The sequence below is a fragment of the Urocitellus parryii genome, unplaced genomic scaffold (assembly GCF_045843805.1).
Source record: "Urocitellus parryii isolate mUroPar1 unplaced genomic scaffold, mUroPar1.hap1 Scaffold_59, whole genome shotgun sequence".
Taxonomy (NCBI): domain Eukaryota; kingdom Metazoa; phylum Chordata; class Mammalia; order Rodentia; family Sciuridae; genus Urocitellus; species Urocitellus parryii.
Window position 1 is genome coordinate 1,464,688 of NW_027554094.1, and position 144,179 is coordinate 1,608,866.

Consider the following 144,179-nt stretch of genomic DNA (forward strand, 5'->3'; position numbering starts at 1 on the left):
CTTGATGACCAAGGAAGAAGATAAGGAAAAAGGAGAGAAAATATGAAGAAAAGGGAGGAAACAGTGGTGGCAGAAAATAAAAGAAAAAAAAAATAAGAATCAGGGTGAGGAACAAGAAGGAAAAGAGAAGCAGAGATAGTAAAAGGGGACAAGAAGAAAGGAAACAATAAGTAGTACAGTGTTTCTTGAGACAAATTGTTTTGGGGATGAGGAGAATTAACAAAATTTAAACTGAAATTTGAGTAAGTATTAATTTTTCTCCAGTATTTGCTTTTTTGACAGTACCAACACAAGATAATGTGTTCACGTTAATGCTTTTGTGTATGTACTTCATCAAACATATACTTTTCCATTAATTGCTGTATTTTTTTAGCCAAATCAATATGGGGTTTTGGGTCACTCAGTGGTAGAGCATGTGCCTAAGCATGCACAGGCTCTGAGTTCAAGCTCAAGCACCATAAAAATAAAAGATGCTTTGGTAAACTAAAATGATGTTTGGAGGTCACTTAGGCTATAAACTAAGTAACAATTACCAGTATTCAATTTTGTACATGAAAGAACAAAAATTTTGATGAGACTTCAAAACTCTTTCCAAATGCTGCCTAATGACTGCAGGTTTGAAATTTGTGACTTATTTAAAAATTGCATTTAAAAAATTTTTGTTTGGTATTTTCACACTATATGAAGTGTCCTTTCAAGGGAATTTTATAAGGTCATCTTTCAGAACATATATTTTCATTGTACATGGAAATTTTTTTCATTGTAAAATAAGCAGATTTTAAACTGTACAGTATTATCTAGCTATAAAAAAACCATATATACTATCACTGAATACAGAAAATGAAAAAAAATGATTTAAATAAAGAACATGAAGTATAGTAAAGGTATCAATATATATATACATATATATATATATATCCCTTATATAATTAATATATACTGAATATAGATACAAGTTCAACATGCACACACATCTGTATATATTCACCCAAGATAGCAGGTGTTCAACAAGATGTTCAACTTGTATAAGTTACTGCCTCAAAAAATGATGCCAAGAATCCACAGGATTAGAAAAATGGACTGCAAGATCTAAAACAACAACAACAACAACAACACTAACAAGTATATTTTAAACTGCTCTGTTGAGGGAGTGAGTGGCCAGCTTAGGGCAGGGAAGAGCTAGAGGCAACACAAGAAGATCAGTTCCAATTCTCCTTTAGCTCTCCCCAACCTATGTCCCACCTCTTTGCCTTTGGATTGTTATTGCCTATCCTTTTGCCCTCACATCATTGCTGTGGGGATCTTCTTGGGCAAGAGTTCTTCTGGGTAAAGTTAAAGTAGGTGGAGGCTGACATGCTTTGGGCATTCAGTCCTTTACTTCTCTAATCTAACTCCCAGTGTTTGTAGATTGCAACCTGGCAAAACTGTCTTCTATCTACATTCCAACATAAAAAAGAACTTGGAGTGCCATCTTGACCATAGTTATTTTCTGCTGGGCTATTTCAAAATCAAGTGATAGCTGTCTTATGATTCACTGAATGGGACTTTCTGTCAAAATGTCCATATCCATGCCCTGTCCCACACACAAGATACTTCAGCTTTCTTACAGAGATAAACACTATGTTCTGGCCTTTGGTTCTTCTCCAAAGCCAAAGAACCAATAAAGGTAGTGGAATAATTTTAAGTAAATATAATGAACTATGATTCATGAATATATAAATGTAATAAAAGAGAAAGATTACTTATGTCACCAGAAGTAAGTAATATTCCGGGCATCATAGAGATGGTAAAGACATGAGGTTTACTAATGCTCTTCTTTTCTAAGAGGGAAGATACAGCCACTGATATATTAGGGAAACAGAAGTATTGTTTGTGTCTCTAAAGAGAAACAGAAATAAAATTATTGTATAAAACTTTAAACACCAGAAGAAAATATTATAGAAGTTAATTAAAAGAGCACAGTAAGTACAAGAACATTAAATAATACGGCAGAATAAAATCCTAGTTAGAAATTAAAACAAATGAAGATGGATTAAAGTAACCAAATAAAAGACAAGGATCCATAAATTTCACAAAGGAAAATAAAATCCAACAATGTGTTTTTTGCAAGAAATAGAAGACTTGGAAATGCCGAAAAGGACTAAAAACATATGCCTTATAGATATAAATCAAATCAAGGGAAAGCTTGAACAAAAGTCTTATGTTCTCACAAGCAAGCAAAAGAATCTTGCTTTGGATGTTTCACAGCTTTATGTGAGTTTACAGGTGATTTGTATAAATGGTCCTGATCCAACCTAAGTGAAAAAGCAATAATCCAAGAAGAAGGTGGCTAGTGGGGGTGGGGAGAGGAAAAAATAAAAGAGGAAAAAAAAAACAAATGAAATAAAGAATTTATAATCAACATTCTGCCATCAGAACAGCTGTAATAGTAGGCCAATCCTGCTTTCTAAGAGTAAGTCTAATTATAAAGAACCATCTGCCTTGTGGATCTCTCATCTTCAGATTTTATGACGTCAATAATGAAATATGTTTTAAATAATTGTATTTAAATCTATCCAGTGTATTTAAGAGAAAATAGAAAGGGGAATTTTTCCTTTCAGCTTGCTAAGTGATGTTCATTAATAAAACATGTTATATGGAATGTAATGAAGGAGATCAGATAGAGAGAGTGCCATTTGGCAAGAAAGAAGTTGATGTGACCTTGTGGACTACTCTCCTTACAGATTCTGTTGATACTACCTTTCCAGGTAGGAATTATACTGTTCAATGATTTATCATAATGATATAAGTTGAAAAGTGAGATTTTAGAACAAAAATCAAAATTGTTAATCAGTAAAAGAAAAATGCCTTGAAAAAGGAGAGTGAACATATGATTAATCTTTATACTTTTTTAACTACAGAGAAATGAAATATTTCCTCTTACCGTGAATTCAAAAGAAATCACTGATGAAAATAAATGTCATTTTAGCCATTGTACTTATTTTTTCTTCTGATTAATCATGCCACTTGAGAGTAAAAATAGTATTTTGAATATACTAGCATGCATTAAGGATGTCCTTTCCCTGAGAAATATTTTGGTGTTAGGGAGAATTTATAGCATGCAGCTGATGTGTTTAAATTCTTGATGTGTCTTTATCAAAGTGACTTTTTTTTTTTTAAGATTGTATTTCTATTAACCAACATTCTAAAATTTTGTAAAAAAAAAAACCTTCAAAGATTATATATGTGTATAATACATAACACCAGAATTATATAATGGTAGTATTTTGTTCTGAAAATAAAATTTTAAATAAACAATGAAGCAAGAATCAGAGAGGAAGATAGGCAAGGGTTAGATCAGGAGAATGGTGGGATTGAAATATTAATGCCTTCAGAGCCCTTTCTCCACCCATATCAAGAATAACCCTGCACCTGTTCCAACCTGTTGCTAAGATAACCAGTCTCAGAGATTGTCCCTTCCTATAGGGAGTTGTTAATTGCCTTCCGGCCCTGATGGTTCCAACTTGGCCCCTTCATCCCATCTACTGCTCACATTTTGGCCATCACACTGAGCAGCTCCTGGGCCTAGTCACATAAGCAGGAAGGAGAGAGATAAGGGGAAGAGAGCAGGAGAACAAAGGAAGCCTAAGTCCTATATAAAAAAAAGGCAGAATGGCCCCACTTCTAGAAACACCATCTATGGCCCCCTTCTCCCTCCTCAGAGAAGCTATCCCTTGTTAAATAAAACCTGCTTTATATGCTTGCCTTAGTGTGAATTTTCTAATGTTCTACTTCAATATGTAAGGGAGCAGAACTTGTCACTGGGAACCGGCAATATCAACAACATAAAATAGAATTATTTTTTAGAGGACTTGAAACTGTAATTAACTGTTTGATTAATCATTTACAAATATCCTTTATCTAAAAAAAACTTTAATCTCAGTATGTTACATCTATATTTTTAAATATATTTATAAGTTTCCTCAACTTAGCATATTTCCTCACTTTAGCATATTTACATCCTCTCCCTTTTTTCTTTTTCTGTTTCAATTTCAAAATAGATTATATGATGTGGTAAAATGGTTTGTACATGGTAAGGGTTTCCCCCAGATATCCATCAGGATATTATTATTAATTTATTATATAAAGCAATTATGTTAATTTAAGTGCCTTATTTATGATGATGATGTATGTATACCAAGAAGATATAAATAACCACATTTTTTCAGTGTTTTAACAACTTTCTTATAATCTCTGTCAACATTACCCTAGCTAGTACACCTCAACATTGATTTACATTACTTTTCTAAGGTTCAGTTTTCCCTCATAAAATTGGGTTTGTGGCATATTATTTCCCCAATAAGAAGCTTTTAAGAACATGTAAGGAGAAAAATCCTATTAGGTTGTTGTACGCAGACTGTCTAAAGAGGCCCTCAGCATTGTCCTGCCCATCTCCAGAGTCTGTCAATATATCAAGATATCACTCTGAAGCTTATCTTATGTTTTATGGTACAGATAATCCTTAAGTAAGAAAGTGATATAGAAGGCCTAACTAGTCACATAAGCCATTCAAAGGAGAGTCGCTTCTCTGGCTGGGACATAAATAAGAGATAATTGAAGCATAGGAACTGATAACTAAGGGCACTCTGAGATTTGAAGAAGCCAAGCAAGAAGGAAAGGAGGAGGACTTCAATCCATGAAACAGGTCTCCAGTTGACAGCCAGCAAGAGCATGGGAACCACAAACATGCAACCCCAAATAAGTGAATTTTACAGTAGTGAGAAAAGTTCCAAGGGGTTCTTGGGTGTTAACTTCAGACTTGTGAGAATTATTTTTTAAAAGATTTTTTCTTTATTAAGTCATCAAGTTCATAGTGATTTGGGTCACAGGGATAGAGAACAAATACATACACAAAGGCAGCAGAGTCAGAGAAAGACTTCTTGAGAAAGAAGTAACTAACCATAATCCCAAAGTTCAGAAAAAATGTATCCATGGTGAAAGAAAAGGAAGTGATTTCCAGAGAAGGGCAGAATGAAGATTCCCAGAGGCATGAGTTTCGGGTTTAAGTAGTATTTTGATACAGGGATGTAGAGATGCGTGCAAAGAGAAAAAAAAAAATAATGGAGTCACAAAAGTCAGTTATTCTGTAGTAATAAATTCAGTGTTATTCAGAAAGCTATGGAACATTAATTGTAAACTCTAACTCATTAGAAAGTATGCTGGGATTTAAATACATGCACCTTAGTCCTGATACAGTACTAAGAACAGCCCAATGGAATAGAGAGTAGAGACAGATCAAAGGCTATTTTAACAATCCACATAAGAAAGAATTAGAATTTCAACTAATGAATTTGAATTTGAAAGCTATCCAGAAGATAAATAGAGTATGGAGAGGAAAACTAGGGAGGAAAGAGTGAAGGATTATTTTATTTCTGGCAGGTTTACTAAGGGACTGGAAGTACTCCTCACTGCTGTTCAGAGTTACAAATTTCAGGTAGAACTTTAGGATGAGAAATCTATGCATTCCATTTTAATGACATTTATGGAATTCAGCTGAGCTATGTATCAGTTAATTATTTTTAAATGAGAAAAAAAATCCAGCTGAAGAAATTTAATAGGATTTGACTACATGGGTATAACATTGGAAGAAAGGGAGGTTTGGTCATCAAATGGGTATTTGAGAATTACCAGCATGTTGATATAGTAGAAAACCAAAAAGATTTAAGAACCCTGAGCATATGGATATAGTAAAAAGTAAAAATGAAGTAACTATGAAGTAAAATAAAATGAACAGATGAAGAATAAGGAAAAGACACTGTCACAATGGCTTAGAGAGGAAGTAATTTAAATGATTTTAGATGTAATAGAAGTAAAATAAAAATAATATTTTTCATTGATTTACCAAAAAAAGTAAGTCTTTGTGGATTATAACAAAACAGTCTCAGATGGTATGTGGGGGTCAAAATCTCAATTAGAGAGAGTTAACAAATTAATTGTAAAGTGAAGTAGTAAGTTCCCAGCTACACAATTATCAGAATGCAAACTTCTTTCAAGAAACTTGAGAAAAGTACAAATGAAGATGAGTAACTGACTTAGTCTATTTTTGTGTTGCTATAACAACATACCCAATAGTAGATACTTCATAGAAAAAGAGGATTATATATCTCAGCTCTGGAGGTGGAGGATCATATTGTCAGCATCTATTCTATTCTGGTAATGGCCCCATTGTGGATGTCATCACAATGGTGTGGAACAGAGAAATCACATGGCAAGATAGCCAGTGGAAGATGGTAGGACCTAGGCTTTCTCTATATATAACTATCAGCTCTCATGGGAACTAATTCACTTCTATGAGATTTGTCCCACTTCCAGAAATAGCATTAATCCATTCATGAGGATTCAGTCCCTATGATTTAGTTACCTTCCATCATCCCACTTCTCAAAGATTCTGAATATTGCCATACCAGGGGCTAAAATTTCAGCCCATTAATCTTTACAGGAACATAAAATTCATACAAATACAACAGATGATAGAATTGAGATGGTGATAATGATGAAGATGAACATGTGTGTGTAATTTGTTTTATATATATATATATATATATATACATATAATTACCTGAAAATTATACAATTATATATAAATCATATATATATATATATATATAAATTTAGATGTGATTTTTTTAAGTAATTGATAAATGGGCTAAGAGAGATAAAGGGTGGGAAGAAGAGAGTAGATAAAAGATGACCATAAGTTTGTCATTTTTAAAGCTCTCCAAAGAATTTATTGTTATTTTTTAACATGGGGTGCCACTAGTAATGAAGAGATTTACTAGCAAGTACAATTAGACAGTTTTTTAAAATTTATTTATTTATTTATTATTTACGACAGTGGAATGCATTACAATTCTTATTACATGTATAGAGCACAATTTTTCATATATCTGGTTATATTCACACAAATATCTGTACTTTGAATAATAATGATCATCACATTCCACTAGATCTAGCTTATCCATTCCATTCCAACTGTCTGTGACATTCCATGTTACCCAATAGGTAATATGATGTTTTATTTCATCCTATTGATGAACATATGAATTGTTTAACTTTGTTACTACTTTATACAATATTTGATTAGTATCTATATATTATTTTATTATCTTATACAAATTCCTGGAATTAAAATTAATTTCTGGAAGTGAAATTAATTTGTCAACATTTTTCTAAATTTTGATATACAGTTTTAGGTTGTCTTTAGAAATCTATATTCTTTACATTTTCACCTATACCTGGAAAATATCAATTTTTCAATACTTGATAACCTGATAGACCCAAGTGGTTAATTCACCATTTTCTGAATATGTATTTCATAAGTAATGAGGCAGACCACCTTTTTTATATTTCTGTTGGCTATTTGTATCCATCTTAATGAATTACTTCTTCATATTCTTTGAAATGTGGCTGTATATTTCCTCTTATCAGCTTGTAAAAACATTGTACAATATGATTGGCTTGTAGCTATTTAGATATATGCTAAATAATACTGCATAGACTCACTAATATTATGAACATATTCATAATTAGTCACATTTCTCTGCAGTAAAATTGAATGGGTAAACTGCAGGTATTATAAATAATGTTCAGTTTGTGTCCAGTGAATTCAGTTCTTAAAAGAACAGCAGAAATCATTTTTAACCATATCCCCTCCAATTCTCACATACTAGTAGTAGCTAGTATTAATATTTTCTTATAAAATTAAGAAAATTAAAAATAAGACTGTCCTTTTAGAACAGTTGTAAAACCTGGTGCAGTAGTGTACACCTGTAATCCCTGCAGTTCTGGAGGCTGAAGCAGGAGGATTGCCAGTTCAAAACTAGCCTCAGAAATTTAGCAAGGTCTTCATCAACTTTTCAAGACCCTCTCTCAAAATAAAAAATTTTAAAAAGGGGCTAGGGATGTGGCTCACTGGTTAAGCATCCCTGGGTTCAATCCCTGGTACCAAAAAAAAAAAAAAAGAGAGAGAGAGAGAGAGAAAAAAAAACAGTCTTAAAGAGGTATAATTGGGATATAATAAACATGACAGACCATCACCAAAATTGGGTTAATATACCTGTCCATCACCCCAAATGTATCAGAGAACTTCTCTGCCCTTCCCCAAATTCTCTCTTCTTCCTGGCTGATGGCTGATTTTAGGTTGCGTTTTCTAGAATTATATTTGAGTAAATTAATGAAGTAAATATACAATTTTTTGTCTGTGTTCTTAGTACAATCATTTTAATATTCAGCAAGATAGATTGTAAATTTCATTGATAATTTCAAAGAATCAGCTTTTATTTTCACTGATTTCTCTATTTGTTTTCTACCTCACTAATTCTCTTTTTTTATAATTTTTTTTTATTTTAGTTTTTTATTGTTGGTTGTTCAAAACATTACATAGTTCTTGATATATCATATTTCACACTTTGTTTCAAGTAGGTTATGAACTCCCATTTTTACCCCATATACAGATTGCAGAATCACATCAGTTACACTTCCATTGATTTACATATTGACATACTCATGTCTGTTGTATTCTGCTGCCTTTCCTATCCTCTACTATCCCCCTCCCCTCCCCTCCCCTCCCCTCTTCTCTCTCTACCCCCTCTACTGTAATTTATTCCTCCCCCTTGTATTATTTTTCCCTTTCCCATCACTTCCTCTTGTATGTAATTTTGTATAACCCTGAGGGTCTCCTTCCATTTCCATGCAATTTCCCTTCTCTCTCCCTTTCCCTCCCACCTCTCATCCTTGTTTAATGTTGGTCTTCTTCTCATCCTCTTCCTCCCTACTCTGTTCTTAGTTACTCTCCTTATATCAAAGAAGACATTTGGCATTTGTTTTTTAGGGCTTGGCTAGCTTCACTTAGCATAATCTGCTCTAATGCCATCCATTTCCCTCCAAATTCTATGATTTTGTCATTTTTTAATGCAGAGTAATACTCGATTGTGTATAAATGCCACATTTAAACAGTTTTTAAAAGTCCTTTACATTATAAAATACCCCTCTCTACATATTTTCTTGTTACTTGTGACTTGATTCCTGAACAGCTGCCTACTTAATTCCATATCTGCTCTAATATTTTCATCTTCACATCACACTTACCTAATCATTCAAATGAACTATAGAAGTTATGGTTTAAACCTTGATTAATGCAGTTATGAGAGCAGCCACCACACAGGAAGTATCACTTCATTCAACCATCTTGAGTGCTCATCAACATTTATAGATAAGTCAATCTCATCAATGTCAAGGTCACTTTTTTCTCTAATCAGTACATGATGTAGTTCATGGAGACATGCAATTCTCTAAATTCATTTTCACACATGATTAGCTTGCAGTGAGAGAAATATCATCCCAGACCCTGCTACCCATACTTATTCTCCATTCTATCTGAGCTCTGCAAGTAAAACAACCTTAAAAAACTGAAAATTAAGGGACTATTTATACCACAGATACCCAGCATTTTATTGTCTAAATATTGAAAGCAAGCTTTAAGTATATAATAATTAAATTATTATTTTTAGTGATAATAAATCTATTTAATGAAATACTATGTATTTTTTAAGTGAATGTAAAGTTAACATGTAAGTGGAGAATACACTCTTTTGTTAATGGTATTTTTAAAAAATGTGCTATTACAAAAAAAATTCTGCAGAATTATAATTTTGTTAGAATTATAGTTTTATATGTGAATTAATTTTCTTTTAAATTTTAAAGTTCACTTACATGCATATAAAATTAAAGGCTCTATGTTCTAGAAAAAAATATCTATAGGAAATAAAATATTTATCCAAAGACATTTAGTAATCATGTAACAAATTGAATCTATGGTAGGCATGACTGAGTTTCAGAGTAATATCATATTTGAAAGAAAATATACCAGGTTCCCCCCATAATTTCACAACAATCAGAGATTTTCATAATTATATCTTGAACATCATCACTAGAACATATTCAAAAACGTAATTTTTACTAAAAACTACCCCTTTTTCTTTACAACTTTCCCAGATTCATTTAGAAGTTCTTTCAAGTGCCCTGCAGACTTAAGAACCATTGGTCTTTCTATATGCCCAGCTTTCCTTCTGAGTCTGCATCAGATAAGCTCTCGGAATATATCTGACAGAGAAGAACCCTCCCATCAAAGAGCAGGGATGAAAAGGACAAACATCGATCTTTGTTTCTGTTTTTTAAATGAATAGTTTTAAAAAAGTATAGTTTAAAAAGTATAGTTTAAAAGAGTATAGTTTAAAAACAATTTCACATAAACATTCCTACTTCCATAAAACTATGACTCTTTTATTACATAACAAACATGGATTGAAAGGGCTAAATTGGAAGCACCTGCAGTTGATGCTTTGACATTTGGGGTCTTCCTGAAACCCTAGGGACTTTCTTCCACTTTCAAACTTTGCTAATTCCTAGAGATGGCAATGTGGGCCTGAGTAGGCTTTTGAAACATGAGCCAGCTCATGCCCCAATAGCCTGCTTTACAGAGATCTCTCTCCCTGTGTCATCATCCACCTGTGCTAATGCCCTCAGGAGCAGATAGCAGATAATAAGGAACAGCCCTTTGCCTCAAGTCCCACTGAATTAATTAAGCCAGACAATCCTAAACCTCACGACCCCACCCCACTTCTTCCTAATCATAGAAACCACACCAAGAGCTCTTGCCCACATTTCCTCTCCCTTCTGTGTTTTTTTTTTCTTCTGTGCTTTTGACTGATGCCAGTGCTCCTAGCCCCTATGTGGCACTCATGTCATGGTGCTCCCTTTAACTGGAAACAGAACATAAGAAGCTACCTCTTCAGTGGCAGCTTCCTCTGAGCTGTTGGCCCTGCCATACCTAAATAATAATGAAGACTATGTTTTAAAACACACACACATTATATTTCTTGGAGACTTGAAATTGGACTTTGCAGATGCTCTAGTGTTTGAGATCAGCTGATTGATAGGCTGCCTCTTCCTCTCCCCTTCAAACCAAGTGGTGTGCATATTATCTCATTTCTATAGTAGATTTTTGGTACCAGAGATTGAAAACATTGGGCCCAGCAGCCCTCCACTGGAGGGCATGCCAAAATAGCATCCAAGGCAGTGTCCTCCACAGAGGGCATAATGGTGTGGAAGCTGCAGGGACTGGCTCAAAATTGCAGGAGGGCAGCATGGTGAGTTTGAAAATTGGTTAGCAGAGGGGGCAGTCTGAGCACAGATTCCCCCTCTCTCAGCCATTTGGCAGTGAGTGGCAAGCTGCAGAGGCCCATGCCTAAGCAGGCAAGCGGTTTGATGCTCATTCTTTTCAGCATAGGGTGTGGGTGGCTGCGGGTGGTTAGGGCAATGGCTGAGCATTTGTCCTTAACAACTTTTCAGCCCCCTGAACTGGAGGTCTGGAGTGGCAGCGGGGAAAACTGTCCAGACCCCGTCTCCATGGTCCCTGTGTGGCACCTGAAACCCTGTGGCACCTGAGACATCAGTCAAAAGCACAGCAAGAGGATAAGTGATGAGTGTTCTGGTTGTGATGTATTGTTTTTAATATATCAGCCACCTGTAAATAAATAATTGAATATTTAAAATGCTGAGGCTGGTCAAACGCTCAGCACCTGCAGTGCCTCTCAGGACAGCATGAACTCTGAAGCCAGACGGCCCAACTTGGGACCCTGACCTTGCAGCTTCTTAATTGTGACCTTGAGCAATATTTATTTATTTATTTATTTATTTTACTTCTCTGCACCTCTTCAGGAAAATGACTGATCCTAGTACTTACCTTACAGGGTTGTAATGAGGATGAAATGAGCTGATGTATAAAAGCACCAACGAAAGTATCTGATGACCAAGCAGAAGGCATGAAAGATGCCCAAGAATGCATGAAAGATGCCAGTGTTGATTATAATGATGATGGGGGTGAAGGACAGTGGGGTGTGTGGCTGCTGCAGCCTGATCTGTCTCCTCTTGAGGAGTTGAATGTGGCTGGAGTTTCCTGGGTGGTGAGACCTCAGGCCAGGGCCCAAGACAAGGGCTGAATTGTTAGCAATTCAGAGCCAAGATTTCTGACTTTGGACCCTACACATCTGGATATTAACACAGTCTGAGTATCATCTGTAACCAACACAGTATTAAGTGAATGTGGCCAAAGCAATTCAGACTTTGAGTTTGGACTAAAGCATTTAACTGACAAAGAATTAGGTCCCAACACAAATAGAACCAAGAGGGCCTTCTCATTATCGTTCCAAAATTATGCTGAAATTTCAAATCAGGATAAAGTGGCTCCCATTCATTTGTCTTGCTTAATTTATTTGGAATTTAGCTCCTCCCGTACTTAGTTTCTGCCAGTAGGGATAAAAGTGCAATGTTGAGTGTTTTGAGATTAGCATTAAGGAGCACTGGAAAATAAAATATAAATCCCCAAAGCTCATCTCAGTTCATGTAAAAGAATAAAATAAAATTTAAAAACCCACACAAACTTTTTTTGTGGCCCAGGAAATTGTATTCACTATTTTCACAAATGTGGTAAGCTTTCCACTGCTTCTGTGAGAAGAGGATTATTTACCAAGATAATGATGATAGCCAGCATTTATTGAATGCTTCCTGCATCCCAGACAGTGGGCAAAGTACTTTACAAACATTACTGCATTTAACTCTTCATCAGCTGTGTTAAGCATGGGCTCACTGTCTTTATTCTCCTTGTGAGGAAGCTGGAGACCAAAGAGCACAAGTTATGTGTCCTGAGTTGCATGGTTCACCAGAATGTCTCTTCCCAAAGCCCATGATTTGAGGTGCCATGCTGAGCACCAGAAGTACTGGGCAGGGGAGTGTGCTAGGCCCAAAATAACTAGGCAGAGGCTCTGCCTAGCAGATGTGGAAATGGTTTCTCCACACATGTGTTAATATATGACAGAGAGAAATACAACATGACTTTGCAGCAGATGAGGAGTACCTAATTTCCAAGGGGGGACACTTGTACATAGATTTGCAGACAGGAATGAGGTTGTCTGAGGAGGTGAGAAAGGGCACTGCAGGCAGGTGGACCTGTTTGTGTTGGAGGACCCTTTGGAAAGGACAAAGGGCTTGGTGCAGATAGAAAGATGGAACCACTTGGAGGTGTAGCAGGACAGGTAGGCAGGGGCCAAGAAGGAAGATGGCCTGAGAAGTAACTGCCAAAGCCTCTTCTTCCATGGTGGGCAGGTTTGCCTTCTCTATGTGTTCAGTTCACTTCCTGCATTATCCACCATTGACATCTCTGCCTATTTGCTATTCACCAAATATTGGTCAGAAAGGCAGCTCCAAAAATTTTGACTTCAGCTCAAGGAAGATGGAGCTGGTTGAATATTGGAGTTTATCTAAATGTACCCTGGGCTGGTTATTCATGGAGTCCTTCAACCAAACTGCTGTGAACAGTGCAGGATGAGAGAGAATAGCCCCAGAGGGAGCAAGAAATAAGGGGTGCCCATTGCTTATTCTCATAGTCTTCTGTTTATTCACTTATTTATGCAATATTTCTTAGTGACTTCTCTATACCAGGCTGCAGGCAGGAAGTTTCACAGATAACATCATGTGTAATAGTCCCCAAGCCTCTATGAAGCAGTTGTCAAGCCCCTGTACCAGATGAGGACATGGTGCTCAGGGAGTGCAGAAGTTCTTGGCAGGGGTGGCATTCCCACCTGAGCCCTGCAACCGCAACCCCAGGACCTCCCTCCACACAACCCTAGGCTTCAAAGGCAGAAGCCCACAGCTGTGGCAGTGACACTGGCTTCTCAGAACACAGAGTGGTCCCAGGCCCACAGGGAACTGATGGGACCCCCATACACATTCACCCTCTCATGAGAGCCTATTTTTTTTTTTTTTTTGAGAGAGAGAGAGAGAGAGAGAGAGAGAGAGAGAGAGAGAGAATTTTAATATTTATTTTTTGGTTTTCGGCAGACACAACATCTTTGTTTGTATGTGGTGCTGAGGATGGAACCCGGGCCGCACGCATGGCAGGCAAGTGTGCTACCACTTGAGCCACATCCCCAGCCCCTCATGAGAGCCTATTTTGTGCTAAGCCCCATGTGGACTGGTGGAGAGGAAGCCAATGACTGGAGCCTATTTATTTGGGAAAATATGCAATATGACTCTCCAGAAAATTTCACATAGAAATTGATATTTCTCATGCCAACTAGTGCAACAGCACAGAGGGTGGGAAATAGAGGGAAGAAATTCATATCTATTTATTTTGGGGGAGGGATGTATTGGGGATTGAACTAGGGGCACTCGACCACTGAGCCATATTCCCAGCCTTATTTTATATTTTATTTATAGACAGGGTCTCACTGAGTTGCTTAGCACCTTGCTTTTGATGAGGCTGGCTTTGAACTCATGATCCTCCTGCCTCAGCCTCCCAAGCTGCTGGGATTACAGTTGTGCACCACAAGAAATTCATATTTAAAGAGCACCTACCATGTATCAAGTTCTTTGTCAAATCTTTGACCAACATTTTCTCATTGCAACCGAGCAGAACAGGAAATGCTTACCTTTATAATTTACAGATGAGGCTCCTGAGGGTCAGGAACAGAATGGCTTGGCCAATGTCAGCCAGATGGGAAGGATAGACCTGGCTTCAAGTGGAGGTGTTATTTTGTACCAGGAGTTGATATTTTGTACCAGGACAACTGTATATTTGTTATCAACTACTATTTGTGCCAAGAACTTTTGTGGCAGTCTGGCAAAACCCATGGACTCTTTCTTAGAATACTTATTTGAATCCATAAATAAAATATAATATTCAGTTATAAAATAAACTGGTTGTTAAGTATTTAATAGAGTTAAATACTTAAAAATTTGAGCTGTCAAATACATGCTTCCTTGTATTGAACTAAAGGACAAGACCTACTGGCAGGTTGAATACTATGATAACCTTGAAGCTGCCATGAGCATAAACAATACCTTGAGCTAATAGGACATGCAATTATCTATAATTTCCTTTGTGGGCAGTTATAGGCATTGGGGATATTGGTGGAGTTTGTTACCTATATTTGTTAATTTAAAGAGATGCTAAATTTTAGTTAAAGGCTAGAAACTCAAAGGTGTCATTTCCACCCAAGTCCCTGGACCCCCTAGATTCTGTCTGTGGATGGCAGGTTAAAGGTGCCACTTTATGGCTTTATGTTATTTAGTTTTGTTCAAGGGGCATTTGATAATTATCTGCCTGTGTAAGTCATATTTCGCACCACAATGTGGTGAAAAGGAAAGACAAAAAGTTATTGATACAGAGGGGAGAGACATGAAGAAGGAACGGATTTTTGCAGCATGAACTATGAGACAGGCACCTCCAAATAGCCCCTCTCATCCACAGGGGATACATCCAAGATCCCTATGGATCCTGAAACAAGGTGGTGCAGAGCCTGACATACACTGGGTGTTTTTTTTTTTTACATATACACCCACACCTAGGATGAAATTGAATTTACAAATTAGACACAGTAAGAAATGAACAGCAATAACAAATAATAAATATTTATAATAATAGGATAAAAGAAAAGTTATGCAATGTGCATGAATTCTCACAAAATATCTTAATCCTTCATTGCACTCTAGTAACATTTTCAGATAGTGGTAGACAGCAGATAGTTGAAACTACAGAAAGGGAAACCGTGGAGGGGTCTCTGCCCTTACTGTATCTTATGTGTGCCCCACTTTAGCATAGGAGGAAGCTGAGTCCAGAGAGTTGAGGAGCTCACCCAAGATGTGAGGCTGGGCACTGGTGCCCAGCATGTGAGCCCCACCCTGTCCTACACTGGGCGCTGATTCCCATCAGCCTTGGAGGAGGACGTTGAGTCTTTATGGAGGTTTGGCAAGTTACAAGAGCCTGCACTTAAGGAGGAAAATTGTTCACTTTTGCTTCTTTTGTAGCCAAAAGCTGGGTCTCTTGGATCAGGTTTGCCTTTCTAATCCTCTTGGTAGCAATACTAAAGGAAAGCTATTTACCCCTCTGAATGTAGATGACATAGAAGAAAGTCCTTCTAAAGAGTCAAAGCCTGCTGGCTTAAACAATAAAGAGCGCTTCTGCACCGCCTTCTGCATGAAAGCCTATGCTTTCTGGCAGAGCTCCCAAGGTAATGGCCCCCTGTCCTCCCATCCTCTGCCTGTCTCCCAGACTTTTGCTCTCCTGAGCCCACCTCCTCCCCACCTCCCCTCTTCTCCTTTGAAGAACTCCTGAGTCCCCAAAATGTCTCTCCCTTCCCTCTTTCTTCTTCATCTCATTCATGTCCCTCCAGGCATCAGGGCTTATAGGACAGGAGGCTGCTGAGTTAGCTGCTTTCCTGGCTGTCTCCAGGGAGCTGGGGGCAGGTTGCCATGGTTTCTGAGGTGGCCCTGAAGGGCAAACAGCTGTGCAGGTCAACTTGAAGGCAGAGACCAGTTGCACAGCCTTTTGCAGATGGACACCTCAGTACCCAGGTCTGGGATGGGGAAGAGGGGTCAGAAAACCACCACCTAGGTTGAGGAGCCATAGGAACAATGGCTTTGTGTGCATCTTCTACTCATGAAGAGGGAGGGCCAGCATGAAAGCAGTGACTCCCATGTCTGAGGCCACTGGGTCCTTGAGTCTCACCATATTGCTGGATACTCTCTGGGACCTGTGAAGTGTGAATGGCACAGATAGTGACTTCCCAAGGTCACCAGGACAGACTGACAGAGAAAGAATCCCACTTCAGATCTATCAGACTGTGAGGCCCACACAGGTGTCCACTGCTGTCTCATGGGACCTCTTGGATACTGTGGGACATACTTTGCCCACTTCACATGCCCTCCCCAGCCCTTGGGCCTCTAACTCAAACTTCTGGACAAGAATTGGGGGGTGCAAGGAAGAGTGGGTGCTGTGGCAGCTGGAGGCCACATTGTGGCCCCACAAAGTGGAGACAAAGCCTGAGGCCTGGAAGCTCCTACTCCAGGGAGGGTCTCAGAGCCTCTCCACGTTTTGAGGCCTGCCATTGACACCTGTGTCTCCCTCCCATGATGATCCCATGGCAGAAGACATGGGCTACGGAAATGACTCTCTCATTGAAGACATGATCCCCACCCTCAAGGCCACCATCAGAGCCGTCAGGTAATGATCACCCCCATCCCCTTTGTGCCTCCCTGGCCCACCTCAGCTCCCCAGGACATGGCTTGTAAAGTGCCCATGAGCTTTGGGCAGGGGAAAGAAGCTTCCAGTCACTTCTGGCCAACAAACAAGAGTATTAAAACTCTGAGGGGGACCCTGCCTCAGGAGCAATGGCTCTCCTTGGCCAGTTGTCTGGTGACTCCTGCTCACCTTGCTAAAAAACGTGTCCTCACTGCCCTCCTGACAGTTCTTCCAACTGCCACACTGTTCTATGGCTTTAACCAGCATTTATCAAAAGGGTGTCAGAATAGAGGACATACTGATAGGGAGTTTTCTTCCATTATCAGCATTTTACTCAGAATGGCTTTTCTTCTTTCCATCATCATTAACATTGTAAAACGATAATAAATTGGAGACTTTTGGATTCTGTGTTACAGGATTCTATAATCTACCTTTGTGATTTCTGGTTTGCTTTCTTCAGGAAAATAAAAAAGCATGCTACACTTCATAAGGTTGAATCCTAGGAACTCATTTGATTGTCCAAGAACAAGTCATAATATTTTCAGCAAGATTCCTGGTCCTATAGATCAGGGAAGCACAAGGGTGTTAAAAATGGAATTCAGCAAAGCCTTGGTCTCATTTCTCATGGCACCATCATGGACAGAATGAAATGGCTGGATGAGAACACAGCACCTGGATTCATAACCAGTTGAACGATCTTATTCAGAGAAAACTAGTTAATAACTGTGTTGACCTAGAGAGAGGGCTCTGCAGGATTGTTTCATGTTCTGGACTCTGCTCTCTAATTTTTAGCATTTTCCCTGATGTCTTAGTTCAAGGGTGTAATTTCAAGGTATTAGAATGAGGAAGATAAAGAAACAACTGCATGCCAATTTTTATGTAGCAGAGTTGTGAGTAGTAAAAAAGAAAAGAAGAAGAAATAAAGTTTCTTCAAATGAAGAGTGTACCAGGAGATTCCTTGTAACTGCAGGGCATCTAACTACCCCCCTGTTAACCCTTACACCGTATTTCAGACCACTTTCTCTTGGCAACAGAGGACACTGAGACTCAAATTAGCTAGATACTCCAAAGTATATACACATGAGAGCTGTGGATCGCTCAGAAACCCCTAAGCCAAGAGAAAGTATGAAAGTGACATGAGAACACATCATCCTGTCAAGTCTACAATGGGGAATCCCCACTCAAAGACTTTCCAATAAGGTATCTGTATCTATGGAAGACAAAGAGGGGGCAGAAATGAGAATTGTTTTACAAAAAGAGCCAAGTGATCTTCTCATTTTTTTCCTCTCATATAAAATACAACAGAGCAAAATCCCATAAACAGTGCCATCTAGTGTTGGAGAAAAATAGTTACACAATACTGTGTCTGAAATATAATAGGAGAAATTGTTTATTATACTGTGGAGTAATAAAGTTAGCATTATGAATGTGAGCAAGAAGATGAAAATATAGGATTTATTCTGAGATATGTATATAAAGCTAAAGATCAGTTTCAGCATTCTGAATTTGAGGTTCTGCTTCTCAGAAATTTCAGGAAGAAAAAACAACTCAATCACCTATATACCAGCAAAGCCTTATGCAAAGAAACAAAATCACACCTGGGTTTGGGATTCTCTCCTGATAATCACAGCAATTATTAGCATACAATCTGGGGAAATGCCAGGTTTCCAGAACAAAGCTATGCACATGGGCTTGGGCCATGATTGAATGCTAAGAGCCATAGCCGAACTGGAATGATGCATGGCATTTTTGCCAGAACAGAGTGGTTGAGAGGTGACGCCAGCCAGCAAGCCATTGAGATCATAATGGTTATGTTAATGTGTATTCAATTGTATATTAGACCCCTGCTGTCCGCCTGGGCTTGCTACTTTGGTGTTCTCCCAGGGATTTCCGGAGAGTTCCCATTGGTTGGGGAAGTGCCAGAGGATGGATTTCTGGAGAAGGTTTTTCTGGTTGGTGTGTAGTGTGTCCCAGGAGAAGGCCACATGCATGGCATTTTCGTGAGTGTGGAGAATAAAGGAGTTCCTGTTTTGAACCTACAATGCTGTGTGGTGGCTGGGTCATTTTGTGCCCAGCCAGACTGTGGCAATTGAAGATACCATAAATGGAGAGAACAGAATTTTCAAAATTTCAGCTGTTGGTATATTTCCAACTTGATTTCCCAGAGGAAATATAGAAATGAACTGCTCCATAGGAGGATTTATTTTTTCAGACTAACTGTCATGGGTCCACAATTTAGATTTTTTTTTTCATATGTAAGACCATTTTATTAAAATGACCCATAGAAACATTCCAAACATTTCATTAAACTCCTTTGTCCTCCCTCCCTCTCCCTCCCCCCCCCATGATCCTGGGGATCAAATCCTGGGCCTTATGCTTAGAAGGCAAGCATTGTACAAGCTGAGCTATAACTCCAGGCCCATTTGCACTAAGGAAATAAGGGATTGAAATCAGGGGCACTCCACTGTGCCTGACTTTTTTTTTTCATTTTTAATGTGAATAGTAGAAACTTTAAAATTATACTTATTGAGTCACTTTTTCTTAGGGGAGGAATATGGGAACATTGCTGACTCAGGGAATTGCTAATGAGTTTAAATCTCAAGTTGCTTGTTATAAGACCAGAGAACAGAAAAGCTAAATAATTTTTAATGTAACTGTGATATAATTTCCATAAATAAAATTATATACATATTTATTCACAAATTACTTTAACCATATATACAGTGATAAGTGTCAATGCACTTCTCTCTGGGCTGAATTTTAGCAGCAGCTGGTCAATCTTCTTAATGCTTCCGTCCTGCTGCCCTCATTTTCTTTTTTAAAAACATTTTGTTTTTTTAGTTGTTGATAGAATTTTATTTTTATTTATTTATATGTGGTGTTGAGAAACAAACACAGTGCTTCACACGTGCTGGGCAATCACTCTTCAACTGAATCATCACTCAATACCTCATTGTTTTCTTAAGTGAATGAAATTTGACACAATTAACCAGTCCTTGTACTTTTTTTTAGCACATGTGATTTTATTTATTGCCCATTTATTTCATCTGGAATCTAAACTTGGTTTACCTGTTGATTTGTGTGATCAATTTCACAAGGCCTTAGTTGTCACTCCTGCTTTGTATGTAGTTCATTGTTGGAAACCACTCTTATTTGCACTAGTACATAGATCTCGGATCTGAGACTAGAGATCATAGATACAAGATTTTTCTGAAACAACTAAAAAGTCCATCTTCATCTTTCTCTCTTTCTGACATATAGGACATATATCAGCATGTGGAAAAATAACCTGATACATTAAGACTGCAAGACACAATCCTCAAGTTTATATATATTTAACCACTGATCCACATGTTGAGATTTATTTATTTATTTTTATTTTGACCCACAGTCTATAAAAATTGCCTACGCCCTCAATAATTTGCTAAGAATAGCTTTGAATTTGCAATCTACCTGCCTCACCTCCCCATGCTTCTGGTAGGACAGGCAAGCACCACCACACCTGGCTCATATCCATCTGTTTATAAAGAACAAACCATGTGAGTTGTTTGAGAAGAGGTCACAGGGTATTAACTAATAGACATAATAAACCCAGAGAAATAAGAACCTGGTCATAAAGAAGACCCCTGACACCATCTATATGAGTATCAATCAAATTTACCAACAACAAAGAACTATTTTAGAGTCACTTTAATAGCTGTAATCCTAGCAACTTGGGAAATTGAGTTCAGAGGATTGCAAATGAAAGACCAGCTGGGCGATTTCATTTTACTTTCAAATCTTGTCTCTTCTGTAACTTTAGTTTACTACTCATATTTTTAATGCATTGTCTTCTCTGAAACTGCCTGCAGGGAATATAATCATATTGGAATTTTCCTGGCCTCCTAGGACTTCTTTTGAAATATCTGTGGAAGAATCTATGACACTCTAAATCCAGTATCTGGCAATCCTGCAGAACAAGTACCATGTGTTTAACACCAAGAAACGCTGCCCTCTCAAGCAGTAGATAAATCTCTAAGTATCAGGGCTATAGTGGCCTCTGAGTGCTTAGGTGACTGAGCATTGTGAAACAACTCCCCAAACTTCCCAGCCCAAAAAGGGTGACCTAGGGTTCCTTCTCAAAAGAATTTTTACTTTTAATCCCTACAGAGAGATTTAATCCCTGAGAAGGGTGTGGTCAATCCACTGAGATGCCCTCAAGCCATCTTTCTTATTATTTCTAGGTAAGGTACTTAACAGGGTCTCTTTGGTAGCTAATAGGTTTTTAATGACCATCCAATTTCGTTTTCAGTCATCTTTTGCACCATTGTGACCAAAGTACCTGATATGAACAATTTTAAAGGAAAACAACTATTTTGGGCCTCATAGTTTCAGAGGTCTTAGTTCAAAAATTACTCACTTTCTATTTCACTCAGGTGAAATAGAACACTTTCTATTTCACTCAGGTGAAATAGAAAGACATGTCAGAAGAGTGTGATGGATGAAAGCAGCTCAGGAGAAGGAAACCGAATGGAAAAAGAATTGAGAGGCAGGCAAACTTCGGATCCCCTAATAAAGGGGGAAAATGTATATTTTGAAGGCATGCCTTTAAAGAACCACTTCTTCCAGCCTCATTCTGCCTGCCTATAGTTACCACTCAGTTAATCCCTATCAGGGGTTTAATGCATTGATTAAATTTAATTTCTCGTAACTCAGTAATTTCACATATAAACTTTACTACATTGTATCACACATGAGCTTTTGGACGTCATTGCCTACCTAAATCACAACAGTATTTCTAAGGGAAGAGTTTACTTCTGTGAGTACGTACATAAAAACAACATGAAACAAACAAAACAGAGACATATCAAATAAACAATCTAAGGCTCTAGGAAAGCAAGAACCAATAAAATTTTTAAAAAAAAGCAGAAGAAAGGAAATAATATCAGGTCTGAAATTAATGAAGAGAATTAAAAAGCAATATAAATAATCAATGTGAAAAAGAGTTGATTGTTTGAAAACATAAATAAGACTAATAAACACTTAGCCAAATTAACCAAAACAGAGAGAAGATAAACACAATGTTTCTAAAATTGGAGATGAAAAACCAGGTAACAGCACACATCACTGAAATGCAGAGGATCATTAAGGACTATTTTGAACATATGTTTCAATAATTTGGAAAATCTTTTAAAAAGGGTATATTTATATAAACATATAACCTACCAAAATCGAATCAAGAGCACATAGAAAATATAAACTGGATAAAAAGAAATGAGATTGAATTGGTAATAAAAGGCCTCCCAACAACAACAACAACAGCAACAACAACAAAACCCCCAGAGTGTCAGCTGAATTCTACCAGGATTTTAAGGAGTTACTACTGATAGTTGTCAAATCACTCAATGAAATGGAAAAAGTGTGTGGATCATAGATATTTCCATCACCATCCTAGGAAGCTACTATAAGCCAAATACCTAGGGACATATCAGGAAGATCAGGGTACTATAGACCAATATATTTTATGAGCATAAATTAAAAAATATTTTTAAATATGTTTTTAGTTATAGATGGACACAATATCCTTATTTTATTTACTTATTTTTAATGTGGTTTTGAGGATCAAACTCAGTGCCTCACATGTGCTAAGCAAGAACGCTACCTTTGAGCCACAACACTAACTCCCACAAATTCTTATTAAAATTTAAGAAAATCATTTTCAGAATAAATTAAGAAGATTGTACATCATGATTAAGTTGGTTTCATACCATGAATGAAAGTATGGTTCAACATATTCAAATCAAAAATTGTAATTCACCACAAAAACATTATTAATATTTAAAAATCAAATGATTATCTCAATATGAAGAGAAAGAGCTTTTGACAGAATCTAGCACCCATTCATGATAAAACACTGAAGAATCTAGGTATGTAAGGAACTCACTTCAATATTATATTTGTATACAAAAAATTAAAAAAAAAACATATCCTACTGGATAGGAAAGAACTGATAGTATTTTTTAATATCAGAAATAAAACAAGGATGTCTACTCTCATCATTGCTATTAAATGTAGTACTTGAAATTTTAGCCAGAACAATTAGCCAAGAAAAAGAAATATGAGATATACAATTAGTAAATAAACAAGTTAAATTATCACTTTTGTAGATGATATGATTTTTACCTAGAAATTTAAAAATTTCCAGCAGAAGAAATCAATGATCCTTAAAAATAATTCAGCAAACTAGCAAGATACGAATTCTAAACACACCAATAATGAATCCACTGGGAAAAAATCAATAAACCATTCCATTTACAATAGAACTTTAAAAGTACTTGGAAATAAATCTAACCAAGGAGGTGAAATAAAATGTGTCTTCAATAAAAATTATAAAATATTGAAGCAAGAATTTGTAAAAAGGATAATAAAAGATGGAAAGACCTCCCATGTTCATGGGTATGCTCAATTGAAATTGCTAAGTCATTTATGTATCAAAAGTGATTTACAAATCCAATGCAATCCCTGTTAGAATAATATTGGTATTTTCCCCAGAACCTAGAAGAATAGTTCTAAAATCTGTATGGAAAAATAAAATAACCAGAGTAGCCAAGATAATACTGGGAGAAAAAAACAATAATGCTGTAGCCAACATGATAACTGATTTCAATTTAAAATGAAGGGTTATAAAATAGCATGATACCAATATAAAAAACAGACTTGTAGATCAATGGAAAAGAAGACTCAGAGACAAACCTACAGATATAGTCATCTGATCTTTGTCAAAAGTACCAAAACATACATTGAAGAAATGACAGTCTTTTAAACAAATGCTACTAGTAAAATTGTACATATAGAAGAATAATTTTAGATCCACCTTTATAACCCTGTACAAAAGTGAAAGTCAATCAAATAAAAGTCAATCAACTCAATCAAATACCTGCTAATGAGACCAGAAATTATGCATTCCATAGAAGAAAATACAGAAGTAAAATTCCAACATATATGTCAGAATGGCTATCAAGAATTTAAATAATAATAAATGCTGGTGAGAATCCTAGGTGACTGAAACTAATATAATATTGGTAACATTTTTAAATAAGTGCAATGTCTATTAAAGTCAATATGTAAGTTCTTTAATAGCCTAGGAATGGAGCCAGTGTATGATTAAGCTATACCACTCCTTATATGAGAGAATTAAAGTCAGCATACTTTAGCAACACAAATATACATAATTCACAACTGCCAAGTTATGGAAACAACCTAGATATTGGCCAACAGACCAAACAGAAAATGTGGATACAATGTAATTTTATTCAACCCTAAAAAACAAAACCATATAATTCCCAGGAAAATAGATGGAAATTGAAAACCTCATGTTAAGCAAATCAAGCCAGTCTCAGAAAGCCAAGGATCCTATGTTTTCTCTTATATGTGGAAAATTGAAGAATGGAAAAATGGGGATCTCATTAAAATTTAATGTGAACTATAGGGTAGAGGAAAGCAATAAGTGATAGGAAGCAAGGAAGGGAAAAGAGAGGAATTTGGGCATAAAATTGATCAAATTATACTATTGCATGTATAAATATGTTGAGGGCCACAAACAAGTCAAGATGGCACCTGGCAGTTTGCCAGGAGGATTGGTCTATGAAGAAACGCCAACAAGCCATTAAGATGATGAGAATTCCTTAATGTCTGAGTGCTGTATCTAGATGATGTTAATTAAGTTAAGCTGTGTGTAATTAGTTGGGTATATGTACCTCTGCTGTCCAGAAGAGGAGCAGCTCTCACTACCTTGAGTGCCTGCTCAGTTCCTGCTGAGTTTCCCTGCAATAAAGCAGTTCCCACTTCAACCTTCAGCTTGCTTGTCACATTCCCGGTTATTGTGCTCGGTCAGACTGTGGCATAAATATGTCAAACAATGGATCCAACTATTATTTACAATTTTGATGTGGTATTAAAATAACTTTAAAAGGCACATAGTATAAATTATGTGATTAGATTATCTCAGACTTGACATTATAGTAAGAAAAATAAATACATATGTGATATTTGGGTTTTTGCTGTTTACAATAAAGGGTACTTCTGAAAAATGAAAGGCAAAAGAGGATTCTGAGATACATTGTTATAAAAGTGCATGTTATAGGAAAAGCAAGGCTAATATAAGTATTTTACAACAGCCATAAATTAATGAATGAATGTACATACTGCTTTTATAAAAATGAAAAGAGTGATGATGCTTTTTTATATAACATGCAAGTCATTGCTAAGGTAGAAGAAGTACTTTATTCAATTTTCCATAATAGATAGTATATGCATTTGGAATAGAGAGAGTATGAATTTTAAATTTTGAACATCGTTCTGACATTTTTTGGCAAGTACAAAACTTCTCTTGAATTCTAAATTGGGGGAAATTTGTAAGGTGTGTTCTTTTATTAAACACTATGTCACATTCTTTACATTTGTAGAGTTTAATCACTACTGTAATATTCTTGGCACTTTTTAAATGTTGGGCTTTGATTAAAACTTTGCCACTTTTTGGCAATTTAAACTATATTTTCAAGTATGAATTTTCTAGTAATTATTAAGTCATGATATCACAATAAATCATATTTTACATTCTTTAGATTTGTAAAGATTCTCTCAAGTATGAATTCTCTCATGCTTGATAACCCTTGAATTGTACCTAAAAACTTTGCCACATTATTTACAGTTGTATAACCTTTCCAGTATGAATTCCCTAGTGTTGGGTAAGGCCTACTCTTCAAATAAAAGCCTTGAAATTTTTTTTTTACATTTGTATGGGTTCTTTCCATTATAAATTCTCTGGTGTCTACTAATGTGTGATCTTTGATTAAAATCTTTACCACATTCTTTACATTTGTAGGTTTTTCTCCAGTATGAATTCTCTGTTGTATACTAAGGTATGATATTTCATTAAAAGCTTTGTCACATTCTTTACATTTGTATGGTTTATCTCCATTATGAATTCTATTTTGCAGAACAAGGCTTTGCCTAACACTAAAAGCTTTACTACATTCTTTATATTTGTATGGTTTCTCTCCAGTGTGAGTTCTCTGGTGCACAATAACTGTGTGCCTAACATTAAAAGCTATGCCATATTCTTTATATTTGTATGGTTTCTCTCCAGTATGTATTCTCTCATGTTGAATAAAATGTGATATTTGATTAAAACCTTTGCCATATTTTTTACATTTGTATGGGTTCTCTCCAGTATGAATACTCTGATGTTTACTAAGGCATGATCTGTGATTAAAAGCTTTGCCAAATTCTTTACATTTGTATCACTACTCTTCAGGGGGAATTCGCTGATGTCAACAAAGATATTGTCTCTGAGTAAAAATTTTTCCAAAATATTCATATTTGTATGGATTTTCTCCAGTATGAATTCCCTGGAATTATATAGTTTGACATTTGATTAAAACGTTTGCCAGATTCTTTACATTTGTATGGATTTTCTCCAGTGTTAGTTCTCTGTTGCACAACAAGGCTGTTCTGAACAGTGAATGCTATGCCACATTCTTTGCATTAGTATGATTTCTCTCCAGTGTGAATTCTCTGGTACCCAATAGGGGTTGGCATAACATTAAAAGCTTTGCCACATTCTTTACATTTCTCTGGGTCTTTCCACTATGAATTCTTTGGTGTTACATAAGGTGTGAGCTTTGATTAAAGATTTGCCACATATTTTACATTTGTATGGTTTCTCTCACTTAATGTCTATTACAAACTTCTAGAGAACACAAGTTTGTTTAATGTGTACTTCATTTTGGTTATAACTTGAATTTTTTTACTAAGTAATGTATATTTAGCATAGGAGGAGGAAATCCTGGAGAATATGGCAAGATACTTACTCCTAAGTAGTATAACCCAATCTTAAGACACCGGCTTGTAGATGCATACACATGTAAACACATGTAGTACTCCCTAAGGATTCATGCTATTGAGAATTTGGCAAGGACTTTGGAAACCTATCTTAGTCTAATCTATTGTGATACACCTACCTCTGAGGAGGTTACTTTCTTTGAATCTTAAAGCCTGTGTAATATGATATCTACTTTGTAGTGCTCTTGTGAAGAGTAGGAGAGAATATGTGTGTGAGTGTGTGTGTATGTATGTATGCATGAATATATACAAACATATATGTATATACACGTGTGTGTGTGTGTGTATATACATATATATATATATATATATATTCATGAGAGAGCATGAATACATCATGAACAGTACATATTCATAATTATGGCACATGTATTATAGTTAACTGATTATAGTTCTATCTCTCATATGAACTAAAGTTTTCTCAATGATGAGCAATATATACTAATAACATTGTTTCTAGGACACCCAGCCCAATATCTTGCACATGCTAAAGTATTCAATAAGCATTTATTTAATGAATAAAGCCAGTAAGCACTCACAACAGGATGGTCAGGATAACTATCTGCTAGAGATAATGACATAGGAGCAAAGGAAGTTTATGTTAACTCACCCTACATTATAGTAGTGGTTGCAGGAGAGATTTCCTATACTGTATGTCCTATGTGGAGTCCAGAACATTTATAAAATATTTAAGATCTTTCTGATGTATTGCAGAGTGCAGTATAATTTGGAACCAGACAGGGCATTTACAATCACTTTTTCTATAATGTTTAAGTAATTAGGAAATGGTAAACACTTTAGCCTTAACAGCGATGGAAACAAATCTGTTCTGCAAAAATGATGGAGATTAGTTAGTTGTGTATTGGTTCCAAACTTTCTTAATTGGACTTAGTTAATTTTGTTTTATCTTCTCATTCTCATTCATTTTCAGAAACTGAGTTGGTTTGAATTTTTCCTGGCACATATTAGATCCTCAATACGTATTGGTTGAATGAAGGAATGAATGAGTGGAGGCTGGTTTCATTTTTTACCAAGATCTCCATGCTCTCAGCATTCCCATGTACCAATGTCTGTGAGTGTTTTATATATGTGTATATGTGCTATGCATTTTATATATGTGCATGTATACATGTATAATTGCATGCCTTGAGCATTTATCCACATGTGTGTGTTTATATACACATACATGTGTGCTTATCTAGGTATGGGTAAATAGTTGCTGAAGTGTGTCACAGGCCACATACTCTGGAAGCACAGTCTGTGACTGTCTGTGTATTATCTGTTCATTGGGAATCTGCACTCCGGAAAGGAAGAGATAAGAAGTTGTTTTTGGCAGTAGAAGAAGTGAAATTTCAATATAACCTTGCAGAGCCTGTTATGCCAGTAGAGAGTTCTGGAACAAGTATCACTAGTAAGTATTATCTAACTCAGATGGAAATGGCTGGACCAAAGTGGCCAGGCCATCATCTTCCTGCTTCCCTCACCACTGGATGTGGGCTACTCAGAAAAAGCATGATGTTGAGGGAAAAGCTTTCTACAACTGAGGCAGAGACTGATGATGTTGACAACTAGAGGCTGCCACCTGCACTCCTTAGTATTCTAGGTAGCAAACCTCCTTGAAAGAGAAATCCAAAAGCTGCCTCTGCATGGCTACAATACCTGAGTAAAGGAAACAGTTCTGTTGATTGCTCTCCCAGGCCACACTACTACGTGTCTGTGCCAGTCTGGAAACAATACACCTAAGGGATTTTGTCTGGACTCAGATTAGTCTCCAGTGAACCCTAGAAAAGTAAATTCCTGGTTCTAGTATGAGTAGGTATAATACATTCAAAATGGCTACAATTTTTCAAATATATCTCTCATTACAAACTGGAGTATTGCGCTGGAGTTGTAGCTCCATGGTAGAATGCTCACTAGCATGTGCGAGGACCTGGGTTCGATCCTCAGCACCATATAAAAATAAATATTTGTAATGTGCCCAATGACAACTAAAAACTAAATATTAAAAAGAAAGAACTAGAGGATGTATCCCTTTTCCCTGAATGCATTGGCCTTTGAGTTATTTGGTCTTTGGGCTATATAAAAAGAAGCACTGTAAACATGTGGAGGTGTAACCAATGTGATTCTGCAATCTGTGTACAGGGTATAAATGGGAGTTCATAACCCACTTGAATCAAATGTATGAAATATGATATGTCAAGAGCTTTGTAATGTTTTGAACAACCAATAATAATAATAAAAATAGAAGAAGCACTGTGCTAACTCTAGGTGTGACTTTAAGAGAACTTACCCTCTAGAAGCCTTGTGCTAACAAATATGTCCAACTGCACTCCTGGAGAGATCACACAGAGGAGCTCCAAGAGTATGTGGAAATGGAGGAGGACCCATGTAAATCTCTTCTCCCATTTTCTGTAGCCTTAGGGCTGGGCACATAACAGACAGGACCAACCAGAATCCTGATGGCACTGAACTTGACCTGGAAAGAAATACTTTCTTTTCTGATGGAAAAGTTGGAAAAATGTGTTCCAGGAGCAGCCTGTGGAGTGGATCTATCCTATGCTTGGCTTTATAGATGAGAGAATGTGCAATAGAGAGAGGGTATCAGTGAAGATCCAGTGGTCTGCTACTCTCATCCTCTGCTGCATAGAAACATTTCTTTTAATAGTGGAGCAGGTACACCCTTTCATCCTTAGTTCTATTTTCATAAGAGAGTCTTATGATTGATAGCCCACAGGAAAAAAAACAGGGTGGATGGCAAAGCTCTTCTTACCTCTCACACAAACAGTATGTACATTGAACTCCCTGGCTACGAAGAACTCATGTATAGGGAGTATACATCAGAATCAACTAAAAGTAGTGAGTGCTCAGAAAAAGCATGATGATGGGGGGAAAGCTCTCTACAACTGAGGCAGAGACTGATGATGCTGACAAGTAGAGGCTGCCACCTGCACTCCTTAGTATTCTAGGCAGCAAACCTCCTTGAAAGAGAAATCCAAAAGCTGCCTCTTCATGGCTACAATACCTGGGTAAAGGAAGCAGTTCTGTTGAATGCCCTTGAAGGCCACACTACCACGTGTCTGTACCAGTCTGGAAACAATACACCTAAGCAGATTTTGTCTGGACTCAGTCTTCAGTGAACCCTGGAAAAGTATATTTCTAGTTCTATTATGAGTAGGTATAATAAATTCAAAATGGCTACAATTTTTCAAATATATCTCTCATCACAAACTGGAGTATGGCAGTGGGGTTGTAGCTCCGTGGTAGAATGCTCACCTAGCATGTGTGAGGCCCTGGGTTCAATCCTCAGTACCATATAAAATTAAATAATGGTAATGTGTCCAAAGACAGCTAAAAACTAGATATTAAAAAAAAAAGAACTGGAGTATGTAACCCTTTTCTCTGAATGCATTGGTCTTTCAGTGATTTGGTCTCTGGGCTATATAAGAAGCACTGTGCTAACTCTAGGTGTGACTTTAAGAGATCTTACTCTCTAGAAGCCTTGTGCTAACAAATATGTCCAACTGCACTCCTGGAGAGATCACACAGAGGAGCTCCAAGAGTATGTGGAAATGGAGGAGGACCCATATAACTCTCTTCTCCCTTTTTCTGTAGTCTTAGGGCTGGGCACATAACAGACAGGACCAACCAGAATCCTGATGGCACTGAACTTGACCTGGAAAGAAATACTTTCTGTTCTGATGGAAAAGTTGGAAAAATGTGTTCTAGGAGCAGCCTGTGGAGTGGATCTATCCTATGCTTGGCTTTATAGATGAGAGAATGGGCAATAGAGAGGGTATCAGTGAAGAAACAGTGGTCTGCTACTCTCATCCTCTGCTGCATAGAAACATTTCTTTTAATAGTGGAGCAGGTACAACCTTTCATCCTTAGTTCTATTTTCATAAGACAGTCTTATGATTGATACTCCACAGGAAAAACACAGGATGGATTGCAAAGCTCTTTGTAAGAGCTTTGCCATCACACAAACAGTATGTACATTGAACTCTCTGGTTAGGAAGAACTCATGTATAGGAAGACAGAAACAATCAGTATCAACTAAAAGTAGTGAGTTTTGGATGGAAACCAAGGCAACTGCTGGTGGGTAGTTTTGTATTTACCAAGATCTTAATCAATTCCTGAGAATAGCTACTAATATAAAAAATCTAAACCATATTAAATTTGTTATGTTTTAAATCCCACATTCTATCCATGTAAACTCTCTTGGGGCTGGTATAGGCCTCCTGGGCATGCATATGCATGGGTCCATGGCTGTTATTCTATTTTGGGCCATGGATAAGTCCATGAAGTGGAAGATTGATGAGCAAATGAGTTGGGCCACTGCATGCCCCTGTTCGTGGCACTATTGATTGAAATTCCTGAGTGTGAAGAAGAGTTATACCTCCATATTGCAGAACATGCATCACCTTCACAATGATCTATACCTGGACATTACTAATTGCCATCACTGTGCCATTTTCTATAGCAGACTAAAAAATACATCAAATAGATATTTTTCCTCATAGACAATAAACTTGAACATGAGGATTTTTGTGCAGATTTCAAACTATTCAATTCATAAATGGTTTGCAGATAATTTTACAACAAAAATAAGAAATTCAACTGCATTACAAGAATAAGGAGGAGAATTATTCATTTTACTAGCTCTGATCAGAGAAAAGCTACTGCTGCTTTCTTTGTCATATGGGATATGGTTCTATATTTGGGAGAAGTCCAGAAAATGCACATAAAATATCAATCTATGGAAATACATCCTCTAATCCGTTCAGAGTTGCTGCCTATGGAAGTTTCAAATTTTATATTACTTTCTTTACTGTTCTCATATAATGAAGAAGGCAACACATTATGGCTTCTTAAATTTCAACACATTTGACATTGATAAAAACAAACACTATGAAATAGCAAAAAATGGAGATTTAAAATGAAAAATATCAGACCACCTTCTGAAGAATTTATGCAAGATACACAACATTCTCCTGATAGTAAGACTCAAAATGTTACTATAGGTATTTTCTGAGTAAAAGGATATATGTTGCTAAACTCTTTGATCACCGTGGTTTTTTCCTTGTGGATGATAGCACCCCAATGGATGCCATTGTAAAATAATTTCTGGGTATATATGAAAATGTAGAAGGTGCCATTTCCATGCACTGTAAAGTCTGCCTTGATCTAATGTCCACTCAAATAGGCCACATCATAAAGCATTATGGGAGGAGAGCAGCCAAGACTATTTCCTGGGTCCAAATCTGTAGACCCAGCTCAGAGATCAGGCCTCAGCAGAAGAATTTGGTCATGAAACAAACCAGTGTCTGGCTGGATAGGGACCATATTCAGCAAAAGTTAGGGAGGCAGAAGAATGGAACACACTAAGCAGCATCAATCTTCACCAGACTTCTCTTAGGTGGTATTTCAACAAGCAGTGTAGAAAATCAAGACAATCAGAAACCTGAACAAGGTAGTGATGGTGACATAATAAATGGAGTTCCACAAGGTGATAGAATTGGGGCCTTGAAAAGCTGAATACTATCAAAATCTAACATTATATCACCCATAGTAATTCTTCATTACACACTTCACAGTTTTAAACATTTAAATGTAATTTTATTAAAACAACCAAGTAATCTGCTTTGAGAAAAAGCAGTTTTAGCAGCCCCTCTTTAACAAGGACTAATATTTTTGCATGAAATAAAAAAGTTGTGATCAGAACTGAAGAAAGAATCTGGGAATAGAAAATTCTGACAAGATTTAGAAAAATTTCTTTAAGAACTGCCGCAGTCTGGCTGAGCACGAATAACGTAGCCACCACAAAGCCTTGTATGTTCAAACAGCAACTACTTTATTTCAGCTCTCACTGGCACAGCACTCGTGCTTTTCTGCCAACGCCACCCACGTGGCCCTTCCAGAAAACCCGCACTCCTGCCTCCGGCACTTCCCCAACCAATGGGAACTCTCTGGGAATCCCCAAGAACTCCAAAGTAGCAGGTGCCCGAGGCATCAAGAGCCGCCCCATTGCCTGACAGTAAAGGTCAAATATACAATACAATCAATCCAGCATCACAACAATTATATATAGCTTAACTCAAATCATCATCTCAATGGTTTGCTGGCATCACCTTTCAAACATTCCCTCTGGCAAATTCTAGGCGTCATTCTGACTGGCCATGGCTCTCTACACAGAACAAAACAAAATTTCAGATGCTATAGTTGCTTTCCCCCTTAGAAATTTATCTGAACAAGAAAAGATCCACTAGAGTTTCAGTAACCCAGAGTCTGAGGTTTGAGCAGTGACATGAAGGGCCTGATTCACTTTTGTCTGAGTTAAACCACAAAAACACTGTTTTCAACTTACTTTCAGGTGAAAGTAGCACAAATTTCACCATCCAGAGTGTTGCCCAGTCTGTGTGGTTCATTTTGTCCTTCTACTGATAATCATATTCACTGATGGCTCTCAGAAGTGTATCTAAAGAGAGATTTTGATGTTCTTATTTTTTATTTACACTGTGACCCCAGCAGATGCTCCTGCCATGGATCTTTCCAAATGGGATACTATTTAATTCAATCATTCTGCCTTTTCTCTTTGAAATATTGTTGTGAATTTCACTATATGAAGTACTCAACTGATTGCCTTTCAAAAAAGCATGCTTTACAAGAGAGAACCTTTGAAAATGGCACTTAAACACTGTTTCATATTGGAACACCAAGTAGTACATTGGGCACTGAAAACTTGCCAGGGAACTTTTGTGAGTACTTTAGAAAACTTAGGAGGCAGAACTGGTTTCTAAGTTGAAAGATGATTGCTACTGCTTACTCACGGGTGTTTTCCACTTAGTTTTTGTGCATACTAGTTTCAGTAGCATTCCCAGTGTTCTCATGAAGCCCTATTGTCTGCTTTGGGGGCTTGATGCAGACATGCAGGCCACACAGACTATAAATTTTCTGGAAGACTTGTGCCAAGGAACTTCCTTTTTGATATTACTTAGGGACCAAAGTATCCGAAGGCTATGCATTACTGGGTATCCCAGTCAGTAAAATTAAAATTTTATTTTCCTCCATGTATGAACACACAGACACACATATACACACTCATACATACACACTCACTGTTGGGCTTTGCCTCTGCAAAGAGCAATCCCACATTATGGTGGCTTTAAAAAGAAACAATATCAATAGTTTTCATGGTCTTCCTGTACCAATTTGGATTATTATTTTTGTGTAATCACACTGAGGACATTCCAGTGAAAGTCATTAATTTTGAGCTACAGTTATTGGCAGTGACAGCACTTAATTGTTGAGTGACTTCTTCCTTAACCTTGCTGGAACACAGCCAGGTGTGTAATGCACAATGATCACAGAAAGTGTTCATATGCTGCTAAAAAAAAAAAACCTGTTTTTTGTAATTAAAGAATATTTTGCAATCACATTGGTTACTTCCCTAAGAAGTGAACACTATCCATCCATCGTAACCATTCTGTTCTTTCCTAGTCTGAATCCTGAACAGAGGTCCTTTTGGAAGGCAACATCAGGCAATGCTTTTCTTCAAAGACAAGGTGAATGTGTGAGGAAGACTGAATCCACAGAGCTGCCTTTTTTCAAAGTTGTAGCAAGACAGGATAAATTGTCCTTGGATTGAAACATGACATTAATGGGAACTAAGGCAGAAGTCAGTTGGCCATATCTTTGTGGGCAATTCTTTCTGCAGTACTCTCTGAGCGGGCAGGATCTTGCCAGTTTTTTAAACCTGGGGACTAGATCACAGGGAAGCAGTGGATTCTTGTCCCTCAGGCAAAAAAAGGCTAAGAGCTGGGTGGAAGTAGGACCATTCCATATGCTGTTCCATGCTGAGAAAATGCTAAACACTTGAGCTGTGCCCAGGACTTAACTGCTGTGACTCAGGGTGAAATTTGTAAAGGCCAAGTCCTCCATAACTAATCTCAGTAGATACCAATCCATATGCCCATCTGCAGCAGATGGTTATGTCCTGCAGCGGAATGAGTAGATGTCCTTTACACCTTGGCTCATGCCACATTCTGACCCCTCGTAGTGCACAGCCATCTGGGGACTTGGTCAAAACTTTTGGTAACCACAGTGATTTTCTCGAAGTTGCTTTTTTGGGTTGGCTTCTCAACTTTCCAGCTAAAATCACTGTCATAAACACTGTATGTAAGTAGTTCACTAAATTAGTCAGAGGACACTTTAGATTTGTTGAAGGCACATTCCTTCAGATTCCCAGATGACTACTGCTATTACGTCAAAAGAATTTTATAGCAACAAGATTAAGCTTACTGGGGACATGTGTATGAACCAGAAAATTTCTGGGTCTGACACATGGAAAGTTCCTTCTGCAACAAATAAGAGCAAACTCCATCCAACAGGAAACCATAAAATACACAAATCTTCAAGGATTGTAACTTGGAGTCCAGTTGAATACCTTCCTTCTATAGAAAATGAAGGAGTACATTTCAGGTAGAGTGATTATACTAACTTATGGGCCTGAAATACCTTAAAATATACACCAAAACCACTTCCACTGGGATTAAAATTAGAAATGAATATTCATAGGTGCCCTTCACTCAAATCATCAACCATCAGGAAGAGACCCAGAGCTGAGTGTCTAAAAAGTATGCTCCTCTAGCTTAGAGAAACTCATGGTGTATAAAAGACACTAGAACACTTTTCTCAACAATAGAGAGGGTTGATGGTAAGCCATGCTTCATTCATAGGCACCCTTGCCTGTACTGTGTGGTGGCTTTACTTTTCTGTAGAATTTTCCAGTTATGAGCTTAAGCCTTTCAACTCCCCCATTGGCCCCAAACTCACCTTGCTACTGCTTACTAAGGGTTGTTTTCCCACTTAGCTTTTGTGCAGACTAGTCTCAGAAGCATTCCCAGTGTTCCCATGAAGTCCTATTGTCTACTCTGGGGACTTGAAGCAGACATGCAGGCCACACAGACTATAAATTTTCTGGAAGCCTTGTGCCAAGAGCACCTTAAGTCTTTGCTTTTATTGAATTGCCATCCATGACAGATGAGAAGTGCACTCTTTTGGTGTTTTCTAGAAGGAACCAGCTGCTTCTTTTCTTTTTCTTATTTTTATAGCATTTAAAAAGCAATGATTACCAAACTTCCCCCCGCAAAAAAAAAAAAAAAATTAATGAATAGTTCTTGTCAACTAAAATGTTCTAGTGAAGCTCACTGCTGCTCTTCCATTTCTTCTTAATTTGAAAGAACAATATCTCTACATGCAATTACTATGGAGTGTGTTTAAAACATGGGACAATTTGCCCATACTCTGAAGGAAATTACCTCCTTATCACATGGAAGAACTGTCATAGAAGAGTAATGCAGTATTATATTAATAATTTGCAGACTTTTATCTAATCTGCATTCATGAACAGATTATTAGTTTTAAAAAATAAATGGTTAATAAGTCTTTGATCATTGTTTTGATTTTTTTTGTTGCTGTTGTTTAAATGTTACTTATCATACTTTTAAAGCTGACAGAACTGATTGAATGTTGATTTTCTTGAAAGTATTTTGAAGGTAGCTTTACAATGACCTATAAACTGTGCATATATATGCAGATTGATGCATATTCTTGATTTGAAATTATGGTATATTATTACTGGTTTTATACAAAATACTGAATAGTAAAATTGTATAATTACATAATTAAAAGTATTAGCCCCCCAAATGGGAGTGGCTTAAGTTGAGGAGTCTTCTGAAACTCTATTCAAAAACATAACCTGATTTTATTTTAAATAATAATCATTCATTTGTTATATTCATTAAGACAAATTTTTTACCTTTTCTCTCTCCAAAAAAATTCCATTCCTTCTTAAAAAGTAAATTTTCATTCTTATAGTTTTTATACCTTCCCTTTTTATTGGGTAATGATAAATAACTTATTCCCTGCTCCACTGAATATTCTAGGGTTTGGTGAGAATACATTCTTGAAAGAAATGAAAATATCAAGTTATTCCACTTACTACACTGTGATGAATATGCTCCACAAATATATAAAATTTTACCAAGCTGCAGAAAATAGCCATAAGCAGTACAAAACAATTTCTGATAAATTAGAAAAGTGAGGAGAAAAACATATCAAATGTTAGAACATTAATTAAAATAGTCAAGATAAACATTTATATTCAAAATTTTAAAATTCCTCAAAAGGAAATGGATAGGACCAAGAAAAATAAATGAGCCATTTGTATAGGTACTTCTATTTTGTTAAAAGTTAATTCTTATCAGATGTTTTCCAGAAAGGAATTGGAGGCTCATCACCTATCAGCAAAATTCATTGTAGTCTAACATTTTTGGAATTGTTAAAGAAATTTGCCTACAGTGAAAAATTTGCTAAAATGTAAAATTTGTTTAATGCAACTACATACTTGTTATTCCCATGACGCTAGTGTTCTCTTTGATTCACATGCTTACACTAACAAGAAAAAATGAAGTTTTAAACTCATTTAAAACAGTATATTCTGTCTGGGCATGGTGGTGCATACCTGTAATCCCAACAGCTTGGGAGGCTGAGACAGGAGGATCGCAAATTCAAAGCCAGCCTCAGCAAAAGCGAGGTGCTAAGAAACCCAGTGAGACCCTCTCTCTAAAAAAATACAAAACCAACATATTCCATCTTACTCCATTGTTTTAATTATTGAGAATCTGGATATAGCATTTTAATATAACTCAGGATTTTTATGAAAATTATTAGATATTTTACTTGTGTTGTTTCACCCAGTATATTTGTGAAAACTGCAATTTAAGAATAAACATTGATGTTCCATTTTCTAAAGCTTTCTTAAAACAAAGAGTATTGTGCTTATAGAAGTATGAGAATTTTCTCAGGGTTCATGGAGAGACTTACTAGACAAGATATATTAGCTTTCTGATCTCCAAAAGACCCCAGGATTTATCAAAATTAATTTCAGTCAGCCACAATGGTTCATGTCTGCAATTGCAATAACTCTGGGGTGAGGCAGGACTATTGCAAGTTCAAAGCCATGTTCAGCAACCTATTGAGGCTCTGAGCAACTTAGAAAGACCATGTGTCCAAATAAAAAGTAAAAAATGGGCTGAATATGTGGTTCAGTGCCTAAGTGCCCCTGGGTTCAATGCCTGTTACAAAAAATAAAAAAAATCAATGTAAAACTACACTTAAGACACAACTATCTTTATCATTTCATCATAATTAGCTTTTTAACAAATAAACCTAACAAGAGATAACTATTTTTATTGTCCCACAGGAAATACTTGGCAGAAATTCTTCGGGAAAGAAAGGTCCTTATAAATGTTGCAAGAAATCCTTTGATACAACATAGTTCCCCTCATAGAAGACAGGTAGAATTGTTTTATGTGTGACCAGAAAGCAATTGTTGAAGTGTCCCTTCACACATTATACATTATAAAAAGAAAAAAAAATAAATGGTTAAAGACACCCTGTTGAAACTTTCTTTCTGCTATACAGCACACTTAATATTTTTCAAGCTTTAAATATGAATAGGAGAAATCTTGTGTTTTTGTGTCCTGGATTTTATAAGAAATTCTTTTAATATCATAATAAACTTACTTTCTGGAAGGTAAAAATGTAATCGAAGACATCAAACATATCTCTATTTCCTTCACTAAAGTGTATAAACAAAAAAATAGTGGGTGACAGATTCACTCTGATTTAAGGCATACTTCACTATGCCTTGCATCTGGCACTTGTAAGTGTTCCTGTTTTACTATTATTGTAGTTGTCTCTGAATATCTTTTTTATTGCCACCAAAATAAAACAAATAAATAAAAACAAAAACCCATAATACACTCCCACATACACACACAAAGACAAAAAAAATTACCAAAAATTCTAATAAATTTAGGAAAGAAGTTGGATCAGAGTAAACCAAAAGGTGAATGAAAGGAGAAAACCATAAAATAAGCAGAAGACTGGGGGTAGGACATGACAGGGTAAGATTGGGAAAGAGACATAAATGTGCACTTAAGACACCTAAATGTCAATACCTACTAAAACTGGGGATCCAAATGTGGGCTCTCTGTGCTTCTGAAACAACCATGTATTGCTACTCGGTGGAGGAGCAGTACCTAAAGTTCTCTGTAGAAACTACTCAGTCCTGATTGAGTGGTACGACAGCAGGGAGAAACAATACATGAAATAAGGGGCAGGGCTTGTTCCAGAAGAAGTTCATTTTCAAACGGAGGCTTCATTTCCACACTGGCTGGACCTGCAAGCAGCAGCATGGCAACCCAATCCACATTTTTAGTAGTTCTATAATTGTTCACTATACAACTCCCTCAGCTTCTCTGTGCATTTTAACATTTACATGATAAAAGTTGGAAAAATATGTCTTTAAATTATCCAACAATTTTAACTATTATTCAAAGTTTAAATACTAAAAGGTCATACATTGTAAAAGAAATTCATATTCTTGAATATGGTGAAGACAGATACCTACTGAGAACAGAAACCACCAAGCACTGGCCCATGGCTTCCCAATTTTCTGAACTCTCTCAATTTCTGTACTTGCTTGCCTGGGAACCAACAGTTTTGAGAGTGAGGGCAGTCCATGGACAGTGCTTTGAGCTGTGTTTATACTGTTTTTTTCCTAATGTCTGTGATATTATGAGATTAATATTTTAAGAGGATAAAATTATATTTATAGTGTATGCTATATGTGTATGTCCAAGGCCCAGTGTTAAATCTCTGTCATCAAAAATGTAAAATAAAAACAGAAGAGAGATGGGCATGGTGGCACATACCTGTCATACCAGCATCTAAGAGGCTGAGGCAGGAGGATCATGAGTTCAAGGCCAGCCTCAGCAACTTAGTGAGGCCCTAACCACTTCAGTGAGACCCTGTCCTGAATAAAATATTAAAAATGGCTGTGGATGAATCCTAAAATCTAGAAGTCACAAAGCTAATCTGCAGAAATGCTAAACCCAGGGGCTAAGTGTATTTGTAGACTATGTAACTCAGGAGGTATCTGAGGACCCAAGGTAGATCTGATAGGGATCCATGCCAGGGCTCAGGACAGGGAGTAGGACACAGTGCTGCTTCCAAGGAGCTTGCAGTTAGTGCAGAGTGCTTCAGCCCTGGCACTATTCACATTCTGAGGCATGGCGTGTGCATTGCAGGAGGTTTAGAAGTGTCCCTGTCATCTACTCACTTGATGATAGTAGCACCTCTGCATAATTATGACAAGCAAAACATTGCCATATGTCTCTCCACAGACAAATCAACTCTATCATGAATGACTGGCATAAGACAAAATATTGATAATCACTATTAACAAGAACTATAATATGCCAAGTAATGATAAACTTTAAAATTCTCATGGAAAGATAATATCCATGGAAATTTCTATATCCTGACAGGCACAGTGGTTTACACCTGTATTCCCAGCAGTTTGGGAGTGTGAGGAAGGAGGATTGAAAGTTTGAAGCCAGCCTCATCAACTTAGTGAGACCCTAAGCAATTTAGCAATTCCCTGTCTCTAAATAAAATATATAAATGGACTGGAGATGTGGATCAGTGGATAAAATGCCCCCTATGGTCATTTCCTGGTACAAAAAAATAACTTGTGTTTCTTGCTGGTCACAGTGGCACATACCTATAATCTTAGCATCTGAGGCAATAGGATGACACATTTCAGGCCAGCCTCAGCAACTTGGGAAGACTCTGTCTCAAAATAATAATAATAAGAGGAAGGAGAATCAGAATAGGCTGGGGATGCATCTCAGTGGTAGAGCACTTGCCTAGCACATGCAAGGCCCTGGGTTCCACCTAAATACTGAAAAAAAATTACATATCCTAGATGATACTTAAAATGAGAAGGAAAATGATAAGCAACATCTATACTGTTCCATGACTGTGAAACAGCTCCCAATTGTATTGGGATTCAAAGATGACCAAAATCTATCCAGCAGGATATTTTATTGAATGCTCACAATAGTCTTCCAAATAGTTATTATAGTATGTACTGAGTGGAAAATAAACCAGAATACCCAGAAACATTATTCGTTTCAATATTAGGATGCTGAGGTTGATGCTCAATGTCTCCAAGGCTCATGTCACCATCACCACCACCCACATCCACCAAAATAATACTATCTATGCAGGGGACACACATATGTATCAAGTACCTACTGTGCTAAGGTCATCAAATTTTTTAATGCTCATAAATCCGTATGGTATCATTCCTTTTTAAAGAAGGATAAGAAAAATTGGAGATTTAGCCAAAGCTAAAGTGTTATAAATTGGTAGGTGAGGGATTTTTCACTGCATCACAAAAGTGGTTCCTCTTTCCAGCTGCACACACAGGGAGAGAGACATTTAATCCTCATTATTAATAGTTTCTATGTGTGCAAATTTTCCTACTCACCAGATTTAATTTGTAACCTCAAAATCAATGCTCTTGACACCTTCATAGTGCTTTATGAATACACACAGAGCCATGAAAACTTTTAGCCACCAAGTGTGCATGTACCCACCTAGATCACGTCTGACCTTCTTATTATTTCATGGTCACTATCAACATCAAGTAGCATTGATGGTGCAGGACTGAGCTATGCAAAAGACAGAAGACATGCTACAATTGGGGGCATGCAAGATGACCATCAATAGATAAAGCTGCCTGGGCATCACTGATGTGAGGCTAAAATATTGACACGACAGTCACGTTACCCAGAGTGAGAAAGATGTCAAACCCTTTCCAGCAGCTCTTTTTTTCATTTTTTTTTTTTTTGGAGGGACGGGGTAACCCAGGATTGAACTCAGGGGCCCTTGACCACTGAGTCACATCCTCAGCACTATTTTGTATTTTGTTTAGAGACAGGGTCTCACTGGGATGCTTGGCACCTAACTAAGTTTCTGAAGTTGGCTTTGAGCTTGTGATCCTCCTGCTTCAGCCTCCTGAGATGCTGGGATGACAGGCATGCACCAGTGTGCCTGGTCTACCCTGTACACTGCAGGGTAAGAAACTGTCACAGGTGAATCCATAGGCAGCTATGCACCCTTCAGAAGCGCAATAGCTCTACACTTTGCTTCAGGCCACTATTACGGTCCACCATTAGGTAGAGATAAGCCCTAGACACCACTGCCCTTTTCTTCCTGAACATGTCCATCCTACATAGTGTATCCCAGATGGATAACACAACCCAGATCGATGTGGCAGAAATATCTACAATGATCCCACTGAGAGAACAAAATATCAACAAAGAATGTTTCCTACATTGCAGCATCCTGATGGCTCACAGTAAGAAGAAATGCCATTTCTTTGCCTAGAATGATGAAAGGAAAAATAATCTTCAAATTAAGACATTTTCATTTTCAAGGCACTGATCTACATTATTTGGTGACAAAAGGAGCACTCCTATGAAGAAGAGGGCCCTAGGGGGTAGCTTGAGAAATAACTCAAAAGTGTACAGTTGGGGTGGAGTATGAGTGTCTGAGTGATGGAGGGGGCTGGGGATGTGCTAGGGGGGTGGTGCATACCTGTAATTCCAGCAGCTCAGGGAGCTGAAGAAGGAGGATGGCAACTTTGAGGCTAGTCTCAGCAATTTAGTGAGGCTTTAGGCAACTCAGTGAGTCCCTATCTCAAAATAAAATACAAGAAAAGGGCTGGGTATGTGGCTCAGTGGTTAAACACCATGGGGTTCAATCCCTGTTATAAGAATAAAAAAAATGGCTTATATAGAGTAAACAATGTGATAAAGACAAGTGTTTGGTTCCTCAGAATTCCACAGTGGCTGATTCCAGGGAGAAAATCAGCCATAGGTAAAACTTAATTATGCTTTTGGAGGCCCTTGGAGACTCCTGTGTGAAGAGAGTGATGTATGCTTGGCACAGTCTCGGGAAAGAGGGATGCCTGTGGGAGAGGAAACACAGCCAGGAGGAGTGTGTGGCTTTTAAGGGGTAATTCTGGACTCTCAAAGGGAGGAAGGAACCTATTTCCCCCACCTACAGCTGCACCTGCTTGCAAATGGGACAGAGCAAAGGATTTAGTCAAGTTTAGCTCTGATTTAGACTGTGCTCTTGTGTGACTTTTTCTAACTTAAGGAAACTTCAAATTAGCAATGTTGAAATTTTGCTGAGAGGTGACAGTATAGTTTTGAGTCCACAGCATGAACCCTGAAACCAGGCTGTGTGGGTGCCCATGGAAATTCTGTCACTTACAACCCATGTAACCTTGGGCTAGCTTCTTGAACTCTATGAACTTCAGTTTTCTCCTTTCAAAACAGGTTCTATGCCAGGCATGGTGACACACCAGTAATCCCAGAAGCTCTGGAAGCTTAGGCAGGAAGACTGCAAGTTAAAACAAGCTCAGCAACTTAGCAAGGCCCTAAGCAACTTACTTAGCAATACCATGTCGTTAAATAAAATATAAAAAGAGCTGAGGATGTGGCTCTGTGGTTATAACAAAAGAGCTTGGGATGTGGCTCTATAGTTAAGTTCCCCAGGGTTCAATCCCTGGTACCAAAAAAACAAGTTACAGTGATGTTTAAATGAACAAATATACCTAAACCACTTAGCACAGTACCCCAGCACACAAGTGGTATTAATTAGTTGTGTGAGTTTATAAGCTTGTACTGGCTCCAAAGAGTCATATGCTAACATGTCTCCCCAATTCCAAACTGAGTGTTATCAGTCATTACAGCAATAATTTGTTATATGTTTACCAGCATAAGGCACATCAAGAATTTTTAATATATAACTAAAGCACAGACTGGTTTATTTCAATTCTTTGCTTTTCTATAGATGACATAAACATTTAGAGGTTGCCCCCCAATCCTCAGCCCACCAACCAATACTCTCGTGCTCTTCAACCTACAATAAAAGGATGCCCACAGGAGGTTAAAAACATTGTATTCAAAATGCATTCAATACACTTAACCCACCAAATATCAAATCTCAGCCTGGCTTGCCTTAAACAAAGTCCAGTGGTGTGAGTCTACTGCAGAGCAGAATCACTGACACCATACCTCTTTTTGTCGTGAGGGGGTACTGGGGATTGAACTCAGGGGTGCTCAATCACTGAGCCACATCTCATCCCTATTTTGTATTTTATTTAGAGACAGAGTTGCACTGAGTTGCTTAGGGCCTCGCCAAGTTGGTAAATCTGGACTCAAACTTGTGATCTTCCTGCTTCAGCCTCCCAAGCTGCTGGGATTACAGGTGCAGGCGTGCACCCCTGTGCCCAGCATAGAGCTCAATTTATAACACAGTGTGGTAAACCTCATGGAATTCACTGAATATTGAACTCAAAGTTAAAAAAAATATAGAGTGGTTGCCAAGATCTGCTCTCACATCACTGTAAAGTTGAAATATTTTAAGTCAACCCATTGTAAGGTGGGGGCCATCTCTATTTATGGAGTGCTATCAATCTGTCTAGCACAGAATCGCTCATTATAGGGTACAGAAATATCATGAAGGTCCAAATAACAATCTCCCTAACCTATTTCACAAAGATAAAGCCATGAGGAAGAATCAAACTCACCCCCACTCCCTGCCCATCAACCTCTGCTCATCTCTTAACTTAAAGGAAGAGCAAGCAGGAATCTGTCACCAGCTAGCTGGGGAGAATTTCTTTGTCTGGAATCATGCTTAGTACCACCAAACTTTATGAGCTAGTGTTTGTTTCCTCCCCCAGGAACCTCAGGGTTTTTTTTCCCAGATAATGTGGATAAATACAGCCTGGCCCTGAGGCTGTGTCATCTACTGCTCTACCTGTACTCCTACCAGATACAAACCTAGCAAAACCATCATGGACCATAGGAGGGGCACACAGAACCCCATTCACGATCTGAGTAAGAATGTATCAGGACTCGAGAGTAAGAATGTATCAGGACTCCAGAATGTGTCAAAGTGCTTTTTCTACCACTTTCTACCACTAGGAGATATTCATTTCACCATTTTTAGCTGTGTCTTATGATGTAAGCTACTTGAAATTGTGCATGATACATTAATCACAACATCTAAGGATTATAGAGAATATATTCTTCTAAGCACTTTTTCTAACTCCTTTTTGCAACCCTGTGAAGTATATTGGTAATACTCCACTTGACAGGAGGAAAAGCTGAGCTTTAATAAATTAATTTGTGGGCTGGAGTTGTGGCTCAGTGGTAGAGTGCTTGCCTAGCACAAGTGAGGCACTGGGGTTCAATCCTCAGCACCACATAAAAATACATAAACCAGATAATGATATTGAGTTCATCTACAACTTAAAAACTATTTGTAAAAATGTCTCTAGTAAGACACTAACTCACACAAATATGCAGATCAAATGTCTCTGTGACTTAAAACTGCTCCCTAGCTGGGCATGCCTGTAATCCCAGCAGCCCAGGAGGCTGAGGCAGGAAGTCAGCAAGTTCAAAGCCAGCCTCAACAACTTAGCAAGGGCCTTAGCAAGTCAGGGAAATCCTGTCTCTAAATAAAATACAAAGGGACAGGGCTGGGATGTGGCTCAGTAGTTGAGTGCCACTGAGTTCAATCCTAGGTACAAAAAAAAAAAAAAAAAAAAAAAACCAAAGAAAAACAAAAAAAAAAAAAGAAAGAAAAAGAAAAGGCTGTCTTCCAACTCCCTTCCTCTTAGGTAATGAAAAATTTCACATGTATTAGAGATGACTTTTTTCTCACTTGAAAAGTGGCTGCAGCATCCTTCAGAGCAAAAATACTTCACCTCCCCCAAAAAGTGCAGGCACAAACTAGATTCACTAGGAATCTGTGCCTCAATGAAACCTGAGGGGGATATGATCATACTTTCCAATTCACAAAATGTTTTATGTCATCTGCACAGTCAAATGCAAAAGAAAAAAAAAATGGGGATTATCCACACAACAGACAGCAGGCTTTAGTGTTAAAATCCCAGCTCTTATCCCTGCCCCCACCAATAAAAATTCATGGCAAGAACTTACATCAGAAACTTCAAGATTCTTGCTGAAACTGTATATGCTAATCAAGGACAAACTGTGAAAAGTGATAACCCATCTAAACATTTGCTTAAATAGACAACAATCATGTTTGTTTTTAGCATTCCATGGCTAATCTGCAGGTTACATCAGTTGAGGTCACATAGACTTTATACACCCATGTGTAGAAGTGGAATTAAAAAGTTATGTTTAGCTGGGTGCAGTGGTGCACACCTGTAATCCCGGCAGCTGTGAAGGCTGAGGTAAGTGGATTGCAAGTTAAAAGCCAGCCTCAGCAACTTAGTGAGACCCTGTCTCTAAATAAAATAGAAAAAGGGTTGGGGATATATCTCAGTGGTTAAGTTCCCTTGGGTTCAATTTCAGGTATAAAACAAATCAGGAAAAAAAACTTGTTTAAAATATGTGGATTGATAAAATAAAAACAACAATCATTCTTCAACTTTGAAGAGGGGAGAATCCTTGTCAAAATGCTAAACAGTGTTTGTGAGGGGTGAATAGAGGGGATTTTTTGGCTTATCAGACCACAGTAAAATTCTGCTCAGAAATTCATTTTACCAATTAATTAAGAGTTGCTCAGATAGTGTGAAAACAATTTACTAGAAATGGATATCAGAGAAAACAGGTTTGTAGCTGTAACTCCACTCCACTCCTTTGAGGCACAAACTTCTGGTACATTTTCTCCAGGGCAAGCACTACCTAGCATTCTAGCTTTTAACAAAACGATTCCAATTTTCTTTATGACTATGGAATTATAGAAGAAGGGAATCAATAGATCTTAAGTGATATGCCAACAGGTCATGATCAAGTATAATAAGTTCCTGTCTTCTATTTCAGTCTCAATTTATGTGTTAGGTTCTGAAAAGGTATTAAGAAATATTTGTTTCCAAGCCAAAGGGACATGACATAAGCTCCATCTGTTGGTGGTAGACAGAGTCTTAGTTCAGTGGCAGGCTTGAAAGTTTCTTTCTTTATAGGATTCATGATAGTCTGACTGATATATTTCATTCAGGGTACCCTCCCCTTGCACCCCTTCGTCTCTCCCTCTGACCCCTTTGTCTATGCTACAGTTATGGTATATGCATTTTCAAATATACCACAACAAAACCCACTATTCTATATAATTAGCATATACAAAAAATCCCCCCTTTACAGGGGATTGAATCCAGGGACACTTAACCACTAATCCACATCCCCAGCCCTTTTTCATATTTTATTTAGAAACAGGGTCTCCTCACTGAGTTGCTTAGGGACTTGCTTTTACTGAGGCTGGCTTTGAACTTGCAATCCTCCTGCCTCAGCCTTTAGAGCCGCTAGGATTACAGGTATGCACAACCACGCCTGACTGAGAACTATATTTTTTAGGAGAGGGGTCAAGGTACTAGAGTGCATGTTACAAGAGCAGCCCCTTGTTCTTCTTTTGCTGACATACTTCAGTGTGCTCTCATTTCTAGCAGCCCTTGCTTGCAAGGCTTTATGGAATCAGCCAGGTTTTGACGCAGCTGTTAGCTAAAGTCACCACCAAAAGGGAAAGGAAAAAAATTCCAGTGTGCTCATTGCATTCCCAGGATTCGCCCTTGCTCTGTTCCACGTGTTCTCTGGCTGAAAGGCTGCCCACAGAGCAACCTGCTTTATAATCCAGAGACTGGGGAGGCTTCAAGCTGCAAGTCATATATTAGCAAAGAGGATTCATCTCATCACTGCAGCCCAACAGATGCACACAAACTTCAGACTTACTGCAGATGCTATAAGTGTGCTCCCAATTTGCTTTTTCACTATTGGTGCCTAATGGAGAGGAGAAATAATGCCACCGATATTCTAGGCTCACACTACCTAAGGATTCAAGCAGGCTGCTGGGCTCCATCTCCAATGATAAAAGGATCGGAAATGAGTAAGAGAGAAATATTCTGAGCCTGTGCTGTCTGATCTCTGCCACAAAACTTCAACCCTGCCATCAGCTGCAAACACATATGGGCATGGGCACTGGAGATCCAGTGAGATACTGTGATAGTTATTTACTTGTGTGTGGGAAGGGTGGATGAAAAGCTACACATATTTGGAGTTTCAACAATAATTTTAAACAATGGCATGACATCCTTGGAAACAGAACCCCATGCCTCTAAACTTAAAGGACATGGGTAGACACTTGCTTAGAATAAATCAATTTGGATGGGTACAGCCACTCTGGAAAGCAGTATGGAGATTCCTCAGAAAGCTTGGAATGCAACCACCATTTGACCCAATGAAACCACATGGTATCTCATCAAATAGTGTGCACTGTTATATGTAATAGTAAATTTGGGAAATAACCCAAATATTCACCTATAGGATATCGATCACAAAATTATGGCACATGCATATGTGGAAATTCTATGTTACCATTAAAAACGCACCCACTTGTAATCCCAGCCACTCAGGAGGTGGAGGCAGGAGTAAAAAGAGTTCAAAGCCAGCCTCAGAATCTTAAGAGAGACCCTAAGCAACTCAGTGAGACCCTGTCTCTAAATAATATATTTAAACAGGCTGGGGATGTGGCTCAGTGGTTAAGCACCCTGGAGTTCAATCCCCAGTACCAAAAACAGAAAGAAAGAAATGAGACTCATTTCACATACACATTCACACACAGTCACTGTCATGATAATGGAAGACCCAAATGGAAGGATGAGATAGAAATGATAAATATATTTGTAGAAAAGCCAACACATGTACGCATACATATTTCAATACTTAGACGAAAAGTTAGGAAAAGATGTACTTCACAGGTCCCAAAAATGAAGTAGGGCTTCTGCTTTTGACTTTCTGCATTTCTGAAATATCAGATTTTCTTTGAACCAACATAAGTTGTCTCTCAGTATCTGTGTAGGTTTGGTTCCATGACCCACCTAACCAAATACCAAAATCTGTGGAAGCTCAACACTCACATAAAATGGGATACACTTTACATAAGACTTACCTACAACCTCCCATATAATTTAAATCATCTCCAGACCACTTATAAAACATCCAATAGAGTGCCTACACAATACTTCACTTGTGTGCATTTAGGGTGTTATGTAGGATGTAGTCATTTCAAGTTTTGCTTTTGGAGAGTTTCTAGAATTTTGATTTTGAGGAAAGTTTCTGGAATTTTTGCTTTCTAATTATTTTTGTTCTTTTTTAATCTGTGGAGGCAATTTTCTCAGAGGTCCGACATCTCTTAATCTTAAAGCAGTTTTGAGGGCAGGTAGGGTCCAAATCAGTTCCAGTTTCAAGCCCTTTGTTGGATACTCAGTATCAAGGCATCAGTAATTATTGGTTCCACGAATATAATTAGAGAAGCAGAACAATCAGTTCTTCCCCAAAATCCCAGAAAGCATCTCCCGTTGTGGGGTGCTCTCAAGAGCTCGGAAGAGTGTAGAGACACTGTGAGGAGCCTTGCGCTACAGGGCAGGACCATGGTGCGTGTGGTCAAGGGCCTGGCCAAGGGCAGAGGGACCAAGCTCTGAAAAAATCAAGGCAGGGCCGCACTCCTCACGAATACTCATCCCAGCCCCACTGCCACGAGTCAGGCGATTCCGGGCATGTGCAAGGCTCCTTACAGCTCCTAAGAAGCGGCTCAGGCAGCAGGTGGAGGGGCGGAGATGGCAGCGGCAGCAGAGGTGGCGGGAGGCCGGGCTGAGGCCGCGGGAGGCAGGGCCTTGGCCGCCAGGGCAGCAGCGGGATGCCGGGCACTGGCAAGTGGGGCTGCGGCGGCGGCGGCTGTAGGCGGGTTGGAGGCAGCAGGTGCAGGTGGAGCAGCAGTGGTGTCGGCAACAGCAGCCGGCGCTGCAGCATGTGGAGCGGCGGCAGCTGTGGCACGCAAGGCTGAGGAGGCAGCATTGGCGGCAGGTGGGGCGGTAGTTCCAGTGGCGGGAGGCGAGGCAAAGGAAGCAGAAGGCGGGGCCACGGAGGTGGCGGGAAGCCGGCCTTCGGCCGCGGTGGTGGCAGAACCGGAGGCGGTGACAGGCTAGGCGTTGGCGGCAGCAGGCAGCGAGGTGCCACAGCGGCAGGCAGCGGGGCGTGGGCGTCAGGCGGCCTGGCGTCCGCAGCAGGAGGCGGGGCGTCGGTGGCAGCAGGCAGAGAGGTGCCATGGCAGTAGGCAGCGGGGCGTGGGCGTCAGGCGGCCTGGCGTCCGCAGCAGGAGGCGGGGCGGCGGCAGGCAGGGCTTCCTTGGTGGCGGCCTGCAGGGCTTCATCGGTGGCTACAGGTGGATAGGCGGCGGCCAATGCAGGCGGGTCAGAAGCAGCGTCAGTGGCTGCAAGCAGTATACAGGTGACTGCGGCAGCAGTCGAGTGGGAGGCAGAGGCAGCCGGCAGGCAGGTCTGTGGCAGCGGCAGTGGTGGCGGAGGTGGAAGCAGGCGTGTGGGTAAGTGGGGAGAGGTGGCACCGCCTGGTCTGTCCTGGCCTGTCAGGGCGCAGGCGGTGGTGTTCTGGTTGCTGCCACCGTGTCCCTGCAGTATGGGGCGGAGGAGACGCCCCTGACACGTAGTTCCAACTGGGTGGATTGGTTCCCAAAGGACTTCTTCTCTAATGGAGAAGAGAAGGATGAGGTGGCGGTCCCCCGGGGACCCCTAACAGCTCAAAGCTGAGGATTCTGCTCTTGGGGATGCTGCACAGCCGCAAGTCCTCCATTCAGAGGGTGAGTTGGTGGTGTTGGGTCCTTCTGTCCTCCCTTGGCTCCCCTCCAGTGTCCCAGGTGGCCGCTACCTGGAGGCACAGAGGAGGGTGATGGTCGTGCTGGCCTACACCCGGGTCACAGCTCACTTTCTCTCACACTCCCACAAGTGGGCATGGAGCCAAATGCACGGGGATCCCGAACTCTGGCAAAACTGACTGGAGACAGACCGAAACGTCACATGGGGACACAGGCCGTGGGGCATTGACAAGGGGAAACACAGCCTCCAGATCTCACTAGGAGAACTTGTTGGATTCCATCTCCTGTCCTGGCTCGCTTCAGGTGCCCTGAATTTGCAGGGATTCCCAGCCGAGCCCCAGGGAGCAGGGTCCAAAAGGGTTTTGATTAAGGCACCAGGCATTTGAATACTTTACTACTCCAGAGGAGTCTTGGCTCCAACACTTATGGGAATTGGGTACTGTCACTCCACCTATTTAAATCCTAGTGACCTGGTGAGTGTAGTTACTGGTGGTATTCACCTTATAGATGTGTAGTTAGAAACATCTTTGAAAACTTTGAAAATGTTTTGCAGATACACATTTGTCCATTTGTTTTCACTTTGGGTCTGTCAGAAAGGAATGGAGGACTATATACTGTTTGGAAAAGGGGAAAATAAAGGCAAAGTTGACTTCTCTCATCCTCATTACACACAAAACAAACTTCTAAACTATTATTGTGCACACCTAGTATTTCCCCCTTTACACTTTGTTGAAAAAGTCTATGCAAAAAAAAGTCTGTGTGATATTTCATAGTTGTGATGTTTTTAAAAAGTACCCTCTTGAATTTGATTTATTACTGTGTTTTATTTACTTTTCTTCTCACCTCTACAAAGACTTGGGGTACTTATGATAGGTTTGCAGCAAACTGATTTTAGCTCCTCCCATTTGTTACAAAACCTTGGAAATCATTTTATTTTCTACAGTGTAACGGTGAGGCAAATTAATTTTATGTTATGATTGTATGGATTGTGAATATTGTGATTCTCAATTTTTGCATTTACCATTTCTTTTCTCAAGAGAGTTGCCTATCTAACCTATCAGCTCCCACAAGTCCCCCTCATGTTTTGGACATTTTCTGTATAATTACATTCCTTGTTTATTTTTTCCACAAGAGTGCAAATTTAATGAGGAAATATTTCATGTTTATTATTCCTCAGATCCTGGGGTAGGCATTGGATTTTTGAATGATCAAAACTTCTGGATATTTTGCTACAAAAGTTTCATCATATTAAATTAGAGTTTGGCAAGTTTAAATCCCCAATAAAAGCAAACAAACAAAACCAAAAAACAACCCCCCAAAAACAACAACAACAATGTGGGTACAATAGAGTGCTAATGCTAGTACTGATTATATTGCAGAGAAAATAGGATAAAACGTTTCAGCTTTAAAATAGATTGAATGGAAAATTATTTACTGTTTTCCTTAGCTATAAGTAAAAAGATAGTACCAATGCATTTATAAACATTCAGTTTTTACATTAGTTAGTTAGTTAGTTTGTTTGTTTATGCCAAAAGATCAAGTTTTCTATTGTTAATCCATTATGGAGTTTTAAATTTAAATTCTGAAGTTGAAGAGACATAACATTTTTTTTTCTCCTAGCAGGTAGTGTTTTACAAGATGTCACCCATTCTATTTGGAGAGCACCAACAAGATTTATAAACATGACATTTCCAATAGCTACTTTGTGAATTTCCAGATTTGGGATTTTCCTGGGCCAATGGACTTTTTTGACCCAACCTTTGACAGCAAGATTGTATTTAGGGGAACAAGAACATTTATATATGTTATTGATGCACAGGTAGTTAGAAATAATTATGTTTACTTCTCTTCCCTGGTGGCAAAAATATGTAGAAACAATGGAAAATTGTTTGTCTAATTGTCATTTGTTTGCAGCTCATTTCTCTACCAGCAGATTCCATAACAGTATTTGATGCAATTGCAGAGGTGCTTTTGGAACAGGCATGTCATTGCAATTTGAAAGAATCAGATGGTTAGGAGATTTAGTTTACATCCTGAGCCCTAGTTAATAAGCACCTAGGATTGGCTTTCCAGTAAAATTTGCTACACATTACTATTAGCTATTATAGTAGTACTACAACTTATCAAAAAGATCCTGTCAGTGCCCATAACATAAGATGGACAATGAGAAAGAACTGAGTCAATATATACTAGAGTTATTAGTTTTCTTGAATGTCCAAATTGAATTTAGTCCAGAAAGCATTTATTGAGGGCCTACTGTGTGCCAGGTAGTCATATGAATGGTACATGTCCCTATTCCTAAGAATCTTACTTTTCATAGCTGATATATTATTTAGGAATGCATTCTGAGTAATAGAGCATATACTGGGAACTTTCACATACATGATCTAATTTAATCTTCACAACATTGTGAAGTTAATATTGTAATTCCTGTTTTATAGATGAGTAAACAGAAATCAGAGTTAAGCAACTTGTTTAAATTCACACATCTAATAAATGGCAGAGCTGGGACTGCTTTAAAAACTATTTGGAAGAATTGTTCATTTACCCTTTCCTTTATATTATCAGTATTAAAATTTGAGGCATTAATTTGGCATTTTAATTTTTTATCTTAAGAAGTGGAAGAACTAACTATTAGTATATTTGATGTTTGGATATTTCTGAATAAATAGTGTAATATATTTTCTGTGGTTGGGGAAAGAGTTAGTGTGACACTTTCTTAACTCATTCCTTGCCTTTTGTAAGATTCTTTTTATAAAATAATTTTTCTGACTTACAGGATAACTACAGGGAGGCTTCAACAAGACTTCACATTACTGTTGCTAAAGTCTACAGAGTTGGGACTGGGGTTGTGGCTCAGAGGTAGAGTGCTCACCTAGCACGTGTGAGGCCCTGGGTTTGATACTCAGCACCATATAAAAATAAATATTTTTTTAAAAAAGGTACTGTGTACAATTGAAATGAATAAATATTTTTTTTTAAAAAATAAAGCCTACAAAGTTAAGCCAGACAAGCATTTTGAGGGATTTATTCCCAAAGTTGTTGGTCTGTCTGATTCTCACAAAATAGAAACAAAGAGGAATATTTGTCAGAGAGCCAGTGATGACCTTGCAGATGCTGGGCTAGAAAAAAAATCCATGTTAGGTAAAAATATGTATATTTGAAATGAGATCCCTCCCTTAAAAAACAACATGTGTGTTCAATATGAGAGCCCTGAAGATATATTCCCATCTCTCTCATTACAACCTCATAGCTTTCTGTTACTGATAGGCCCATTCCTAGTTCTGAAATATTCCGGTCTCTTCTTTGTTGAATCCCACGCTATCTTGTAAGCCTGGTGAAATTGAGAAGTTATTTTTCTTTCTTTTCACATTTTCCTGGTAATTGAATTCATGTGACATGTATCCATTGGTGCTTTTGCCCCACCCACAACCTCCAGTTGCCTTAGGCAAATAATCTCTTGTTATATTTGTTGTTAAAGTCTAGCTTGAATTTTCATACTATCTTTATTAGTAGCAAGGGTCTTTTATAAATGTGGTACACTTTCAAGTCTGGACTGATTCTAATGTATCTTAGTTTTTAAAACACTTTACTTTTATGAAACTATCCTTTGTGTTAGGTGGATTTATTGTATAAGTTTGCATCCTTTTTCTATGAAATAGTTGAAAGTATTGCTTATTTATAATTATTTAATTAAGAAACTACTGTTAAATATCATCTGCTAATTAAGATTAAAGATTTTGAATTTGCTTTCTATAAGCTTATAAGGAATACCTTTGCCCATCTCATTTTTTATGATGTTGGTTCAAATGAGCATTTAAACATACCAAGAAAATGTTCTCTTAATGATAGTAACAGATTACAGGGGAAGCAGAGGAGCAACTCAATGTAGTAATTACCTTATCGTGAGTCTGTTATGGTGACTTCCCTATAAGCTCAATAATGTTCTCTGGGCCTCAGGGTCCAAGAGCTTTTAGGAACTCCCCTAGAAAACCATGCAAAAAGTCTCTTTTGACTTCTAGTTTGCCTGGATTAAGTTTTTAAATCATTTATAGGAAATTAGTGCTTAAAAAATAAAATTCAGTGCTGAGGTTGTGGAGCAGTGGTAAAACTCTTGCCTCACACATATGAGGCACTGGGTTACATCCTGAGAATCACATATAAATAAATAAAATAAAGGTATTTTGTCCATTTACAACTAAAACATTCTAAAAAATAAATTCAAACTATCTTCCTCTAAAAAGTATCCTCCTTTCTTCTCCCACTGTAATCTATTTTGTTGTTGTTGTTGTTTGTTTTGGGGAGCTTTTTTTGGTATGGGGAAGTTAACCACTGAGCCTCATCTGCAGCCCATTTTTGCATATTTAATTTGGAGAGAGAAGATACCTGAGCTTCTTAAGACCTCAATAAGTTGCTGAGCTGGCTTTGAACTCTTGCTCTTCCTGTGGTAGCCTCCTGAGCCATTGGGATTATAGATGTATGCCACCACACCCAGCCACCAAATGTAATCTTAGCTTTATATTTTTGTGTTCTTATTTTGAAGATTAAGTTTAAGAAAAAAGTACCACTTCTCCCATCCCAGTAAATTTAATATGTATCTATTATATTTTCCAAACATTAATTTGAAAGGATTCAGTGTTCAGTGGTTTCTTGGGCTTTTGTGTTATGCTAGATGTTGACATCAACTGTAAATCTTTTGTGTTATATTGATTGCACACATAAGAAATTTCCGGTAGCATGATCACTCAAATCAGAGATGGATTATAATTATAGCTTGAGTTTGGATAATTTTTTTGTTAAATTTTTTGGTGATATCTATGAAATGATTCACTTAATCAAAGAGGAATAAGAAAAACATTTAACATATGCAATTATGTCAGTAAAATAGAGATATAATTCAACTTTTATTATTTGATAATAGAAGAGTTTCTGAAACAATTACTATTTTTGTTTTGGTATTGTGTTGTATGGCCTTATATGTTATTTAATAATTTATGGTCTTTGATTTTTTGCTAACTTTGATTCTTAAAAGATACTGAATACTTCCACAATTTTGTTTTTTCAAGAATTCAGGTATTAGAAAATATTTTCTCTTTGATATTTTCACCCAATATATACATTGCAGCAGACAGTACCCCCATGTATATGCAGTCTTATGAACTTTCTTGTGTTGTGATTGATGTTGTAATGGATGTGTCTTCTATATATGGGTGAGTTATATACATAATTCTTCAAGACTTCAGACACGTGGAATAATAGCTCTGTTTGTTGATCAAATTTCTGAGGCCTCTGGCACGTACTATATAAAATGTGATTGTGTTGATGATAGTGCTTTAACTTGGAGCAAGACTTCTTTTAAAGCAGACTGATGGATCTTACTCTTTGAAATAGCTTGTCAAAGAGCAGTTGTAAAATGTGATGAGTGCTGACTTACTTATCTCTGAATGTTTCTTCTAACATTATTTAAGGGATTTGCACTGTGTCTTCTCTCTACTGGGAGCTAACTAGATCAAAAACTGTTAAATTATTTAAATGTCAGAATGACAAAATGCTTTATGAAATGTTTGAATCTTAATCTTTTAGGAGCACATAAGTAAGGTAGTCAGAATTCTAGATGTCAGAGTACTTATGCATATAAAATTTAACCTACACATCTGAGTTTCCAAAATAAATCTCTGAAATATGAAATATGAGCATTTCCCATATGTTTACTCACAAAATGAAAGACAGCAAACAGCGATTTTTCTGTAATAGGTATAAGAACCAATGAAAATTGGGATGAATAAGTGGTGTTTCAAAATCCAATGGCATTCTGTGAATCTTCTGATAGCCCTGATTCCTTTATTATATTAACATGATTTCCCAAGATGATTTTAACTGCTCTTTGGCTTCTAATCATTGTGTCCTCTGTTCCTGTTCTCAGATTTACCTATGACCACATCCACCATTTTGGTCTGATTCATCAGTGTTTTTCTCCAGCTAACTCTGGATAGGAGAACGTATTTATCTTTTTTTTTTTTTTTTTCAGTGCTGGGTTTAGAGCTTCAGACATTGTGTGGAATATATACACCACCTCCAGCCCTGTCTTATCCACTTTAAAAATATTTTTCAGATGTTGATGGAGGTTTATCTTTATTTTATACATTTATACATGGTGCTGCGAATTGAACCAACTGCCCCCACTTTCTAGACAAGTGTTCTACTTCTGAGCCACAACCCCAGGTGTCTTATCCATTTCTGACCCACCTATTCTTATTTCCATCTCTTATTTCTTATTCACTTTTGTGATTACTTGTTCACTTTGTCTTTTTTCTATAATGAAAATGAGACATATTACCCATTATATTGCTCAATCCTGTAGAGAATCAAATGTGACTGCTTTACTATTACTGTCCTTGATGGAGTCTGCCTGCAAACAGGATATTCTGTCAAGGTATAGGGAGGTAACAGCGGACATGCTTGAAAACGAGGTGTCTGCTGTCCTTGGGAGGGCCTACTCAATACAAGAGGCTCCTTCAAGGTTTAGATAAGGTAACAGTGGACATGATGGAAAACGAGTTGTCTGCTGTCCTTGGGAGGACTTGCCTGCAAACGGGATGATGTTCTGTCAAGTGGGCTAAGAGGGCACTGAGAAAAAATTTATTATCTATTCATAACAAGAGCAGAGCTAAGCATGCTCCAAGCTGAAAGTAGATTAGCCATGAGAAGTGGGTCACTTCTGATTAGAAATTAAATTTCTGTATGCTATGTTTAATTAGCTGAAAGACCTGATTTATTGCTGTTGGAAGGCTGCCTTCTTTGTTCACAATACTATAAAAAGATTGCTTGTATAGAATAAAGGATTTTTTCTGCTACTACTTTGCTTGCTCTGCTTCTTCTTTCTTTCTCATGCTGACCTGCACGTGAATTACTGCAACAACTCCCTTTTTTTGGGGGGGGGTACTAGGGTTTGAACTCAGGAGCACTCAGACACTGAGCCACATCCCCAGCCCCATGTTCTATTTTATTTAGAGACAGGTTATCACTGAGTTGCCTAGTGCTTCACCTTTGCTGAGGCTGGCTTTAAACTCATGATCATCCTGTTTTAGCCTCCCAAGCTGCTGGGATTATAGGCATGTGCCACCGAGCCTGGCTTTCCCATTTCTACTTTTAAAAATAGATGAGTACAATATTTGCTTTTTCTTTAAGACAAATATTTTACAATTTGAAAATCAAATTTAATTTTAAAATTTATTTAGTAAGGCACATAATGAGATATAGACATCATAATGAACTTTTAAAGAAAATAGTATACCACTTCACTATTCTCAACATATTCTGTACATGCAGTTTGACGAGCTTAATTGTAGTTAATTTGTTTATTAATTAATTCTGGATTTACATTTTTTGAAGGGGAACTGCATATAATTCTGACAATGTTAGCTTAATAAATGAAGTAGATTTTAGCTCCTGTAGGTCTCCCTTTGCAAGTATGAGTATGCCATAGAATATTTGAATATTTGGTAGAGCATATTTCTTTTAATTTTTATATTTAATCACTTTTTACTAGTAGTTTTCATATTTTAGGTCCTTCTTTATAGATTATATCACTGCAGATTTATGTGAGGAAAGATTTAAAGCCTGCCATATAACATGTATCCTGTGTGAACATGTGGAAGGTATATGAATGCATGCGTGTAACAGTGCTGGTCACAGAAAGGGAAAGAATGTGTTGTTGACACTTGGTATGCATTTTATCTCATGATGCCATCCAGAAGCTATTCACTTCATGATTTGAGTACTAACAAGTTTCCTTTTCCTTCACCTCTCGTTTGCAACCTTTAGAGTATGCTGAATCTAAATCTCGTTCCTCATGGCTATGACCTTAGAACTTCTGCTTGGGTAAGAACTAAGCTTCAGATAATCATATTTGCCTGAAGTAAATGTGAATTAGAGCCACAAGAAGACCATTTTATATAACTTATTAAAATTAAATATGCTGGGAGCAATAGCACATGCCTGTAATCCCAGCAGCTGAGGAGGCTGAGACAAGAGAATGGCAAGTTCAATCCCAGTTTCAGCAACAGTGAGACACTAAGCAACTCAGGAAAACACTGTCTTTAAATAAAATACAAAATAGGGCTGGGTATGTGGTTCAGTGGTTGAGTGCTCTTGAGTTCAATGCCTGGTAATAAATAAAGAAATAAATAAAGTAGCAATTCCAAATGTTAGAAAGTATATTTATCAACTATAATTTATGTGCACTTGAGTTCAATGCCTGGTATTAAATAAATAAATAAATAAATAAATAAATAAATAAATAAATAGAGTAGCAATTCCAAATGTTAGAAAGGATATGTATCTACTATATTTTTTTTGTAATTACTAATGAGAGAACAAAATAAATTTTGTAAAATTGATAATTTCTTATAAAGTCAAACATATACCAATACAATAAATCAACAATAACAGTGTTGGGAACTTATCCAAGAGAAATGAAAACATATGCCCATGGAAGACCATTCTGGAATGTTCATAGTAGTTATATTAATAATAGCATAACTCTGGAAAAACCCCAAATGTTTCTGGTAGAAGCATGAATAAACAAATTATGGAATGATCACATAGTGGAATACTACCTGGCAATTCAAAGGATGGGCTCAAGAGACATGCAATGATATGACTGAGCTGCAAAACCCTGTTGAGTGAAAGCAACTGGCATTGTTTATATCGTGTAGCTCTGTAAAAATAAGAAAAGTATAATACACACAGAGAATGTGAGCCTGCTGAAGTAAGAAATACTGAAGGATTAACGAGGTTGGCAAGAAGGCAACAGGGAGATGGGCTGATGTATGCTGTTGAAGGCCAGGCTAAGGGAATGGGAATTGATCAGACACTTTTGGTCTTAACTGGTTATTTAACATGGGGATGTGGAAAGGAGAAAGTTGCCTCAGAAGCACAGCTTTGAGGTTCTCCCTAGACCTGAAGCAAGTCGTGGCAATGATTCAGGCGCATTCCTGCTTGCTACAAAGTAAAATTCAAGAAAATAAAGGAAATGATCATATTCATTTTTTATAGTATTTTCTTCTCCAAGAGTCTATTTCAACACTGTGCTCTATTCATTAGATAAACATAAGAGAAAACAATAGTTTCTGCAGAGAAAATTGGTTCACAAAATTTAATGGATATCAGATATTCTTTTAGAAAAAATTCAGTGGAGACTATAACACTATAAAATGATATGTAAAACTGCACCAAGAGATATTTTATTATTATATGGAGAGCAGAAAGGCTGGGAAAAAGGAAATAGGAGCAAAAACTAAGAAAATACAATCTTGAATTTCTCTCTATTGATGGCAGGTGGATGGAGCAGAAAGGATGCTTCTCCCTGAGGGCCAAACTTGCAGTAGATATATACTTGCTACTCGGTCTGTGGCCCACTGCCTATGGGCTGATGAGAGGGGATAGTCAAGTCACATTTGCAAGGCTCTAGCAGCTGGGATTAGAAACTCCCCTCTGTGATCTAGTCAGCATCTAATTCAAGTCCATTTACTGACACAAAAATATCCTTGAGAGGTTTCTATTGATTTTTTTTCCTGCACAATATATGTCAATGTTTAAGTTGATAATTTTCCACTTATCCTAATCACAATTAGTTTTCAGACAAAAAATATTTAAGAAGAATTTGATGTTAACACTATAGAGGATAATATCTGAACAACAAAGATTTTACAGAAATCAGTTTAGAGCCCTTGAAGTAAGTTGCCCTTGACAATCTATCTCCTGCAGACAGTCCAAAGCAGTATGTACTGAAATGTGCCTCTTGTTCCAGATGTCATCCTGGAACATATCCTGATTAGACTGTCATCCTCAATACAATTTTAAAAAGCCCTTTCAACCTCTTTCTGCCTTCTCTTAGCCAGACTAAAGTTACCTTTTTGCTTTAGAAGTTCTCTAGGAGCCCAGCACCAGTTTCAAGAGTGGAATTTCTACATTTCAGTGGTTCTCTCTGTCTTTAGGATTTCTGGTTACCTCAGGGTTTACTGAGTCCAAGTTTGTTTAGCTGAACTCCTGCATCACATGGTGGTGATGGCAGTTTTACTTAAGTTAACACTGCAGTCTACTGTGCAGAGCAAAACGTGACTCATCCAGCCTGAGAGGGGAATAGAGCTGTGCATCTGGTTGCAGGTATTTCTGATGCAAGAAAATCAGTCCAGTATATGGTACCTGTGAGACTACCCTTGGATGGGTGGAGCTCACTCGTCTAAAATCAGATCTCTGCCACCGGATTACACCACAAATAATTATGCCTCCAAATGGGAAATTACAATCACACAAGGGGACAATCGGGGTTCTTAATTGCACATTACTTCAAGTTTCCCCCATTTCCTTCGTTAAGTTTGCTTGTCTCCATAGATTCAACCCTAAAAGGACACTGAAAGAGATTTGACCAGTTTTAAAAGAAATTAAATTGTATACAAAGAAACTTAACAACTAAGAACAAAACCACAAATCTACTCTGTCTTCTGTACTTCATAAGGGTTCCATAGAGGCCATCTGAGTAGCATGCAATGACACTAACTCAAAGGCAGGAAGTAGGCAACAGATATTTTCTAGTGGGACACTTCAGACCAAAAGGGGAATAATTTGGATAGAAGCTCCTCAATATGGCTGCCCTTTGAAATATCTGGCGAGCTTTTTAAAAACCAGAAGTAATATAGCTAGGTGCCACCTATAACCAGGGGAAAAAATGGGGATGGAACTAATTTACAATTTGTTGAATTTTCCGATTGATGTGATAGAAATATCACACAGTAGTAAATTTTAAGCTACCAGGATGCCAACTGAACACAGATTTGGGAGAATTAGAGCCAGGATCAGCAGGTTGCAGGAGATCACTGAAGAGTTAGGACCTCACCCAGAGACTCTGCTTTCCATGGAAGGGTGAGTCCTGAGGGAGGGGACAGGCAAAACTTCCCACAGGTGATGACAACAGGCAGCCAGTTTGAGAATGGCCACCCTCCTCCAATTTATTCCTTCCAGGTTTCTGCTTGCATCACACCTGTAGCAACTGCAGGTCAGGGCCTTTCCCTTCAACACTGCCACCTTAGGATAATGTGCTTGGTGAAAGTTTCTTTTTTTCCTCCTGCTGCCTTACACTATGTTGCTCAAAGAGGGCCTGGTATGGGTGGTCTTCAAAAGAAGTTCATTTATCCCAAAACAAATCTTAAGATAGCATTTGAGACTTATGCTAGGCCATGAGGAAATGGTTTAAATCACCCTTCAAGAAGTTTGTAGTCTGGAGGGAGAGGAAGAGGGATCATCAGTGTCAGGAGAGTGGGGGAGAGAAGTCCAAAGGAACTTTGTTGAAGATGCTGTTTAGCTGCTAACCCCTTGTTGCCTGTGTTGTAACAAACAGAATGCTAAATGCCATGTGAAGGGCAGTACTGGGCATCATGGTGGCAGCTGTGATGGTGGTCTGGACTACCAGGGCTATCTGCCGTGCCATCTTCAGCACAATGTCTAGAGTGGCTGCAGGCACAACTTTTGTCAAGGGCCCACAGCAGATAGTGTATGACATGGAGCTGCTCTCGGAGAGTCAGGAGAGGACCTGCACAGGGGGATGGGGTGTGAATGAGGGCAAGGTGTTGAGCAGCACAGCACTACCAGAGCTCTTGTATACTTTAATACCACTCCTGGAGCCAGACCATTTGCCCCTTTTATTCCAAAGAAACCACTAGTGCACAGAGGATGAGAGGAACTTCCTGTTGGCACCTTGTCTGTCAGTTTTGTGCACACAACTCAGCATTCAGTTGGGTGGCAGGTGTAAGGCTGTGGGCAAGAGCTATAGGGGCAGATGGTGATGGCTTGCTAGTCAAGGGCTGTAGCCAGCCTCATTTTGCACAGGTAATACATGGGTCATGGGTCAGGCAGAGCTCTCAGTGAAGTGACTCAGGAGCATCACAGACTTCTCCTTATCTGAACCCTCCAAGTGCCCATGTGCAAATATGTTGTTCTCCTTGGAGCTGTCTGAGCACACCTCTGTGAGCACACCCATGGGACTGGAGAAAGAGCTGGAGTACTAAGAAGATCTGCCTTCCTGGGGCATCCTGTTTACAAGCTGCTCCAACTCCATCCATCTCCACCAGCAACAGATCTGCAGCATTGCCACCACACCAACTCTGCACGGCCCAACGTGTCTGGTGGGGTACACTAGGGCCAGTCCACAGCTGGATAACAAGGTCAAGGCCAATAAGTTCAGCCCAAGGAGTCTGACTTCCCTTTTTCCAGCTCCAGTTGAGTCTTTATATATATATATTTTTTTGCCCTCATAATGAGGAATTCATATTTAGTAAGGCTCAAAAAATTCACCAAGGTGAGCTGCTTAAAGACAGGGTAATACTTGTGTGAGTTCAGATTCCTGAGCTAATCCAAAATTCTGTTTTGCTCCTGGGGCTGAGGGGCCTGAAGACCACAGGACATAAAAGAATTTCAGGTGGGGTGTCCTCCTGGGCCTGGTAGACCAGTACTGAGCGAGCACCTCTGGTGTGGGAGCAGTAAGGCAAGGTAAAGGGTGTACTGGATGAGGGCTGCAAGTGATGCTTGGCTCAGCTCTGGGAGGATGGGATGCTGGCCACTCCACACAAAGCCCTTCAAGACACAGCCTACCATGGCACTTACTTTCAGAAGGGAAGGGTTGTGTCACTCACATCCTTTGTGGGTAAGGGAATGCATACCCATCAGAAGGATGGGATAGCTGTGAAATAAAAGTTCTCAAAGTAAAGTAATATATCAGAAATAAAGACAAAAGTCAAGAATGTGTTTAAAGTAGAGGCATGACTGATTGAGTCTACCAGAAGGATCTGGTGCTAACACAGAATCAGCCCCTATGTGTTTTATTTATAGCAATACAGATCAAAAGGACCAGTGAGTACAAGGTTTCACTGTGGGAGGAGTCTTTTATTGGTGCTTACTTTTGTCAGGTGTTGTGGAGAGCAGTGACAGAGAATGGGAGAACAGTGTCTGCCGCAGTCCGGCTGCAGCAAAATAACCGGGGGGTGACAAACAACTTGTGTAGATTGATACAGCAGGAGTGGGAGCTGTTTATTGTAGGACAACAGAGGTATTTATACATTCCACACAGCTTATCTTAATTAACATAAACTAGATACAGCAGTCAACCAATAAGGAATCTCCACACTTAATGTCTCGCTGGCGTTACTTCACAAACCACTTCCTCTGGCAAAATGCCAGGCGCCATCCTTACTTGTTTACAGACTCTAACAATGTTGCTCATCACCCCCTCACCCCACCCCCGGTTATTTTGCCAAGCCAGCTGGGCTGTGGCAAGTGTCTGAGATTAGGATGAGTCTGATGTCTTCATGGCTGTGGCATGCTCAGTGCCTGGGGAAGTTTCTGTACAAAGTAGAGGATGCCCAGTTGCTGTGGTAATGCCCTGTATCAGGTGGCTCTGTGCCACAGTCTTATCAGCTTCAACCTTGATCTCAGGCATACAATTCCTGGGAATAGGGAACTCTCTTGCTAGGCAAACATATGTTTCACCATCTTTCCTGAACCTACCTTCCTAATAGTAACTTTACAATATATACTATCTTGAGAGCTTCACAAAGCTCCTATCATTGCATATTGCAGCTGTAGAGCTCAACTGTGGAATACGCTGCATAATGTTGCTAAATCTATAACTTTCATGAACACAAAGAATATACTTGAAGAGTTTATATGTTTATTTTTGTGTGATATCAGGGATTGAACTTGAGGGCATTCAACCACTGAGCCACATCTCCAGCGCTATTTTGTATTTTATTTAGAGACAGGGTCTCACTGAGTTGTTTAGTGCCTTGCCTTTTTGTTGTTGTTGTTGTTTTGCTGAGGCTGTCTTTGAACTCATGATGCTCCTGCCTCAGCCTCCTGAGCCACTGGGATTACAGGTATCTGCCACCATTGCATATTTTTTATCTGATAATGAAATAAAAGTTTGCTGGTGTAATTCTTCAAACTTGATTCTCCATCAGAGATTAGAGCTGCTCAAACTAATGGATTTCACCTGGAAGTTCTTAACACTGGGCTTCCCAGCCTAAGGTCTCCAGCATTGATTAGTTCACACAATGCTCATAGATGGTTTCCTGCAGGTTTGCCAGGACTTGAAATTTGAAGCTATTCTTTCACTACATACACAGGTTGTCCCAGAGATATCCTGGTGTGTACCTTGTCCACACTTGAGACATGGAATAATCTTCCCCACACCAAAATCAGAACATTTTCCAATGAACACAAGCCAAAGTTTCCCCCAACACCCAGAGAATAAAAATCCCAATGGCCACTCTGGCCACTAAAGCTCTGGGAGATCTGTTCTCTAATGACCCCTTTGCTTGGAAAACATTCTTTCTCTTGCTTGACACTAGGGTGTTTCCCTGTTGTTCAAGTTCTAATCCTTCTCTGACTGTCTTGTAGATAGAGGTCTGTTACTTTCCATGTCTGGCCCTTATTTGGTTCCTTCAAACCTATCATCTTAAGCTCTGGTGACATTTCCCCAACTAAATGAAGTGAACTAGGGAGGAGTAAAACCTTTGTTGTTCACCACTGTACACTAAAAAGATGACTTGGGGTCTAGCACATGGTAGGGTGCTTAATAAATATATATTGGTGAATGAAGCAAGCTCCATCACCAGAACAAAAAATGGCACCTGACCCATGGGCAGCTACTCCACAGCCTGCCAGGTGACTGAAGTTGCAACCCCACAAAGAATGAGCTGTATCCTATTCCCTGCTCAGGAAGTTTACTATTATAAAATTCACCCCAAGTTTCCCCTTGTTATCCTCTTACCTAATGGGCACACACTGTGTAGATCTTACCCCTAGTGAGATGGCATGGGAGCTATCTATCTCTGGCTCCATTCTGTACATATTCATAGAAGGCCAGCAAGGAAAATCAAGGCTGGTCCTGAAGAAGGGAGAGAAAATGAAAATGCAGGAGTGTGCAGGAGTGAGTGCTAAAGGACTTGGCCTTGTGCTCAGCATTAAGAGCCCACTCCATAGCAAAAGTGAAATGTTCAACTGCCAGGCCAGAGTGGCCCTGGGAGCCTCCCCAGCCCAACCTCATCTAGGTGCACTAGGGCAACTGGAGGCCCTAAAGAATGAGCCTTGAACAAATTCAGCAGATGGACCACACTGCCAGACTATGGGGCCCAGGTTTTCCTACTTTTGAAAGGTCATGGAAACCTTCAATGAGGAGCTAACATGTGAACTTGAATGTGAAGGAAGAGTAATATTTTAACAGCATAGAAATACAGAGGAAAGTTAATGTATGGATACAACCCATATATACATCTCTATGTAATAGCAGCCACTTTCTAAGAGCTTGAAAACCAGATACAATGGTTGTGCAGGACTAATCACACACACCTGGGATAAGAAGCTGGTTTATTATCAGGATCTGACAAGTCTGTTCTGCAAAAAAAGAGAGTGACAGCAGCAGCAAGGGTGGAGACAAGCCCCAACTCCTCTTTGAGTGTAACATTTTATAGGCTAGAATCATGGCTGCACAGTAGGGATGGCTTTAATCTTGACTGATACAGTAAGCATCCATTGATCTTATAGAAAGCAAGTTTGCTTCTTGGAAAAAAAAGACAGGCAACCAGTTTTTCCGTCTCTCAGAGGGAGAAGAGGGATGGCATGTCTGTTTTATCTTCTCAAGGAGAGAACAGGGAAACCAATATGTCCCCATCTCAGGGGCTGGCGAGTTGTCTCCTATATCTCAATGAGAGAACAGGAGAGACCAGCATATTTCCAAGCCGGTAGGTTTTATCTCAGGCTATATTATATTTCTTGTGAATAAAAACAATATTCATGAAGTAGAGATGAGGAAAAGAAAGATGGCTACTGGTCGTGTATTTATATCTGAGTATAGGAAAGTTAAGTGTGATTCATTCTACTCTCTTTCCTATTCCCATACTCCTTTCCTTCTCTTCATTCCCATTTGTCTAATACAATTCACATCTATACTTCCCCTTCCTATCCCCCTTTGTTATTGGTTAGTGTTCACATATCAGAGAGAACATTTGATGTTTGGTTTTTTTGGAACTGGCTTATTACACTTAGCATAATATTCTCCAGTTCCATCCGTTTACTAGCAAATGTCATAACTACATTCTCCTTTATACCTGAGTAATATATTGTGTATAAATAACACATTTTCTTTATCCATTAATCTGACGAAGTGTACATACAATTTTTTTTCTTCCATAGCTTTTGAATATTTTGAATTGAGCTGCTACAAACATTGATGTGGCTATGTCACTATAATATACTGATTTTAAGTTCTTTTTCCTGGTCTCTTTTCATCAATATTCCTGGGAACTAGGGATATTTCTGGAATATAATGTAAAATGGAAGGTCCTCAGGAAGCTGATGAGGAAGTTGCAACTTTGTGCACAACAGAAATTTCTATTGTAATTTTAAAGAGAAATATAAAAGCCTCATTAGGCATAGTGTTTCAGGGTTTTATATTGGTAAAATCACCCAAGCTTAGGATCTTTTACTTTGATTTACAAATTCAAGAACTCAATTCTGTCCATGTTCAGAGGTAAAAATTAATCAGCATTTTAAAATATTCAATTATTCATTCCACAGGTGGCTGATATATAAAAACAATACATCACAACCAGAACACTCATCACTTATCCAATGCATTTCATTCTTAATACATAGAAGGTGAAATGTCAAATTGGTAGCCAGAAGTTGAGTTGTTAATCTCAGAATCAGACCATAGGTGAATAGAAGGCAATGTCCTCCAAGTTACAGTGAGTCCAAAAGAAACTTCCCTGCTCATAGAAGAGAGCACCTCCTCTCAAGCAGATCCAGTGAACATTAATTGAATCCCCAATATTAACCAGCACTAGGGATACACATATGAATAAGAGATAGCCTCACAAGTGGTTCTTCATGTAGTGAGGACAGTTGGTTGACAGAACATTTCTCCCTTTGTGGGTAAGAAAACTTAGCTGATGGGAGAGTACATGACATCTGGGTTCTTTCCACCCTGCACAGGCCCCAAGCCTCATTTCTGTCTTTCCAGTGGAGCTTCATTTATTTTGTTGTCACAGAATTGGACTATTGTCAAAACATACTAATTCTGCATTTTAACCTTTGCATATTTCCTGGCTTAAGACTTATCAGCCCTAGTATAATGGTTTCCTTATCCAATGTGATATAAAATTCCTTGATTTAGAGAACTGTAAGGGCTGCTCTGAACTAGTAGAACTAATTATTAATTAGAAATGTGGAGAATAATTGTATCAATATTAGTTTTATGAACTTTCTTTTATGATTCAGTTTTTAGATTGATAATATCAAAACTATAACCTTATACTAGAATTATCCTTGACACTGATACAAGCAGACTCTTTTTCTTCAGATCTGGTGCTATGATTTACCTATATGTCCTCCCAAATGTCATGTGTAAGACAATAGAAGAAGGTTTAAATGTGAGACAATTGGGTTATAAAAGCCTTAGGCCAATAGTAAGTTAATCTCTAAGTGGTAATTGAAAGCAGTTAGGGTATGGCTGGAGAAAGAGAGTTCCCAGGAGACATGACTTTGAGGCATATATTTTGTCTTTATTGTGTAGAGTGTGTGTTTGTTCATTCTCTCTCTCTCTCTCTCTCTCTCTCTCTCTCTCTCTCTCTCTCCACACACACACACACACACACACACACACACACACTCATAATGTTGTCTTGAGCCACTCAGCTGCACCTCAGCCTCCTGCTGTGATGTTTTCCCTCATCTCAAACTCTGAGGAATGGATTCAGTTATCTGTGGACTGAGATCTCTGTGAGGCCCAAATACACTTTTTCTCCTCTAGAGCTGTTTTGTCAGGTCTCTTCGTCACACCAGAGAAAAGGCTGACTAAAACATCTAGAGATCAATATTGGGAAATGAACAGAGAGAAACATTCGTGTTCCTTTGTGTAGACACACACATGCTCAGTAGAGTAAGGGTATTATACAACAATAACATTCTTCTAAACCCAAACATAATCCTACCTTTAAAAAAAACCTGTATTTATTGTTCTTCTTCTTATTTAGTGTTCCATCTATATCCAAGCACAAACTTGAAAGTTATAGCCATGACCTAGAAACTATTTATTTATTTATTGGTTTATTGTACTAGGGACTGAATTCAGGAACACTTAACCACTGAGCCACACCCCCAACCTGTTTATATTATTATTTTTTTATTTAAAGTCAGGATATTTCTAAATTGCTTAGGGCCTCAATAAGTTGCTGAGGCTGAGTTTGAACTTGTGATACTCCTATCTCAGCTCCTCAAGATGCTGGGATTACAGTCATGCACCACCATAACCATCTTAATTGTATATTTATACCTGGTTTCATATGATACCTATTTTACTATGAGCAGTGTTGAAAATTAGTTTCATTTCCTTTTCCTTTTGTACACATATTTTATACTGGATGGCTGCCTGATTTACTAAACTGATTAAATAAAATTTAACTGCTGGGCCTGGTGGTGCATGTCTGCAACCCCAGCAGCTCAGGAGCATTATGAGTTCAAATTCAGACTCACAACATTAGTGAAGCCCGAAGTAACTAAGTGAGACCCTGATTCAATTTTTTTTAAAGGCCTGGGGATGTGGCTCTCTGGTTCAGTGCCACTGAGTTAAATCCCCAGTATCAAAAGTAAATAAATAGTTTCAACTGAGTCCTTATAAATTGCAAAGAATCTTGCTAGGTGCTGGAGACATGGGTGCTCAAGGAGCTTGCAATTTAACAGGATTCAGATCAAGAAGAAATTGTCAATAATCCAAGATAGGGAAGAGGAGAGGGAGGGAAAGGATGGAAGCAGGGGAATACCAATGATGATGGAATGTGATGGACATTATTATCCAAATACATGTATGAAGACACGAATTGGGTGTCAACATACTTTGTATAAAATTGTGGTATATATGTTTAATAATAATTGTAATGCAAAAAAAACCCACAAAAACAAAGTACATGTATAAAGACATGAATTGGCATGAACACACTTTATATATAAAGATATGAAAAATTGTGTATATATGTGTAATAAGAATTGTAATGCATTCCGCTGTCATGTATTAAAAAAATAAGACCAATAAAAAAGAAACTGCAAATAATTGTATGAATACATCTGACTGAAGGATGTGATTAAAGGAGGGACTCAGAAAAGAGAAATTGAACACTTACTATATCCTCATTTGATTATTTCTCATTAGAGTACATACTATTATCATGCCCATTTTGTAGATCAGTAAACGGAATCTCAAAGAGTAACTAACCTAATATCACAGTGCTGTCAAATGGCAGGATTAGTAATTCAAAACCAGATCTGATTCCAGAGTCCAAGTCATTAACCAAAGGGAATATTGAGGGTTTTTCTTCCTCAATAATTTTAAATCCACCCATTTTCTACCATTCTCCCATGGTACTTACATCTCCTTTGTGTTATAATTATATCAAGTTTCCAAGCCTTGCTAAAGATTGCTGTGTGCACAGCCCTTTAGTGAGCCCAGGGCTCCCAGCATAAATTCAGAGCACTTTGATAAACATGCATCCCTACAGCTTACACCTTATGACATCCAGTTTTTGCCCGGATCTGCCTTACATATTCTGTCTTATTGGTGCGATTGGCCATATACAGCTCCTACCAATCCCTCACTCTTAACTAGACACAATGAGCATACCTGGCATGCTTCTGCTTCTGCATTTCTTGGCTGTGAGCACTGAGCCTCTCACCTATGATTCAAAACCCTCCTCTGTGCTGATTCTCAGAAAGCATTTGTAACTGCTCTCATGGTACTGAATTTCCCCTTAGCAAGTCTTAGTACATGTTCCCCTAGATTATAAACTTGTGAGAACCAGAACTGTGTTAGTCTTATTTACCTTTTTTTTCACAGAGCTGCTATTTTAAGATAACTTCAAATAAATAGTTCTAAACAAATATGAATATTTATTATGTGAATTATTTAATAAGTGAATACAAATTAAGACCTCGATTCAAATCTCAGTTCTGCCACTTACCAGTCTTTTTAACCTCAGAAATGTCAATCTGTTGGGCATAGTGGCAGGTGCCTGTAATTTCAGTGACTTGGGAGTCTGAGGCAGGAGAATTGTATGTTCAAGGCTAACCTCAGCAACTTAATATGGCCCTAAACAGATGTGTCTCAGCATTTAGACACCCCTTGGTTCAATCCCTGATATGAAAAAAATAATGTCTCAACATGTTTGAACCACGTTTTTTGTAATCAGAATACAAATCACATCATTGACATCATCATCATCATCATCATCATCATCATCATCATCATTGTCATCATCACAGTGGCCACACAGGGTTGTGAAACTATCAACTAAATGTATAACCATCCTGCTTTCTCTCTTTGAATTTTGTGTAGCATTCTAAGAATAAAAGGCAGTGTTTTGGTTATGGGAATGGGAATCAGTAAATATATTATTGCACCACCAAGGACAGTGCTTTTTCTCTTCATGAGTGGAATCCATCTCTGTAGGATTGTCTCTGAAAACTTCATTTGCTTTTTTTCCCCCAAGTTTGATCAAATTTCCACCACACAGTTTCCCAGTTCCTTTCCTATGAACATAATATTAAAGCCAGTAACCACAAACAGTGGGCCATGTCCCAAGGGTTTGCCATTGCTGACTATTTTCAGGGACAGGAAGAGTTCTGCTATTTGTAAAGGTGAAAGGCAAGGTCATTTATGAGAGAACAGGGAAATCTCACTAAGGGGAAGAGGAAGAAAAAATCAAAGCCAGGATCCATTGACATTCATATACCAACAGTATCACTCTGAAAAGACACTTGACAGGAATAAAGAAAGTTATAGTGCTTCACTAAAAAGGGTGATTTGAAGTTTCTGTCCTGGGGATATTTGAAGATGAAGCAAGATTGAACTTGGGGCACTCAACCTCCACCCACATCCCCTAAGCCATATTTTTATCTTATTTAGTGACTGTGTCTCACTGAGTTGCTTAGTGCCTCACTTTGCTGAGGCTGTCTTTGAGTTTGTGATCCTCCTGTGTCAGGCTACTGAGCTGCTAGGATTACAGGTGTATGCCACCATTCCTGGCTTCCATCATAATTCCATTATGAACTATATATTGACATTTAGTGCCAAGCATAATTACTTGCACAGAGTTAGCACTGAATAATATTTGTGGAATAAATGATAGAGAAATACATATAATGTGAAGAAATATTTGAATGTCTTTTTGGTACTTAATAGTAATATTTGAGGAATGTTATTAGATGATGGACAAAATTTGTGAGAAAGAAACAAATTAGGTACTCCAGATATAGCAAATCACTTCTGTAGATGTACCGTTAGGGATGAGAAGGAGTATGTCTGTGAAATCTTCTGTTCCCCAGCAGAAGGGAATTGAGGATTGCTGGAAGGAAAAATAAAAATAGAAAGCTGAGAATGCTGAAAGACATCAAACACTAGCCTGGGAATTGTGCCCAATTTACCAGACACTATAAATGTCCAGAGTGAAATAGGGTAATGCTTCATTCAGTAAAGCACCTCAATGAGACCCTGTCTCTAAATGAAATATAAAAAAAGGATTTCACCAAGAGTTCTCACATTCACTCTCCACACTCACATTGAACAAGATAAATTGAGAACTATTGAGTTCAAGAATCAAGCAAGGCAAGGACCTTGGCCATTTCTGACTCATTCCCAGGAATCTGCAGGACATTTTGTAGTAGCTGCAGTGTAGACAGGCACTGGATCTCCCTCTGGGCTGCACTCAGGGGCACTGTGGCACTTAGTCCATCTAAAAGGGGTGAACTTACCTCCTGGGAACACAACGAAGCAATTACCAGGGAAAAAATGAGCCAACTTCCTGCTAAAACCATGAAATCTGTAGGTAGTAGAAGAAATGACTAAGAGGTGTGAATCCTAGCCACATTTCTGAAAAGATCAGCAAATAACTCATTGTGTGGCTAAAGGCTTGTGCTCTCTCTCTTTTACCTGGGCATTTTTTTCTATCATTAAAATGAGATTATACACACCTCTTGGTAGTAGATTTATTTGTAATCTACCATTCATCAGGAGAATAGCAGATAGACCTGTAGTTTAGTTCTGGTAATAACACTTAAGGGCTGTACATGTAGAAGGCAACTTATCTGATTGTTATATGAGTTTTAATTTCCTCATCTGTGAAATGAGGGATAAAAATACTAGAAATCTTGTTGAGAGCCACAGCCGAGTCGAAATGGCCCCTGGCATTTTGCCAGAAGTAATGGTTGAGAGGCGAGCCTTTAAGATGATGATAATTAAGTTAAGCTGTGTCAATAGGGCGGCCCCCTGCTGCCTGGCCTGCTACTTTGGAGCTCTTTCAGGGATTCCAGGAAAGTTCGTGGTTGGTTGGTGAAGTTCCAGTGAAGGCAAACTGCATGAAAATGCATGACCACTAAGTGGCTCCAAAGGGCAGCAGACACAAAGGCCCTAAGTTTACTTTTTAGGAAACAATAATAACATTTTATTTCTCCAAATGTTAGAAGATTCAAGAGTGAAAGAAATATGATGTTGAGGAAGATTCTTAGGACGAGGATCCTGAGAATGAACTACCACTTAATCAAATAGAGTGATAAATAAGAATGCAATTTAAAATCAACTAGAAAGAGGTCCCTAAACAGTTCCTGCTTGGCCTACAAAGTTCAATTACTTCATTATTCTACAACTACAGAGCAACATTCATTTCTATACAGCAAACCCCAAAAAGAGCTAAAAGGGAACAAATGGAAAGAGAAAGGAATGCTCATAGCACCTACCTAGACAGAACTCAATTTCATCCCTAAATTTACAGATTCACACACATGTGTATATGAGCTCTAGAGTCAGAAGTGGGGGAAAACAGGTACACCTACTGAGAAGGGATTATGTCTCTGAGGAGTTAAGAAACATCAATACTGGGTGTGATCCATGCTATGGGAAGAGCACATAAAATTCATGGAAAATTGAGGAAGAAGACTCACCTCCAGCAGAGGGCATTCCAGTGGAGCAAAAGAAATGGGAAAAGCTATAGACCAATTTTTTATGCAACTTCAGGCATTTACAGACCCCTTGAAGGTGTATTTTAAGTCTTTCCTAGTGCTCCTAGCTTGGAGTAAAATGCCCAACCTAATCCATCTCACTTGCTTTGTTTTACCAGATGGAAAACAAAACCTAGGAGAGGGAAATATTCCAACTCAGGACACTCCCAACCAGGCCTCTCCAATCCTTGTCCCAGTACTTTTCCCATGAAGCTACAACTATCTATATACTTTAGTTTCACTTCTCCACATCACAAAGTCAATGACATCAGAATACCACTTCAAGTCCAGGAACTAGAAACTCAGCAGTGGTTGTTGTGGGGCTTCATCACCAGAAAAGCCACATGCAGAATATTTTAGGCTTAATGTAGTTCTTCCCATCACTAGTCCTGTCCACTTGCAAGTTCCCTTAAGCTTCCTTCTTGAAACAACCTTCCTCTAAGCCTCCCTGGCTCATGGACCTTCAGTGAGACCACTTGCCTAAAGAACACACTTTCCAGCAGGCATTCAGGACCTTTCATGATGTGGTCCCAGTATGTTTTTAGGTCTCATTTTCCTTACTCCCCACCAGCAACTTACCACACACTCTACTTTTGTTCATGCCCATTATTGAATATGACTTCTGTCTTCATTCAGGAATGTCCCTTTCTCATACAATGGCCCAGGAGACTGGACATAGCTCCTGTGAAGGGCTGCTTCTAACCTCCTCCTTTTCACTCTAAACTTCCTAGTGTTTCCTATTCCTCTGATTGTCTCCTGGGAAGGAAGCTAGGAGTCTGGATCAGAGTTTGGCCACTTGATCAGCCCCAAAGGATTGGTATATAAATATTAGTCTCAGCTACTCATAAAATTCAAAATTGGATAAAGCTCTGAATAATAATTGTACAGAATTGTGTAACAAAACAATCACAATGTGCTTCAAAATAAGATGTTATTCTTATGCAGCCAATAATAATCTGTTATTATCATTATACAGAGAAATTTCATAAATCATGATTATCACAATCACCATCCTAATTGTGTAGAATACACTGTGTTGCTATTTACTATTATCCCAAGTCATATCCAGAGAACTTACCTATTTCACTTTTCACAGTGATCTTTGGATGCAGGCTTTAATAATATATGCCCTTTTTGAGCATTCACTAAAGAATTGGTTGTACAAAAAGATTAGGATCTGAAGAAATGGAGGTGGGATTCATGGTGTAAGACATTCTACTGGCAAAGTACACAGAGCACTCCATCACCAAAATAGAAATGCACAGATTACTCACTTGCAATGGCCCTCAGGACATATATTCATACCTATATTGTTTCTCCAAATGAAGAGTCTGAAAAAGAAATTTTCCTTGAGATTTCTATTTGTTGAGTGGAAAAACTACTACTCTTCAGAGATTGTTCACAGATGCTTAAATAAATAAATAGAAGCTTTTAACATTTATATGCCTGATCTGTACATTTCTATGTAATAATCTTTCTACTTGATCCAGCATCTGGCTCTGTGTTAGCTTCAAACTTTAGAAATATCATAATTATTTTTTACTCAAGAGTTTAGTAATCTTGACTGTTAAAATTTGGATAAGTGCTCCCAAAAGTTCTATATAATACAAAAGCTTGGTCCAAGGGTGGTAGAGGGAATTGTAACAAATATTCAGGAGATGAGGTCTAGTAAAAAGTCCTGAGGTATTTGGAAGCATGGTTTGAAAAATAGATGGGGAAATACCAATCTACTCCATCATCATCATCATCATCATCATCATCATCATCATCCTCATCTCCTCCTCCACCTTTCCCTCCTCCCTCCCCTCTATATTCTCCTTTGACTTGAGGTGGGAGAAATCCCTACAATATTTTCTCCCTTAATAATGTGCCACCTTTCACAGAGGCCCAAACCAAGGGACCACCAGATCTTGGACTTGAAACATAAGTCTTAAATTAAGCCTCTCTTGCTGGGGCATTTCCTGTGGTTTAAATGCTATGTATTATAGTTACATGATTTAACTACTAAGGCTTACTCCTGTGAACTTGTCTATGAACTTATGTCTTACAGTTGCTTCTCTATATCATCTTATCTTATTCCTATAATCTATAACCTATGCCTATGACATTGATTATTTTGACCAGTTCACACCACAGCAGAACTGGCCACAGGGCCCAGAGCACTTATCCTCTGTGAGTCTGAAACAGTCCCTGAAAAGTTCCCCAGAGGCCGAATCCATGGCCACACTCAGTCTGGCCACAGCCTGGTCCACTCTGTTGCAGGTATGCTCCATGTGGGGCCTCTCCAGGCAGCGCGGGCTGAGTCTCTGCATCTGCGCCCTGAAGCTTGGCTTCCCCCCAGAGCTCTGCGTGGCTGTCCAAGGGTGGCTCATCCTGTGCATGTCCCAGTGGCATGCTCCTGCCCTCTGCGCGTTCAGTCTGTGGCATTGGCCTTCTAGAGGTGACACAGGTGGGCCATTGCCTGTCTGGAGTGCAGGGACAGGGCTAGGAGCAAAGGAGCTGCTGCCTCCACTCACAGCCCGCCTTGGCCTGCACAGGAATCAGAAAGGAGGGGAAGCCCGTGGGACACTTTTGGGGCTGGGGGCCCAGAAAAAGCAGGAGTCCAGCTCTGCGGAATACAGGGCCCTGCAGGCGGCTGGAGTTCAGGGTTCCCGCGCTTCCTGGGAGGCGAGGGCCAGTTGGGCGCAGGAAGAACCCCTGAGCTCCTTGGCCACAGTCACGGCCCAGGCTGGAGGCGGTGGCCTGCGACACATGTGGCCTGCGCTCTGCCTGTGTGGCTACCGGCCTGCCGCGGCTTGGCCACCTTCCTAGCCCAGCTTGGCCCACGGGCTGCCCCAGCTCCACTGTGGTTACCTTGGCCACGCAGCTGGCACAGCGGAGGTCGGAAATCTTCAGCAAAGAGAACCATCAGAAATGGTGGGGTTTGCTGGTCCTGGGCCTCCAGAAGGTCAGTGCTGGGCCGGCAGCCACCAGAGACCTGGGGGAGGGACCTGGCTAGCCCACAGAGGGCGGGGTGCCTGTCCATCCCTGAAGTCCTACAGGAAGCAGGGTCCACCCTGCTCTCAGCCAAGGCTCAGCCATGTCCCCGTGGCTGGCAGCAGGGACTCTGCTGCCTGTTGGTCCTGGAGGGCATTTTCTCGATTTGGTATGTTTTGTTTTGATTTTTGGGCGGGTCCTGGAAGGAAGGGTTGGTTGTGGTTATAAAACTGGATTGAGTTCGCAGTCCTTTCTCAAACTCTGCTGTGATCCATCTGTTGTCCCCAGGAGGGATTCAGAAGAGAAAAAGACTGCACCTGGAATATAATTCTTCATACATTAAATTCCTAGAAAAGGAAGGCAGTAGTGTGTTTTAAAGGTAAAAACATTTTCTCAGGCATTCCGAATTTCAGATTTTCTAATGTCCTGATTCTTAAAAGTGAGCATTGGCTCCCTTAGGGCAAATTTCAAGTCATGCTTTTTAAAACATTGGGTGGAATGATTGTCATCTCATTGGTGCACCAGGTTCTAAAGTATTAAACTGATCTTCTGACATGTGTAGTCCAATTCTGTAAGGAGACGAAATCAATGTGGAAGTGTGCTGAGTGGTGGTAATGAACTCTGACCTGAATTAAAAGCAAAGGGAGAAATGCTTAGATAGTACTTCTATCATGAAGTGTGAGTTCAGTTACCAGGTAGGTCTATGTTGTTGGCAGCATAAAGCAATATACGCCCATTACTACTTTGTGGTAGCCAATAGTATTTAAGTGTAGGTAGTATTGACAAATCATCTTCATGTTCAGGTCCATATTTGTTTTTTTCAGGATATGTTAGAGCAAAACCAGGACTAGCATCTAATCCTTGTCCTTTGCTTTAGTCCTATTAGGTAGCATTCATATGTTGTGCTTGTTTTCTAGGTGCTTGGCAAATATTATATTGTTGAACTCAACAATTGTGGTATACCCTTTGCTTATAAAATATGTGTAAGAAAATTTGACCATTTTAGTGAAGTATAAAAACAATTTCTATTAATTTATTATTAATTTTTAATAGAATTAATGTACATTCCCACAGAAACATTTTAAATACCTTGGGAAATTTTTGGTGAAGTACTTTATATTATATTCAGTTTTACCCTATTTGGGACATTGTCACATGCACGTTTGTATTGCCTGCTAAGAGTTGCAGGCATTATAGCTCTTAAGTTGCTCAAGATTGGCTCTGGAGGAAGTCTTTGATTAGAAAATTACCTTGTTTTCTTATTTGTATAGTTTTCTATGTTTTGATTCTCAAACTCTCTACCAGTTTTCCAAATATTCTCCCAAGATTTTTAGTTCCCTCAGTCATTGAATCAATTTTCTTTTTCTTGAGACAGTTTCTCCCAGGGCATTCTGACCTGACTGTGGACTGGTGATATTTCTATTTTTCTGACCTAAATGTGGACTGGTGATATTTTTGTAATTTCCATTCATTTCATTCTGGGCATTCTTTTGGCCATTCTTCCATAATGGTTCCTTCATTTCTTATATTCCAGATTTTTCATTTATTGGTATTTATATTCATTTTACAATAGCAGAACTCACATAAGCTTAATGAGAAAGAATATATGGGAGATAAGATTTATTATCTTGGTATACAAAGGAGTATGTTACTATGACATGTTGTTGATAATTTGTTTGAATGTTGAATTCTGTTTTGGAAATTAGTGTTGCTTAGCTTTTAGTATTACTATTACAGTCTGGAATAATCTCACTGGTACTCCTACCTCACTCTTCTTCTGAGAACCTGGTGTTATGGGTGTATTCTGCTATACCCTTACAGAATTTGAAATTTGTCCTTTTTTCTTTGAACTGGGTACTACAATGACCATTTAGACTTATTTTTGATAACTTTACCCTTCTTTTTTCTTTGCCCGATGATTCTTTTTTAAGTCCTCTTTATGGTGAATTGTAACTCAATCAGAAAATGCATATAAATAAAAAATATACAATTTACAGAACACTAGTATTTAACCATCACTGAGCATAATGTGTGTTGAAGTTAGCACAGTGTCAACACTTTTCTCATCATACCACTTTTATGGTAGTGACTGCTTTTTTTATAATTTTCTCATCCAATCAGGTGTTCCTAAATACCATAATTAGGTTTTTCTCATCTTGAACTTTTTAAATAGATTAGAATGAATTCAATCATATGTGTTTTTATTTTTTAATCTGGCTTCATTATGTTAATAATATTTTGAAGATAGATCCATGTTTTATTACTACTGTTATTTTTTGCTACATGTTGTATGAATATGCCACAATATATTATTACACTCTAGTGAAAATTTCCAGTTTGGGAAATATAACTAATAATGTTACTTACAATCCTCCTGGTGCATGTCTTCAAGTATACGTGTGAGTAATGTCTCTGAAATAGTGATATGTAGTAGAATATAATGTGATATATATATATATATATATATATATATTAATTTTTTTCTAAGCTACACTTAAATGTAAGTAGACAGAGATAAAGTTGATTTTAATGATATATTTTATTCAGCCTAATAAATATATAGTCATTGCAACACATGATAGATTAAAAAATTAAGATATTTGCCATTTTTATACTAAATATTTTAATTCTGGCCTGTGTTTTATACTCTTTAAATCCTGTATCAATTCGGTGGAGCTACATTGTAGATGTGCATTATCCATATTTGACCAATGTCTACTGTATTAAATGCTTAACTGTAAAGAATATATATGTATATGTTCATGATGGGACACATTCTGACAGATTAATTGTTAGATGATTTTGTCCTTATTTGAACATCATAAATAATACATACACAAACCTAGATAATATTAGATAATCACATACTGTGGCCCACTGTGGCCTGTTATTGCATACTATTTTATAGTACTTGCCATTTTTGGTTTTTAAGAGATGGGGTCCTACTTTGACTGTCACCAATCCCCTGGATTAAAGCAATCTTCTTGCTTTAGCAGTCCTCCTTCCTCGGTTTCCAAAATGCTGTGACTATATGTGGATAACACCACACCTGTATATGCACTTTTAAAATAAGTAGCGAGGCTCCAAAATAAAAAAAAAATTATGGAAGAGCAAATATACAAATGAATAACATAGATGCTCATTATAATTATCAAATGTCATTCACTTTTCAGAATTGTATGTGCTATACTTTGATATGACTGGAAGAACTGTAAGTTTGTTTATACTAACGTCACCACAAACACATGAGTATCATGTTATTGTCAAGACAGCTATGACTTCATTATGTATTAAGGATTTTTTTCAGTTAGATTATGATCTTTTTTGGTGGTACTAGGGATTAAAGCCAAGGGTTCTCTACCTCCAAGCTACATGTACAGGCTTTTATTATTATTACTTTAAGAAAATTAAAATATTTTCTTGCTAAGCTGCCTAGGCTGGTTTCAAAACTTCAGTCCTCCTATTAGCTCGAATTGTAGGTGTGCACCACTGCACCTGGATAGCTCCATTATAATCTTATGGGATCACTGTCATATATGTGATCTGTTGCTGATTAGAATCTCATGTGACTAACGTATGTATGAAATGGTGAATTTGAGCCATTTAATGCTCCAATAGCAGTGTAAGAAAGTTCCTATTGCTCCAAATTATCATCAATATTTGATAATAATTTTGCTGACTGGTTAGTGGGTAATAGTTTTCAATATTGTCTGAGTTGCATTTCCTTATTTCCTAAAGAGTTAGAGCACCTTCGTATGTATATTGGCTATTTAAATGTCATCTGTTGTGAAGTGCTTGTATTTTTTCCTTTATTTTGTAGGACATAGATCAAACCCAGGCCTTTCTCATGCTAGGCAAACACTCTACTACTGAGCTGTAAACCCTATGCATACCCCCATCTTCTTCTATTAGGGTTTTGATACTTTTCTTCCTATTGAAGGGTTAGGCGTTCTTCGTATATTCTGTATATGAATCATTTTGTCATATGTGTCACATCCATCTCCACTTCTGCAACTTAATTTTTTTCTTCTTTGAGGTGGCTTTTGATGAATCTTAGTTACATGTAGTTAAAGTGTGGTACCCCTTCCCTGTATGATTAATAACTTATGTATTCTATTTAAGAAGTCTTTTTTCTACCTAAGGTCATAAAAATACATGTTTACATTACCAGAACTTTAATAAATATGTTTAGTTAATAGGTATGAAAGCCTGCAAGTATTGATTTTTATGTTGAATATGAAGTAGGGATTGAGGTTGAATTTTTTTTTTCATATAGGTGTCTTTAATTGTTCAGTATCATTCATCCACTTTACCCCAATTCTCCACTGTCTACACTCTCCCATACTCTAATGTCACTTGTTGTAAGACAAGGGTATAAATGATCTTGCTTCTGAACAATCTAATCTGTTCCATTGATATATTTCTCTATCCTTATGCCAATATATTAATTTCTGCAGGTTTATAATAAATTATAACAATTAGAGGAGCAAGTACTTGTGCTTCTTTAAAGATTATGTTACTGATTTTCTTAACCTTTTGAATCTCCTATGTTATTTTTAAATTATCTTGTCAATACAGGCTGCTTAATTTGATTGTAATTTTGCTAACTTCTTGTGGGGAATTAACATAGCCCTTCAGAAAATATTAAATCTGATAATCACAAAAATAGTATCTTGTTCTTAGAACTTCAATTTCTCTTAAGAGTATATTTCATGATGGGACACATTCTGACAGATTAATTGTTAGATGATTTTGTCCTTATTTGAACATCATAAAGAATACATACACAAACCTAGATAATATTAGATAATCACATACTGTGGCCCACTGTGGCCTGTTATTGCATACTATTTTATAGTAAACTTGAGGGTCTTCTTATTTTATATTATTTAGTCCAAACTACATGATATTTTATTCTATTATAAGAGCTATTATTTGAAAATTTTATTTCTTAGCTTTGTAGCTGGTACATAAAAATGAAAGTTTACTTTTCATGAATTCAAATAATTTATCTGTATGACAGGTGTATCTTGTATTGGAGCATTATTCTGGTGTCTCTAGATAAGCTAAATTAATAGTATGCACACACAAATAGAGACATTTAAAAATACATTTACTATAAGGGAATTGGTTCATGCATTTATGGAGGCTAAGACATCCAAAATCTGTATTTGACAAGTTGGAGACCTATAATTATATAGTTCCAGTCTGAGTCTTAAAGCCAGAGTGAGGCACTTTCTTGAGAGCTCATGGTCTGAGTTCCAGTGAGAGTCATAATCCAAATGCAGAAGACTGACATCTCACTTCAAATACAATCAAACAGAGAAAAATTTCTTTATTACTCAGTCTTTAAGTCTATTCAGATCTCTAGTAGATTAGATGAGGCCACCCACATTGGAGAGGGCATGTTGCTGTACTAATTAATTTTGCCAATTTAAATGTTTATTTTTTACTAGAATAACCCTCAGATACTCAGACACAATATATAACCAAATATCTAGGTACCTAAAATCAGCTATCACAAGGCACAATAAGATTAACTACAAATTACTTTCTTCCTTTCAAATTCTACAACTAAAAATATAAAATCTGTTGATTTTAACAAAAGTAACTGTTTAAGAAAATGCTCATATCAAAGAATAATGGTTAAACAATAATGAGTTAATTATTTATCTCAGCAAGTTAGCAAAAGAACAGAAAAACAGAAGAAATAATAAAAATGAAGCAGAAATAAATGAAACATTCAATTGATATCAATGAAGTCAAGAGATGATTCTTGGAAAAATTAATAAGATAGATAAACTTCTGAGGTACTAAATCAAGAAATAGATGGACATACAAGTAACTAATATTAGCAATGAGAGAAGGGAGTTAATTATAGCTTTTAAGACTTATTTATTATATAAGAGGCTATAATGTTTTGTTAACGTTAAATGTTTTTGCAATAACTTTTTTTCAAGGAAAGTCCACTCAGGAAATGGTAAATCCTAAATCATAAGCCATTCATTAATTGGTATTCGTTGGTTTCATAGTGGGTCCATGATCCAGATATGAGGGAGAATGTTGTGCTAAATTTTGAGAGTTTAAATGAAAGAGTCAACTTCATGCTTTTTCTTTGTAGGCTGACTTTAATTACCAACAGAATTTTAAAAATAACTATGAGATTATTAAAGATTTCAGGGATTTTTTTGTTTATTTCTTGGTCATTGGTACTGATATCCTTTTAATACCATGTCATAAAACGTTTAATACTTGCATTCAGTTATCAAGTACTGATAAGTCACCTAATATATAATAGGCAATGTTACTTATGGTATTTCGTATATCCAAAAAAAAAAAAAAGGGTTCAGCATTATTATATGATGACAGTGAGCAACATATAACATTATAAAACTTGAGTAGCATCTACTTAAAAAAGCATCTGTATGATTTGTGTAGTAGTATGTTTTTTTCAGAGGCACCTTTATTGCTGGGATTTTTTACCTGGTGGCAGTATTAATTGGCTTCAAAGTATCCATGATTTTTTTAATTGTACACAAATACACACACACAGACACACACACACACACACACACACACACTTTTTGGTTTTAGGAAGAAGAGTACTCAATGGCTGTGGGCTCACTTGGTCCAGCCAAAGCCCACTGAAGAGCTGAGGAGGTTGTGGTGACAAAGTCAAAAAGAAGCTTCTGGTGACCAGTTTCACAGAAGTTGTTCCACGTTATTATTGCATAGGGAAGCCTTTTATGCATAGTCTGTTACCTAGTAAATTTAGCTGAGGGCCATAATAATCCGGTGAGCAAGCAACACACTTACAAGTGGCATCCAATGGGCTGAAAGTTCACTGGCAAAAAGCAGAAAGAAAAGGAACACAATGTGCACGTGAGAGTAGCCAGGTTACCATGGTGATGGGGCGGGTTGTGGTTGGTGTTCCGAACCACAAATATACAGACCAGTGAGTGGAGCCCTATGATCCTGCGCAAAGGAAAGTAGGCTTATTTCCAGCTTACATGCCCAACAAATGGCCTTTTCACATATTTTCAAAAGATCCAAAAAATATATGAAAAAATACACCCATTAGATAGACTATGCCTGACACGTAGTTGAGATGATAGAAACCAAAGCAGATGTATATTAAGTGCTAAATAAATTTATGTCTTGATTTTCAAAGTTTTTAAAAATATTCTACACATTAGGAAATTATTTTCTCTTTCTGCTGATACTAGTGTTTATCTTTGACAAGAGAGAGAGAGAGAGAGAGAGAGAGAGAGAGAGAGAGAGAGATGCCCCTAATATGAAGAGAGAAAATCAAAAGATCTTAAAAATTTTTCAGCTGTCTCTAATTCTTTTTAGTAAGAATAACAGGAGAGGGCTGGGGATGTGGCTCAAGCGGTAGCGCGCTCGCCTGCCATGTGTGCGGCCCGGGTTCAATTCTCAGCACCACATACAAACAAAGATGTTGTGTCTGCCGATAAATAATAAATATTAAAAAAAATTCTCTCTCTCTTTCCCTCTCTCACTCTCTCTTTCAAAAAAAAATTTAAAAAAAGAATAACAGGAGACATTTTTATTCAATGGGGAAATAAAAGCATTCATACTGAAATGTAGGCTACTTTAAGTTCCTTTAGGAATTTGCTATTTGGAAAATAGGAGATTTTTTACCTTTATATATTTTTAAATGTTCAGTATAGTGACTCTGAAAATTTTGCATAAAGTATAGGAAAGAGAATACCAAAGTGTTCAAAAGTACTTACATAAATATTAAACCAAGAAATGATGGGTGTTTAGGTGGGGGGCAATTTATAGGATAAAGTTGACTTACCATAAGTATAATATTTTCATAAGAATAAAAATGAGACTTGGAAAAAATCAATATGAAAGAGAAATTTGACTTAATGAAAAACTGCTTTCCTCAATTTTATTTATTTGTTTTGCAAAATGTGATAACTATATTTTTTATAGTTAGTCATAATTTTAATTCTTTTTTGGAAGGTCTTAATTACAGAGCATGGTGACCTGGGTAATAGTCAGTTTTTAGATCCAAGAAACAAAATTTCCTTTAAGTTTGATCACTTATAGAAAGAAGCAAAGTGACCCTCAACCAGAGGAAGTAGATGGAGGTTTGAAGTCTTGGAGAGAATCCTATGACAATGCTTTAAGAGCCTATGTGAAAGATCATTATTCCAATGGCTTCTGTACTGTTAAGTAACTGTCTGCCTATTTCATTATCAGAGTGTTATATTTCTTACATTTACCTTATCACTTGGGAACTTTGGCCAACCAAACATCACTTCTTTCTTAGTTATGGTCTCTGTATTTTATTCCCTAAATCTTTTTTTTATATTTTTTAGTTGTCAGTGGGCATTTATTTATTTATTTATTTGTGTTGCTGAGAATCAAACCCAGTTCCTCACACATACTACAAGCGTTCTACCACTGAGCCACAACCACAGCCCCCTAAACCATTTTTGAACGGAGTATAAATATATGAAAAATTTCTTTATAAAATCACAATGCATAATAATTTTAAATTTCTATATGTTCTATTTCATATTTATCTTATTTACTTATGAAAAATATTGCCTTCCTTCAAAAATTAAGTTTTTAAATAATTTAACATAGACTTAGGAAAAAATGTTAAAATTGTTGGGAGATCTATTGTCCACATTTGTGTCTTTTTGGCATAGGCATTTATATAAAAAAATTACTTCTGCATAGTTAAGATATTTTTCACTAGATAATCAAAACTGTTTTGAAATAAACACTTTTAGAAATCCAGAGTAATTTTATTTTTATTTTTTACTATCTCTTGGGCTCTAACAGATAAATTTGGCTCTAACATGATTTCCCCTTTATAATATTGTGACAAGAAAGATATGTATAGAATGTTTAATTTTTTATTTGTTTGTTTGTTTGTTTTGGTGGTGCTGTGAATTGAACCTAGGGTTTTGTGCATGTGAAACAAGAACTCTACCAGCTGAGCTGTAACACCAGCCTCAGAATGTTTAATAATTTTTTATTATTGTATTTTAAACTTATATCAATTAATAAAATCATGATGTTTTGAAATAGGTATACACTGTGGAATGTCTAAATTGAGCTAATTAACATTCTCATTTTTTAATGAGAATGCTGAAAATCTAATCTCTAAGCAATTCTCAAAAACAATACATTAACTTGAATATTTAAAATATGTGATGATGATGAGTTAAATGGCAATATAGAAAGTTAGTTAAGAGCACTTACATTTAAACTTTAATAACTGGTATGCGTCTTAGCCCTGCCACCTAACTAGCTGTGTGACCTTAGGTAAATGACTTAATAGTTTTATGTCTGTTTTCTCATTTGAAATGGAAATAGTTCTTACCACATAGTATTGATGTGAAGATTAAATGAGTTAATGATGCATTTACAGTGCTTAAAACAGTGGCACAACATAAGCCCTGCCTAAATGGTAGATAACATTATTATTTTATTTATTTATTTGTTTGTTTGTTTGTTTGTTTGTTTAATAAAGGAGAAAACCCATCTTGGTGGATACCAGTACAGAATTCTTTTTGGAACCCAGTATTGCAGTGGGAGACTTGATACACTTCCTTTTAGAAATTGGCTTTTCGTTCCTAAATATACTTTCAATTTGTCATTTGTTATCTATTCAAAGTTTGTCATTCCCCATTCTTAATTTGGAGAGTTTCAATGGCAAATAACCTCAGGGATCTTTTTTCATTTCTCTTTGCTATCAAATGAGCAACAAAGTGCTGGAATTTTTCTAATGGTGTCTACTGTACACTAGTTTTCTATATTCTTAGCTGTCTTGCTTAGTAATCTATTTTAGTAATTTCAACTCATTATTAACTATCACATTTTCTATGTGGCATTTTTCAGACAATTCTTATTTGTCCTAGATGGGCATCTAATCCCCAACGTTTTATTAGGTGTGAGTCTGACATAAAATCTTTTTCTCTTCCCTCCACACTGAAAAACTTTTCTCTTATACTTGAATTTGAGAAAGAAAGGTTCTTACTCTTGGTTTCATACTATCCTGTGTACTTTAAGACAATTTTATATGACTTTGTTTTTTCTTCTTATATAGTTCTCATTACTTAGAAATGTTCTTATTTTTCCTGTACTTAATGGAGATAAAACTTTAATCATGATAATTCCTCTGAGTTGTTTCTGTTCATCTTGCTGTTTCTCCTCTGTTTTCTTCCTTACCCTCCAAATCATTGGGCCTTCTTCCCCTACTAGTGCCATGTTCTCATTACTCATCCACTTATGAGCCTTTGAATTTTACTTTAGTCTCCATCCTATAGAAAGTGCTCTCTGAGAGTATTAATGGTTCCTGAATCACTTGATCCAGTGAACATTTTTGTGGTCCTTGACTTCTACTGCTGTTTCATACTGAGCCCAGAAAATAGAAATGATATTTTGCTTAGACTTCCATTATCAATACCTATTAATTCTTTTTACTTTGTCTCTAATTTTCTAATATCCAAAAACTTTTAAAATACACTTGAAAGTTCATAGCCCACTAAACATAGGGAAAGTAACACAGACTTAGTGTTAGAAAAACAATGTGTTTTGGTTTTATCTTCACCACTTATTCTCTTAAGAGACCTTGGACAGTGAACTAACTTCAGCTTTACCTTTTGTGGATAATAAACATGCCTTTTCTTTTATTTTGTTGTAGATTTTCCCAGTTTTATTCGAGCAAATAGAAAATAATATGGGAAAACATATTATGTGAACTCTAAAATTCAATGGCTTCTTTGCATTCCTCTAGTAATTGTTTCCATTTATTTATACTGTAAGGAAGAGTTGGTGTTTCTGTAACTACTGGCTAGACATTTCCATCTAGATTTCCCAGTTTGTCATTGATACCACCATCTTCCAATCATTCAGATGTACAAATACTTTGGCCCTTCCTTTTTTTTTGTTTGTCCATTTGTTTGTTTAACCTTTTAGTTACAATATATTGCTAAACTTATGCATTATGTCTGGAACCCTTCCTTTTCATTACCATTTGATACTACCCTAGATTATGACCTAAATTAATTTATGTGGTCTTCTAACCAGCCTCCAGCTTTTCTTCCCTTTTTTCCTGTATAGCAGAATTGGTCATTCTCCAAAAATAATAGTGCTGGTCATATTCTCCCAATATAATAGTTTTGGTCATGTTGTTTTACTATCTTTCTGCTTCCTGTAGAATGAAATCTAAAGTTTTTACTTATATATACTACTGTATGTTCTAAATCTACCATTTTGTCTCCCACTAGTCTACTTTACACATACCCTGTAACCTGAAGACCTAATTGACATTCACTTAACAAACCCTTGATTTCATGCCTGAACTGTTTACTGGTCTTTATTCTCAGTCTCTGCTTATCAGAATCTTATCTGCTTTGTAAAGCTCAGCTTAAATGGAAACCTCCATTAAACTCTAAGCCAGGAGCAATATTTTCCTCTATTCATTGTACCTCTGTCTCTGTTAGAATTTAACAGAATTTAGGGCTGGGGTTGTGGCTCAGAGGTAGAGTGCTTGCCTAGCATGTGCAGGGCACTGGGTTCGATCTTCAGCACCACATAAAAAGAATAAAATATGGGTATTGTGTCCACTACAACTAAAAATATATATATATATAAAGAATTTAACAGGATCTGGTTGTGAGTGCTATGTTTTGCTTATTCTATCTGTCTCAAGGATTTAACACACTGCTTATGTGCATTGTCTGGCGTTTAGATTAATTGTGTATTTCTAGTTTGATTTTTCCCCCAATAGGTTTATTCTAAAACTATAGATGTGCAACAGACTATCATGGCATGTATTGAAAGCCACCAGTTTCAGCCTAAAAACTTTCGGTAAGAAATAGATATTCTCTTCTGTTTGCATCTAATTATTTTGTAGAGAAATCAGCAATTTTTATCCATTTTGAGAATTTTTTTTTGCTGCAAACTGCACAGCAGTTAATTCAGATACCAGATCAGGTGATAAGGAGATGGAGACAATACAAATAGAGAAAAAGCATGGGCCCTGACAAGGGATGGACAACCCAGAGCCAGTTCACTATGTTCATTATATAGGTTTTAACCTCAAAAGGATTTATTGTAAGAAAGTTTCTTAAAGATAAACAGAACCAAAGTGGAGGGTATAAACAGCTCAATTAGAACTATCAGCTTGTGCCCATAATTCTCCACCTGTGGACAACTGTCATTAGAACCCAAGGTTAAGAACTGATAAGTCCCTGGCTAGCATGGAATTTCCCTTTGAACAGGGCATCACCACAGCACCTGGACAGTTTTAAATCTAGGCCTTTGCACAGAGAGTTCCCAGGAGGGACAGCTCAAGGATTATATAGTTCATTCACTGCTCCCAACATTTATTAATTTACATATATCCTAGTCTTTTTTATTTTTGAGACAGGATTTCACTAGGTTGCTGACGGTCTTGCTAAATTCCTGAGGTTAGCCTTGCACTTCTAATCCTCCTGCCTCAGCAAGGTAATTTTTTTATTTACAAGATTTTAGCTCTCCATCTATGAATTTAGACATTATTTAGATTCCTTCCAATTCTAATTTGGTTTGGGTTTTTTGTTTTGTTTTGTTTTGTTTTGTTTTCTCTCCAATATGTGAGACTGAACCAAGGGGTGCTTTACCACTGAGCTACATCCCTAGTTCTTGTTATTATTATTATTTTTTTTTTAATTTTGAGACAGGGTCTCACAAAGATGCTGAGGCTGGTCTTGAACTTGTAGTCCTTCTGTCTTAGTCTTGTGAGTTACTGAGATTACAAGAATGTGTCACCATACCCAGCTCCAATTCTAAGATTCTATAGCCATATCTTTTTAAAAACTACTTTTATATTGAGTGGGAACAAATGATTAATATAAAGTGCCCAGTTGAAATTATTGAATTTTACTTGGGTAAGGGTTAGTAATATTTGAGTTGATTATGTAACTCAGCAGCCTGTCCATTTTCAGAAGAACATACCATGAACAGAATGGGCATGGTTCACTTCAAAGCAAACTAAGAAAAAGTGGAAATCCAGATAATTTAGAAAAGGTTTATGGTCAGGCCACTTAGTTCCAGACTAGGTTTGAGTATGCCTTGGGTTTAACAAATTGGGAATGACTGGTCCCCTCCTCCCCAACCCCTCAAAAATTTTTTTCAACTTTTTGGCCTCAGTGGTAAATCACCTCTTTCTTGTACCTACTGCTGATTCTGCAGCACTGTATGTGTATGTTTTAATAGGAATGGTCATTGGAGATCAGAGTGGAAGTTCACTATTACACCACCTACAGCCCAGGTGGTTGGAGTACTCAGGATTCAGGTAAGATTCAAACATGTTCATTGATCATGGTAAAAAAAGTTTACATTTTTGGTTTGGGAGTATGACTCAGTGCTTGCCAAATATGCATAAGACCCTGGGTTCAATCTCCAGCACTGCCTAAATAAATAAAACTTCACATTTTAAAATAAACATGCGAGTTGGTCATTGTTGTAGAATTAAAATAAGTACTAAATTATATGTAGATGCAAAGAGAGGTGGATGGAAGTGAGTAGAATTAAAAGCTTTCCTGGGGAGGGAGTTAAACAGAGATCTATTTGGGGTTGATAAAGATAATTATGTAGAGAATACTATTTGCTGGTTATTTTCTTTTTTTATGTGGTGCTGAGGAGCGAACTCAGTGCCTCACACGTGCGAGGCAAGCTCTCTATTGCTGAGCCACAACCACAGCCCTGTTTCATACTTGTGTGTGTGTTCGGAGGCGGGGTGCTGGGGATTGAACCCAGGGTCTTATACATGCAAGGCAAACACTCTACCAACTAAGCTATATCCCCAGCCCTATACATATACACTTTTTAATACAGAATGTCTGGTCACACTTTGAGAGAAGGCTTACTTCATTTTTATTATCCTTTAAAAGTCACAATGAAAATTATTTGAAAGAGACAGTAAGATATTTAGGCCTACAAGACACAGTGGCACACACCTGTAATCCCAGTGGCTCAGGAGACTGAGATAGGAGGATCTAGAGTTCAAAGCTAGCCTCAGCAAAATCAAGGCTCTAAAAAATTCAGTGATTTATTTTATTAGCTACAGGGTCTTGCTGATTTCTTAGGGCCTTGCTAAATTGCTGAGTCTGACTTTGAACTCAAGATCCTTCTGCCTCACATTCCAGAGTTCCTGGGATTACAAGCATGTGCCGCTGCATCTGGCCTATGTCACACTTATTTTTATAGTGTATTTTCCCATCAAATATTTGGTTTTCAGTGATTTTCTTTTAAATCCCAATTAGGTTTTTCCTGCCAGTCAGATCTATGTACCTCCTGCATATTGATGATATTTGTATGGCCTTGTCTCACATATTAAGTATTAGGATCCATTAAAACTCCTTGGTTTTCAAAAAGAAACTAATTTTCCAGCTTTTTATTATTTTTAATATTTCTAAAGTGGGATCTTATTTATCTTTGTAGTCATAATGTCTGGCCCAGTGCCTGGAATCAAAAACATAAATGTTTTTTGTTTTTTTGTTTTTATTTGTTTTTAAATATTTTTTAATTGTTCATGGACTTTATTTTATTTATTTTTATGTGGTGCTGAGGATTGAACCCAGTGCTTCATGCATGCTAGGTGAGCACGCTACCACTGAGCCACAGTCCCACACAAATGTTTTTTGAACTTAAATTTTATCTGGTAAGGAAAGAGGTTTTGTTTCTTTTTTCTTTTGTACAAGATTGAACTCAGGTTCACTTTACCAATGAACTATATCCAGCCCTTTTTATTTTTTGAGACAAGGTCTCATTAAGTTGCTAATACTGGCCTCAAATTTTCCATCCTCTTGCATTAGCCTCTCAAGTCACTGGGATTACAGGAATGCACCAACAAGCCCAAAGAATTCTTAAATTGGGCTGGGGTTGTGGCTCAGTGGTAGAGCACTCGCCTAGCACGTGTGAGGCCCTGGGTTCGATCCCCAGCACCACATAAAAATAAATAAAATAAAGATATTGTGTCCAACTACAACTAAAAAATAAATATTAAAAAAAAGAATTCTTAAACTTAAACATTCTGTGAATTTTATGTTAATACCACTATGAATTATCATTGATTGTATTAATTATTCAGAATTGCTAAACATGGATTGTCAACTTAAAAGATAGCTTAAAGCATGAATCTGTGCATTAAGTAATAGGATTCTATATGAACTAAACATAAACATAAACTTGATCAAATACTTCATCACACAGGTTCACTATTATGAAGATGGCAATATTCAGTTGGTTAGTCATCAAGATGTACAAGATTTAGTAACTGTTTGGGTGAGTATACAATATTTAATGTCTTTTTCACTTTTGTCTTTTTTACTTTAAAATATTTTGTTTTGCTCTGGAGTGCAATCCATCCATTATTTGTTTTTGTTTTGTTTGTTTGTTTAGTTATATATGACAATAGAATGTATTTTGACTTTTACGTACCTGGAGTATAAATTCCCATTCTTGTGGTTGTATATGATGTGGAGTTACACTGGTCGTGTATTCATATATGAACATAGGAAAGTTATGTCTGATTTATTCTACTATCTTTCCCATTCTTAACTCTCCTCCCTTCCCCCTATTCCCAGTCCACTTCCTCCTCCAATTCAGTGAACCTCTGCCCACCCCCCCAGTTGTGAGTCAGCATCCACATATCAGAACACTTGGCCTTTCATTTTTTGGTATTGGCTTATCTCACTTAGCATGTTAGTCTCCAGTTCCATCCATTTACTGGCAAATACCATAAATTCATTCTTCTTTATGGCTGAGTATTATTCCATTATGTATATGTACTGTGTTTTCTTTATCCATTAATTTGTTGAAGTGCACCTAGGTTGGTTCCATAGCTTAGTTATTGTGAATTGAGCTGCCATGAACATTGATGTGGCCATGTCACTCTAGTATGCTGATTTTAAGTCATCTGGAACATTGCTGAGGAGTGGGATAACTGGGTCAAATGATGGTTCCATTCCAAGTTTTCTTAGGAATCTCCATACTGCTTTCCAGAGTGGTTGTACCAATTTGCAGTCCCAACAGCAATGTATGAGTATACCTTTTTCCCCACTAGGGACTGAACCCAGGAGGAGCACTTAACCACTGAATCATATCCCCACCCCCACCCCCTTTTTTTTTGAGACACCATCTCGATAAGTTGCTTAGGGCCTTGCTGAGTCTGGCCTCAAACTTGTGATCCTTCTGCCTCTGCCTTCCAGGTTGCTGGGATTATAGGCATGCACCACCACATATAGCAACATAGAAACATTTTTTTGTGGGTGATAACTAACTTTCCAAAGCAAAAGAAAAAAAATAAAAAGAATAACATTAATTTATGTCTTCACAAATTGTGTAATATCTGCCTTAATAAAAGACACTGGATTCTCATATCAGCTTCATACAGTCTGTAACCCTCACAGTGGTAAAGTCACTGCACATCATGAAGTTTGTATGAAACTGTATTGTAGAAGCATGAGAGTAAGAGTTGAAAAGGCAGGGCTGGGGTTGTGGCTCAGTGGTAGAGCATTTGCCTAGAATGTGTGAGGCACCAGGTTTGATTCCTGGCACCACATACAATAAACAAATAAAATAAAGGTATTGTGTCCATTTACAACTAAAAGAAATATTTAAAAAAAAGAGTGGAAAAGGCAGACATCAAGCTGGAATGTAACTTAGTGGCAGAGCACTTGCTTAGCAAGCAAAGGTCCTGGGGTGCGGCCCTCGGGGCATTGTTCATTTCATCTGTTTTTAAATATTTATTTTAGTTGTAGTTGAACACAACACATTTAAGTTCTGCACCTTGCCACCTTGCTCCTGGATAATATGATCTTTTATAGTTATCATTTGAACATTTTTCTTCTTAAAATTTATAGAAACAAATGTTAAGCTAGCAATATAAATTCATTTTCTCTTCTTTCTGATACTATTTTTGTGTGTATATATATATTGTATTTTACAAAAATTATGCTTTTACATGTATAGTCTCAACATAAATATAAAAAACAAGAGTCATTTGCAAATGATGTATTTCAACAAATATTAAAGATAAAAAGCAGATGGAGAAAGAGTGAAGGATATGGTGGGAAACTGGAAACAAATGTTTGCCTTGCACACAGGGCAATGACAGCAACAAGGAAATCACTTTTAATACAGGTTCTGAGTTCAGTATTTACAGGCAGCTGATAGCAAACACATTTGGATAGAAATTGTGGGTAAATTGAAAGGTATGTTTGTTAAAATAATGCAGAGAAATGAACTAAATAGAGTTAAAGCTCGAAGAAAAATGAATGTGCTCCCTGGAGCTGCATAACCCATATTCACATAGACAAAGTAATGTAAGCAGATTATTGACATGCCCTCTCCAAATCAAATTACAGACATAGCAGGGAAAACAAGCTATGTTAGCATTCTGTAACAGAATACAAGTGTTATCATACCAAAAAAAGACCTCCATTTAAAGGTAGGCATTGGGAAGAAAGGTCCCTGGAAGGGAAGTGATGATGATAATTGCGTTTCACAGAGGGGAACTACACTAATCTGTGTCAAAAAAGTTAGGAACAAATGTATTAGGAGTGTAATAGAAATCCATTATTTAGTGTATTTTCACAATCTCTCATGAATGACTCCCAAATCCTAAGAGCTATAAAAATGAGATTTCTTACCCCACCCCCAATGCATTGCATATAAAATTTACGTAATCTTAATTCACTTGCTGACAAAATTTGACCAAAATAATATGAAGCTAATGTTTCCTTTTGTTTATCACACTTGCTATGGATATTCATGCTTTCTGTTTCAGAAATATTTGTTGATTTTAATTATAGAGCCTGCTCCAAATCTACAGAAGATGTTACATATTCTATAGTATATAGTGTCTTTATGGTAATGTTTTCATAGTATCTAAATCATTCTAATTTCAAAATACATTTAACTTCAAAAGGGTTTGTAACAGGAAAGATGGATAAATATAAGTGAATATGTACTTGCATGGAAAAACAAACACCAAATTTAAGTGGAACTTAACATTTGCAAGGAAAGGAAGGAGAACGTGATACAAGTGTTACATTGGAGATTTATTAAATTGGGCGATGTTCACGTTTATTTATTATATTAATTTATATTCCTTCTCTCTAATAGTTCCAAATGATAGAAATTACCCCCAAAGAACTTAAGAATAGTGATGTAACCATACCCAGAGTACATGGAGGTGATGTGGCAGTTTAAATGCTTTAAATATTTTTGGTCATATCAGAAGACAATAGACAAGTGACTTCATTTTGATAAATTAAGAAGTTATACACACATGTTATTTTGAGGTGTGGATAATTAAATATACAAAAAGTAAGCTGGATGTCATTGCTTTTAAGAATTAGTAGTGCAATCAATCAATAAGTACATGAAAAAATGCTCACCATAGCTAGCAGTCAGAGAAATGCAAATCAAAACTACCCTAAGATACCATCTCACTCCAGTAAGATTGGCAGCCATTAGGAAGTCAAACAACAATAAGTGCTGGAGAGGATGCGGGGAAAAGGGCACTCTTGTTCATTGCTGGTGGGACTGCAAATTGGTGCAGCCAATTTGGAAAGCAGTATGGAGATTTCTTGGAAAGTTGGGAATGGAACCACCATTTGACCCAGCTATTCCCCTTCTAGGTCTATTCCCTAAAGACCTAATAAGAGCATGCTACAGGGACACTGCTACATCGATGTTCATAGCAGCACAATTCATGATAGCAAAATTGTGGAATCAGCCTAGATGCCCTTCAATAGATGAATGGATAAAAAAAATGTGGCATTAATACACAATGGAGTATTACTCTGCATTAAAAAATGACAAAATCATAGAATTTGGAGGGAAATGGATGGCATTAGAGCAGATTATGCTAAGTGGAGGTAGTCAATCTTTGAAAAACAAATACCAAATGACTCCTTTGATATAAGGGGAGTAAACAAGGACAGGGTAGGGACGAAGAGCTTGAGAAGAAGATTTACATTAAACAGGGATGAGAGGTGGGAGGGAAAGGGAGTGAGAAGGGAAATCGCATGGAAATGGAAGGCGATCCTCAGGGTTATACAAAATGACATATAAGAGGAAAGGAGGGGTAAGACAAGATAATACAAATGGAAGAAATGATTTACAGTAGAAGGGGTAGAGAGAGAAAAGGGGAGGGGAGGGGAGGGGAGGGGAGGGGGGATAGTAGAGAATAGGACAGACAGCAGAATACATCAGACACTAGAAACGCAATTTGTCAATCAATGGAAGGGTAACTGATGTGATACAGCAATCTGTATACGGGGTAAAGGTGGGAGTTCATAACCCGCTTGAATCAAACTGTGAAATATGATGTATTAAGAACTATGTAATGTTTTGAACAACCAACAATTAAAAAAAAAGAATTAGTAGTGGACTTGGAAGAGTAGAGTTACTTTTAAACATATTACTTTGATAATAAATTTAAAATGTAGTTTTAAAAAATGAACATTGATGTCTTTCAGATACATAGATGAATAACACTAATTTTTATTATTTTTGAGAAAGCTTCTATTCTTTGTAGTAAAATGGGATTTATTATGTTGTCATGATTTAAGGAAAATGAATACTGTAAGAATAGGTGAAAGTGGCAAATGTGACATTGCTGGGTACTGTGTAATTCATTTTAGATATGCATGTGTCTGTGTCTTATGTTAATAATATGTTTTTAGTTTCTCTACAGCTACATAGAATGTAGTGCATTTGCAAATAAATACAAATTCCTCCCATTTAAAAATACAAACTCCTTCTACATAGAAATACGTTAATACTTTCTCTGAAACTTAGGTAATCCAAATTATTGCTGAATACTACTAATATATACATACATTTTACCCTACACTAAAGCCTTTTGGTTATACATACCACTGTACAAGTTTTTTTTTTTCTTGTCATTGTTGTCATTTTCTTTGATCATCAAAAAAATCAAGTTTCTTCCAAATCATCATTTCTAGGGTTTGTTGACATCTAATAAAATTCTTAGCATTTATCATAATTTGAACTTCATATTTCATGAGACATGTGTATTACAATTTCAGGACTTATATAAGTAAATTTAGGCATCCTGCTCTTCTGCATTCTCCCCCTGGATACAGTCTGGAATCCTTCTTGATGACTTTATGTCTAGCATGTCAATCTTCATGAAATAACAATTTATCTTCTGATTCTTATTATTTAAAATTCTGAGGCCCAGTTCAGCTGCAATTTTAATCATGATACCTCCCTTGATCACACTAACATATTTGGAGATGTTTTTGCAATTTGGAGCAAAGAGAAGAGAATTTGAGTTGGTCTCTGAGATCACCTGAAATTATGTAAATGATGTAAGCTTTAGAGGACAATTGTGAGGTGGATAACATATACTGGCTATTGAAGAATGGTAGGAACCACTCTGTAGCAATGACTTTGTGCAGGAGTTAACAGTATTTCAGTTTTCTTGTTTCTAGGGAGAAAAAGCAGAATATGCCTCACTATGGAAATAACCACATCCTATCACCAGGGTCAGGTGATAGACCCCTAAACAGTAAACCTTTTAGTTTTGGAATTTCAGCTATGGTATGACAGAAGGTGAAATTCAGTCTACTGAAACTAATGGTCATAGGTCTCAGAAAGAAAAACATGAAGTTCACTTGAATTCTGATCCTGAGCATAGACTTGGCCCTTTCTAATTCTTTTCCCCTCTAGAGAGTTTGTTATTAAAGCTCTTTATGAGTAAAGAAGGTTTGAAAAAGTTATATGTTTACATATAAACCCATAAAAACAGCATACTACAGGGACACAGACACATCAATGTTTATTGCAACACAATTCAGAATAGCTAAACTGTGGAGCCAACCTTGATGTCTTTCAGTGGATGAATGGATAAAATAATGTGGCATTTATAAACAATGGAATATTACTCAGCACTAAAAAAGAATAAGATCATGGCATTTTCAAGGAAATGGATGGCATTAGAGCAGAGTATGCTAAGTGAAGTTAGCCAATCCCCAAAAAACAAATGCTGAATGTTTTCTCTGATATAAGGGGGGTGACTCAGGATGGGATAAGGAGGGAGAGCATGGGAGGAAAATTACCTCTAGATAGGGAGGAGGGGTGGGAGGGAAGGGGAGGGGGGAATAGCATGGATGGTGGAAGGAGAACCTCATCATTGTACAAAGTTCATGTATGAAGATGTGAATTTGGTGTCAGCATGTCTTGTATACGAAGATAGGATAAATTGTGGTATAGAGGTGTATTAAGAATTGTAATGCAAATAATAATAATAAAAATAATAGAGCTTATGTAAAAAAATATAAAAAATTTAAATGAAAAAAAAATAGTAGTTTGGATTTTCTAGAACTATGTGATCCTAGTTATCACATTTGATACTAGTTGTGAATATCATTTTAATTCAGCTTTGATCATTTATCTCTTCAACCCTTCTATTCAATATTTTAATGATGGATGTTTAATATAACTAAGTTATATTAACTAAGTTTAGGAAAATTAATGCTTTATTTTCACGGTTAAGAAACAAGAAGACTACATGTAAACAGATTCCTTGGTCTAGTTTATTTTTGCAAATGGTTTAGGTTTAATTCTGCGAACACAAAAATATGCCAAATATTAATGTTAGATATAACATTAATATAGGTGCATTGATAGATGAGAGATCCATCTATTGATAAATGAATGAAGAAAGCAAAAGAAAAGAAGGAAGGAAAGAAGATACTAATAACCATCGTCCAATAATAATTTGCATGGTTCCTTTTTAAAATTTTTGGTACCCAGTTGTTCCTATAATTCAGGCTTCTTTTAGTTGTTTTCAACTAATTTATTTCTCATTTTCTCTATTTGCCAGATCACTAAGGGAAATACTACCCAGCCCCTATTTTCTCTTGGTTATTTAACAAAGCCATTATCTTTGTGGTTCTGCCTTTTGAACAGGTCCCTATCTCTTTCTCATATAGCTGATTTAGATCAATTCCTCTTTTTCAAAATTCCAAAATATTTTTGAATGCACATTTTATTTTGAAGCAAGGACACTTGAAATAATTATTTTAAGGCAAGGTGTTATATAAAGTGAACAATGACTACATATCTTCAACTATCTAAAATTCATACCTACATGTATAACTCTAAATAATTACCAAAATGAAGTGCAGATTAGATTATCATGTAGCATCTGATGGCTGCCCTTATGCTGCAAAGTGTGTTTTCAGAAATAATTTCCTGCCACATTCCTGACTGTATTTGCAGCCTGAGTTGATCCCTTCCCTGCTGTTCTCTGATCTGCCCCTGGGTTACTAACAGCCCCAACAGACAGACTGGCTCTTGCTACCTGCTGCTCAGACACAGATTAACTCACTACCAGCCATATGGGCTATCAACTTCACATATTCCTCTCCTTTTGCTTTTGGCTCTTTGGAAAGTTAATGGACAGTTTTCTGGTGGAGAAAAAAACAACAACCTGATGGTGTGTGGACTGGGCTGTAATCACCTGCACCCCACACAACTGTCACCTCCATCTACCTTTCAGCAGCTATTTGTGTAAAGGGAACAAATTACTGCATTTAGCATTTATTTGGTACTACTTGTGTGTTGTGAGCCACTGTCATTTGCCTTGACTAGAAAGTCAAACAATTCAATACCTAATTCATATTTATATAACTTATAATAATTAGATATATCTATTGTTAACAGATATCTCAGAGTGTTGCTACAGGTATATATATATATATATATATATATATATATATATATATATAGAGAGAGAGAGAGAGAGAGAGAGAGAGAGAGATACAGAATATTTATACACACATAAATGTGTATGTATTTATATACAAGTAAGTTCAAACACCTATGCTCATTTCAAAAGGCAGTAAAAGCAATGATTTAAGAATTAAGGAACACTGTGATGAAATAACCCATTCAATAATTAGGCAAATAAATGGGCAAAAGAACAAAACAGGCACTTTTCAAAATAAGCACAATTGACCAACAACTCTATGAAAAACAAATGTTCAAAATCTTCAGCCATCAGAAAAGATGCAAATCAAAACTACATTAAGATGCTAAATTGTCTAATGTATGTAATATGATATGTCAAGAGATTTGTAATGTTTTGAACAACCAATAAAAAAAAAGATGCTAAATTGCTATCATTGAATAGCAATGAATAGCCATAATGGCTGGCAAGAATGTGGGAGTTCTAGTGAGGTGAAGCGTCTCTTACACATTGTTGTTTGGAATGTAAATTTGTTCAAGCAGTATGGAAATCAGTAGGGAGGTTCCTCAGAAACCAATATAATCCAGCTATAGCATGCCTCTGTCTCTGTCCAAAAGAATTAGAGTCAGCATACTTTATACATACATGTATACCCATGTTTATCACAGCATAATTCATAATGTCCAAGTTATGAAACCATCAACCAATTAATGGATAAAGAAAATGTGGTATATATACACAATGAAGTTTTATTCAGCCAAAACAAAGAACAAAATTATGTTATTTGTTGGAAAATGAGTGAAAGTGGAGCGCATCATGTTAAGCAAAATAAGCCAGACTCAGAAAGACATATGTCATATATTTTCAGTCATATATGGAAGCCTAGATGAAAAAAAAAGAAAAAAAATGTCATGAAAGTAGAAGGGAGGCCAGTAGAGAATAAGCCAGTAGAGTATAGGAATCAGGAGAAGGAGGGAATTGGAGAGAAGAGAAAGGGAGGTATTTGGGAAAATATAGATTAATTATGTTATTTGCCATAATGAAACACAGAACTCTATAATTAATTTGCATAAATATAAAGTTCTGATGGACATGATTCTCCTCCTAAAAGAGAAAAAAAAAACTGTGGTGAGATGGGAAGACCACAGACTGCAAGCTTTCCATTCTGGGTTCATGGTGACTTTAGACAAGTACTTTCTCATGCATTGATTCCCTCTGAAACAGTGTGTGGAAGCATGCTGTGAACTGTCCTGGAATATTATAATAAAACTCCACTGTTTAATCATAAATACTATGGTTAGATGACTGGATTTTTGGAAATTGAAAGCAGAGGTTAACAAATGTGGTGAGCCGTTTCTGTGAACTGTGGCCGTCATTACAAGATGGCGCTGGCTCCGCTGTAGTCTGTGACAAACAACTCCTTATCTGAATGAGTTGGCACGCTGTGACTTGGCACCCTATGAGAAAAGTCCACGTGGCAGTTGTGCATTGGGGCTTTATCTGCTTTATTAAGGCTGGGGCACACGGGAGGAATGTTCGAGAGAGAAACAAGCTAAAAGACATGTCTAAACAAAGGCCTGAATAAACTGCTGAAGGAAGAATCCTGTGTCGTGTTTCCTTTGCTGGCGAGGGGTCGCGGCAAACAAAGTTTCTTTATTTGAAATCTCTAAAAATATTAACAATCATTTATTCATTCTCAAGTTTTCAGAGTATGATTATGCTGTTGAAAGATTCAGGTGCTTAGCATTATTTCAATCTTTAACTCATCTTATTTCCTGTCCTTAAAAAATAGTATTTTATTGATTCTTATGGATAGAACAATTGAAATCAAATCACTGGCTTTAGAATTGATAAGCAGTTGTAAAATGTTTTACTTATTTTCCTTAGCTACAGACATAACTTTTTAATCTTTTAATTTACATAAACTACAAATATGGTAATTCATACTTAGTCATGTTAGTGGTTTATGTTAAGATTGGAAATGGGGCAAATAATTAAATGATGTCTCATATTTACATTACCTTTATTAAATATCTCATTTCCTTTTGATATAAATTCCCCTGGAGGAATTTTAAAAATGAATAAATATTCTGGACTACTATAAAATTAACCTTACAGCATAAATACTTTTATATGCAAATATGATATATAAAGTTGCTTTTTAATTTTTTTTTCAGTTTTTTTAATTTGAATCTGCTGTTTTATTAACATTTTGTGTAAGTAACATTAATGTTAATTTATTATTAATTTACATTGGGAAAAGTATTGTAATATCAAAATAATACAATTTTGTTCATTTTATAATATATGTAGTTTTACCTGTAGTACATTGTGTTAAGCAGCTTTTAGTCACTGTAACCAAAATATCTGACAAGTATAATTTAGAGAAGATAAAGTTTATCCTGGGCTCATGGTTTCAGAAGTCTCAGTCCTTGGTTAGTTGCTTCCATTGCTCTTGGGCTGAGTTCAGACAGAATATCATGGTGGAATATCTCAGCAGAGGAAAGCTCCCGGAAGCAAATATCAAGCAACTAGAGACAAAATAACCCTCACAGTCATGCTCCCAATGACATAATCCTTCAGTCATGCCATACCTAACTACAGTTACTACCCAGTACAGTATTCCTTTCAAATTATTAGGTCACCAAAATAATTAATCCACCTATTACATTATGGCCCCCATAATCTAATCATTTCACCTCTGAACTCTCCTACATTGTCTCTTGAGTTCTCCAGGGAGCATCTTATATCCAATCCATAGCATATTATGATGTGCCATATTTATTGAATTAGATGTGCTGGCATGTAAAGCATTGTATGTGTGTCTTTAAAAATATATCTTTGTGTAGATATAGAGTAGTTTAAAAACCTGATATGTAATCAAAATAAATTATAAATAAATGAAAATTTATTCTGGTTTTTTTCCTAGTCTTTATTTTAATAGTTTCTAATTTAGAAAGGATGAGGTATACATTTTAACTGATTTTGTATACTTATATCTATCAGAACATTGCATTATTAATTATAATATAAACCTCTAATTGTTGAATGATTGGGAGCAACTAAAAATTAAGGAGACTTTTGGGTTGCTTTCTTAGTATATATTGAAAAATTGTTATACTGGCCTGATACATTAGAACACATGAATAACTTGAGTAACTCAGTGAGAAGACAAGTGAACTGTAGATGCTTATGAAGTCTAGATCACATATGATATTGTGGACAATGGCCTAGCTAAACTTTATCTGCTATTTCTATCAGATTCGTAACAGGAAGTTTTGATTGTACTTTGAAATGGTTTTTCGACTATATAGTATTTTCAAAATAATTATTTTCAAAAATAATCTACAGCTTTTGTTCTGGAGAAGATTTCAATATACACACTTGCCTCTGCTCTTCCCCAATATATACAACCACAAAGTATGAGAAAAACATAAGGAGCAACCAAAGAAAAACCCCAAAAGGAGGTAAGGGAAAGGCAATTTGGTTTGTCACTCAGAACTGGCAGAGCCCCTTAACTGTAAGAAGACTCATGATTCCCACCCTCAATAGAAGCTGACCCAGGAGTAGACCAGGTTGCTTTCTTCCTTCCCTTGTTGGTACAGGAGCTTACTTAGAATACTAGGTAGCCTGGCACCACAGAAAGGGAGGTCAATTACAAACCCCTGTAACAATAGAAGCCAGAAGAAACACTCTTCATATCAGCCTGAGACACCAAACCACTGGGCAGCAACAGCAAAAGAAATGTAGTCACACTGAGCAGCCCAACATAAGAAGATAGGAAGATTTTTTTAAACACCTAGTCTTCTCATCAGCCAAACCTAGGAAAACATTTTGTTTCTGAGGGTTTGAGTCATGCCATTGCCAGAGATGCTAGGCCAGGGAAAAGGAGTGCTGGCCAGGATGCTCACTGACAATACTCTGTTCTCTGTTTGTGACAGTTAGGAGAATCCCATCATAATAAATTTCTGGCCACAGAAGCCACTTCATCCTAGGATCAATGACTTCCTTTACTGATGAAAAATACTTTGTAGTACTTGCTGTCAGAAACCTCTTTTTCCCTTTCAAAACATCTGCAGTGGAAGAGACCCGTGGAAGCCCCAGCAGTACCAGAAGGAAGATTAGACAAGAATATACCACACAAGCTCTAAAAATTGAACTGTCAGAGAAAAAAAACAACTCACAGAAGAATGCCAGGACCTGAGTGCTAAAGCTAAGAAGAGTGTTCATCTAGTAGAACAAGAGATTTTAGAAGATCCAGAGTCTGCTAGTAGTAAAATATATTCAAAATCATCTAGTTACACCAAGAACAAAGAAGATCACAGCATTAGTGAGAAAAGACAATCAGCTGGCACCATGACAAGGGGTTTTAATTAATGGCCAGAAAATTTACTTAAACAATCAATAATACACTTTCATGGAGCAAATGAAAAAAAATAAATAAATTAAAAACTTCAACCAAGAATTAGCAGTCATACAAAAGAAACAAGTGGAAAATGTTAACCTGAAAAGTACAATAACAACATTATTAAACTGACTTGTAAGGCTCAATCATATATTGAAGATAACAGAAGATAAGGTTGGTTAACTTGATGGATTAAAAAAATTGCTCAATTTAAACAAAAGAGAAAAATGAACTAGAAAACAAATTAAATAAACTAAATACTTTCTGGTACTATGGACAATATTCCAAAATTCAGTATTTGTGTTATCAGAGTCCCAGAAGGAGAGGGAATGTAGAGTGTGTGTGGAAGAGTATTCAGAGACATAATGAAAAATAACTTACAAAACTTGGCAAAATGATACAAATATATAGATACAAGAAACTGAATAAATTCTAAACAAAATAATTCCAGAGAACTTAATGCTGAAAAAAAATTTAAACTTATAAAAAATAAAGACAAAGAAAAAGATAATGACAGCAACCAGAAGTGAGATTCACACACTTTACCTAAGGAGGCCCAGTGTTTTTCTTGATAACTTCCTTCCTTTGTTGATTCAGGAGCTTACTTACCGTACCAGGTAGCATGGCTCCAAAGCAAGGGAAGTCAATTGGAAATCCCGGTAACAACAGAAGTCATCTATGTATGTTGAAAGTCACATTTATATGTTGTAATTCCCAGAGCAACTCTGACAGAAATGATACAAAAAGACTGTCTTGTCCACAGCCCAGTGTGCCAGGGCCCTCTGATGGGCTCTGGGAAAGTCAAGAAAGTGCCCACATGAGACATATATGACTAGTAAGGGAAAGCTTAGGAGAGATCAGTGACTGCTCTCAGAAAGTTCAGTTCTTGGAAGGCTGAACAAATAGAAGCTCTGTACCTCAAGGTGGTTCACCAAGGTAGAGACTCTTCTTCCACTTGATGCTTTGTCTAATGGTGGCTGGCTGAATGAGTGTAGAATGATATAAATCCTTTCCACAGTGCCTCCAGTTCACACCAACACGCAACTCCCCAGAAGATAGATTCACATATTAGGAGGCAGAATCAGTGACATATCACCATTAGCTTACTTGTATTACCAGAATCTCAAGGAGCAACCATCACTGTACACATTCAAGAAAGTAACTTTCTACAGGTAACACTAACTTACCCTAACTCTGTGTTCACAGAGAAGGCCATGCCTTCAAGATAATAGGTATCTGGACTTTCCTGCCCAGGTTTGCTCTCATACTTCCCTTAACTTGGTGAGGTTTCTTGGGAGTAGAAAAGGAACATTCAAAGATACAATTTTTTTTTTGCTGTCCACTTTCCTTTAGGATTGATACAGAAATACACTATTGCAAATCCATATGGAACTGGACAATTTGATTATGTGTCTCATAAAAGGTGGAGAAAGCAAAACAGAGGAACAAATCCAGAGGACACACACACAAAAAAAAAATCGCAGTGAAAGATTTAAGTTTAATTTATTATTAATTATACTAAATGTGAACAGTGTAAATTCACCAATGAAAAGACAAGTTGGCAGCAGGAAATAATGAAACAAATACACACCCAATTAAATTTTATTTAAAAGAAATTCATTCTCAGTTCAACAACATATATAGACTTAAAGTGAAAGGATGTAAAAGATGAACCAGAGAAACATTATCTTTTTTTAAAAAAAAAAGAGGAATAACTGAATTAATAAGAGACAAAGTATATTTCTAAAATTTATCAGAAATTAAAAATGGCAATTCAATAAGAGAAAATCAATATACCAGAAATACATAACAGTCCTAATTATGTATCAAACTAGAGAGTGTCAAAATACAGGAAGTGCAAACCAACAAAATTACAATGAGAAATTAACATTTCCACAATTATAGCACTGACTTCACCATATGCCTCTGTCAATTACTCTAATAAAGATAAATGAAAATCAGATAATAGGAAAATAGAGAAAATTAATTAAACAAATACTTAACACATCAAAAAACAAAGTCAACAAAATTAGTAAATCTCTGATAAGACTGACAGAAATAAAAAGAAGAAAAAAGAATCACTAATATCACGATAAAATTGAGGCTATTGCTACAGACCTGAAACCAGTGGAGCGGTAATAAGTCATCATTCTGAACAAGTTTATGCTCATAAATTCAATAATTTAGATAAAATTGACCAATTATTTTAAAACCATGAACTATCAAATCCCATTAAACCATTAAAAAGTAAAATTTGCAATTAAAAATTTCCTGAAGAAGAAATCCTCATCCCCAAATGGATTCACCAGAGAAATTTAGCAAACATTTGAAAAACTGAAAAACAATTTCATATAGTCTTTCTCAATATTTCTCTAATACCAGCAGCAGACAAACATAGTTTTAAAAAAGAGAAATGCTGATATTGCTCATGAACTTAGACATGAAAATCACCTATAATTATTAGCAAACAGTATACAACATTTTTAAAAGAGCTGTATACCATGGCAAAATAGTTCTTATTCTCAGGTATGCAATGTTGGATCAGTGTTAGAAAATCAATCAATACCATTCATCACATCGACAGGCCAAAGAGAAAGAAAAAATAATTTACACTTCAACTAACACTGAAGATCCTTGTAGTTAAGGAAATGCTCAGTATCCTGAGTATGTTTGGTGCAACATAAAACTATACAGATTATCAAGCTATATACAACATCCCCCCCCCCCACACACACACACACTAGTGAGTACAAATAAAATAGGTGGTTTGAGTAACAGCAACATGGTGTATAAATATCAATATTGTGATTACAATATTATATTATAATTTTGCACAGTCATACAATAAGGGAAATGAAGTAAAGAGCACACAGGCTCTCTCTGCATTATTCTTACAATTGCATGTATATAAAAAATTATCTACATCATATTTTTGGTGAAAAATTCTCACAGTCAAACATTACTTTCTTATGTTAATATTAGTTGAGTGATAATATCGCAGTCCAAGACTAAACATAGTAATTGAAAACTTTAGGATCAGATTGTTTCAGTCATTCGGCATTGTATACATACTTTAAAAAACCATGTTTGTACACCATAAAACTATACAATTTTTATTTGTTCACAAAGTAATTTGAAACAAAAACAATTTTAATATTTGTGAAATAACTTCAGTGGTTAGGGTGAGGTCTTATAGGCATCAAGAAAATAACAAAATTTTATGAACACTGTAAAGGAAGTTCACTCAGGGTGTTATGTTTTTACTTTCCTCTTCTACTTGCAAGCTTACTAGGATTATAATAGTAATAAAAGTATTATGTTGAACTTTTTTACTGAGGGTACTGAGATAGGCAGTGCATCAATTAATACTTACACATAATACATGCATTTGTAAATCGACTTTAAAATTTCAAAACCAAAACTGTTTGAATGAATATGGAAGTACACGATGTTCATGACAGGCTTAAAAAACAAAGCTTGAAAATAGGACTGGACACTCCATTTTTTACTCTCAATTTATGATTTCTTCTATTGTCTGTTTAATTAAGGGAAGCAGGTCTTGTGTGTTTTGTATTTCTTTCACTGATGTTTTTGTACCATTTGTTTCTTGTCTTGGAAGAAAAAAAAAATTGTTCACCTGGATCAACTTCACAGTGGCTATAAGCAAGCACCGTTTGCCTTTTTGTATAGAAGCATTATATTTATAAAATGGTAATTCTACTATTTATTGAAGACTTACTATGTAGTATCTGCAGCATTAAATACTTCACTTACATTACTTCAGCTAACCCTCAAAATAACCCTGAAAATAAGCAATGATCACATTCAAGAAATGAGGAATTCAAACTTTGGGAGAGTAAAAATGCAGTCGCAGAATCTGGATTTGAACTCAAGTCAGTTTGAATCACAAATATGTACTCACAAATATTATGAATAACTAGATAATGAATGGAGGCATATTGGTTGAATGCACACAAAAAAGTTATGTTGTAGTAAAATTAAATATGTGTAACAAAATATATTAGCTTTTTTTAAAAAAATATTTATTTTTTTTTAGTTTTCAGTGGACGTTTATTTAATTTATTTATATGTGGTGCTGAGAATCGAACCCAGTGCCTCACGCATGCTAGGCACCTAGGCACTCTACCACTGAGCCACAACCCCAGCCCAAAAATATATTAGCTTTTTAAAATTGAAGCATAACATATATATAAAGTAGACAAATCTTAAGTGTTTAATTTTAAGAACTAAGAATTTGGGCTTGGGATGTGGCTGAAGCGGTAGTGCACTTGCCTGGCATGCTTGAGGCTTGGGTTCGATCCTCAGCCCCACATACAAACAAAGATGTTGTGTCCACTGAAAACTGAAAAATAAAAAATATCAACAACATTCTCTCCTCTCTCTCTCTCTCTCTCTCTCTCTCTCTCTCTCTCACACACACACACACACACACACACACACACACACACACTCTTTAAAAAAAAGAACTAAGAATTTAATGCACAGACAAGGAAGATGAATTGATAGTTACTGACAAACAGTGGGGACAATCTGTGAACCAAGATTGCCTGGATTTTAATGACTTCAAAGAAAGAATAGAAAAGGGCAAATTATGCCTGGATTTCTTTTGGTGAATCAGAAGAAAATTTTAGGATTATCTTCTTTGACAAAAATCCAATGCATTTGGACATTGGAAAACACGGAAGAGGCAATAGTGTCTTAAGCATTCTTTAATTTGAATGCTCAAATAACCAAAAAAAGCTTCAATAATCAAAATATTCTAGAAATATTCAAACTCTCAGAAAGTGTAATCAATCTAATAAAAACATGGCTATTGGAAAACTACCTCTTAAACTTTACCTCTTAAATTTGAACCATTGGGGTCCCAAATTTGATTTTTCACTTGGTTCTTTTAATCTTGGAATGTATCTTGTCTCAGAACTAGAATAAGTTTCAGGTTAGTCCTCAAGACTTGAGGTTTTACCTAAGTTATCCCTGAGTAAACAAATCCCAACTACAACTTACACCTTTGTTTTAGGGGACACTCAGTCTGCTGTGCTTCTCCAGAAGACAGGAACACATTTTTCAATAATATTTGTGCTTCTTATAAGAATTTTACCCACTCCACCTGTACCTATGGCTTTTGAGAGCTCAGAAAGGGGCCAAGGGAAAGAGCTCATTAACACATGGAATAAGACATATGCCCAAGTCCAGCAAAGGAAAAAGATGTGTGTATCACAATAATCACCCATAAGGGGTATACATCTGCCAGGCTTCCCCAAGTTGGAAATGCCTGAGCTTTACATTCAAAGTAAAACACTGAAAGGTTAAAAACTTCTAAAAATATGAATAACCTCAGATTATTTATGTAATGTAAACAATTAATGAAAGAAAGAGTTTCTAAGAATTATAACCAAGATCCCAAACTCTGATTCTTTATGCCAAAAATCACTTTCATACTTGTCATGGCAGCCTGATCTATATCTAGACCTATGTAGGAGAGACTACAGTTTAACTCAAGAATTTCATTACTTTACATATCAATACTACATTATCTTAGTGTAAACTTTGTGTTTCTTATATTCTTTCATGAATTACATACATATATAAGATAAATATTGACATTCTTATTTTGTTCAAGAACTTGAGAAGATTCAGGATGTTTTAACTAGACAAAATGATAACAAAGTTTTTAAAAAGATGTAATTCTTGTTAATACAAAATTAAATGGGTGCCCTTTGAAATGAACATCAAGTAAGCATTTTTCAGTTAAAATCTTATTATCTTTTCTTTGAGGAGGTACAAATAATGCAGGGATAGTTTCTATATTGTTTTCTTTCTAGCTGAGTACTTCACTAGTGGACCTATACATTAATTGGATTAAGTGAAGTTATGCTAGAGTAATCAATACTTTCCAATTGTGGTGGCTTTTTATAGGTTTATATTTTGGTCATTTTATGTACCCCCTATGGACCATGTGCAGATCTGTTTTCTGTCATTTCTTCCCTGATAAAAATCCTATGGGAAAGCCTCTGTGTAGAATATTGCTGGTAGATGGCAGAGAAGAGAGGCCCCATGTGTCTTGCTCAAGCCAAGACATTACATGTGTCATTTCCTTTCATAACTCATAGACCGTATCAGTCACATGACCACTCAACCATAAGATAAAGGAGAAAGTACAATCATCTATATGAAAACAGGGAGCCTTTCCTTGACCTCCTACATCCTGAGGCTTTTCCCACCAGGGATTGAGACACTAAAAGGGAATTCTATTTTTCACTTTCTATGAAAGAAAAACAAATCCCTAGCTGTGTTGAAGACACCAATTTGTCCTTAATACCTTTTAAAGACTAATAGTGTTCTTTAAGGAAGTCGTACTATGTTTGTAAACTAGATATTGAGGGTTTGGGGGGAAAACCCTAAGAAATTTTGATTCAGAATATTTAAAAGTGATATTTCCATATAAAAATTTCTAAGTTGTCGAGAGAAGGCTCAAAAACACACAAAAAATGAGGGCTGAGGATGTAGCTCAAGTGATAGTGTACTTGCATGGGGCACTGGGTTCGATCCTCAGCACTACATAAAAAAAAAATGAAATAAAGATATTGTGTCCACCTAAAATTAAGAAATAATTATTTAAAAGAACACAAAAAATGAACAAAGTACTTAAGTGTTTAGAAAATAAATCACATTTATGAATTAATTAATATATATTTTCTCAAAAGTGCCATAAAATAGCATGAAAATATAATAGCCTGAAGAAAACCCAAAATGATAATAATAATAGTAATATTAAATGGGCTGCGTTGTAACTCAGTGGTAGAGCACTTGCCTAACAAGTGTGAGGCATTGGGTTTGATCCTTAGCACCACATAAAAATAAATAAATAAAAGGTATTGTAGCCATCTACAACTACGAAAAAGAAAAATAGTAGCAATAACAATGATAAAACTGAATAAAGTAGTCAGAGGAACTGGAGACCTCTAAGTGCTATGGTACAAAACTCACACAATGCAGTGGTCAATTATTTTTCCCTTTTCTGTGCATACTTTTAATATGGGTTATTTTTTCAGGATTTTTTGTATTCTTGAGAGCTGCTTTAAATCCTTTCTAAGACAATTCTTAATGAACAGGTGGTGCTGACTTCCAGAAAACAAAGTATCTAGACAATGCATTCAGACAAAGTCTTCTCAGGGACTTGCCTTTTGCAGAGTCTGTGGGGCACCTTCACAATGGTGAGATGGTGATGTTCTTTGTGCCAGTTGTCACAAATTCCCTTGGTCTCACATCAGCAGAGTTGGTTCAAGAGTCATAAGCTACCCGCTCCAAATCCCAGAGTGAGTGGCACATGGGCCAGCTCTTGGCTCATCAGCGCAGGGCTTTTTCTAGCACATCTGTCCAAGATCACATTCAGTCCCACCCTCACTTATTTCTCTAGGAACCTTCTTTGGGCCTCACCCAGGAAGTGAGGGAATGAGAAGACTGTTGGAAATGGGAGTTCTCAGGGGATCATATTCTCATATTCTGAGAAGCTTTAAAGAACTGGGACCAATAGATACAAATTACATGGAGGTGGGTTCCTGCTCAGCCAAACACTGTGATTCATCTAAAAATGCAATGAGCATTGTGTTCCTAGGATAATCCAAGTCCAGAGTTAACAACCATCTGTCAGAATTGACAGTAGAAGGTTCTGTGCAAGGGTGGTCTCAAGGATCTGAAAAGTTGCATACTGTTCTCTAGTCTTTATAGGGGGATATTCTTTCTTTCTTTCTTTGAGCAGAAACATGGGCTTGCTCAGTATAAGCTCAGTTCCCATGGCCACTTAACCAGCATTTTAAAACCCAAGGCTAACTTCTCCTAATTGAGACGATATTCAGAGAAAAGAAGCTGGAGAGGTGAGAAAAGGGACTGGCAGTTAATATGCAGCATGATGGTTAACTGAAAGCATATTAGACCAGAGCTATGTGAAGCATTGATAGCTCCTAATAAGCAGGACTGTACACCTAGAAGATGAGATGGGCCACTGGCAGAAAGGGGGGTGCAGGGCAGGTGCCTGGGCAGGAAGACCACCTCAGGTTCTGCCCTCTGTTTCCTGGCCATCCTGTGCATCCACCCTGGTTAACCTGAAGGTGGTATAGGAATAGGAGTTTGTAGAGTAAGGTCAAGTACCTGATATCCAACTGCCCCCAACCAAATCAAGAACTATCACAGCAGGCAGTCTCTCCATTTTCCCCACTGAAGATTGTTACCTCCTCTCTGAAGTGGATGCTCAAAAGTATTTCTTGAAGGAATGGATGAATGAATGGCCATACCTGGTCTCAATTCTAGAACCCAGAGTTCCATGGGAGTTTTTTTCTTTTGCTTGACATATTTCTGATTTGGGATTGGGTTGTGCTGACAGGGCAGCAAAACGGCAAAGATTCATCAACAACACTTTTTCTTAGGGGCATTTGTTTCATCTGATCTTTGTCCCCATAGGAGTGATCACCTGTGCAATAAGGGTTGCATGGGCTGCACAGGACAAGCTGGAGGTCACTTCTTTGTGGATGAGTTTGACAACCTGTACAAATCCAACCCCAGGATCATCCAGAACATTTGTACAGAGTTCAATGCAAAGCAGCAGAACTGAATTCAGAGCAGCAAAGCATAGCAAATGCTGCCTTACTGACTGGCTCTTTGGACCATCCCTGTGCTTTCTGGGGAACCCACAGGGTGGGCGAGTCTTGGGGAGGACTTGGGCAAACAAGATGCATTTCTATTCTTTGCTATTGCAGTTCTCATATGTCAAAATTTGGCACTGGAAATATGATCATCGACTTATAGATTGAATCAAAATGATAAGTCATTTTTAGGGTGCTGAGGATTTACATTTTGACATTTGTTTTCAAAATCCATGTTCAAAAGAGAGTGCAGCACTTATAATAGGCTTAAATGGGGCTTTTGTGAGAATTTTTTATTTTTATTTCTCATTAAACTCTGTAACCCTCAACAAGTTTCATTTTGTCATGACAGTGTAGGAGTTGCTTAATTAAATGTTTAAAAGAATCACGTGCACTCTTTCTCACTGTGTCACATGTCATGAGGTGGGAGTTCTGTGATGTGGGCCACTCTCCACTCTTTCAGCCCAAGATAACAACATACCCACTGGTACGGAGAACGTGGTAGGGTCCCTGTTGTTTGTATTGTCTGAATCTCTGAATGCCTGCATCACACTGCTTTTGGAACACTGGCCCTTAAGGAACAGGTAGATCTTGCTTGAAAGTGATGCTACCCAAATCCTGATTCTCAGGTTCCATCTTAATACCAGTGAAATCTGAGTCTCTAGGAAGAACTGGAATCCAAAACAAGTATTGGCATGTTTTAAGAGCTCCCCAGTGATGCTTAGAGGTTGCTAGGATTGAGAACCACTGCACTACCTCAGAGGGATCAGTGTTACAGTCATTTCCTACAAGTTTCCATGCCTCTTGTCCTAAGGGATCCATCTAGTTTAGCATTTGTCCTGGATTTTTCAATGATAGCTAGGTTTCTTATTTATTTAATTAATTATTTATTTGTACCAGGGATTAAACCCAGGGGCACTCAACCATTGAGCAATATCCCCAGCCCTATTTTGTATTTTATTTACAGACAGAGTCACTGAATTGCTTAGTGCCTCAATTTTGCTGAGGCTGGCTTTGAACTCAAGATCCTCCTGCCTCAGCCTCTGGAGCTGCTGGTTATTATAGGCATGTGCCATCACAGAAGGCTGAGAGCTAGATGTTATTATTGATGTTTTTGCATTACAATAAGCTGGGAGAAATCTGGTTCAACTTTCCTTTTTACTTCCATGTTCTGCTAAGAACATATCTGTCAAGATGTGAGATAGATGTATAATGGGGAGACATTCAAAAGAATCCTAAAAAGGGCTCACTCAGTGTCTGGGTATATGTGATGTCTAAAACTCCACTAGACTTGATTTTTCTCAGGAATTAGGGCCTTTGGGAAAAAAAAAAAAACTTTTTTTTGTTGTTTGTTTGTTTTTTGCTAAGGTTCAATGTTTGCTTGGGGTATTGGAGACTGAACCCAGGGATCTTTTACCAATAAGTCACATCCCTAGCCCTTTTTATTTTTAAATCACTTAGTTTCCAAAGTTTAAATCACTTAGCTTAAATCACTTAGTTGCCAAAGCTGTCCTGGAACTTGGTGATCCTCCTTCCTCAGCCTCCCGAGTCACTGGGATTACAGGTAGGTGTGTGCCACCATGCCTACAAGTGTCAAAGTTTTGCAATAAGGCTCTGCTAAAAATTTCTGGCCAAAATGACAAGGTCCAGATATTTCTTGTTTTCTTGGGCCTTTTAATTCTTTTGAACAGCACCTTCATGAGATAACTTTCCCGGCAGCCGCCTCAAGGGCCTGTGTAGGTTTAAAGAAATCTTCTTGTGTCCAAGGATGTTTTAGCCTCAAGGAAGAATTTCCAAAGAACAATGTTTTCTAGTCAAAATACTAAACGAAGAGCTCCCCTTAGATTACAGTATATAAATATATTAAACAGGAAATACAACTGAAAGCATGATATCAATTGCTTTGGGAAAAGGTATTTATTCAACCAATGCCTTTGAGGAATTCATAGCCTGGCAGGAAACCACATGAAGAATTAAAGTCATATCATTGTCATGGGCTTATACACCAAATGCATGACAGGCAACTGCAATCGACCTCATAAGAAATAAAATTGTAGTTTTGAAGTAAGTATTTGCCACAGGTTGGGCACTGTTCTAAGGGTTCACACGTGCTAACTCACCCCAATGATTTGCTGAGAAACTCTTCTTATTCACATTAATCTAGGCTGCTAGTTGGCTTTTCTCTAGCACATAAGCATTGACTTTATCCCTCTGTCTTAAAGATAGTTACATCACATGGTGACATCAAAATTCACCTTCAAAATTACCTAGAGGACTAATTAAAACACAAATTGGGCTCCACCCTCAGAGTTTCTGATTTAGTAGATCTGGAGGGGGCAGGAGAATCTGCATTTTTAGCAAGTACCTATGTGATGTTCTAATCTGAGACCACATTTGAAGAGCCACTGACTTACATCATCTGTGATACAGGTAGAAGGCCAAAATACAGCAAGTAGGCCACTCAAAAGCAAGGACCCAGAACCACAACTCTTTACTCCATGAAAGTATGGATTGTTACATAAGCCCACAAGCTGACAGACAAGTATATATACTGGCATTTTGAATCTCTTCCAAATTTCTTATTAATGGCTGTGTTTTTAGGAATCTCCTGATAAGTAAATAAAAACTGCCAACATATTTCAGTTCAATCACATGTTTGAGAATACCTATTACCCACTACAGCCCAAAGTGTTATAAATAAGAATTTAAGAAAGACAAAATCAAGTTCCTACTCATAACACATTCCAATCTAGTTAGGGTACATGACCAGTCCACAAGAAAAGCTAAGATAAGATAGTTCAGTCTTCTAATAAATGATAATTCAAATGATACAGTCAAATATTCATATTCATTCAACTCACAATATTAATCAAGCACCTACTCTGTACTAGGCACAGTTACTGGATTAAAAGACTAACAATAGAAATAAAACAGTATTCACAGTCCAGTAGATGTAACATGTCATATACACCATGAGTACAAATAACATATGGTAGATGTACTTACAATAGAAACAGTTACAGGCAAAAGCAGTGAATATAAAAACAAACACAAATAAAATACAATGGGACATCTATTTAAATTTTGAGACAAATATAGAATTGTTGCTCTTTTCAAAAATTTTTGACCTGGTATTTATTCTGTAACTAGCATAAAAAAATTCCTGTACTATTTACATTTATTTGTCTATCATTCCTTTTCAAAAAAGATTTGGAAGTTTTTAGATGACCTATTACCTCTGAAATGCTATAGGAAAGAGTGGTGCATTCTTTCACAAAGCCATCTCCAAATGTCTGATAACAAATACTGGTTTTTCCATACAGAAAACCCTCAACTACCCAAACCACTAAATTAATTATATCCACATCATTGCCTTATTTCAGTATATAAGTAACCACCCAGCAGTAGGTTTCTACATTCTCATAAAGGTTCACTTGGGTTCCCAACCAATCAGTTACCACAGCACATTTTACTCTCTTAAATATTAAATCTTTACAAATGTTCCTGATGTTTGCTCAAGGGACTAGAAAGTTCACTGAAAAAAACATGAAACCAGATGCATATGATATGCATATCTACACACACACAGATACAGGCACACAAAGAAGTATGAGAAAAGAAGATATCGATCAAGGGAAGTATTCTACAAACATATTCAGTATATCAGACTATGACACTCATGGTTACCCATGCAGAAGATACTTTGTGAAGGCAATGGAGAGGCTAAGGCCTAATTCAAAGACTAAAAATACTTGAGTTTAGCCTAATGTTTTTAATTTACATCTCAAAGTTCAAAGGCAATTACTAAAAAGTGTTATTTTTTTGGTATAGTTCGAGAAGGGGAATAGCTGGGTCAAAAGGTGGTTCCATTCTCAGCTTTCCAAGGAATCTCCATACTGCCCTCCAAATTGACTGCACCAATTTGCAGTCCCACAAGCAATGTACAAGTGTACCTAAGAGCATACTACAGGGACACAGCTATATCAATGTTCATAGCGGCACAATTCACAATAGATAGATTGTGGAACCAACCTTGATGCCCTTCAACAGATGAATGGATAAAAAAAATGTGGCATTTATACACAATGGAATATTACTCAGCACTAAAAAATAACAAAATCATGGCATTTGCAGGAAAATGGATGGCATTAGAGCAGATTATGCTAAGCAAAGTTAGACAATCCCTAAAAAACAAATGCTGAATGTCTTCTCTGATTTAAGGGAGGTGACTCAAAACAGTGTAGGGAGGAAGAGCATGAGAAGAAGATTACCATGAAACAAGGAAAAGAGGTAAAGAGGTGGGAGGGAATGGGAGGGAGAAGGGGAATTTCACGGAAGATGGAAGGAGACCCTCATGGTTACACAAAATACATATACGAAGGTGTGAAGGGGAAGGGAAGAAAAAAGAGAGAAATAAGTGTCACAGTAGAATGGGTAGAGAGAGGTGATGGGAGGGGAGGAGCAGGGAGGGGGTGGATAGGAAGGGCAGCAAAATACAACTGACACTAGGATTGCTGTATGTATACACATGGATGTATAACCAATGTGCTTCTGCAGTTTGTACACGTGGAAAAATGAGAATCCATACCCTATTTGAATCAAATGTATGATAGGTCGAGATCATTGTATTGTCTTGAGCAACTAATAAAAAAATGTTATTTTTTAAAACCCTGAGTTTCTTTTGTTAAATATTTTTTTAGTTGTAGTTAGACACATTATCTTTATTTTATTTATTTATCTTTATGTGGTGCTGAGGACCAAACCCAGTGCTTGCACATGCTAGGCAAGCACTCTACCAGTGGGCCACAACCCCAGCCCACAAAGTTTCTTCGTAAAGAATGTCTTCTTCATCACCACCAAAGAAAGCCAAACTGTTAATAAAAATATTGGAAGAAGGGAAAGTGTAAAGACTAAGAAAATGATAGCTCTTAACCTGAAAAGGAACAGATTATCAAATTTGGTAATAACTTGTAGCTATGAATGTGAACAAGTCCACCAAATGTTTGAGATTAAAAAAAAAAAAAAACAATCATTGAACTGATTCGCCAAATACTCCAACCTGATCAAAAATAATTCATAAAGTAAAATAAAACATTCACTAAAGTTGAAAAGAATGTTAACATGTAGAATAGTAGTATATACAAGAAACATAAGACTCAATAGAAATACATTCAGGGCAAGTAAAGATTTGTACAAAAATCTTACAATGTTAAAATCTGAGGATTTGAAATGGTCTCAGAAAGCATGCCATGCAAATGGCAAATCTTCTATACTGTATGATGTTTATGGCTCCAAAGGGGTTCTAAACACATTTTAAACCAATAAAATTCTTTTGATATGTACATTCATCCTTAAAGTAGCATTCTTCAGGGGGCCTACTTTTCTATATTTAAAGCATTCATTCTCTATGTATAAAGTGTAAACCTATAAATCTCAGGTGGCATATAAAGTCCAGCCAGTTGAGAGCCACAGCCCAGTCAGAATGACTCCTGGCATTTGCCAGAGGGAATGGTTGAAAAGTGATGCTAGCGAACCATTGAGATGATGATTTGAGTTAAGCTGTATATAATTGCTGTGAGGCTGGATTGATTGAATTGCATATTTGACCTTTACTGTCGGGCAATGGGGCAGCTCTTGCTGCCTTGGGTGCCTGCTACTTTGGAGTTCCTGTGAGTTCTTGGGGGGGGGGGGAGATTGGACAGAGCCTGTTGGAGGGAGTGTGTTCCCGTGTGGTGTGTGCAGTGCCGGTGAGAGTTGGGAAATAAAGAGTGGCTGTTTGAATCTACAAGGCTTTGTGATGGCTCGGTTATTTGTGTCCAGCCAGACTTCAGCACCAGCCTCTTCCAAGCAGAATAAGGATATCCACAATCTGTCCCAGACTACTCTTCCTAGCTTCACCTTTCATAATCCCTGCTCACACACTCTGGGCTTCAACTGAAGCAATGAATCTTCAGATAGAACTGAACTTTTCCAGGTCCATGCCTTGCTGTTTGCCTTTCCCTTTTCCTGCTAACCTCCCCAAACACTTTTTCTTTTCATATTCTACCAATATTCAAATTTGAGCCCACTTAGCTCATAGAAATCTCTCTAAAACTCAAGCACATTTATTATCATTTAAAAACAAAACAAATCTCTACATGTAAATATTATTTTATGAAACTTTTAGTGTTTAGTCAAAATGGAAGAAAATAAGCACTTCAAAGTATTTACCATGTATTAGGCACTCTGTTAAACACTTTATATAATTAATCTCATTAAGCCAGGATTATTATGTAATTATTTTCTTGCTTTCATTTAATTTTTCAAGTGTTTATGGTTCATCTCATCTCCAACCAGATTATAAATTCCCTATGGGCATAAATCTTCATTTATACTGTAAGAGTAAAAGAAATTGAAATTGAAGTTAAAGTGTAAAAGACCAGATATTGTAAACTTTCTAAGCTGCAAAGCCTGAGTTAAAATGTAAAGGACCAGGTATTGTTAAGTTCCTATGCTACACTACAAAACCTGGAATTCCTGTAGCTGTTAAGACAATTCCCAGGACTGCCCAGTAGATATTCCCCCTGACCACTTAGTAGATAAATAACCTGGACACTGTGCAGTTTGGCACGTAGGCATACAGGGCCCAAACCAATAAATTTGAATGTACCCCCCTTCTTAGGACTGACCTATCACTCCTGCCTGATTTGTTCCCACCAATGAATGTACTAATCATGTTTGAGAATTGTTATTTGATTTTCCCGTGCCTCATGATGATTGCTCTGATGTATGCAAAGTTATTAAATGTATAATTAGCCTTCTGATTCTGATCACAGGCTTTTTTCTTTCTTTTTGTAATACATTACCTATCACATTTTAAGCAAATTTTGTAAAAGAATGTCTTAACATTCAGGAAGATCCTGAGTTCAAAGCTAGCCTCAGCAACAGTAAGGCACTAAGCAACTCAGTGAGACTCTGTCTCTAAATAAAAATTCAAAATAAGGCTAGGGATGTGGCTCAGTGGCCCAGTGGCCCTGGGTTCAATCCCTGGTATCCACCATACCTGCCCCCCACCCCCAAAAAAGAATGTCTTAAAATTCTCCTTCTGAAATAATCTATGTTGTTGTATACAAGGCTTAGAATATGACTTATGATGGCAGAATTTTCCAGGCCAACATACTAAAATTCTCAGATCAAGACAGTTGGACTGGGCTGGGGTTTTATCTACGTGGTAGAGTGCTTGCCTAGCATGTATGAGGCACTGATTTTGAAAATCAGCCCCGCATTAAAAAAAAAAAGACATTAGGACTCAGAAAAAGTTGGAGAAGATAAAAATAAAAAAACAAAAAACAAATTAGTGTGTGTGTGTGTGTGTATGTGTGTGTGTGTAAGAGAGAGAGAGAGAGAGAGAGAGAGAGAGAGAGAGAGAGAAAGAGAGAGAGAGAGAGAGAGAGAGAGAGAGAGAAACTTACAGACTGACCAAAGAGAGAGAGAGAGAAATGGTTATGAAATATTCATTCTTGACAGTAACAAGAGGAATAAAATCAGCATTCTTTAAAACAATCTCATTACCAATAAATAGTTCTCAAAGAAAAGTAAGAAGAAGAAAAAATGGAAATAACAGGTCAAAGAAAAGCAAAGAGGCTGTGATCATGTATCTGAATGCCGTGAGCAAGGCCATGAGTATTTCACCAAACCTGAAGTTATTTTGAATTGTGAAGATTAATTTTTCTCTCAAAAGAACATATCTAGTATAATCAAAAGTTTAAGAAATTAAAGAAAGCTGATTGTAAGAATCTCAGAATTGGGCTGGGGATGTGGCTCAAGCAATAACATGCTCACCTGGCATGCACGGGACACTGGGTTTGATATTCAGTATCACATAAAAATAAATTAAAGAGGTTGTGTCCACCGAAAAACTGAAAAAGAAATATTAAAAAATTCACTCTCTCTTTCTCTCTATCTCTTTAATAAAAAAAGAATCTGGGAATCATTTGCAACTGAGCTGCTCTCTTAGCCCCAAGAAACCTTTTGAGAGGCAATGCAGGTATAGCCAGTTCAACCTAGTTTAAATCCTTGCCATGTACTGAATGGATAAGAAGCCTTGAGCTCACCTGTTATTTGCTATTTGTATTTATTTTCATAAAGTGGCCTATAATCTTTTTCCCAGTGCTGTCAAACTTAAAAGTTATTAAAACTACTACATTGATACTGTTTTTAATATTTTAGAACATACAATTACTTGATTTTTTAATTATTGTCCATCCTGTCACTGTTTTATGGATTCTGATTGAAACTTTTTATGATTTTTCATGTAATCATCCTTTATCTCTTATCTTTTCATAAAGTACTTCTGATAGGTTTGAAGAGAAGATTTCAGGGAATGAACCCACAACCTTAACATGCTAGGCAAGTGCTCTACTACTGAGCCACATACCCAGGCCTCTCTCTTTCTTATCAATTTCACTAAACTAGATAAACGTCTGCCAACTCAAATATAATTCCAGATATCTTTGCCTATCTATTAGATGTAAACTGTATTTGTTTTTGCAAGAAACATTTGAATAAAGCTTTAATTTCCTAAAATAAAACCAATACTATAAATTTTATTATTTTCAGTATGTGAGTTTACTTTTTTAAAATACAAATAACACATTCTACTGTAATTTTTTTCCAAAGCCACTTTTGCCATTTTCTCAGACCAAATACCTAACATAAATCATACTGAAAATATATTAACAAGAGGCAATGATAACATCTATCTTCTGCACTTTCACAAAGCACTTTCATATAACTATATTATGATTATGAATCTTCACAATAGTGATACAAATTAGAAATCAAATTCCAAAAATGTCAACTCAACATCTAGTCACTTTAAAGCTTATTTTGCCATTTAATAATGGTAAATTCTTTAACCTTGTTACACATTTCATTTCCTTATTAGTAAAAATGAAATAATGCTCCCAAACTCACAATGTTAATGCAAAGATTAAACTAATTACTATAATGTATACAAAAGGATCTAGTACAGTTTGTTTGTTATTCAAAACATCTGTTTATATTCTACCTATGGGTTTGGGTCATAATCCTGAAAACACAATCTGGAATGACATAATCCTAAATGCTGAGATCCCGAAAGACCTAAACTCCAAAAATATAATTCTGGAAAAAAAAAAAAACAGTTTAAAATTTTCTTAAAAGGGCAATTACATTTTCATAATGGGATTCAAGAAACACAAAACATATCAGATTACTTCATTTTACAAATTATAATAGCCAATAATATATATTTTTTGCAAGCACACTCAAATATACTACCAACAACTGCACAGATAATGAGTTATGAGCATACAAACTACTCAAATAGGTTAACAAGCGAAACGTACAAATGCATATCACTATAACTGGTAATTCTGTGTACCCAGTGTTAGAACAATGGTTCTATGAAATACAAAGATGAATAATCTAAGTTTCTTGATGAACTCAATCAAGACCCACAAGGGGTCATGACCTAAACAATGGAGATACTAAAGATAGATTTAATCTTTCATAAACATAGATGTACAAAAAAGAACACCTCTTCATTTACTGAGGAATTTTTTACATTTTTACATATTCCACGCTCCCATACAGTCAATGTTGTGAAAATGCACTTGCACAGTTAAATCTGCAAATAATGCATACAACAAATCAGAACTCAAAAAATTCTTTACACAATTTATACCTCCAGTATTAGAAATGATACTAATGAAATACCCACCATAGTAAATTATTTTAAAATGCATTTAATTAAAAAAAAAACTAAAAGGAAAATCTGACATATCAAAAAACATAACACAAGAATAGAAATTGGCAACTGCAAGAAGAGTCTATAAGACCTCACAATCTTTAGTTATATTTTGAAGCCTTACATCATAATATATAGCTTCTTTTTTCTTTTAGGGCACATGGTGTTCCTCAAAAAATCCATTCATGCTCATTTTCTAACTAGTACTGCTCTGTTTAAAAATTCTTCTACAATTCATTTATACATGAAAGGAAGTCCATATTAAATTGTCCCATCCAGTGTGCTATGCTTCTGGATCTTCTGATTCTAGTCCACTCGAGAATCTCTCACCAATCTACACTGGAAATACTCTCACAGACACACCCAAAATAATGTTTTACTGGGTTTCCAACATTCATTCCATATATCATTATGCAGCTATCTCATATATAACTGTAAAAGCACCAACCCCTTTCCTACTTAGCATCAAATTTGTACTCTTATCATATAATACCCCCCCTACCCCCGTGTATCCACAATAGGAACTGTGGTTCTGGGAATTTCAACTTTCAGTATTTTGAAATTCAGAAACGTAACCTTTGGGGATTGCCATTTGGAGGACTTTAGATGTTCAGAACTGGTATCACTTAACTTAAGGGAGGAGACCTAAAGATAAACCAAACTCCATTAACATACTAATAAAAATGCTTATACAACAGTATGTTTGAACTATTGAATAGGAAAATAATAATTTAACAAAAGGGGAATGTATTAATTTTTAGAAATAGAATATATACTTAGAATACTCAGGAAATTAGAAAAATTTAAATACAATAATTTAGCAAAATAGCAGGACATAAAACCACTTCATAAAACCAGCACCGTTCCTCTTTTCTACAGTTTAGATGGTCACCTTCCAAGAATAACAATGAAAGCAACATAAGGTAGCTCAATAGTGATTATAGTTCTCTATGCTAAATGCAGTCTGTTAAGTACCTCACTAACCGAACCTCGGAAAACTCAAGTTCAGGTATGACAGCCACATATTTTGAGGCCTAAATTGTATAACAACCTATTTTTCAAAGCAGTGATGTAGAATACAAGGGTGAGAGTCTTCATGGAGAATATTAATATGGACACAAATTACAAAAATTTTCCATATGTATTTAATACAATTCAATCAAAGGAGATACAATTAAACTGGAAGACATGAGGTTTTGGGTTACTGCACAGGTATATATTATCACAAGAATAGTTCATCAGGATTTTCCATATTCCTTTGGCCCAATCCAAAACCAAATTTTTATCAGTGCATATTAATTATACAAAATAAAAAGTTTCATTGTGGTATATTCACACATGTATATTCATATATTCTCACCCACTGTCCTTTCAATCCTTCCCCCCCATGATAGTCTCCCTTCTACTTAATCTTTTTTCCCGCTACATCACACATGACAGTACATGTGATATTTGTCTGAGTCTAGCTTATTTCTTATACCATGTTTTTCTCCAGTTCTATCCATTTGCCTACAGATCACGATTTCATTTTTCTCTATAGTTGAATAATACTCCATGGTATATGTAGTCTCCATTTTATTTATTCATTCACCCATTAACAGGCACCTTGGCTAATAGCACATAACAGTTAATGTGATATGTGCTGCAATAAACATAGGCATGCAGGTATCCTTCAGGTATACACCCAGGAGTAGTACAGTTAGATCATATGATATTCCTATTTTTAGGTTTTGAGGAACCTCCCCACTGATTACCACAGTGGCTGTACTAGTTTACACTCCCATCAACAGTGTATAAGGGTTCCTGACTTGTAACAGGTCTGAATCAGCATTTATTTTTTGTTTGTTTTTGTGTTTGTCCTGGGGATTGAACACAGGGGCACTTTACCATTGAGCTACATCCCCTATCCTTTTTATTTATTTTGAGACAAGGACTCAGTAAGTTGCTGAGGCTGGCCTCAAATTTGTGATCCTTCTGCCTTAGCCTCTCAAGTCACTGAGATTACAGGCAAATGCCACAGTGTCCAGCTATTTTTTAAATATTCTTGATGCTAGCCATTCTGACTGGGGTAAGATGGAATCTTTTTTTTTAGTTGTAGATAGACACAATATATTTATTTATTTGTTTATTTTTATGTATTTTTTAAAAGTCCTTTGGGATAACTCACAGAACTTGAAAGATTTATGACAAAACTGTTACAAAAATATGAAATCCAAAGAATCCTAGGAAGTAGGAAGTAAAAAATAAAAGGAAAATTAACAGTGATGAAGGCAAATACGTAATAGATTTTAAAACATGCCAGAACAGCCCCTTCCCAAAAACTTACCAAAAACAAACATTAATTTAAAAAAAAACACAACATGAAGAGAGAATATTAAAAAAGACAAATGTCAAGTGATAAATACCTATTTTTGGAAGGTAGAAAACAGATTCAGAAAAAATCATTAAACTGGGCTTAGAGGCTCAGTTTATCAGAAAGGCTAAAATAGAGTTGCAAGTTTAAGCGTTGTGAGACATGTCTCAAAATATTTATGTGGTATTGAGAACCAAACCCAGTGCCTCACACACTCTAGGCAAGTGTGCTACCAATTGAGCCCCATCCCCAGCCCCAGAAAAAAAGTTAAAAAGTCACTAACTCAGCAGCTCAGAAATCCAAGGGACTTCCTAAAAGAAGCTAGTATATTTTCTCCAAAGTGCCTTAAAAGCTTAGAAGTTAGAAATATAAAATCCATAGATGAATCATGTATTTACAAGACTTAAAACTTTTATATGAAAGTACGCAAAGTATTCTGATCTCCAAGGAACCTACCTATCTACTTATTGCAATTAAAGGACTATGAATTCTTCCTCTACAAGACATCAGACTTTGGTCTCTGAAGAAACTGAAAGGAACAAGCTCCAACTTAACAGAGTCAGGTATAGTATAGGACAAGAGTGAGGCACCTCACCAAGAAATAAATAAATAAAAGGTTTTTGAGGGCGAGGCCTATCACCTACTATCCACATAGGTTCCAATAATACCTATTATCTAAACTCCTTCTCCCAAGGAAAGGAATTAGAAAATAATTTTTCTGGAAAAGTGAATAAATCCAAAGAGGGTGCACTTAAATGATATCAAAGGCTCTCCCCGCAGAAAAGGTGATTCACCTCAATCACACTGTCCAAGAGTGAAGGCTTCAACATCCTTTAGGGAAGAGTCCATGGCAATACACCAAAACTACAACTAGAGAGCTTTGGGTAACATTCTTAGTGTCATGCTTTTAAAAAACTGTTCACTTACTGAACCCCTTAGACACTTGAGAAAAAGTTCCATCCCATAAAAGAGACAAAAACAAAGATGACAAAACCCACAACAGAAAATACAGACACAGAACAAAACTTCAAAAGATCTCTGATATACTTAAAGGAAAAATAGCTAACATGACTGAGTGCTTTCTATGTACCAGGGACTTTTCTAAGTGATGTACTGGTATTATTGCTCTTAATTTTCATACAGCTCTTACAAAAAGTCTATTGTTATCTTCATTGCTGAAATTAGAGATAATATCACATACACAAAGCAAAAGGATGTTAAGAAATGTTTAAAGATCAAAACGCTGAAATTGAAATGATGACAAGCAAAACAGGAGGAAAAAACAAATCAAGATAAAATGAAGGATTCTCCTGAAAAATAGAACAAAAGCCAAAGAAAATGGAAAACAGATGACAAATATTAAAATAAATAAATTTTAAGGCTCATATCCAATTATAATCATTCCAGAAGGGGAGACCAGGGAAAATCAAAGAGGAGAATATTAAAGTAATAATGTTTAAAATAATTCATAGAACTGAAGGACAGCCAGGATGGCAATTATCAAGAATACAAGTAATAACAAATATTGGCAGGGATGTGGGGAGAAAGGTATACTAATATATTGCTGGTGGGACTGCAATATTATTAATTCCAGAAAACTTGGAATAGAACCACCATTTGACCCAGTAATCCCACTCCTTGGCATATACCCAAAGAACTTAAAACCATCATGCTATAGTGATGGTTATAGCAGCTCAATTCACAATAGCTATGCTCTGGAACTTACCTAAGTGCCTTTAACAGTTGAATGGATGAATAAATTGTGGTATAAATATGCAATTACTCAACCATAAAGAAGTATAAAATTATGGCATTTGTTGGTACGTGGATGGAACTGAAGACTATCATGCTAAGTGAAATGAGCTAATCCCTAAAAACCAAAGACTGAATATTCTCTGCTCTGGGGGTGCTAACACACAATAGGGGTGGGGGAAACAACAGAAGCTCACTGGATTAGGCAAAGGGGAATGAAAGGAAGGGAGGGGAATAGAATAAAATGAATTGGACATACTCTATACAACCATAAGAATGGAAAGTTATATTTCATATATGTATACTAAGTCAAAATACATTTTATTGTCATATATAACTAAAAAGAAAATAATTTTTAAAAAAAGTACTGAAAGAAACCAATATACCACTATATAACACAATAAGTGAAAAATTTTAAATATATATTATCGTGAAACGTAAGATCAGAGATAAAAAGCTTTTAAAAGAGGAAAAATAAGACAAATATAAAGTCAAGAATCAGAATAATACTGAAACTGCCAAAAAAATATCAAGCAATGTATTCAGGTTATATTCAACCTGAAATTCCATCAACTAATCATTTTCATATATATTTCCAAATCTTATGTCCCCAAATATCTTTTCTCAAGAGACTAACAATATTACTAAAATGAAGGGATGGGGCTGGTTCAGAGGCATAGCACTTGCCTTGCACACGGGAGTCAGTGGCTTCGATTGTCAGCACCACAGAAAAAATAAACAAAATAAAGATCTTTTGTCCATGTATAACAAAAAAAAATATTTTTTTTAAATTAAGGGATAATCCCAAAAAGAAAACATGGGATGCAGGAAACAGGAGTTCTAAGAACGGAGAAGGGCAAAAGGAAGTTCTAAGACAATGGCTGGGCAGATACATATCTATGAGTTTATATCTATGAGGGTTCTATATATGAGGTCCCAGGAGGAGATGAGCCCGAAGCCCAGAGCTAGGGAGGAGCTGAGCCAGGACTGGAGTCTGAGTGTGCTGGGTCCTGAGGGCCACCGCCCTGGGCTCCAGAGGGCAGCACAGGCTCTGGGCCTAAGTAGGAGGGTGTCAGGCTGGGGCAGGGCAGGGCCGAGCGGGGAAGCGTGGGGCCAGCCTGCCAGGAGGGAGAGCGGGGTGTGTGCGTGTCTTTTGGGGGCGTGCGTGTGCCTGCGCTCTCTCTCTCTCTCTCTCTCTCTCTCTCTCTCTCTCTCTCTCTCTCCCTCTCTCCCTCTCCCTCTCCCTCTCTCTTGCTGCTGTTCTGCTTCCTCGGCAAGCCTCTCCCTCCCCCTCCACTGGGGTTTTCTTTCTTCTTGTCCTTATTCCTCATTGTCGTCTTCATTTTTTAATGAGACTTAATTAGCGTTGAGTTTGTCCTCCGGCTCCCTCCCTGCCCCTGCCCTCCCCCTCCCTTCCCCTGTCTTCCCCCTCCCCGCCCCTGCCCTCCCTCTCCCTCCATCCCTCCCTCCTGCCCTCCCCCCTGCCTTCCCTTCTCTCGTCTCTTCTCTCCCTCCTCCCCAAGGTCCAGGCCAAGCGATCTGACCAATGCACTTGAGAACAAAGTATCGGGCTAACTGGGGCCTGCGCAGGAAGCCAGAGCTGAGCTGAGATGATGGGTCTGCAATAGCGAAGCAGGATGATGCTTCCCCAGCCTGGGGCCGAGCGGGTGCAGGCTCAGGCGGGTGGGAAGACAGGCGGGCACCGGACTTGGCTTGTCCAGGGTGGTGAGGGCCAGGCTTCAGTGAGGGCCAGGCTTCCGCACCCAAGTCAGTCCTCCTCTGTTCTTCTCTGGAGCCTCTCACCTTGCCTTTCAGTCCTCAGTGAGGACAATCGGAGGGTCAGCCAGGATCACACACACCACGACAGGAACCCACAGGTTAAGGGCAAAGCTGAGGCCAGAATCCCAGAAGTCAGGCTCCCTGGCTTCCCTTCTCCTGGCTTGGCCATGCTGTGTCCAGGCCGAGTTGGTGGGAGGAATGGCATGGTGGACATACAGAACAGGGCCTGGGATCCCTAGAGGGTCAGGCAGAGCCCTCCAGGGTGACCAGAGAAGGGGCATCTGGGACAGCTCTGGCATGTTGAGCAAGACAGAACATGGGCAGGATGCCCATCAGAGGAAGGCGTCAGATGTCCCTTGGATAGCCTCTCCCTTGGCTTCCTGCAGCTTATCCAGAGCTCAACACCAGACTTAGGGGGAAGGGGAACAGGCAGGAGGAGGACCGAGGATGGGAAGGAATCCCCCTCCACAGCCAGTCCTCCTAGCCTGCCTCCCTGCCCCCACCGACAAGCCCTCACCCTGATGCCAATCATGGCCTGGGGCCTGGCTGAGAGAATATCCGTGAACCTTTACTCCTTGACCCAGTTGTCCAGTGGACTGTCCTTCTGAGACCCAGGTGTGAGCATGTGTCCACTTGGCTTCTCTCATCCACCAAACACGTTGCCTGCTCCTCAAGAGCCAGGCTCAGAGGCTCTTAGTTTTGTAGGGGTGTCAGAGAAACTGAGAGAAACCATGTCTGTGTGGTGATCCTTGGAGTCCAAGAAGTCATGGGAGCTGATGAGATGTCAGGGCTTGGCATCAGGGAAGGCCTCCCAGAGGTGATATTTGAACTAGGCGTGAACGATCAGTTGGGTGTAGATGACAGAGGAGAGAAACAGGTTCCCTTCAGCCCTGGGAAAGCTGGAATGCGTTTTGCTGTTCTAGTGATTCTTTACAACTTTGGGATCCTGGGGCCAGAAGGAGGCACTTGCCAGACCAGGCACATGGGCGAGGCTGCACTTGAACACAGACCCCGGTTCTCTACCACCTAGGGCAGTGACTGGACCTAAGACAGGGCCATCAGCCCTTTTTTACCTGACTTTTCTATCCCTTTATCCATCATGGGCCCTGACCACCCGATGTAACCTAAAGTTCCACACTGCACAGACCTCCCAAGTCTTCCTTGGTTTTTGTTTTTGTTTGTACTAGAGATTGAACCCAGGGGCACTTAAACCCTGAGCCACACCCCGGGGCCCTTTTTGTATTTTATTGAGAGACAGAGTTTCACTGAGTTGCTTAGGGCCTTGCTAAATGCTGAGGTTAGTTTTGAACTCACAATCCTCCTGCCTCAGCCTCCAGAGCTGCTAGGCGTGCGTCACCGTGCCTGGCCCCAGGTCTTCCTTTGGTCTTCTTTGTGAACCATATCTCTGCCCACTGCTCCAATCTGTTCCCAACCCTGGACCTCATTCTCTAACTACAGGAATTCCAGAGATGGAAGGCCCTTTCTATCTTCACATTTGCTTCAAATGCAGCTTGAAGATCACCTTCCTTTGGTGACTTTTCACTTCCTGAGCTGTTCCAGGACTTACTATAACCTTCTTGGAATTTTCTTTTTGTAGGGACTCCAAGTGGGATCCAGTCCCGTTTTTCTGAGCATGCCTCCCTAGGCTCTTCCAGAGCCACTGTGGAGAGCATCCAGGTTGTAAACTGCACAAGGTTCCTGGCCAAGGACGAGTGGGGGCCAGAATCCCACCTGCCTTCTGCTTACCAACCCTGTGGGGCCCTGGCTCCTCTTCCCACTCCCATCCCCACCACAAGGCCCTGGAGGAGGAAGGGGACTGGAGATGATGAACTCTGTGATCCTGTCCCAGCTGAGAGCCTGGGTTTGTGAGCTGTGACACAGATCTGGTGAGTGGAGCCAGCTCGGGACAGAGGCTGTTCTGGGTATGTGAAGGGACTGTGTGTGAGGATCAGTGGGGGGAAATGAAAATTGGGGATGGCCCTCAGGGGAATTGACTACAGATGATGTCAGAGAAGAGGTGGTCTCCTGGAGAACAAGGGACCCGGATGGCTGCAGAATGGCGTGGTGGGAGGGGGGCAGGAGGTGTGGGAAGGAGGGGCTCTCTCTACTGTCCCAAGCAGGGAGGCAAAGCAGCTTCCTTTAGGCCCCACTCATACCACCTGGATCTTTGCCCCTAACCACCTCCTAGCTCTCCTGGCACCTGGGGACCTGGGGAGGTGTATTCCTGTGGAGGCCCTCAGGTAGGGAAGGCTGGGAGGAGGGCAACCTCAGGATGGCTCTCACCTTCTGGCAGCACACTTCGCAGCTTGCACAGGGCTGGCTTCTCCCTGCAGGGTCACCCTTTAAAGTGATATTGAGAGTTCCCAAGAGATGGCTGTGTCTTTCTCGCTTCCCCTGCCTTGGGATGGAGACAGGTGGCTCCTGTGATGTCCCCCTCCCACCGGTTTCTTCTCTGTCTTCCAGCCCAGCCCCTACCCGCCCTGAGGCCTTGAGCCAACAAGTCCACATTGATTCAGGGGCTTCTCTGGAGTAGAGATAGAGGCTGAGCCTGGCTCCGTCTGCTTCGGTTGGGTTCTACTCATTGAGTGGTTTGGGGAGAAGAAAAGAAGCAGTAGTGACCATGGGCTTCCACCTCCAATTGGTAACATCGACCTTGGGCTGGGAACATTCCTGGGTTCCATGCTCTCCAGACTGGTAGATTGGAAATTAGGTGGATTGCTACTCCCACCATCTTGGGAGCCAACAGAGAAATGTCACCCCAGCCTCTCCTCACCTAGCTCTGATGTTACTTCCCCATCCATTTGGCTTCCAGCTCTTCAGTTCAGGAGACTGCAGAGTACACTTGGCTGGCTGCCTCTGTGGTGAGTCCCACATTCTGGAAGTCCTTCTTGATGTCTGACATGAAGCCTTCTTGCTGCAACCAGCTCATTTTTTTTCTCCTCATTCTGTCCACAGAAGTGTCAGAGGGAGTCTTCTCATTTAAGATCATGCTGTGAATGGAACTGAGAAGACTGGGAAGCATAAGCTGGACTAGGAAGCCCAAAGAAACTCAAGAGTCGGACTGGGGTAGAGAACTTGCCTAGCATGTGTGACGCAGTGAGTTCAATCTTCAGGACCACATAACAATAAATAAAATAAAAGGATCGTGTCCATCTACAACTAAAAATAAAAGTTTAAAAAAAATGAAGAGCAGAGTCTGCTAGCGTGGGAGCCTCTCCTTAGGTTAGTGACTTTGAAAAATGCTACGCCTACGGTCCTCGGCATTGGCTTCTGGTTCAGCATGCTGTCCCTCAACAGTCTCTCCTGCTACCATTCATCCTGTCTGTTAGTCAATTATTCAGCCCAGGGCTGTGTGCTCCTCCCAATGCTTGGCACTACTGGGGGTAGGGGGCACTGTCAAGGAGGGGACCATGCAGCCAGGCTGTACCCTTCAGGGACTCCCAGCCTCGTGGTACTTGCTGACCTCACCTCTCCCTCCACTCAGGCTGGGGTGGGGGTGAGAGGTCTTCCAGTGCAGCTGAATTGGGTCATTAAAATCACTCCTCTACCCCTGACAGATGACCTCCCAGGTCCCTTCCTGTCCTATGTTTCCGTGATCCCAGCTGGGGGTAACCATGTAACCCTTGTGATGCTTGGCTGGTGGTGTGGGCTGTAGAGTGGGAAGGGGTGGGGTGGACGAGGCCTGAGGAAGGCCACTCTCAGCACACACCAGCACACACTGTCCCCTTTCTCCCATTTCTCCCTTCTGCAAGAGGCCCTCCCAGGGTGCTGGCCTGGGAATTCAAGTGCCAGAGGAAGGAAGGACAGCACTATCAGTGGTTGTGGGTCCAGGCAAGCTCTGTCCATGTGTGGGCTGGACCAGGCCTTTGGATCAGGCTCAGGCAGAGGGTGTCCCCAAAGCTTTGAAGAACAGAGATAGGAGGAGGTGGGGGCTTTGAAAGGAAAAGAGAGAGCAAGACCGCTGGCCAGTAAATGAGCCATCCAGGGGCCTGGCATCTTGGACCATGTGTCGCCACACATGCAGTGCGGGTGCCAGGTGGCTTTCTCCTGGTGGAACTTTCCATCAGCTCTCCAAGGGCATGACGTTAGGCAAGGTTTGGATTCTTCTCAGGATGGTGATGGAGCTATCCATGTGCCGATGGTCAGAGGTGAGGTGGGCCCCAGAGACGGCCATAAACAAGCACCTGGGCCACTTAGAACCTTCTGAGTGTCTCCTTTGGCTCCCATCATGCCTACATCAAGAACAAATGATTAGCCATCACTGAAAATTCAGGAGTTTTCTACATAAAATTCCAGATTTATAACTTCAAAAAAAATCTCGGACAATCTAGTAATCCTGGGCTCACACTCACAAGGCCATAGGCAGCTGGAGTGGAGTGGCGCTGTCCCCTGAGCCAGGGCACATACTCTCGGCTTCTCCATGGCCTTCACCTGCCTGAGTTTGCTCTGCCTGGGGTGAATGGGGAGATCAACGCCCACAGAGAAAGGAGGGCCCTCACTGGAGATTACCCCAGGGTGAGGGACAACATTCCCCCTTCACCTTCCTCCCCAGAGCTTGGCCAGAGGCTCCAAGGCCCCTCTGCCACCACCGTCCCCCTCTTCTCTGGAGGCCTGTTAGAGTCTGTAAACAAGTCTGGATGGCGCCTGGCAAAATGCCAGAGGGAGTGGTTTGTGAAGTAACGCCAGTGAGCCATTAAGTGTGGAGATTTCTTATTGGTTGACTGCTGTATCTAGTTTATGTTAATTAAGATAAGCTGTGTGGAATGTATAAATACCTCTGTTGTCCTACAATAAACTGCTTCCACTCCTGCTGTATCAATGTACACAAGTTTCTCATCACCCCCCGCCCACCCGCCCCCCTTAGTTTGCTGCAGCCGGACTGTGGCAGAGGCCTGGCAGCCTCTGTGGCCAGGCTTGGTCTGGCTGCCCTCCTGCCCTAACCCTAACCCAGGCCCCCTTTGGGTGGGAGCAGAGGCGCTGTGGGGCCTCCACAGCCTGGCCTCAGCACCCACAGCTTGGAATATGAATGTCATGAAGTGCAGGGGCCACCGCCGCCAGGCCTGGTGTGCCTGACCACTGAGCTGGGGCTTCCTTCTGCAAACAGCCCTGACTGGCCACGCTGGGCGGCCCTGTGTCTGTGAGCCCAAGGGGGCACTGCAGCCACCCATCCTGGCCACCCAAGCCTCTCTTGCTGCCTCTGACTTCCTGGGACCCTTCTTTCCTGTGACCACCCCAGTCCTGTCTCTCTCTCTTCCTTCTGCTGCTCCTCCTCTCTCTCTCATCCAGGCTTGCTTTCTGCCTCTTTCTGTCTTGGTTTGGTTGTCCTCTCTGGCATGGGCCCTTGCTCTTCTTCAGGGTCCTGCCTGCTTGCTGGGTCTGTCTGCTGCAGCGCCATCTTGCTGACCCACAGGGGTGCCTGCCCGGCGTCTGTCTCTTGCTCTCCATCTCTGAGCTGCACAGTTTCTCCCCAGCTCTGCTGTCCCTCAGCTCTCCTGCATTGTGGGTCTCTTAGGTGCCAGTATTTCCCTCACTCCAGCTCTCTGGGCTTCCCTCAGTCTGTGTTTTTGAGGCCACCACAAGGAGGGCTTCTGGGAGGTTGGCTGTGCTGGATCAGCATGGCCCCAGCATCAGGATAGGAGGAATCCTGCTGACAGAGCTTTTCTCTGGGGCTGAGGAGGGGCAGTGAGAACCAGCGGCCAGGGGCCCCAAGGAGAGGGCAGTGTCCTTTCCATGCCTGTGTCCCTTGCCCCAGCCAGCTCAGGGCATGTCCCCAGCTGAAGAAAAGGAACAGCCTCCAAGGGGCTGCTCCCTACCATTGCTTCCTCACCACTGATGCCCCCCAAAATAGACACAATGCACACACTGCCACCAGCACCCCCAGTCCAGCACCAATGGGATGGAATTCAGGGGTGTGCTGCTCCTGGCCTTGCCTGCCTTGGCCTCGATGGCAGGGACTCTGGGGAAAGGAAACCACCCAGGGGCCCCTGAAGCAGACCATGGGCTACGAAGAACTCATGGCAGCTGACCCTCCTCTCCCAGATGACACCCTGCTCCTCACAACTCTTCTACATTTAAAGGCTCTGCTCCTGAGGAGGAAAAGTGTGTGACTTCCCCTCTCACCTATCTCTGAGGCCTGATCCTACTGTGGGTCAGCAGGTGCCTAGGCCAAACTGAAATCCTTCCTGCTGAGGTTCAGGTGAACAGGGTGTGTGTATGTGTGTGAGTGTGTGTGTGTGTGTGTGTGTGTGTGTGTGTGTGTGTGTGTGAGATGGGGGTGAGTCCATGTGCCTAGACAGAGTGGAAAAGCAATGGTCAGTGTGTGGGTGTGCAGCAGGGACACAGGGAACTCAGAGGAAACACGATGGGTCCTGTGGTAGAGGGACAGAAGGGACAAGGCCTAGAATGGCAAGAACACCTGTGGACGCAGACGCAGAGAGAGGAAGAGGATGGAGAAGAAGGTTCCAAATGATATAAGGCCAGGAAGTTTCCCTGAAGAAGAATCAGGAAGATTTGTGGGGGGAGTCTTCTACACCCCAAAACACTGTAGGAGTTATGTGGGGTGGGAGAGAGTTTTCAGAGACACACAGTGGAACCTACTGTTTGCATGACGAGTGTGTCCCAGTTTGCCAGAGACTGTCCAGATTGGAGAACTGAAACCCCTCAGGCCCCAGTGACCTAGGACAAGTGAGTGGCCCAACTCCCTGCCCCACCCTGCCCAACAGGCCTTATGCACCCGCAGACAGCTCGTGTCCACCTCCAACAGCCCTGGGCCAAGGATCACAGTAGGCAGGTCCCATTTGACAGAAGAGACCATGTGAAGACCTGGCTCTAATGTCATGTGGAGAGTGGCCAGTGTGAAATCAAGGTCTGTTGTCTGTCTGCCTTGGACTTTTTAATCCTAGTTGCTGAGACCTTCAGGGACAGACTTAGAAACCTCACTCCTCCCCCCAAACATCCCCACCTCAGCAGTTTCCAAGTCCTGCCATGAGGCACTGTCATCTGGAGCCACTGCCCAAGTTCCCCTGGGCTGGGGCTGGGAATGGGGATGGGCTGGGAGAAAGGGGGCCTGGGTCCCCTTCAGCCTGAGGCTTGCAAGGACTTCACTGGGGATGGCCATCTGTTGATTTTTTGGCTTCTCCCCCAGCTGGAGGCAGGACCCGTTGCTGGGGAGGGGGTGAGTGTAGGAGGCGGAAACTGGAGGGAGTGCTGAGGGGGGTGTCTCCAGAGTCTGGCTGGGTTCCTGGGCTCCAGGTGGTAGGTGTGGGGAGGGCTGGCCAACCTCTGAGAGCAGGCTGGGTGCTGGCCCCTGGAGTCCCAGGCTGTTGGTCAGTGCCTCTGGTGTGCTGGGGGGTGAGGAAACAGCGACAGAGCAAACAAGCAGAGCCTGTGAGGACAGGAAGCAATCACAGAGCACCTGGCCCAGGCTGCTGTGGGGGGCAGGCTGAGGCCAACCTAGGCCACCAGCTAGGGGTGGCCTGGAACAAGGCCAGCAGAGCACAGGGAGTAGGCTCTAAGCTGTTGAGATTCTGGGGAGGCCATAGCAATTGTCTTCTGCTGGGGGATGAATCCCTTCCACTTAGAAGCAACTCCAAGTAAGGAACTACCTTGGTGAACTTGGGATACTGGTTTCCTGTCAGGAGGCCTTGGTACTAGGTCTAGCCATGGCATTCATGAGCTTTGGGGATTATCTGTTCTGCCCTCTGAGTCTTAGTGTGGCCAACTGTATAATGAGGTGATTGGAATAAACAATCCTGAACACTTCTTCCAGAGATCATAGTCCATAATACAATAATGTTGCTGAGAGCTAAGGACTTTTTTTGGCTATGGAAGATTTCTTGAGTGTCAGTTGGATGTATTCTCTGGCTTCATTAGCAGCATCAAGAGAAGGAATTATTTATCTATTTATTTACTTATGTATTTATTAGCTGTGGAGGCTTAATCCAGGGATGCTCCACCACTAAGCTACATCCTCATCCCTTTTTATTTTCTTATTTTGAGATAGGGTCTCACTGCAGGGCCTTGATAAATTGATGAGACTGGCCTCAACTTGTGATCCTCCTGTCTCAGCCTCCTGAGATGCTGGGATTATAGGCATGTGACTCTACCTGCCTATAGGTTTAAGACACAGGCTCTCTCCTTAAAGAATAATGTTATCTTAAAAAATACTATATATTAGGCAAGGCACAGTGGTGCATACCTGAAAACCCAGCTACTCAGAAGACTGAGGCAGAAGGATAACAAGTTCAAGACTGGCCTGGGCAAGGCAGTGAGTCTGTGGTGGTACAGTGCTTGTCTAGCATGTATAAGTCCCTTGGTTCCATCCACAGAATGGAAAAAAAAGTCAATAGCTACACAGTAACTATTTACATGGGCTAAAAGTTTCACTGAAGTGGTCTCATTGAGGAATTTTCTCCCAAATCCTGTAAAATGGGTATAATTGTTATTGCTATTCTAGAGACAAAAAAAACTGTCACTAAGGGGTGTTGAGTGACTTGTGTAGGTGTGCTGGTTGAGGAAGAATAAACCACAATTGTACCCACCTCAACCAGACTCCAAAGGCAGCACTGTGAATCATGACTCCAAATGGCTTCTCTGGCCAATGAGGAGCCAGTAAACGTCCACATTTGCTATGGTGGACTTTCCCACTCAATAGCTTTGTTCAGCTTCACAATAGGCCTGTGCACCTGCCAAGATGATCCCCACTTTCCAGATACTGACAATGAGGATCATTGAGTGAAAAGCACAGCTGCCCTCTCCCTGTGTCTCCTGTGCATCGGGGTACTGCTATATTCCCTCCACCCCACCTTGCCCACGTGGCTCACATAGAAAGCCAGCAGCACTCCTAAAGTACCTGGGAAGTGCTTTGTCTTGTCACCTACCCCCTAGGCTACAGGTAGCCCAGAGCATTTCATGCTTCACTCTGGACTGAGGGTCCACAGTCTTCCCTTTTCTTCCTACCCCAGGGGTTTATTGAGCACCTACTATATTCCAGGCATTGTGGTGGTGTTCTGTGAATTATTCCCTTAAGTTCACAGTCACTCTGTGATGTCATTCAGACCTTCATTTTGTGGATGAGAGACCTGAGGCTCAGGAGCTTCCATGGATCCCCTAAGTCTTCTGGCCTCCTTCTCTCCCAGGCCATAGGGCAGGAGCTAAAGGGCCCTTGGGGCCTGTTCTTATAACTCTGTCCCCTTCAGAGGACTCATTCCAGAAAGTGACCTGCCACAGTCAGATCTTCCTTTCAGCTCCTGGAAGTGAGTCCAGGGTGAGCGGTCTCACAGTGACCTCTGTCCCTGTCTCTATCACATGCAGCTCCCTTTCCCTACTTGCCTGGAGCTGGGCTCAGGTCTCGGGTGGAGGGCCGTTTTGGACACTGATCTTCAAGTGCTCATGGGCTACCAGGGCCTCATCTCATAGGTACTGTTCTGAGCTCTTTGACCCAAATTCCCTGATTTCCTATTCTGTATAATGCAGCGAAGCAGATGCTGTTATTATCATCATGCCCATTTTGCAGATGAGGAAGTTGAGAGGCAGCCAGGTTCTCTGGATTACCAGAAGCCACACAGCCAGCAAGTGGTAGAAGCAGAATTCACACATGTGAGGGAGCCTGCTGCACACAGGCCCTGTTCCTAGTGCAGTCACATTTGTGCTAATAATAGGGAAAGATCCCTAAGTGTCATCCTCAAGGAGTGTGCCCTTGACTGGAGGCAAGAGGAAATAATTGAGGGGCTTAGCCTAGGAGGGACATGATCTACTTTGCTTGTGACATCAATCCATCTGGCTACAGGGAGCAGGGGCCTTGGAGGGACCAATGAGAAGCAGGGAAGCTGGTGGGAAGACGGGGGCCACTGCAGTCTCTGGGAGGAAGCCTGGTTCAAGGCAGTGACAGTGTCGGTGGACATACAGGGCAGAGATGGAGACATTGTGGCCATGAAGCAAGGTCCCCGGTGTAATTCACACTGCCCTAGAGAAAAGAAGCATCCACCCTCAAGAACAGGGACCCTCTGCTCAATTATGTGCCTAGAGGGACATGCTTTTCCAATTGGCAATAGGCACCTTGTGAGCCAGCTCGGGGCTTTGACTGGACAGCCGACTGAGACAGAGGACAGTCGCCTAGGAGGGCCTAGGGAAGGGAGGATCCCAAAGTGGACCTCCTCCCTCCTGCAAGGCACCCGGGCTGCCACAATGTCCCCATGTGACAATAGGGGACATGCAACAGACCTAAAGGTGTGGGGAAAGAGAAGTCTAGAAGGTTAGACAAGAAACTCTCCCCAGTGGCTATGGCTGGGTATTGGTAGAGGGGATGCAGAGAAGTGGATTTTGGCCTTATGCCCTGAGGCGTTCTGTGGATGTCCTTACAAAGAATGTGTCTCATTGAAAGAAAAATAGAAACGTTTTGAAAAGGAATGAACCCCTCTCTTTGGTGGGGAGTGTGGATCTCAGTTAAGATCTCAGACAGCACTTGGAAAATTGAGGGACTGGGATAATGGATGAGTGACATTTCCACCCCCTCTCGTGAAAAAGGCCAAGGCCATGTCCTCAGGCTGACTATCCCCCCAGCTCAGCTCCCTAACTGACCTGAACCCTGGGAGGTGACCAAACTCAGCTTCCCTGGGCTCCTCAATTCACCCTCATCCCTTCAGCCTCCTGGAGCCAAGCAGAGTGTGTACAAAAGTAATCTTGAGGTGTAGGCCTTTGGTGAGGCCCTGGGAATCAGTGACAAGTTGAATGGTATAATAAGATAATTAAAGCTATCCCATATGTATGTGACACTAGGGCAGAGGAAGAGTTTTGACCAGGAAATCACATTGGGCACTTTGACCCCTGAGCCCCAGACTCATTGAAGAAACATAGGCCAGTTGCTCCCTGTGCCTGCCTCAGTTTCCCAATCTATACAATAAGGAGGCCGGATGACATGGTCTCTTTAGGCTGTGCCAGCACTAACGCTCCAGGAGTCTCTGATTAAAATTGTCCCCTGTATATTAATCTTTTTGTCAAGTTTTAATTAATGGCTGATGGAGTCAGAGCAGGCACCAGCTGCCCCTCCCCTGCCTCCCAGCAGGGGACACCCACAGGATGCTTGACCTGATTGTCACCGCTATGTGGCCTTTATCCCCATACACCCACCTCTCCCCCTCAGACCTCTCCTCAAAGCTCAATGATTTTTTCTACTATGCTATACCACCTAGGGTTTGAGGGATTGTGAGTGTGTGTGTGTGTGTGTGTGTGTGTGTGCGCACTTGGTTTGTGGAAAAGGGTCTAACCATCATCTCCACTCAAGCTACTAACTAGTTCTATGATTTTTTTTATAACTTAACCTCCCTGAGCTTTGTTTTCCTCTCCCATCAAATGGAAAGAGCATTTGGCCTCAAGCAAATAAAATAAAATAAAAGGCTTACATAATAAGCTCATTAACTATCCCACAGAAGAAGTCCTCACTAAGGGTGTTTCAATAGTGGGTTTATTCAGAATCCAGGAGGCCAGTTCCCTCCATCCTTCTGTTCTTGACTTCTGTGCTCAAGCCTGTCTCCTCATAGTCATAAGGTGGCTAATCAGTTCCCAGGATGGCACTCTCATTCAATAAGACCCCAAGACAGGAAGAAGTCATGGCTTTGCTTTGGGTCACTTTTTCAGAACAAAGTTACCTTGCCCAGTACATTCCAGCAGCTTTCTGTTAATGCCTCCCACTGTACAGAATTGTCACATGCAAAACTGAAGCCAACCACATGGCAAAGAAGTTACAATTATTGAGGCTGACTGAGGTCAGTACTCTCAATCCTGGCTACCCATTAGAATTTCCTGGTGTGCTTTAAAAAAATACCAGTGCTCAGACTGCTCTCCTGGACCAATTTAATCTCTGGAAGTAAGGCCCAATTGCTACTATTTTAAAAAACCATTGCAAGTGAGTCAAATATGCTGAGACTAACCAAGATCAAGCCCCCATAGTGCAGCACCTCACATGCTGGCCGCTCAGAAGTGGATGAACAGACTGGGATCTGAAAGGGAAGAGGAAGTGGTGATGGATGGTTAGCTAGTCAATATCCACACAGCCCCTGCTCGCATGTTATCACCAGAAGTAGGGTTGAAATTCATGGAAATATGTATCCTCCAGAGGTATTTCTTCCCAGGACTTGCCCTGCCTTTGGACTGGAAGACTCTGGCTACCTTAAGCAGTTATTTCTAAATCTGGCCACATGTCAGATTCTCCTGATGTGCTTGTTAAAAGTAATGATCCCTGGGCTAGGGTGTGGTTTAGTGGTAGAGCACTCGCCTGGCATGCGTGAGGCTCAGGGTTCCATCCCCAGAACTCCCAATGAAACAACAAAAATATTAGTCTTTCTGGGCCTACCTATCATAGAGCCCAAACACACACAGACACACACACACACACACACACACACACACACACACACACGCGCTAATTGTTCAAGTGGGTCTCAGTGAGCCTATCCATAGTGATGTTTTGAACTCACTGCTTCACAAATGTCCCTCATGGCCTTGAAATGGGCCTGGAACTCCGTCAGGTCTGCTTTCCTAAGTCAGCATTTCTATTACCAACTCCCTGCCCCCAATTAACTCGCCACATTCTTGATTTTTAAGGAAAGATAGTTGGAAAGATGCTGTGCCTCTCTTGCCTTTAGTTCTTTTTCCTAAAATGAGGGTAATAATGGTTGCCTCATTTGTAATTGCAAAGGGCCCATGAAACAGCGGAAAGTAGTTTGTCACCAGAACATGCAAAGGGCAGGTGAGAAAATACCTGTGTACTGGGAGACTGGAGATCCATACTCTAGTTTTGTCCCCAGGTCACCTGGGGTCAGACCTGTCTGTTCTCCCAACCCCTAATCACCTATGGAAATTTCACTGACTCATGAAGGGCTTGGTATGTGGGTGGAGTCTTCTGTTTTGTGGCATTCTTAGTGACAAGAAGCCCCTCTTCTGCAGAAATCTCTTGGCACTTTAGCAAGTTGCCTTGCGCTGATGGATAGGACAGAAGTCATTTTGGTTTCACAAGCAAGGACAGAGGGAAAAGGCTGGACCGGGGAGTTCTTCTCAGGGGAGAAAGGCTAGGGTGGTGGTGGGGTCCAGGATGAGGGCTCTTTCCAAAGACCCACGTCCCAGGCTTCGGGATTTCTGCTAAGAGTCTGCAGGACACTTAGCTTCATTCACTGGCATTCCTAACATCCCTGCTCCAGAGGAAGATTTTTTTCCTCCTTGTCTCCATGTGATCTATGGAACACCTACTATGTGTCAAGTTTTTGAGGGGTTCACCAGGTCTATGGATCCTAGCCATAGCCCCCAGGCTCTGCAGCCTCCCTCAAGTGTCCGGATCTCCCATTTTCCCACTTCTCTTTGCTACACATCTGGCTCTGGGTCAAATGTGGATCTCCTTTCAGCCTGAGAGCATCCATCTGTAGAGCCAGAGCTGATTCAACAAGGAGCTCATCCATCAGCTGAGTCCAGGCAGGGGCTGGGAAAGACCACAGGGTGTCAGACCACCCAGGATGCCAAATGAAGAGAGGAGCTTCTGGATCTCTGGGCCACGAGGTTGGTTCTGGCCCAAACATCCAAGGAGTGGGAGGATCCAAGATGGAGCATGAGGACTCCTGAGTCTAGTTCTCAGAGGACCAATAACGCTTTGTGTGACCTCAAACATTCCCTGCATCTCTCTGGGCCTCAGTTTCCTCATCTGTAGCATGAATAAGTTGAATTCAAATGCCAGAGTCATGGAATCTCGGGGTCGAAAGTACCTTTCGAGGTCATCTAGCTGCAGCCTCCACCCAGGGGTCGGTTGAGCTCTGCTGGCACACCTCTACTGATGGGAGGCTCCTTCCTTCCACTGGCATTCTGGGATCAGTCATTCCAAGTGGTCTTATTGTGGCTTCCATCAACAAGTTCAAACTAGCTCTGTCTCCTGTGGCTACACATGGCCTGTGCCCTGTGACAGCACTTCAGATGGCTCAATCCCAAGTTGACTCTATTCCAAGCCAAATGGTCCCTTCTGCCCAGACTGTTCTCACAGAGCCTGCTCCGTGGTCCCTCACTGCTTGAGGCCTGCCACTGGCCAAATCTCCCAGGTATGGTCTTGGCAAGGACTCAGAGGGCCAGAACATCACCTTGCTCCTTCCAGACACAATAGGTCTTACAGCTTGTCACCTTTTAGTTTCTAGTTGTAGTTGGACACAATACCTTTATTTTTATTTATTTACTTTTATGTGGTGCTGAGTGTTGGACCCAGCACCTCGCACGTGCTAGGCGAGTGCTCTACCGCTGAGCCACAACCCCAACCCCAGCTTGTCACCTTTTGGGGGGGTCTCTTTGGGGTTCTCTTCTAGCTTAATTTTTCCACAGAGAATGGTTTTCTGACTTCTATCTGTTATCCCAGTGCCTGGTTTAGGTATTTGTTCAGACCTGTATTTGGAACGTAAGTATCCCCTGGTTCAAATCCTGGTACAACAACAACAAAAAGACACCTATGAGAGCTGGAGACCTGTGGGTGCATGTGTGAGCACACGTGTACGTGTGCATATGCTTGCCCCCAGAGGCAACCTGAACTGCACGTGTGTACTGGGCCATGGAAGGCCCCAGACTACCCAGATACATCCAGGAAGCTCCAATGCCTGCATTCCTGCTATATTTGTCACACAGTGAGGACCTGGAATAGGGGCCTGGTAAAACTGGTGCTCATCAGTTCCCAAGTCCTGAAGAGGCTGGTATCTATCTATGCAGCCTTGGGACCCAGAGTGTCCTTTGCAATTCTATCTGCAACTTGCCCATGTTGTTTATGTCTTGAAGAGGTGGCTGTGTCCCACCTGTTGGCAGGGGTGACATGGAGATGTGTCTGAAGCTATAGGGAATGACTGTGCCCCGTCAGCCGGCAGGTGTGTTCCTGGCTGGGAAGAGGAGGTAGGATGGAGGTGGAGCCCTGTCACTTGATAGGGGTATTCCCAGCTGTCTCTATTGTGGGTGCGGGAAGCTGCCCTGGCAGGCGACGGGGGGATCCTGTCCATGCCTGCTGTGATGTGGCTCATTGATGTGTGTCTGTGTATGTGTGTCCTTGTTCCACTCAGCTGTCATCAGCCCCAGTCACCAGAAGGGAAATCAGCCTTGCCAGAACTCAAGGTCATAAGAAGGACACTTCAATTATTCCAATGTCATCTTCCTGGGTCCCAGTGGAGAGGACAGACACAGGCTTCAGGGCTGGCTGCTGTAGAGAGTGTGTTCCAGAGAAGAATAGGGCAGATGGAGGGGAGAAGAGGGAGGGCCATCTTGAGCAGAGGGAGCCAGCAGATGCTGTCCAGGCACACAGTCACAGATGGGGCATTCTCAGAGCCAAGTGACACAGTTGCTGGAGTGGCAGATGCAAATGTGGGTCTAGGAGTCAGATAGTCCTGGTTCTGCTGCTTCCTGGCAACTTGGTGCTTTTCTCATCTGTGAAATGGGGTGACTGGGCAAAGGTGTGGCTGGGGTACATGCCAGGAAATCCAAAGCTCCCCTGCCTGTCCCTTCCTCTGTGGCTCTCTGAGAGAGGCAGAGGGTGGCTGGCCATTGCCTTTTGGGGACCTCTACCATGCTTGTCTGCATTCTAGTCCAGAGTTTTGATTCTCCTGGCTCGGTCCTCTTGACTGGGAAGCCTCATTGACATAGAATGAAGGAAGGGACCAGAGTCTCTGTGAGTGACCCCTTTTGTCATTTGGCTCACACTTGGGGATCACTGTCATTCCCCACATGTAAGATCTTTCTAGAAACCCAGCCAAGAAAGGCTCTTTCTTCTTCCATCCCTTCCCCAGAGGGGAGAATTAGTGTTGGAACCAATGAGGAAAATGAGGCTGTGTTCAGTGACTTCTCTCAGGTCACACAGCTGTGGGACAGACACAGGATTCCAATCCACCAGGCCACACCCATTGTCCCTGGCCGTGACAGTGACTACTCAGGATTCCCAAAACACTCCCAGTGTTTTCCTGCTACTGTGTTTTTACCTCACTCCAATTCTTTGGCCTGGAATATTCGTTCA

The 144,179-nt window shown here is 38.8% G+C and overlaps 1 non-coding gene and 3 pseudogenes across 1 annotated transcript; 3 read left to right on the plus strand and 1 right to left on the minus strand.

Moving 5' to 3' along the window:
- The first annotated feature begins 17,015 nt into the window (after positions 1–17,015).
- LOC144252790 (dual specificity protein phosphatase CDC14B pseudogene) lies at positions 17,016–32,807 on the plus strand (annotated as a pseudogene).
- A 16,554-nt stretch (positions 32,808–49,361) lies between these two features.
- LOC144252791 (zinc finger CCHC domain-containing protein 14-like) lies at positions 49,362–63,295 on the minus strand (annotated as a pseudogene).
- Positions 63,296–76,787: 13,492 nt separating this feature from the next.
- On the plus strand, positions 76,788–94,933 carry LOC144252792 (F-actin-capping protein subunit alpha-1-like; annotated as a pseudogene).
- On the plus strand, positions 91,596–91,668 carry Trnaa-agc (transfer RNA alanine (anticodon AGC)). Its single transcript has one exon. It is a non-coding gene; the product is annotated as a tRNA-Ala (tRNA).
- Positions 94,934–144,179: the final 49,246 nt, after the last annotated feature.